Source organism: Trachypithecus francoisi, unplaced genomic scaffold (genome assembly GCF_009764315.1).
Source record: "Trachypithecus francoisi isolate TF-2019V2 unplaced genomic scaffold, Tfra_2.0 Lachesis_group0, whole genome shotgun sequence".
NCBI classification, from domain to species: Eukaryota; Metazoa; Chordata; class Mammalia; order Primates; family Cercopithecidae; genus Trachypithecus; species Trachypithecus francoisi.
The window spans coordinates 86,706,297-86,850,475 of record NW_022681453.1 but is presented as its reverse complement, the minus strand read 5'-3'; the positions used below and the strand labels follow the sequence as shown (position 1 = coordinate 86,850,475).

The 144,179-nt window shown below is 36.3% G+C and overlaps 1 protein-coding gene across 1 annotated transcript; it reads left to right on the top strand.

The window, feature by feature from the left end:
- The first annotated feature begins 52,820 nt into the window (after nt 1-52,820).
- Nucleotides 52,821-113,859, top strand: ZPLD1 (zona pellucida like domain containing 1). Its single transcript, XM_033211403.1, has 11 exons — nt 52,821-52,960; nt 72,368-72,481; nt 86,832-87,052; nt 90,097-90,278; nt 91,660-91,732; nt 96,581-96,678; nt 98,138-98,218; nt 102,924-103,095; nt 104,351-104,459; nt 110,962-110,991; nt 111,401-113,859. Exons 2-11 carry the CDS (start codon nt 72,376-72,378, stop codon nt 111,574-111,576), a joined length of 1,248 nt encoding a protein of 415 aa, XP_033067294.1. The 5' UTR covers nt 52,821-52,960; nt 72,368-72,375; the 3' UTR covers nt 111,577-113,859.
- Nucleotides 113,860-144,179: the final 30,320 nt, after the last annotated feature.

Here is a 144,179-nt window from a genome sequence, read left to right as displayed (position 1 = left end):
TAGAGTCCTGTGATGTGAACCATCGATGGGTCTCTCAGTCATGGATACCAGTGCCTGATCTGGTGTAGGTGGCGAGGGTGCAATGGACTCTGTGGACTCTGTGAGGGTCCTTAGCTTTGGTGTTTTAAAGCTCTATTTTTCTGCTAGTTGTCCTCCTGCCAGGAAGTGGCACTTTCCAGAAAGCATCATCTGTAGTAGTATGGAGAGGGACTGGTAGTGGGTGGGGCCCTACAAACTCCCAAGATTATATGCCCTTTGTTTTCCACCACCAGGGTGGGAAGGGAAGGACCATCAGGTGGGGATGGGGCTAGGTGTGTCTGAGCTCAGACTCTCTGTGGGCGGGTCTTGCTGTGGCTGCTGTGGGGAGGGGGTGAGATTCTCAGGTCACTAAAGTTGTGTACCTAGGAAGATTATGGCTGCCTCTGCTGAGTCATGCAGGTTGTCAGAGAAGTGGAGGAAAACCGGCAGTCCCAGGCCTCACCTAGCTCCCACACAAACTGAAGGGCCCGTCTCACTCCCACGGTGCCCCCTGCAACAGCCCTGAGTCTGTTTCCAGGTGGTGGGTGAGATGAGCTTGAAAACTTGCCCGAGGCTTTCCACCTCCCAGCTGCTAAAGAAAAGGGTTTTAATTCTTCCCCTGCCTTTGAAGTCTGCAAGCCAGATTCATGCCCTCTCTCAAGTTCTGACCAGGAGGCTTCTCACCCTATTCAAATTGTTACAAAGTTCAGCTCAGGAATTCCTTTTCCCTGTGGAGTTTTACCCCAGGCTCCTCTGGCCACCCTCCTGATGGATCCCTTTGGTGCCAGGCAGGAATGGGCTGCTTGGGGACCCAGGGAGCTCCTAGGGCCTTTCTGCTGCTTCCTCTACCCCTGTATTTCACTCATCCCAGCTCTCTAACTTGACTCAGCTCCAGGTAAAGTCAGAAACTTCTCCTGCAAACAGCCTTTCAACTTCCCTTTCCCGCTTCCACAGCCGGGGCACTCACAGTATTTGGGGTGTTTCCCAGGTCCTGTAGGAGCAGTCTGCTTCCTTCAGAGAGTCTGTAGGTCCTCTCGGGATTGCTGGTTTGTTCTTGCAGTTGATCTGGAGCTAAAATTCACAATGCAAGCCTCTGCGTGCTGCTCTGTCTGGAGCTGCAATCTATCCTGCTTCCCATCTCCCATGATCCCCCATATTCAACAAATTTTGAAAAAAAAAAAAAAAATCCACAGCCAAAAGAAATCGATAAAAGGCTAGCAGATTGCTGAAGAGTGTTTCTGATGTTTGTAGTCTGAAATCAAGTGGCTTAAGATTTATGTTTCAAAATGGGTAGTTGATTAGGATTGGCCAGATTTTGTGACATTATCTGATTGGTAGAGAAAGTCTTGCAAAGTAAACGCTTGCTTGATAAGTGTGAACAATTGATTGCTTGCTAGGAGAGCTGATTGCTTAGGTGAGTAAACTGTATGAATCAATGAGTATTTCTGAAGCAAAGATTGATGTATTTTATTGGATTGTAGCATTATCTTCTGGGGCAAAAATGTCCTGCGTTATATTGATACTTGCACCTCCTGTATCTCAGTCCTAATAATTAAGGATATGGAATCAGATGACCTCAATTCTCAAATACTGTGGAAGAAAGAAAATGTAGAACATCAGGTAAGGAGATTGGGGTGCCACAGAGGGGGCAGGTTATAGTATTTAATTGAAAGTTCACCAGTGGTCTTGTGGTGAACATGAGATTTTATTAAAGACTTGTAGGAGTTATGGAAGATATCCAAGTGGAATATATGGCTTATTTGTCTACTTTATTAAATTTCTCTAGATTTAGCCTGGGTCCAAGTTTAATGTAAACTAATTACTCCTTAGAATGGTCAAGAAAATTCTACTTTGTCCTTAATTTTTTTTCAGACATTTATAATAAAAAAAATGTTTGCGGTTCTAATTTTCTATTAATTGTCTCAGCACAAAACTTTATTCTAATTGAAGAAACCTGGTTGAAATGTCGGAAAATAGGAAGCTTAAGAAAGGGTGACATGTGCATTTAAGTATTCATCATGGAGTCATTTGTGATATTCTTCTTTTTATCTCTTCATTGCTTTTTAACTAACCCGAAGATGCTCTAAGTCTACAAAAGAGACAATGTCTCTTCTAACCGGCCTTTGATCAATCCTCTCTATTAATGATGTTCCACTGGAAACATACCTTCAAATGACCAATGGTTAATTTTTGTTTTTGTTTAACAACATATCATGTTCTTTAATTTTGCTTCAACTTTAGAATATTTTTAGAAATTAGGTTCAACTTTTGCATTTTGAGAACCATTGTTTCATGCTATAGATGACTTTTCTTCTATTTAAAATCTTAGTGACCACGTAGCAGGCAGATTTGCATTGTTCCTAACTAGTATTATAGGAAAATCTCTCCTGAAATGAACCTATTTGATTGATCAATAGCTAAAGTAAGCCAAGTAGACAACTTTAGTCCTTTTTCATAAGCCACACAATTCATATGTGATGTGCATATCACAGATAATTGCACATCAATTTTTCTAATTTATAATTCAGCAAGATAATTTTTGAATTTTAATTTTCTCTTCCAGATTAAGTGTTGTTATAGCAAAGCTAAAAAAACACACTGAAGTCTAATGTTAGGTTTATTCTTGAGTCATAAATAGATTTTTCTATATTGAATAGATTACTGCACCATAGATGCACACTTTCCACTAACCATATGGTAATTAAGGCACACTATGTAATGTGGACTTTTAAATCAGAGACAACACATATGCTAAATCCCATTGGATGTGGGCTGAAGAAAGAATACAATTTCCGATTTCATTTTTTTCTGCACGTATCAGTATATAAATTCATTCAAAGCCAACAAAAAAAGAGTTTTATTTTCCTCTCAATAAAGTATGAGTTACGATTAAAGCAGGTACTAGAGTGGCAATTTGCACTGCTGAATGCACAGTGACTATTTATTAAATATTTGTTGAGTATTTAATTAATTGACCTCCATTATTGCAGTCGGAGAAACAGACAAATAATACATCATCCTAAGTTTTGTCCTTGGCTCTTTCACATGCGTTTACGCCACTCAGTTTTTCACTACCATGTATCTTCCAACCTAATGTATCCTTGTGAATCTGGGCTTGAGATCAGAAATAAAGAAAATTTAATTTAATATGAAAAACTTCATTTTCAGACTTTTTCAATTCTCTGTAACCACTAGTTCTACATTTTCTTAATAATATTGTTTTTGAATTCATACTTTTTATTGCATAGAAACATTTTACATATTTTTTTTTCCTTTTTACTACTATTTGTAGTATATCTGTGTAGGTTGCCACATGTATACCTACCATTGATTACAATCTTTCTAAGCCTCATAATAGCTCCATCATTATTCCCATTTTCCAGATAAGAAAGCTGAGGATTAAAGACATAAAGTAAGTTGTCCAGTTTCATAAATAATATTATTATTTTTTTTCAAATCCCCCTTATGTCAGAAGACTTGACCCAAGCTGACATTGCCATTAGGATTGTCCTGTTGTCCACGTCTATTCACCAACTATACTGCCTCCCACCTCTTCAGGGAGAGTGGAACATTTCATCTGAGTGGAGACTTAGATCAACTGAAGGCCACTCTTCACCTGATTCTTCTTTGGTGGCCAAACCTAATTTCTTCTTTTCAATCAAGAAGCATGTCTTAAATGAAAAAAAAAAACAAAATCAATGAGCTTGGATAACAGAGTTTCTTAATATCCTAAGGAGATGCAGAACCCATGCTCAGCAGAGAGCTAAGAATCTTTAATGCCTTCCAAGAGATTGTCTATTGGAATTCAGTCTGTACACAGCTAGGCCAGATTCAGTATGCTTGTACTCAGAAATCAGACTGAATATCACACATGCTTTTTATTGTGCAATCTCTCAGAGGCTTCCTATAGAGGGTACAGCAACCTAGCTAATTCCATGCAAACTTCTGCAGCAAAGCGGTTCAAGAGAAAGAATTATTCAGGGTAACCTAAATAAATAGAGGCTCCCTTTTTGTTACTTATATATGCCAACAAAATGAGGACTATTATAAAATTTCATGTAATTACAACTACTTTATCATTCTAACAAAATCTACTAGCTAACAAATTCCTTGGCCAATTATTCCAACAAGAGAAACAGTTACCATGCACCTTGGAAAACAAGATTAAGACTTGTATAAGTCATATATTCCATATTTACTTGCATTCTTATTTTTCAACTAATTACTCAGTTCAACCTAATTTATCTTCATGTTCATGCCATGGGGCAACTGTAAGGTATCTTGCTTTGAGAAACCATGATACATTTCTCTTAATGCTGAAATCACTTACAAAAATATGATTGCTACATATTCAAGTTCTATATTTCTACAAGTTCTAGCCCAGTAATTACTCAAGCTCGAATTCTTATTACAAACTTGAATGAGAAGTATTGACTGAAAAACAAAGTAAGCAAATATATTTTCATGCCAGAAAGGGATCTTACACTTGTTCGTGGTTAAGTGACAATGAATAATAAATATGTGGACAGAAACAGCACTACGCATTTGCATTTAAGAAATGCAATTATTCCCAAATGTGCCTACCCTTACTGCAATATGTTCCTCAAAATCCCGGAGCTCCAGATCATCTAGTCCTGCCCAGGGCAAAGTTATAAGATGGGTGAAATTTGCCTTCATATGCAATTTCAATTTGCCTATTTCTTAGTAGGGCTGTCCTGTAATTGTTCCTTTATTCTCTGCTCACGTTTTCGTTGTCCTTATACTTTAGTATAAATTAAACTCCACTTTTTCTAGCGTATTTTCATTTTTATTCTTCTCTTTGAAGTGTTAGAAGAGACTTTGCCTCCAATACCAGGAAATTTAGGGATTCTTATCTGGTGTGTAACTCCACTGCAGTATTTTAGTATTTATTTAAAAATTTCTCTAAAATAAATGTATAATATTGGCTCCTGTTTATTTCCTAACATTCTCTTCTCATTCCAGATTGCACTCTGACTAAATGCATATTTATGTATTTTAAATTAAAGGTTTATAATAGCTTCCTGTATGACATCACCTCACTCATTAATTTTCCCATCTCCCTTCACTTTTTTTTTTTTTTTTTTTGAGGCAGAGTCTTGCTCTGTCACCCAGGCTGGAGTGTAATGGCACAATCTCTGGTCATTGTACCTCTGCCTCCCAAGTTCAAGCGATGCTCCTGCCTCCGCCTCTTGAGTAGCTGCTACCATAGGCATGCACTACCACACCCGGCTAATTTTTGTGTTTTTAGTAGAGACGAGGTTTCACCATGTTGACCAGGCTGGTCTTGAACTCCTAATTTCAAATCATCTGCCCACCTCAGCCTCCCAAAGTGCTGGGATTACAGCCACGAGCCACAACACCCGGCCCCATCTCCTTTTACATTTTGCCATTCTTTCTAAACTTTACTTGATCTCTTTTTGTTATATTTGCACAAATCTGTTGTTAAAAAAAACACTTTTAATGACACCCTGTATGTTCTAAAGAATGGGCTCTATAAGCGCATGAACTTGAAGTAATTTCCTGATCTTAATGTGTTGATAACACATTAATAACATTAAGAATAATGATATTCTTTTATTTTAGATTCCAGAGGTGTATGTGCAGGTTTGTTACAAAGGTAGAGTGTGTGATGCTGGGGTTTGGAGTACGATTGAACAGACACTTCTCAAAAGAGGACATACGAGTGGCTAAGAAACACATTTAAAAATTTTGGATTTCTGATGAAGGATATAAGATGTCAAAAATAAATATCAAAGTAGATAAAGCCATTAGGCAAAGTGGTACATTTAAGTTAGGAAACAAAAGCTCTGAATTTTGAATGTTTTTCCATCTTTTAAAATAATGGTTAACATGGCATTGTTGTTTATAAGGATTCAGCAATCTGAATAAAAGAAATTACCCTTCTCTCTTAGTGCATTAATTAGAAGTGCCAAATAAGATAAGCACTCCAGTGAAATACCATAATGAAGCTCTCTTCCTTCTGAAATGTTTCCATGGTGCCCGCTTTGATTTCATTTCAGTCTCTCAGTCTCCACCCACAGGCATTGTTTTGTTGCTCTAATCATTAATATTGACATGCAATCATTAATATACAAGCTTGCTTCTATAAATAGGATTTATGTATTGTCAAAAATTGTGGAAGATAAAATGCTACATATAATGGCATTCTAATTCACTCAGACTTTCTTTGCTTCTCTGTAGCTTTACACACACACACACACACAGACATACAATGTCATGCTAAGGAAATCTTGAGAAGCTGGTAAACCTCCATGTTCACTGTATGATGGCGAGGTGATAGCCCTAGTGTATCCAGACAGAAGCAATCTTTGGGCAGTTAGTAGGATGTTCCTATAAGGGAAGCGACAGTAATACTGCAATTCACAGCTCTTACACAAAACTCTGGGAACGTATTTATGCACATGTTATATACTCACATACTCATATCGGTGATCTGAAGCTCTCTTTCTTTTTCAAGTACTCAATTTCCTTTGGGTTTTATTTTCCCAACTTAAACCAAGACATTGTCCTATCCAGTATTTTCAGCCAATATGGCGTATTCCCCACTGAATCTGCACACAGTGTCTCTAAACAGTTGAGTCAGTTCAATCACTCCATCTACACTGACTCACATCTCGATCTCCATGCCTCTTCCTGGCCCAGCTCCTCCACAGATGAACTTGTAGATCTCACCACTTACAGGATCTTGCCATTTCAGAGTAACTGTTTACCTCAGCATGTCTCAGACTGCTCAGTTCCTTGATATCATGCCTTATTTCCCAGATAAGCCATATTTTGGTTCCTTGATAAATGCATGTTTTGACAGGAAATTTGATTTCATAGGAAATTTAAGGAGCTCCAGTCTGTACACCCCAGTTTGGCTGAATATTCACAGTGGGCCATCCTCCTTGCTGTTCTGACTGAGGATAGCATCACTGAGCCACTCTTACTGCAAAACCCATCTGGAACATACTGTGCTTCCTCTGATCACTGGAGCTCTCACATTGCTTTTACCTTACAGTTTCCGGTAATAGAGAATAGGATAGGTCTATTGCATCTAATTTCCTGAGTTCAGCATCATTCTATGTGCCTCAATTCATAGTATGGGCTTTTGGACCTATCGCCATTTCATGTTTTGCACTGAAATCCTGTATTTTCTCCAGAGATTATTTATAACCTGGGAGCCTTGCTTCCTTATAGGGCATGGAAACCAACTCCTAACATCCAGCAGCCCTCGCTGATGCCTATTGCCAGTCTGGGTTTGCTTTCCAGACTCTGTTACCCCTTAAAGCTTCTTCCTGTGCCTGCCCAGTTCTGTGGGTTTTGTGTTAGGTTTCATCATCACCATTTCTCACTTGACTGTCTTACTGAGAGTAAAGACTAACATGGCACTTAGGCCCTAGACATGAGAATATACATCTTAGTTCATATGCTGAAACACTGATCCTATTTCATAGCAATTTGAGTGTATTATGAGGCAGAGACAAACTTCTCTTTTTTTTTTTTTTTTTTTTTTGAGACGGAGTCTCGCTCTGTCGCCCAGGCTGGAGTGCAGTGGCCGGATCTCAGCTCACTGCAAGCTCCGCCTCCCGGGTTTACGCCATTCTCCTGCCTCAGCCTCCCGAGTAGCTGGGACTATAGGCGCCCGCCACTGCGCCCAGCTAGTTTTTTGTATTTTTTAGTAGAGACGGGGTTTCACTGTGTTAGCCAGGGTGGTCTCGATCTCCTGACCTCGTGATCCGCCCGTCTCGGCCTCCCACAGTGCTGGGATTACAGGCTTGAGCCACCGCGCCCGGCCCAAACTTCTCTTTTTATGAAAGTTATCAAAGACTAGAATTATCAAGAAAGGCCACTTTGCCTTCCCTGCCACTATTGTGTCACCCACCTCTTTTTAATCCAGCAGGTATGTGCTCCCAGAGCCCCCACCTCTGAAAATGTCCAGTGCCTAAGTATCAGCAGCTACAGTCTTTCACCGAAGATGCTCAGTTGCTGGGTGGACAAAGTCTTGTACTCTTCCTGGAATGAAACTTAATTCAGATAATGAAGTCATATGAAATAGAAGAGCTGTCTGTCTTCCTGAGCATTGTCTCAGGCTGTTTAGTTACTAAGCTGATATTCTTCAAATCCAAACCCACGGTCTTATCTTTCTTAGCTGCCTAAGTTGCTGCCTAGGTTGGAGGAAAGCTGTCCCCCTTTCCAGAAAGATACCACAATCTACTGTTCAGAAAACCCTGAGAATATGCAGCAGAGGGAATTGGAATACCAATCTACTGACTCCCTTTTTTGTATGAGGGATATTATTTCTTGTAATTTTAAGAAGTGAATTCATGGAAATTACCTGGGATGCATTTATTAGACTGAAAAAATCTAGGATATGTTCTGATTAACCAAAATTATACCATTATTATTTTACTTACATTATATCACTTTATTATATTATCATTATACTATATAGTTATTTGATAATTATGTTTACATAATTTGTTTATAATATTTATATTTATTAACATATTAATATTTATATTATATATAAATCTCAACATTAGGGAGATTTTAAAAAGAAGAGAACCTATAAAACCTAATATCGTTGAAATCCAATATCTGAAAATATACTAGTATTTCTTAAAGTGACACAGAACTGAAATTTCATACCTGAAGATATAATGCTATTTAAGAAGTTACAGAAGTAAACATATTCTGAAATTAGAAACGTGATCCCTTCTAGACAATGGCTGTGTCTGTATTGTCACCATAATGGGTTCTAAGCTATGGTTGGTCTTTTAAAAAACTGATCATTTGTGGGATTAATGTGTTGATAACACTTAGACATATCTGTGACCTACATTTAATCTGAACTATTTCTATTCTCTTCCACATTACACCTATCACCAACAATCTTCTAAAAGTACATTCAAGAATATGCGATCATATTTATGCATTATTTGAGCTAGGTGACTGATAAGGAATCATATAATAAATTCATATATCATATATATATAACCAGATAAAGAATAAAAGTTATAAGGTTTGCTAATAAATCAATGTATTAGTAATTCTAAAATTAATTGTATAGAGTTTGTCAACATTGCTATATCAATAGTTGTAAAATTAAAGGTATTTAATGGTGGCCAGCATTTTTTAAGTGTTTAACAGGCATTAGGTGTTTTAGCTCTATCAACCTGTTTCATTTCTATGACCACACTATGAGACGGTCAATTACTTTAAGTACTTTATATGACTGTTATCAGAAAGACAAGAAAATGTTGTTAAGAATAGGCAGAAAGGGGAATGATCATACACTGCTGGTGGGAATGTAAAGTTGTACAACCACCGCGAAAAACAGTATGGAGGGTCCTCAGAAATGTACGAATAGAACTACCATATAATCCAGCAGTCTTATTGCTGAGTATATATGAAAAGAAAGAAAAGCAACATATCAAAGAGATATGTGCACTCCTGTTTACTGCAACACTATTTGCAGTAGTCAAGATACAGAAGCAACCTGAGTGTCCATCATCGGAAAAATGAATAATGAAAATGTGATATGTATACACAATGGACTACGATTCAGTTGTGAAAAGGAATGAAATCATGTCATTTGCAGCAACGTGGATGAAACTGGAGGTCATTATATTAAGTGAAATAAGCCAAGCACAGAAAGACAATGATTGCATGTTTGTTTGTTTTTTTTTTTGAGACGGAGTCTTGCTGTGTAGCCCAGGCTGGAGTGCAGTGGCGCAATCTCGGCTCACAGCAAGCTCCGCCTCCCAGGTTCACGCCATTCTCCCGCCTCAGCCTCCCGAGTAGCTGGGACTACAGGCACCCTCCACTACGCCCGGCTAGTTTTTTGTATTTTTAGTAGAGACGGGGTTTCACCATGTTAGCCAGGATGGTCTTAATCTCCTGACCTCGTGATCCACCCGCCTCGGCCTCCCAAAGTGCTGGGATTACAGGCTTGAGCCACCGCGCCCGGCCAATGATAGCATGTTCTCACTCATAGGTGGGAGCTAAAAAACTGCATCTCATGGAAGTGAGGATTAGAACCGTGGTCATCAGAGGCAGGGCAGGGGAAGGGCGAGGAGAGGATGAAGAAAGCTTGGTTTATGGGTACAAAAATACAGTCTGCTAGAAGGAATAAGTTCTAGTATTTGATAGTATGGGGGAGAATTACAATTAACAATATATTGTTTATTATTATATGTTTCAAAATAGCTAGAAGAATCGCGATGTTCCCAACAAAAAGAAAAGATAAATGTTTGAGATAAAGGACATCTCAATTACTCTGATTTGATCATAACACATTTTATACATATATCAATATAGTCCATGTACCCTACAAATGTGTACAAATATTACATATCAATATAAATATTAAAAATAAGCTATTAATAAAATTAATAAAATAAGCCATTAATAAAATATTTTGCAGGTGAGGAAATTGAGACTTAGAGAGATTAACGATCTTGAACAGATCCTTCATATCTTTTCAGGGGTGCTGGACATTGACTCCCACGGTTTTCACGTCATCCGGACCTCGAACATTCTAAACAGAGAGCCGAGAAGTAAGTGTCGCTGACAGCTCATTAACATTTAGGACACCTACACAACACCAGTTCACGTTAGAAATAGGCAAACAGGATCCAGTCCTGGTTAAGTATTCAACAGAAGTGATTTATCCATCAATACGAGTATCAAATAGGTAAAATGGCAGCATAGGAAGCTACATAAAGGTATGAGGAAGAATATCCAACAACAAGGCACTAAATCTCATAAATTTCACTCCAGATCAAAACGTCAGCCCACAAACATCACAGTTCACATGGGGCTGCTGTGTCAAAAAGAGTAGCAATTATGCACCTACTAGACATTGGAATAAAACAGAGTGGGGGGCACAAAGAATGGGTCTATTTGTTAGATCACAATTCACCCCAACCCAGGGGAGTCTAAGATAAAACCCACTAAATGGAGGAAACACAATAACATTGAATGTCTTCACCATTATCAAGGCCATTAAAGAGATATAAAAAGCACAACAGCAAACCACATTCATAAATAGTAAACTAGCCTTCGAGAAGGCCATAAGAACTCAGTCTCATAAGTAACTAGATGTACGTTAATTTAATTTAATTGGAAGGAGAAGTAGAAAAGTATGAAACATTAATCACCATCTCAGGAATGATTTATTTTGCACGTATGCCTGCAGGGACAAGGAAAGCTGTTTACTTTTGGTAGTCTTCCAATGCTTGCTTCCGTCTTGATCATCAAGAGGCTGCATTCATACATCTTCTGTATGTCAATAGTCGACTGGTCCTGACATGGCCATCCTCTGCTTTTGTTTTTGTTTGTGCAGCCAGAATCCACAAACATTCATGGGCAAAAGCTGGTGAGTCTGGGATTTGCGATAATGCTATTATGCATCAGACCTCTGGGCCAAGTAAACTGATCTACAGACTGTGCCAGATGCTCGTGCTATTATTCCCTGCCCGCATTATATAGGAATGAGTCTCTTTTTAAGAAAATGTGCCTTTCGTCAGACATCTGGCATTCTGAATTTCCTGACTGACACAGGTCAGTACATACATTGTGTTCCAGGATTTGAGGACATCATTTTACCTTTAAGTGATTCAGTTGTTGATCTAATATGTTGAGAAAATATAACTTCCACAGTCAGCTTTTTAGCCTACTTGGGTCAATTTGTGTCAAGGTTTTTGAAAGAAAACAAAAATTTTCAAACATAAAACTAACTCAAGCTCTCCGGGATATAACAATTCCATCCATACACAGACCACCATGTATGCACCACACACTAGTAAAATACAGCATAGCAAACCTGAAGTCCTGGGGAAATGCAGAGATGAGCTTAGATGTAGTGGAATGGCGCTGATTTAACCTTTTTTTTTTAAATCAGAAAATACCCACAAATAAAACTTAATCATAGAAAACAATTTATGAAGAACTGGTATTAGGTAACTGCTTGCTACTTAATTTTCAAAATGACCAACTCCAAAATACATTTTTTTTTTTGTTTCAGCCTTGCTGAAACTCGTGTTTCGGGTGGAAGTATGCAAATTACATGTATTATACAATGCACATTTTTAATTGTATACAAATAAGAATCTTGCCTCTTACAGCTTATGAGATTATAAACATATTGTAACTACGGTATTATTTTTCAAGATACTGTTGCAACTCTCATGAGATATAACCTTTAAAGAATTTCCTTCTGAAAAACTTCAGCAGAGGTTATTTTTGCTTTGTTGGGTTTGATGCTTCTGAAGAGGACAGAAGGAATTCTGAACCAAACCTGATATTAAATTGAGGATCAGAATAGATGGGACCATATAATTTATACTGATAGATCCGGTATTTCCTACAGTTTGTAAAGTAGCTCTGAAAAAATTTCCAGAATGAATTCTAATCAAGTTTTGAGTAACAGCAACCTTCATTGGAATAAGTTGCTAGTTCTCAAATATATGAATTCATTTTTGAAGAACAGCACTCACTGGGAACCATTTTTTAGTACATTTGCTAAAAATTCACTTACCTAAAAATTATTCAATGTAGCAGGAAACCAAAAGTTAGGCATTGATCTGAGGCTGTCTGATATGAACTTTCAAACTTTCCCTAATCTAGAACTAGTGATCTTTTGCTCAGGGATGAAGTCTGTCTCCTGGATTAATTCACATTACCCTGGAGCTATGTGTTAGAAAGCAACATCTTTTGTGCTTATAGTCAGTAAACTTCAACTCAAATTAAAAGTAGTATGAGTGTGCCAAAAATCATTGCAGGATGCAACGACTGCTTATGACAGTAAACCTAATCTTCTATAAAAATGATACTGAACACTTTTTACTTCCCAGGAAAGGAAGTCAGGTCGGGTTTATTCTCTGTTGAAAATAAGAAAAATACTGCTGCTTCCGAACTACAGGTAGGATTAAAACACTTTAACAACACGTCTAAAAAATGTTTCCCCATTAAAATATTCTAAAGTACTTTTTAGAGTAGCAGAACTAGAATACCCTAAATAGCACAAATTGAGAGTTAACAACAGTGTCAAAATAACAGATGCAAACCAGTATTTCTCTGGATAAGCTAATGCCCATTTTGCAGAAAATCTAAAAATTCTCAGTTTCTTCACCCAAATGTGTTGAATTTCCTAACAAGGATGTTTCATATGACCTTTGTAAATTGATCATCCTGTGGTACCTGTTATTGGTGTCCTGTCCAGCTCTGGCTTGTTGTGGGAAAGCTATGGGTGCTAGAACCAAAACTGGCAGCTGGACCAGCCAAATCTGTGGACTGCCCGCCTACTGTCCCTAGTGCTCACTCAAGTCTCACAGGGATTCTGACATTGCCATTGCTGATACCTTAAACTTCTTATGGAGATTCAGTTGGGAGGAAGAAAACTTACTTTGCATTCTTTCTTTGGTGATGCCCCTTTCTAGGCCTGGAGCAAGAGCACAAGGACTAGGCTAAACATCAATCTGAGTGACATTTTCAATACTCAGCCTCACCTTGCTGTCCTCATCCTGGATTCATAGCCTTGCTCTTTTAATGATGAGTTACTTCTCCCTGAAAGGACTTCTGAACTCCCTGGACAAATATCCTCAATCCTAACCTTGGTTGTTCTGTACCACCAGTTATCTGGAGCAGACACGCCCGATCCTGGACAAAACAACCTGACCCTTAATATAGTGAATTCCATGCTCTTTACTTACATCAACATTGTCACTACCTCTGAAGATTTTTACTTTAACCACTTAAGGTGGCAAGTCAGGTAAATTGTAATAAAAATTTTATTACAATAGCAAATGCTAGCATTTGTTTTCCTACTGTAGGACCTACATGGTTCTACATTGCATTTTACATTGATTAACTCATTTAATCTTTGCAATAATTTTTTTAACATGGGTACCATTATTTCCCCCATTTTACTAATGAAGACACGGGCACACAGAAATTAAATAATGAGTTCAAGCTCACACTAACTAGATTCAGAGCCTCAGTGTCTGATGACTAGCAAGAAAGGGGAAAGAAGAGGACTGAAATTTGCCTTCATTTTATTTTGTTCTCTGGTGTTGCTTTCAAAAGCAGATAAGTAGAATTTAAAAATATTTTTCTGTCATTCAGATGGTAACGCTAACCAGCACAAAGGTCATGCCTGTTTACTCTCTCCATGGTATGTGAGGCACCTAGTCTACACCTAGTACAAAATAGATACTCTACAAATACTTGTGAGATGAATGAATGACATAGAAACTTTTAGTTGCTTTTTCTTATGTGACCTTCATTCTTTTTCTGGTCTTGTTCTTGTCAACTTGTGTGAGCTTATTTTAATCTACTGTAAAGAACTGAAAAGTATCTGGATTAGAGTAATTTAATAATCCTAGTCAATAACTCACACAGCCTTCTGTGGCTGTCATTGCGAACAGCGGATTAGGGTTGGTTGGGTGACGAATCAATTAAGAGGGTATTTTCCTTATGGAATATCATCAATCAGGGTCCTCTAAGGTGTGTAATTAGGGGCTCACTGAAATGTGGAATCCACATCTAGCTGGATGAGTCATAATTTTCGCTGTTTCTGTAAGGTCCTTACTGTATACTATTTTTAAAATTATTTCTGGCAGTGAGAATAATTTCAAAAAACAGACTCTTGTTGTGTGTTGTCAAAGCTGACAACACTGACGGAACCATGTGAGTTACAGGAAATATGCTCATAGGGTGAGTTGCAAAGCTACTTAATGAGTAGTACATATGAAAGTCATGCCAGTCTGTGACTCCTCAACCAAACTATGGCCATGTGGTGCAAACTGTATTTTAGTTCTGATCTTGGTATTTGGTTGATTATTAATCCTAAACTAATCCTAAAGCTTGATTTGACTATTAATCCTATAACTTGTTAAATTTTTATACATTTTGGCCATCTTCAACTTCTTGATTCTGAGACATCATGCTAACCATGTTCATTAAAAGAATAATGAAATGGCTTCCTTTTACACAGTTCTTTCTTTTAAACACTTTGACAGCACTTAAAATTTAAAGACAAATATTAAGATGAATATCTTAAAAGTTTAAGATAGTACTTGAAATTATTCTTGGGATCTGACCTTGATAATTCACTTATGCTTAGTGTGCCCTCTTCTCCATTTGCAAATGAAGTGACAGTCTTGACCCACTTTTCAGAGGAGTCAACAAAAATGGTTAATTGAGGCCAGACGCGGTGGCTCATGCCTATAATCCCAGCACTTTGGGAGGTTGAGGAGGGCGGATCACCTGAGGTCGGGAGTTAGAAACGAGCCCGGCCAGCATGGTGAAATCCCATCTCTACTAAAAGTACAAAGAAAAAAAAAAAAAGAAAATTAGCCGGGTGTGGTGGCGCATGCCTGTAATCCCAGCTACTCAGGAGACGGAGGCAGGAGAATTGCTTGAACCCAGGAGGCAGATCTTGCAGTGAGCCAAGATTATGCCATTGCACTCCAGCCTGGATGACAAGAGTGAAATTCTGTTTCAAAAAAAAAAAAAAAAAAAGAATAATTGAGCCTTATAGAACTTATAGAGTACCTTAAAATATATAACTGCTTTGGATATAGGCAAAGCAAATAACAAATTCTAAAGACATGTGTAAGCATAACTGGAGGAAAAACTCAGGATGCAAATAGGGACCTGCTGATGCTGAACAAGGCAGAACATGTTTTTGTGTCCGTTTTACTATTTTAAGTAAAGTCTATTTAATTATAAAAATCAATTGAATCAGTGATGGAGTGATTTTACTTTAGTGTCTAATTGTGGGGGAGCTGCGTAGCACCGTTATGACCTCCTGTTGTGCTCAGCTCAGGACCAACTTTAATAAAATGTGACAATCGAGCAGTTCCCTTGATTAAAGCTCTTTAATAAATAAATAATAGCTAGATGAATTTACCAGCCAGGAGGGAAAAGGAGCAAATGAAGCTCTAAATCCTATAAGAACAGCTTTATTATTTAAAAAAACTTTTATGGATTATTTAAATTGTGCTCTCTAATGACAATAGCTGATAATGTTTCATGTTTAATAGCATTTGTTTTGATTGTATCATTATCACAATTAACAAGTTGCTCTAATATCTACCTTACAGTATCTTTCCAGTAATGTGAAGGATAATTGGAGCTATGTGAATGGGCTTTGCTTTTCTGTCCCTAGAAGGAGATCATAATAGTCAGAAATCTAGAGAAGTTCCACTTGCAGAAAATTTATATTTCATGAGTACCTTACCCCACTCAAAACATTTAAGATTTATCTATTAACAGTTTAATATTACACATCCACCCGTTCTAACTGCTCTCTCACAAATTTTAATGATCATACTTATCTTTGGCAGTATAGCGGTAGAGATAAATTTTCAATTTTTTCTTATTTTTGGGTAAAGCCACAGCAGTGTAGAGATACTTTTAAAATATTTCAGTCTTCTCATATACCAGAATGTTGGGGAAACCTCTGAGCTGATCTGGCACCCCAGTCTTCCAGCTCTGGTTTCAGAGATTATAAATGGGGACAGGCCTCACTTTCTCTCTTCTTTGGATGGTCCTTTGGAGCTGTTTATTTATTTGTGCAACTTTCCTTGGTTGATTTGAGGGTGAAAAAAAAATGTCACCGTAGCAGGAGTCAAGAAGGGACTTAGAACCTAGTCATGTGAATATTTTTAAATTTTTATTGCCTTGTCTTTTTTCATGCAAATGAGACTAGGTGTGTGCGTGCGTGTGTGTGTGTGTGTGTGTGTGTGTGGTGTGTGTGTGTGTGTCTGTACTGTAATTATATTATCATCACAACCAAGTAAAACATCCTTCATCAGCTCTCATAGAGTAACTGCAGTTTCTGTGGAAGGAAAAATGGTGTTGTGCTACAGCAAAAAGGATATGGGCTTGGCATTGAGAACATTTGAGTTAAAATTCCAGCTGTGTATTCACAGATAATTAACTTTTATTTGCTTTGCAAATTCACTAAACCTGTCTGAATTTGTTTTCTCATCTGTAAAATGGAAATAATACAAACCTCATAGCGTTGTTGTAAATATTATGTAAAGTATATGGAATATTATATGCTTTTAATAAGTTGTGTTCTCTTCTGCTTCTTTGCACTCCATTGAGGTGGCTTACCACAAACACAGGAATATGAAAAAATGACATTGCAGCAGAACTATCAAAATAAGAATAATAAAAAGGAAGATAAAACAATTAGGCTAAAGAAATGCCTAATCTTGTTTACCGTGACTAATTGTAGTACTTAGCTATCAGGTTCTTGATGGACAAGGCGACAAGAGAAACGCAGTAGGTTATATAGTATTGCCACTAGTTGAGAAAAAAATAAAGTACTTTTACTTTTATTTTGTATCTCGGATTTCATTAAGTTTTTATTTAAAAGTTGAAGATGGATGTTCCTGTGATACAATTATGGCCACCTCTTTTTTTTTTTTTTTCGGAGGTAGAGTCTCTCTCCCTCACCCAGGCTGGAGTGCAGTGAGTGGCTCAATCTCAGCTCACTGCAACCTCTGCCTCCTGGCTTCAAGTGATTCTCATGCCTCAGCCTCCTGAGTAGTTGGGACTATAGGCGTGTGCCACCACGCCTGACTATTTTTATTTTTACATTTTTAGTAGAGATGGGGTTTTGCCATGTTGTCCGGGCTGGTCTCAAACTCCTGAGCTCAGGCAATCTGCTCACCTCAGCCTCCCAAAGTGGTAGAATTACAGGCGTGAGCCACTGCGCTGGCCCCACCTCTTTCTTTAAAAAATACACTGCTAGCAAATAAAGGGAATCTTGGTAGATGTTTGCAAGGTTTGCACTGAGGCTTATTCTGTTGTAGAAATGATAGAAAAAGAAAAACTGACTAAATGAAGAACGTATGACCAGCTGATGCTTCTTTTCTTTCAGTTCAGTGAATTCGGGACTCAGTAACTCCATTAGTGACTGCACCAACACAGACTTTTTCCAAAAGTCTCCACATTTGTCCAGTTGTTTCTTCCTTAGTCCAATGCCAACGCTCCATCAATACTATTGTCACCCCCATTCTGCCTCTTCCAAAAGCCCACATCAGTCATGGAGTCCTCTTCACCTGAAAGAAGTAAGTCTGAAGACTTTTGATTTTGACAGCACTCACCTACAACTGGTACTACAATTATAAAGAAAGGTGTACTTTGGAAGGCCGAGACGGGTGGATCATGAGGTCAGGAGATCAAGACCATCCTGGCTAACACGGTGAAACCCCATCTCTACTAAAAAATACAAAAAACTAGCCAGGTGAGGTGGCGGGTGCCTGTAGTCCCAGCTACTCGGGAGGCTGAGGCAGGAGAATGGCGTAAACCCGGGAGGCGGAGCTTGCAGTGAGCCGAGATCCCGCCACTGCACTCCAGCCTGGGCCACAGAGCCAGACTCTGTCCCAAAAAAAAAAAAAAAAAAAAAAGGAAAGGTATAATGTTTTAAACTTTCTGACATATATTAGTCTTTGGATTTTTCCAATAAGCAATTGGAATTCCTGGGGACTTTCAGGAATTCTACAAAACATAAATGATCCTTGAAATACATTCCTTGTAGTCTTTATGAATACCTAAACACATTATTACAAAGATAAATGAAATGCTACATTTTGTATATTTACAAAGGGCTGTAGCTTATGGTGCATATTTAAATACTTGTGTATACACCAGTGAAGACTACTGAGTTATAGTTAAATAATGTAATATTCTCAACCTTTACAAAGTTAACAGCACTACCCAGAATCATGTGCCAAAATCACCAATGTTAAGATTTATTTTGCTTTCTAAACTTATTTCTTGGGACATCACTCATAGGATTTGTCTGAATTATGCTATGCATTACATTTATTAATATAAATATTATTTGCAAACATGATTTAGTTTTAGTAGTACACAGGGCCATGAATATACATTTAAAACAGGGTGATAGCCACAAGCCAGACACCTGATTAAATCATGAAACTTCTCTCTTCCTTCCTCTTGTCTGGTTCCCAGAAATGTCAACCTCAACCTCTCTGCTCTCCACTGGACTAGTAAACTTGACTAGTGGGTTTCTTCGAGCCAACAGTGTCTCTCTGTTGATTGTTGTTTTTATCATTTGCAAGAAATCATCACACCCCATTTTCTCCACTCCTTGACTGATTTTTTCTCCCAATGCAAAACACGTAAATTATCCATGAAATGCTCAAAAGAGATTCCTCATGGAAATATTAGGAAATAGCCTCATTTGGGACAGTAGTTTTTAACCTTGCTGTCACTTCAGATTCACCTGGAGACTTTTAAAAACTACCTATGCCTGGGCCTCCACCTCCAGAAAATTGATGTAAGTGGGTCTTTTTTTTTTTTTTTTTTTTTTTTCCAAATACAGGTAGCTCTGTTGTGTAGCTATGTTTGAGAACTTTTCCTCCAGGAATGCCCCAGTGGGTCACTCTCCATTCTATAAATTCCACATTTCTAGGAGTACATTTAAAAGCATTTTTTAATTCTTTCATCATAGGCAAATCTATTTTTGTATTCTCCTAGTTTGTAGTTTTTATGGGAAAATTAGTTTACTTTTGAAAATGTATTCTTTATCAGTAATTTCCAAAATTTACTTTGATCAGTAATTTCAGAACCTAATGGGTTGTTTGTGGCTTCCCAGATATTTTGAAAATATATAAGATAAAATGTTATGTAAAAATAGTGCATGTGTCTCATCACCCCAAAGTTAGGCTTCTGAAGCAAGTGAATATATTAAAGACAAATTGAAATCATAATATTTAGAAGGTTAGTATATTAAATGTTAGTACATTCATTATTACATTTTGGTAGTTATAGGTTTTACTTAAGCATATTTTTAGTCATTAAAGAAATATGTATGCCAATTAAAAAAGTCAAGTCACGAACAATTATTTACAATAAAAACAAAACTTAAGAACCCTAGCTTCCCTCTCCAGAAGTATCCATTTTTAATCCTTTTGGCCATCCCAGTTGTTATCTTAGCATTTTTAATGAGATGATTATGCTGTTATTTCTTGATGGAATGTTTTTTCTGTCCATTTCTTTTCTGCAATGATGACAAAGATTTAGCTATCTACTCTCCTCCATAATTTCCTCTATACTTCCATTAAATTACATTAGTATTTTTCAGTTGTGTACTGGCTACTTTTCTAATTTTAATTATGTGGCTCCATCGTTCTTTCCGGTACATTAACTGTGAGCTGACTCTCTTGACTCTTCATTTTATAAGATGAGGATGTGACTGCCTGTGGCCTTCTCTTCCATTGTCCCAAGTTTCCCCAAATCTCCTATTTTTACTTTTGCATCATCACAGTTGATAAAAACACATTCCATTTTTCATGTCTTCTGTATTTTACCTATAGATTAGTTTTAAAATGTGATAGCTAATATATGGTTTTCACATTCATCTGACTATAGAGAATTACACATTGTAAACCCTATCAGGCATTTGTATATTGAGATGTTCTCACATTTCTTCACCTCTTTTGTATTCTGTCATCATTTAAAAAAATTATATTAGGTATTTTTTCTCGACTTTCTTTGTCAGAGACCACTATACTCAATCACTGGCCCATTTTCAGGCTCTAACAATCAGGACTGGCTCTTGGATCAAAGTTGTAATCCTGGGACTTCCTTCTAGGTTAAGAATCATTTTCTCTCATATTTCAAAGGCATTATTGTACTACTTTTTAGCATCCAATATTTATGGGTAAGTCTTTTGTTGGTCATTTTTGTTGACCTGTATGTAAATTTTAATCCCTTCTGAAACTTTTTGAATTTTCTTTTTTATATTTGGCACTACAAAATTTTACAATAAGATGTCTAGTTGTAATTTTTCATTAATTATTCTAAGCACTCATCCACTATTTCAATCTTAAGATTCATGTCCTTCAGTTCTGAGAAATGCTTTTTTTTTTTTTTTTTTTTTTTTTTGAGACGAAGTTTCACTCTGTCGCCCAGGCTGGAGTGCAGTGGCGCCATCTCGGCTCACTGCAAGCTTCGCCTCCCGGGTTCACGCCATTCTCCTGCCTCAGCCTCCCGAGTAGCTGGGACTACAGGCGCCCACCACCTCGTCCGGCTAGTTTTTTTGTGTTTATTGTAGAGACAGGGTTTCACTGTGTTAGCCAGGATGGTCTCAATCTCCTGACGTTGTGATCCGTCCGCCTCGGCCTGCCAAAGTTCTGGGATTACAGGCGTGAGCTACTGCGCCGGGCCTCAGTTCTGAGAAATTCTTTCTCGTTTTTTCTGTCGTGATTTTCACACTTTTTCCACTCTGCTCTGATCATCCGAAGTACTGTAGGTTAGATATCGGACTTCCTGGAGGATACACTGAGAGAGTATACTCTCTCTTACATATTTTCTCTCGTATTTGTAATTTTTGGCAATGTTTTAACATTTTTATCTTCAATTATTTTATAACTTATTATTCGGGCTATAATTTTTAAAATGTATTAAGCTATATTATTGGATTTTCTCTCCTAGAGTCTCTCTCTCTGTCTCTTTCTCTCTCTCTCTCTCTCTGTGTGTATGTGTTTCTGTTATATGTATATAATACGAATTTATCTCTGAGGATGTTATTTTCATTATTTTAATGCTCTCCTCTACTCCCTAAATTCTGTCAATTTCCTACGGAATGACATTTTCCTGTTTACCATTAGTTTCTCTATTCCGTGATGCGGTCTTGCCTCCAATACCTTATGTTGTTTTGCTGCCTATATACATTTAAAAATGAAGCAACTTTAAGCATGTCAGTAGTTCTCTGCACAGTGGTTTTTGATAGGTTTACTTTAGAGCAATTAGGCAGGCATGTGACTATTACAACTGTTAAAAAATATTACAATTAAAAATATTTCTGGAGGGAAACAGGAAATCCTTTAGAGAAGAGACTTCTGATTTTTTCGTCCAAGTGATAGATGTCTGGGTCCTACATGGTGATACAGAAAGGCAAGAATTTGACTCTTAATCAATATTCCTATTTTTCCCTCAATTTTTCTCCTTTGATGGTGTTAAGAAACCCCAATCTCCACCCTCAGCTGTATAACTTCAATCTTACTCTTCTGGGCTGTTGCTTCTTTGTCCCCACATCATCATTTTTGTTGTACTGTCTTTCCTTTGTTGTTCACTTCAATGTTTGCACACTCAAATGCCCATATGGCCCAGGCAGGTAATTAAGTAAATGAGAAAGGCTGGTCCTTAAAAAATAAAAATGGACTAAGCATGCCCTGGTGCTGGAGAGAGTGCTACTACTTGTTTCAACTATGATTTATTCTTTTACAATCAATTTGGTGAAATTTTCAGAGGCGAAAAAGATCAACACATATGGTTGACATGTCATCTTGACTCAGGGGTTGTCCTAAGTATTAAACTCTAAAATAAATTCATTACTTCTTGGTCGGGGGGCTTTAAGTCATTACTTTCTGTCAGACTCCTCTAAGCTACCTTAAATGAACGAAGGTTCTAGGTAAAAGCATATCTTTGCCATGCACAGGCAACCTCAAGGCATACCAAAAATGAAACACTGTATTTTTCTATTAAAAAAAAACTTCAGTGCAGAAGGCCCTGAATAATCTTAAAGGCAGTAATTCTACCTTGATTTTATAGTATGATGGCAGCATGCTTCAGGTTTCTTTCTCATTTGGACCCTAGATATAAATTTAGGGCTGCATATTGAGACATAACTCAGAGAAAGTGATTTTGTATGGGTCTAGGTTAATGTGGTTCATTTATGTAGCTTTCTGGTTCTATAGCTTTATCCAGAGATGGGGCCGAGTTATAATATATAAACTGAGGATCAGATGGATGGCATATTCTTACATGGTCACTTTTAATATCATTTCTCTTGTCAAGCCATTAGCTAATGCAACAGAGAGTTAGCGATTTTATTCTCAGATGAGATCCTGAGTGTCATGGTTTTCTGATGCTGATTGAAGGAAGAATTACTAAGAATTATTTGCTTTGGATATGTGATGGTGGTAGGATTGATAGCATATTGGATACTGAAAAAATATAAATGTATTTTTGGACTGGAGGAAGACCTTTGAAGGGATACTTGTAAAGCAGGCTAAAAAGAAATACTTAATGTGTTACACCCTCCTTGTGATTTTGGTGAGTTTATCAGATTAATGACCAGATACGAATTGATGGAGGCAAGAGAGTTAGGTCTCAGTAGTTTCCATGAGATTTTTTCAAGGCACCTCAAACAAACAATCTATATTAAAACCATGTGCTTTACTCAAAAAGATAATTTTACACTAACAAATAAAACACACAGCGTGCTTTCTACTCCAACTGACTTCAAAGCAGCCTCCCAGCTTGTACCCCCAACTGGATTTCTACCCTTAAGTCTCTCATTTTTAGAATCTGTGTTAGTACCACCATACTACCAATGGAAATATGAAAACAGCATGTAACCACATTTTATACTTCTGTGTTCACAAGATTTGCTGAGAAATAGGGCATATGTGCTTTAAAATCCATTAAAAAAATCCTAAAATATTTTATTCAGTTAAGGCTGACTTACTAAGGTATTTAGAACAAAGAGTATGTTTTGAAGGTATTTCCTCACCCTATCAATTCAACATGATGCAGATGCCTCTATTAAGCCTGTCAGTTCCTCCCTAGAGCAGAGAAAATCAAACCAAAGCTTGACAAACATGAAGAGCATGGTTTGCTGCTGTGAGTCTTCACAATGATTATAGATCTCTAAACAACTGATAAAGTTGTGGTGCTTGAAATTGATTGCTGAGATGAGCAGTGGTGCATACCACAGCCTGTCTTTTCCTTGCCACACATTGCTTAACTGGCCACTCATAGCCATGTGTCTAGATCAATGTCCCAACATGTGAGAGATTATTGGAATGTTGCAAACTGAAACAATGTCAAGGTAGGTTGAAGCTGCTGAAATGGGAAAGCACCTCAAATAATTAACATGTAAGCCCAGTGATATTCTAGGCTCCCAAGGGAAAAAAAAAAAAAGATGTCACAAAAGGACCCCATGTCCTTTTTGAGTTATAGACTAAGTAAATTTTTAGTCTCCTTAGAAAACCATCCAGAAAGGGAAAGGATGTGTTTAATACATGCTTTCCTTTTGGTATGCTGATATATTTTGGCTTTCTTAACTCATTTTATACAACCCAAAGAGCTGACCTCCTGCCAGTTTCTTTGGAGAGAGAGCTTATGGATTCTAGCTTCTAAACTTAAATTCTGCAACTAAATACATCACACTTGCAGAAAGTTTATGAAGTATTTAAAAAGATTCTCTAAGTCTAAACTATAAAAGTATATTTTATCTACTAAACTCTGTCCAAATCTGCCCCATATGAAAAGCGAAGAGAGAAAACTTAATTTTGGGATGGCAGATTGTATATCCTCCAAATTGCCACAACAATGTCTCCCATTTCCCATTCCCTTCCTTGATGTTCCTGTTATCAAGATGTGGGGTGTCTGTGTTCCTTCCTCTTGAATCTGAATGGGATTATGACTATAGCAGAAATGATATGATGTGATTTCTGAATCTAGATATAGAAAGTGATACAGCTTCTGCTTGGTTTTCTTGGGAGAGAACACAGTCATGTTATTGGGAACATGTTATAAAGAAACCAAAGCAACCCCCTGGAGAAGCCACTGGGAAGGATCCAATAGCCAGAACCTTCTCACTAGCCCTAAGTGAGTCATCTTGGAAGTTGATCGTCCAGCCCCAGCTGAACCACTCCAACTCACTATTTTATGATGCTGCAATCAGATATCCCCACTGAGATCTAGACAAATTGCAGATTTGTGAGCAAAATAAGTGATTGTAATTGTAGTTTTAAGGTTTGGAGTGCTTTGTTAGGCAGCAAGGGATAACTGTATCAGGGAATCAGACTTAACTTTGTGGGAACTCAAATTTGGTAGTGTTTTCCATTCCTCTGTAACAGGGGTGGGCAATGTGCAGGCTGAATAGGCCCTGCAGCCTGCTTTTTAGGGCTCATAGCTAAGAATGAGTCTTACATTTCTAAACGGCCATTGAAAAGAAAAACCCCAATCAACTAATCAACCAACCAACCAACCAATCAACCAAACAAACAACAAAGAATACGTGACAGAAACTGTATGTGGCTTACAAAGACGAAAATATTTTTTTATCTGGCCTTTTATAGAAAAAGTTTGCGGACTTCTACTTTATAATGATGTTGTTCCACAATATCCTCTTCTTTTGGCATTTAGTATAAATCAGTGCAACTGGTTTTGTGCCAGAAGACAAGCTTAGCAACGATAAGAACTCTCAGGTATGTTTTTCTTAAGGCCTTATCATAGCTGTCTACAACCAATGTGTTAGTACATTTTCTGTTGCCTACAACAAAATAACTGAAACCGGGTAATTTGTAAAGAAAAGAGATTCATTTCTTACAGTTCTGGAGGCTAAGAAGTCCAAGGTCGAGGGACCATATATGATGAGAGCCTTCTTGCTGGTGTGAACCCTCTACAGAGTTCCAAGGTGGTGCAGGGTATTGCATGTGCTAATATGTTACCTCAGGTGGTCCGTCCTCCCTCCCTCCCTCCCACCCTTCCTTCCTTCCTTCCTTCCTTCCTTCCTTCCTTCCTTCCTTCCTCCTTCCTCCTCCTTCCTTCCTCCTTTCTCCTTCATCCTTCTCCTTCCTTCCTTCCTTCCTTCCTTCCTTCCTTCCTTCCTTTCTCCTTCCTCTTTCTTTCTTCCTTCTTTCTTCTTCTTCTGCCATCAGTTGCCCTGCCATGATAACTCATTAATTCCTTAACCTGTAAATCCATCAATCTATGGATGGTTTAATCCATTCAAGAGGGCAGAGTCTTCGTCATCTAATTACCTGTTAAAGGTCCCACCTCTCAATATTGCCACATTGGAGATTAAATTACAACATGAATTTTGGAGGGAACAAATACTCAAACCAGAGCAACCAAACTGAGTTTCAAAAACAGTTGCACTTTTTATTGAGTACCTTCATGCAACCATGTTGATTTCCGCCTTAAGATGTAATAGACTATAGTTCAAGAAAATATATTTTGGGTGTTATGCACCTCAGAATCAAAAATAATAGCAGGAAATTGAAATTTGAAAACATTTTCTTGATATCTGTATGCATGCATACTGCCTTCTTTCCTCTTCCTTCAAACATGTATATCTGGTATAGCTATAATTTCTTTTTTTTTCTTTTTAAATTATTTTTATTATACTTTAAGTTCTAGGATACATGTGCACAACGTGCAGGTTTGTTACATATGTATACATATGCCATGTTGGTGTGCTGCACCCATCAACTCATCATTTACATTAGGTATATCTCCTAATGCTATCCCTCCCAACTCTGCCCACCCCACAACAAGCCCCGATGTGTGATGTTCCCTTTCCTGTATCCAAGTGTTCTCATTGTTCAATTCCCACCTATGAGTGAGAACATTGTCCTTGTGATAGTTTGCTGAGAATGATGGTTTCCAGCTTTATCCATGTGCCTACAATGGACACAAACTCATCATTTTGTATGGCTGCATAGTATTCCGTGGTGTATATGTGCCACATTTTCTTAATCCAGTCTGTAGTTGTTGGACATTTCTTGTCTGAGGCCTAAACAATATGAATTTGTCAACACAAATATTTTGTATTCATATGTAATGTATATTATAATTATATATTGGAACTAAATTTTTCCAAGGTGGAAATTGAGATAGAGGGTGTGAAGATACAACACCAAAAATTTTAGCATTTTTTTTCCTTAGGTGACTGAATTGGTTAAATTTTAAGACAACATGTCAAAGTCAACTACCAGCCCAGAAGTGTATTAAGCAACTGTGCTATTCCATGAGTTCATTGTAGCAGTGAAGTCACAGGGTTTTGTCTAAAAAAATCACTTTCTCAAAGTTGTTCTTCCATTAAACAGATTTTTTTAAATCTTATCTTCAATTGCAGATTCAACAACTCTGGATATCCAAACTGTTGCTAGTGCAGTATGAAGAATAAGAGTATTTTCGTATAATAGTGTTTGCATTTAGACAGGGAACTAATAAAGTTTGCAATTTTGAATTCTGCTTACTTGTCAGTGAATTGGGGAATGGGGTGACATTCTGAGGACAAGAAGGCATGGCAAAAATCTACCTAACCTGATGTGCTGAGATTGATCCATACTCCCACATTACATTTGCTTTGTGGATTAAAAAAAACAAAAACAAAAACTTTGGATAAAACACTCAGGTTTGAAAGCTAGTTTTGAGTTGGCAAAAATTTTATTAGAAATCTCTTTGGCCTTTAAACTACTATCACTTTGCCAGTTGCCAATGAAATGTGGTAATGGAAAATCCTGAATATCAAAGAAAGAAATGACTTTCACAATTAGAATATATTTAAGTACTGACTCACTCTGTCCTTTACCTGAGATCTTGGTGATTTTTAGAGAAAACAACATAATGCAGGCTTTATAAAGCTACATTAAATCTTTGATAGGTTGAAAATTGCTGTGGAGCTTTAATTTTTTGAAATAGGTTTTCAGTGCAAGGTAAAATTGATGTAATGACATAAAGAAGCAAAACAAGTAACAACCTTTCAAAGAGATTCAACATAATTGTTACGAAGTGAAAAACCTTTTAGAACCCCCCATACATTTCAGCAAGAATTGTGTTGTTTTCCATTATGGTTTTTATAGAGCCTCTGTAATATTGGTTCATAAAATGTGTGTCTGCAGAAATTATCCACGGAAGTTAGAGGTAGAAAAGACCTGCTAGGGCATCTATTTCATTTACAAGCTATCAATAACTGATGCAAGACATGACAATAATGCAACATTAAGGTTATACATTTAAACACAGAAGTCAGGAAATGCAAAATTCAAGGATCTCATAATAACATCAAACACCCACAGTACACAGATAAAATATTTTTGATTGCTAATTATACTGTTAAGTGTTATACCTTAAAACGAAGCCCATGAAATATGAACAAGCTAATGTTCCCTTGGGATACTTAAATATCCTGGCTTTTATGTTTAAATTGGTAACTTTAAAAGTTCCATTGACATAGATTTTCTTTTTTTGTTTCCTTCCTTTATTTTAAAAAACTGAAAAAAAAAAAAAGTTTCCATTGATCACTGATGTTAACAGTGTTAAGAATTACCCTCAGCCTCCATATAGCTTTTCGAAGAAGTTATTTTAAAAAGGGGCTGGTAAAATTAGCCAGAATTATGGCCTACATTCCTTAGGATGCGGTCATCCATGTCTCTGAACATCACCTGATGCTGTGGTTTGACCCTTTCATTTAAGCATGGAACTGTCTTCCCTAAACAAATTGATTTGGTGTCACATTTGTAAATTTCTCAGCCTTACAAAGTACAATATAGAAAGAAATTGAGAGTGGTGGTATAACCACATCTGGTAAATTTTGATTTCAAGAAGGCTTTTTAAGAGGGTAGATTCTCCTTTTCAAAAGATTATTCTTAATTAGGGCAATTAAAAGGAAGGAAAGAGGTAAAGCCATTATAGGTGCAAAGCACAGTAGCAAAAATATACCTGGGTTTTGAGATTAGAAACCGAATATAAACTTAAATCAGAGATTTGAAGATGGCAAAGACGTCAGTGAGGTAGTAGAAGGAGGGATCAGGAAGTAGATGATAACCTTTACTGATACTTCATTGCTTAAGGTCTAAATGCTTGACAAGGCAGACAAAATCTTCCCCACTCCAATCTACCACCTGTTTATCTCCAGTGGCAGGCAAATAACAAACTCCAAAGATGTCCATGTCCTAATCCCCATAACCTATGACTATGTTGGTTTACTTAGCAGATATATATATGGCAGATGTGATTCATTTAAAAATCTTGACATGGTGAGATTATTTTGTAATATCCCAGTAGGTCCAATGTAGTCATGTGGGTCTTGATAAGGAGAATCAGAGAGGATACCTGATGAAAGAAGCAGAGGTTGCAGTTATGTGAATGCTGGCTTTGATGATGGAAAGGGGCCACAAGCTAAGGAATGTGGGCAGCCTCTAGGGACGGGAAAAGGCAAGGAATAAATTCTGTCCCAGAGCCTCCTGAAGGAATGCAGTCATTGCTGACACCTTGATTTTAGCCCCATAAGACCATTTTGGGCTTCTGAACTGTAAGAACAAATTTGTGTTGTTTTAAACTACGATATTTGGAGTAATTTGTAATAGAAAACCAATACACCTGTGCACATTCATAATGGTTGCATCATATTACTTTGTCTCCAAGGTGTCATCTATTGTAAGACACAGCACTAATTTCATAAGACTTAGAGGCGGGTACAAAATACAAACATTTCTTTTATGAACTAATAATAATTTATATCAGTTACATATTCCTATCCTTTTAAATAGCATAATTAAACTTGGAGCTCAAGTTTCCTTTACAGTCAGAGTTTAATGATTTTTCTGACTTTCTTTCGGCTACGAGAAATTATATAGTTTGGCCTTGACATGCTGCTTTTAATAATGCATGTTCATGACTTCTTTAGAGACAGATATTGTCATTTCAAGATGTTTTGTTTGCATTTCCTACTTGTTAATTCATGGTTCCATTTTTTCTTTAATTGAATTACATGTTGGAAGTTTAATAGTTTCTCTTGAAAACCTAGTAGGAGCATTTGTCAGGCGGATGTTGGTGCCTCAGTGATAGTCCATCACAATGCATGAATCAGCCATGCTATGCTTCACTACTTTTAAAAGTCTTGTGATTTATTCGAAAACATTGGCTATGTCTTCTGCCTCTATTTGCATTACCTGTTTGCAACAGTCTTCTTCATATGCAAGCTGCTTCATAGGCCTCATAGAGAAATCTTTTTTGAAGACATTTAAGTCCCAATTGGATATTCATATTTCAGTGAAAATTAAATTGCATGCGATGCTACCAACACAATGAACTCAGACAAGTTAGTGAACAAACACCTTTCATGCAGACTAGTTTTCTTCACTCAGAACAAAAACACATGGGTTCTATCTTTCAGTTGAAAAGATTATTTGATACTGATTACATAATACATCTTGATTTTTAGATACATAAGACTGTGAAAAAACGTGCCCATCAGCATCAAAGAGATATGGTAATAATATGAATAACAGCTAATACAGCACAGTCCAGATGAGGACACTAAGGCTGGGAGAAGATAAGTAACTTTTCCAAGATTGCAGGGTTAGCTGGTGTCAGAGGCAGCATTTAGATGCAGTGGTGCTGGCTGAAGCCTGAGCCTTTGACCACTGCACTGTTACGCTCTTTCCTGTTTCCACCAGCTATACTGAACAGCTCTTTGGTCTATGGACATGTTGTTCTCTTTCTAGTCTCAATTTGCACACCTGGCAATTTCTCTAAACAGAGTGGTTAAAAATATGTGCTCAAAAGTTAAGTGATCAGAGCCCTGGCCCCACTACTTACTAACCATGCCTCGTTATCCTCATTTCTAAAATGCAGATTTCTTGGTACCTATGTCATAGGTTTGCAGTGAGGATCATATAAAATAATACAGGTAAATGGCTTAGTATTAATTTCAGGCACACAATAAATTCTACTTAATAAAAAGGAGGAGAGGAGGAAAATAAGGACTGATGCTTATGTTACTTGCTTTTGAATAAATTCCACCACTACTCACAGCAAATTTTTCATATCCTTAAATTTGATTACAGTCAGAAAAAAGTTTTGGGATCATCTACTTTGTGCATACCCAGTGCTGGCTTCACTGTCATCAAGGGAATTAAGGGAGTACAAGAAATGTAAGAATGCTGTGCAATGGGGAGCGCTCTCACACCAGAATCAATGGCAGACGGACTGTGAGCAGTGGTCCTCCTTTTCTCACTCTCTCTTTCCTCCTACTGCTTCAGTTAATGTAATATTTTTGGAATACCTTAATTGGGTAGACTTATGTAAAGCCCCATCTTTGCCACTGAATGTTGCTTGGAGAAGGAGGGTTGATGGGAGACTCTTCAATCAACATGTCAACCAGTCTTGCCCCACTGCTCAAAAATAATCTAGGTGCCTTTCTCCACTATAAATTGGAAGTGAGTAGGAGAACTCTGATGGGGTATTTTAAAGATTACAGCCTTAAATTTTGAAAAGTAGTGATATTTGGTCTTTGTTATGTCAGTTCCTTGTATTCTATTTCAGAAGGTGCCTCTCTAGCACAGGGAGTCCTGTGCATTGCTACTCCTGGGCAAATTTAGAAGATGACATTATCTGCCACCTGTTCAGGATACCACCTCACTCACCTTTCCCTGTTCTGAATATACCCTGGATCTTAATGCAATTAGCGCAGTTTATTACTAATGAAGGATCTTATGTGACTTTGTGCTTTGTTCTCATAGTCTAGGCCACTACCTTCACTAATCATCCGGGCTTTCAAATTCCCACATTTACTGAGTATAATACTTCCTTGAGGTATTTGTAAAACCTTTACTTGTTCTAAAGATGTGGTGAGCTAAGTAATAATTTCTCTTTAAAAGTGTTTTCTGCACAGTTGAGTTAATGGAGACAGATCACTTTAACACTTAAGATAAATGTATGTGTGAATGCACACCCACATACTATATACACTCATATATACATATAGATTCAGCAGTAGCAAAGAGGAAGTTTGATGCCATTTAAATAAAAGCTTTGATTTTAGAAAAAATTGAAAATTAGTAGACACGAAACTCAAGGAATGGGATTTTTTTTTGAACTTAGGGAAAACCACTATTTTCTCTATTCTCTTGACCTTTGGTGTATTATTTATCTGGTGGGTTGCAGCAAGCTTTAATATTTGAAAAAGGTCATAAGGATAGCCAAATTCACATACCGTTATTTGAATAATGTAGGCAGCAGAGGTCTAGGGAATTACCGTACTTAGTCAGGAAGTATGAGTTCCAGTCCAGTCTCATTTCTACCCCTGATTTGTTGTTTGACCTAAGGTGAGTCATTCTCTTCTTTGTCTATCAAAAGTGATAATGAGATGTCTTCTTTCTCTTTCTAATATAGATGTTGTGAAGCATGCAATAATCTCCTAACTGACCTTTCCCCTTTATACACTACCTCCAGAGTCATCTTCCTAAAACACTGTTTTGCACTCTAGCCCTCTGTGCAAAAACACCTAGATCTTTTCTGTGGCATAATATTCAGGGTTCTTCCCATTTTTAATCCCAAGCAATTACTGACCCTCTTCAATGTGACCTGTGCTGTGCATTTTAAACATTAACTCTTAATCTTCATACTACCATGATCATATTTAGTAAAGATCATGCCTTTTAAATGTAAAGAAAATAAAATCTTTAAAAGCACAAGTTTGAAGGCATGTCTATTGGATTCTTGGCTCATGCTCTTCCCACATGCGTATTTATACTGCTGCTACTTAGCTTGTGCGTTTATGCACACACACACACACACACACATTTTTATTTATAACTTTATATTCATGCGCCACTTGTTTTCAAAAAGGATACAAGATGGAACAATAAAATTCACATGTATAACAACACTAGTACATTAGTAATGAAGCAAAACAAGAACTATGAAAAGGAAGAAGAAGCAAGCATTTTTTATCTCCAGAATGTTTCCCCACACCGTTTACTCCACCACATTTGCCCTGTGATCACACTCAGTTTCTTGCAGGGACTGCTGCAAGGCCATCTATCTTGTATCCCCACTCTGCTGTTACCCCTGTATAGTTCATGTTCATACAGAGGGTAGAGTGACTATTTTAAAAGATAAACTATGGTATCTGCTTAAAATACTGTGCTGGCTCCATTATTTTTAGGTTACAATGTCATTCTTTGCCACAATCTTCAGGGCTATATGTGATCTTCTCCATGCCCAGATATCAATCCTCATCACCTCTCATTCCTTATCCACCTCACTTCAGTCATGGGTGGCCTTCATTATGATCCTTTAGGACATCTTTTCTAGACCATTTTGCTTTTGTTGTCACCTAAACCTTTTATGTTCTGATCCAAGATCATCATGTGAATGTTCCTTCTCATCATGTAGATATCAGCTCCTAGTTTGGTAGTTCTCGGTCAGTATATGGACAGATAAATTATTCTTTTTTAAATGTCTGCATGGTATATGTGTATTTTCAGTGGATGAGTTAACTAAATTAAGGTGTATCTGTTTGCCCAGTCTTTCTCAACTACAAAGAAAAAAAAAATACCAAAATGATCATGAATACATATTAATATACTCAAGGGGAATTGTTTTTAGGAATAATTTTTTGAATTAGAATTACTGGATCAAAGACTATGTGATTATTATTTCTGATAGATTTTTCCAAGTCAGAGAGTTTTTTAATGTATTTATTTATTTTGAGATAGAGTCTCTCTCTGTCACCCAGGCTGGACTGCAGTAGCGTGATCTCGGTTCACTGCAACATTTGCATCCCAGGTTCAAGCGATTCTCATGCCTCAGTATCCTGAGTAGCTGGGATTACAGGCATGCACCACCATGCCCTGCTAATTTTTGTATTTTTAGTAGAGATGGGGTTTTGCCATGTTTGCCAGGCTGGTCTTGAACTCCTGGGCTCAAGTGATTCACCCACCTCAGCCTTCCAAAGTGCTGGGATTACAGGTGTGAGCCACCACGCCTGGCCAGGGAGTTTAATTTTAAAGCATAACTCAGAAGACAGTTTTTAGTCCTTTTAGTCCAAGCTAAGGTAGTCATGATATGTAGCTTTATGAAGCTCTAACCTGATCCAAGGATAGAGCTTAGAAATCCTTTAGGAGTACATGTCTTGAATGATTTTCCTTGATGTGCACTTTTCTCAGCAGGGTTTTATGTAGGAAATTTTATATTGAACGCAGCCTCTCACATTTCCTGTTGCTAACTAAAGGATGAGTCGTAGGCTTAGAAGTACTGGAATAAAAACAAGAGTTGACCTCCTGCTATGTACGTTGGAAAGTCTGAGCTGTGTTTTTGCCTGGCTGGAGGGTCCCAGGCTTCTCTATGGGGATAAGCCGGGGGGTCCCTTTGCTGAATACCCATCCTCTGCCTTCTCCATGCTCAGAAGGGCTAGCACCACGGTTGTCTCCTTCAAAAGTTTCCCCCGACTGTATCTCTCCCTTTTCTTTACTCTTTCCACACTTACTGACTGCACGGTTTACTTGGTCCTTAAAATATACTATACTTTATCATTTATTGTTTATCTAATTTATATGTCTTTTTTCCCTCGCTTGAATAGTGTGATGCTCAAGGGTAGAGATATTATCCCACCCTTACTCCTGTTTCCACACCCGATGCAGCATCCCACACACTAATAACAAATATAAAGAGGAAGCGTGGGCATCCTGCTGGCTTTCCATTACTGCCCGTAGCATCTGGACCTCTCACCACTCTTTAAGCTAGTCTCCCTTTGGCCTATGATACTCAGCATGAGGCTACTAACCCAGACCAGGAACTGACCACAGGTGTGGAATATTTCCATGAATTTCAAACCAATATGAGTCATTTCCTCTGCTTTCTTAGCGTTTCCTAACCCATTGCTCTCATGACTAAACATTTTTAGGACAAAATTTCCATCACAACTCATCGTTAAGCTTAGTCTAAGAAGAAAACAAGCTGTAGCCCTGAAGGAAAAAAGCATCAAAAAGTTGCTAGTGAGAGAAAATTTGGGTTATATGGCTAGTCATATGCATGACATGTCAGCCACAGTATTCCTCTTCTATAATGAACTATGCAGAGAGATCTCTTTCTCTCTCATACAGACACATATATATGTATGTGTGTGTATGTATATGAGTGTGTATGTGCATTGTGTATGTGTGTGTGTGTATATATACGCATCTCAAAAGACTGCTGAAATACAATTTCTAGATACAGTCATTACTGATATTTTCATGCTCTGGCAATGTAACATTTGACAGGACTGCACAATTTTGGACTGTTGCTACTGCAAAGCTTAGTGTTTCAAAGGCTGTGTATGAAGTGCATACAATGTGAAACTGTTATTCTGATCTCTTCTGAATTTTTCACAGACTGTGGGCGCTCAGTCCATTGGATTGGTGCTTTGTTTTCACACCATACCGTAGAAGTTTGCATGTGCTTCTTTTGGCCTGTTTCTAGAAAGAATAGCATTGACTGTCTAATGTTCTTTGAAATGAAGGATTGGGCATGTAGGTACCGTAATATGGCAGGAGCAAAACCAGCTAATTTTGTCTAAAGTTCAATGTATTAGTTTTGGCTTTTGATGTTGATAATGATGGACTTGCTACTCTTTGTTATGAAAAGGAAACCATTCTATAGAATGCTTAGTGCGCATTTAGTGTAGCCCCCTTTGTCAATGAATGGTTAGGATTATTTCAATTCTTAAGCTGTTGCTACTTAATAGTTGGCACATAAACTGTAGCAAAGGAGAGAGAAAAAGTAACTATTTGGCTAATTTAGACTCCACACAGCTTTTTGCCTCATTTTAGATTTCAGTGTTTAGATCTTTTAAAACCAATTTTCACCAAAGTAAAACTCAGCAAACTAAGGCTATCCTCATAATAAATGTGTTATAAGTAGAGGCATTTTTCCTCTAGAGATTTGACTGCTTCTCTTAGCAGCTATTAGACCAATAGTCCTTTTTATAATTAAAAAATACTATACATATTTTTAAAACTGCCTCAGTATAATGAGGCATTTCTTAGCCCACAGTAAGTTCATAAATGCTTCCTAGTGACACTATGAAATCTTGAAAATGCTTTTTTAGTTTAAGTATTTTACTGCTTTTTTTTACTTCTATGTTCGAAGTCCATTAGAAAAAAATTTAAAATCATTTAAATACTTCCCTTCTACCATTCTCTCACTCACTAAACATGTTTTGAGCATTAACCATTTCTTATGTAACAGTATGAAGATATCTGTGCTTATAAAGCAGTTTTACCTTCACTTTTAATTGTACCAAAGCTTGAACATCAACTAAACAGTTTTTATAAAGACTTCAGTATTGATATATCAGTACTTTAAGTAGGATGCTGTGTAATAGTACAGAGTATTTTTAATCTGAGGATCTCAGAAATACAGTGGCAGAATTAATAAAGGCTAAGTTGGTAATGAGAGGACATTGGTAAGTCCAAGTAGGCTCAGTCTATTTAAGGCAATGGAAAGAAATGGAGACAACATTGCAGGCCTAAGAAACCTAACTGTGTAGAGTTGCTTGGGTATCACTGACTTTCTGAGGCAATAGAACAATATTTGATGACTATGAGAATGCTTTTTTAATGTCCCATCTTTATTCAAGCAAAGACCCAGAGGTTAGAAAATGTCAAGCTGTTTCCTTCAGGTAGGGCTGTGTGAAGGTGATGTCTTCAGACTGCATTGTTAAATGTCAAAGATATTAGTGGATTTTAAACATGGTCCTTACATCGATGAAAGTTGTGACTGTGGGATAATGAAACTAAAACTATTAGTGTTTTTAAAACTTTTCTTATGGGAAATCTCAAACCTATTCAAAGTAAGCAAAATAGCATAATGTACCCCTATGTACCCATCATCCTGCTTCAAAATGTATCAATATTCAGCTATTCTTGTTTTATTTTTTGCTTCTGCCCACTTCCCACCCCTACTTTGTTATTATTATTTACAGTTCTATTTGTGAGATATAATTTACTGATATTAAAGTGCACAAATAGCAGCTTTACAGTTTTCACAGATAGGTGCATTCTGTAACCCTGCCTATACCATAATGTGCAATGGGATTTATGTTTACTATTGTGGATGCTATATATTCTGTAAGTATTCATATGAGAGAGAGAAAAAAAAAATTCTCCATCCATCTACTCCCTGATTCCTCAGCATGGTGGTTAGGTTTTAGACATGGGCTCAAAAGACATCAGATAGATGAGCTTTTGTTTCCAAGTTACTAGGAAAAATTTTAACATTCATCTGAATTACAGACTCTCTGACATAGCCTCTTCTTGTACCTCTTCAACATATATGTAACTATCATGAATTGGTGGAGAAAGAATCAGTGGAAGAATTTTCAAGTCCCATGTTAATCCTCAGAGGCTTTTCTTTGTTAGAAAACTGGCTGAAATTAAATTCACGTAACATTATCTGAGGCTTTTACTTAAATGAGAAAATATTAGTTTTTCCTTTTGATCCCAGTAACCCATTTTTGGGCTTTAATTCAATAGCTTAATCATACCCATAGATGCCTATAACTTCTTCACAAATCAGGAAATTAATAAGCTAGTTTATCCTGATGTATCTAGTCACATAGGTACGGTTGAGTGGCAGGTGGGCCATAAAGGAATCTCTGGGGCACATTGGGGGGCGTGAGTAACAGGCAGTGTGAATTGAGAAGGTTCTACTCTACTTAGATTTCCTCCTCTTAGTTTTGTCAAGCCCAACCATTTCATGATACAGATCACTACATATGAACAAGACCTTAATTCTGTATATCAGAGATATTCACAATATTTCTTTCCTCTGTTGGCATGGAAAATTGCAAAGTAGTACCTAGACATTTAAAAAATGAAGTCAGAATTCTTCACTCGTTGCCCAGATGTTATTACTTATTCATAGCGAGTGGTATTTTGTGAGGCTGATCATTATCATTCTGCAGAAAACTGCCCATATTCCCGTGTCACTCTTGAATAATCAAAATCCAGAACTTCAATAAGAGTGCTCCTCATTTACAAGGTTAATTCCTCCAATACTGATGTCTACAATCTCACCCACGTTTCAGAGCCGAGAATTTATTGCATACAGCATAAACTCCTTGGATATGCAGTGTAAATAACCTCATTAAGAATGCAGTAAGAGGATATACATTACTGTTCTGTTGGGTCAGAAGGGTAAACACAACAAGAAAATGAGGTATTGACCACTAAGTAGTCCCGCTGATCTATTTTACTGTGCCTTTTTTCATTTTGAGCCTTTAAAATGTAGGCTGCCTCGATACTCTGTCTTCACCTAGACATTCATTTCAAAACTCTAAATTCTAGAGGATGTGTGAACTGTCCCAGAGGACAATACCAGTGCCTGTGTGTTAACCTAAGTTCGAATTGAGATGAATGTTTCAGGTGAGAGTGAGTTAATAGTAAATCTGCTTTTGCTTTTGTGCTCCAGGTGTTTCTATTAGGATTCAATGTAACATATGATGGTGAATTTTTCCCTTCCAGTATAAACAAAACTCAATTGATCTAGATCTAAGCAGCACAACTGTAAGTAGAGGCCAGAGCCAAGGCAGAACAAGATATACTAACTCTTGGGCTATCTGTTGTGTATGGTCTGTATTTCCAGTTCAACTCTAAGTGCTTGGACAATAGAAAGTTGTTCTCTATTTCTTTTCTTCCTAGAGACAGCACCCAGCATCAAAATGTGCAAATGGGAATAACTCCATCAGCCAAGTGGTTTACTGGGACACAAGGTTACATATTATATAATAGAAAAGCCATATCAAAGCTATAATATTCTCAGAGACATTCCCCTAAGAGTTACTCAGCATAGTACTGTACACTTTTCTAGTCCTTGAAACAACAACATATTTTTAGGAAGATATCAGTATCTTTGAGCTTGTAACAGCTGCTGTGATATTCCTTTACCTGAAAATTATGATTAATAGATTACTATTTGCTATATTACAAGTATTGTGAAGTGGAGTAGAGGAAAGCGTTTGGTTTTATGATAATCCCAAGCAAGAGTCATAATAAGTGCACTTAATAATCCAAACATTTCTCCAAATAAGTAGATTGTTGAGAGTTATGCATTTGGTTCATTCTCTGATTTGTGGGGAAAAGATGACGTTCCTTTCCTTTTCTTTACCCAACACCCACAAGATTCCATTTTGAGTTACCTTGCCCTATTTATACTTACCTAAGAATCTAAAGAGAAAGGTGATTTCTCAATTTTTATTGTCCAAATCTATGCCTCATAAAAGTAGAATGTTTACTTTAGCTGCTTAAATGTTTCATTTAAATCAGATCGACATGTTGACTATCAATAGCAGAAAGGAAAGCAAGATAACTAACAGAAGACTTGAAGTCATGTGGTATAAGGAGCAAGAACCTAAAATTTGGGAGGAACAGGTCCACCTCTTCCAGGGGCCTTTGAATTCGAATGCATGAAGGTAAAGTGTGTTAAATGAAACCTAAAGAAATTTTATCAAAGTGGTAACTCCTTACTCATTGTGGTGCCAAATTATCTTCTAAACGTATACTAGTATGTTCCATCAGTGTCAGCTATAACCAGATAGACAAGTTGTTTCTAATTCTGATTTTTTTAAAAGTCTGAATCATTGGTAAAAGAAAATTTCTCCTTGTCCTGTTCAATTACTTTAAAAGAGGCCTGGATTGGGAGTGAGATGGTATTGGCTCCATTTCTTGCGCTCGGGCTAACCAGCTGATGACCTAGGATCTTTTGCCGCTTTGGGCCTTGGTTTTCTCTTTGTTAAGTGAAAGAGTTGGGCTGTATGAGATTCCTCCTGAGATTCCTCCCAGCTCTAAAATTCTCTATTTTACATCATTTAAAAACTATTTTAGTTTTACTTAATTATATAATACGAATCAATGACAATTAACTGTCTTTGGAAATGGAAGTCTGTGATGGGATCTGACAGAAATGCTTGCTTTCATAATATATTACTTTTATAATTAGTATGACCAGGCATGGCAGTCATAAAGTTGTACACTAACGATCTCTTCACAGAAGAGATGTCTATTAGGAAAATCAGATGATTATCAGAAAACTCAGACAAAAGTCTAGATTAACTCTGAAACCGTGCCAATAGATTGTTATGCATCCTTCTTTACTATAGAAATAAACCTGTTGAGAAGACTAGGTTTCTAAACCTAGAAGGGCACCCTTTTCTGTGGAGTAAGCTTGACACACAACTACACAAGTTACCTTCAACTCAACATGTAATTGCAATATGTAATTCTCAACTCTTGTTTGCCAGGATTTTACCCTTCTGAAGACCTTGGGTATTGCAACTTCAGTTATGTAATAGATCTTCTATTACTTATAATTTTGGGGTCCCTTCCACTGTGGAATTTGTCTATACACCCTTAACCTCAGTATCAAGATATTTATATACAATCTCTTAGGATGGACACTTCTCTAGATGATTGATTAAATATATTGGTTATGGTTAACTTCACTTGTAGAAGTTTATATTTTGCTTACTTTCTCCTCAAATTCTAGGTAATTTTTACAAACTTCTTATGTTAGAACTTTAAAAATACCTGTTACATTCAGAAGTTCTTAAAAAATAAATGATTTTTACTCTAAACCACAGTTTAAAATGTTTTAAAAAGAATGACTACCTCTGGCCATCTTCTAATCCACTGCTGTAATTCAGAGCCTATCTTTCTCTTTTGAATGAAATCATTCAGAATTGCATTTTCCAATTATTTATGGTGTCAACATGTTTTTTTTATTTATACAATGAGGTGGTCAGCTTGAACATATTGTGCAAATGTTATCAGAAGTAAGAGCTCAATATCAACTTCACCAAAATGAAAGTTATCATTTTTGAAGTTATGATTACATATCCAAGTAGATGATGCTTAACGAGTTTATTCTACAGGTTCTGTGGAGGTAACTCATCTTGAAATGCCATTAAGGTGTGATTCTCCTCAAATTTAAATTTTTCTCAGCACTCACATGTTAGAGATTGAAAATTATTAAAGTATACTCTTAAAGTTTTTTTTAATTAATATATCAGGCTGCTCTCCAAGGATTTAATTGCATTCTTGAACATACCTTGGAAAGAACTGAAATTGCTGAAAAGTCTTGGTCCTTCCCAACTCTATTGTTCTGCAGCTGGGTAGGAATACAGATAAATTATTCAATATTTACATAAAATCAATCTCAAATGTCACCAAGTCTATAACTAATAGGTAAGTCATTTAAAATTTTTATTTCAGACATTTATAGAAGCCTTAATTTTCAAATATATGTACATATGCCATCCTTTAAGAGTCTACCTGGGATAAACAATCGATTTTTAAAAATTTACAATCTATATTCTGCTTTAAATTAAATGAGTGGAAAGGTACAATATTCAGTTCTCAAAATATTTCATTTCAATGATTGATTGTATATTTGACTAGTATTTATTGATATCTAACTATTTACTAGAAACTCTTTTAGACACTAGTCATGCACACAGTCATGACTCTGTACTCATGGACTGCCACAGAGTGATGCAGATACCCAGTACCATCAGGCAATGATAAGAGCTTTGAAAAAGAGAAGAGAGGCGTTACCTTTTTTACTGCTATGTTTATTGTCCTGAATGCCAACATAAAGGTTCTGGAGCAGAGCAGACTTACGATTATTTATTTATAGCAAATAATAAAATGCTGTTTTTCCTATCCTATCCTCCATTCACCTTTTCCTATCCTCCATTCACCTTTCAGCACGATGCAATGAGACTCAGGTGCCACTCTATACATACTGGGTTTGTATGGAATATCACAGAGGTAAGGAGGAGCACCTAAACCAGACTGGGACTGGGGACACATAAAGGAAGTTCAAGAATTAAGGTTGTTTTTAACTGTATGTCACAGAAACTTAACGCAAGTGCTTGATTTTATGATTTTATCTTATTCTTTACGTAACAGTCTGCAGGCAGAAAGTCAAGGGTTGTTATGGTGATATGATCACATCGAAGTCCCCGATGCCATCTAGCTTTTAGTTTTGCCATCCTTAGAGCAGTGTTGTTTTCCTCATGCTTACAAAACAAAACAAAACAAAAAACTGTTACCCTTCTAGACCTTCTGTTTCAATTCTAAAAGGAGAAAAAGGGAAAAGATGGAGAGCAAAAGATACACTGAGTAGATTTGCTCCATTTCTCAGGAAGACAGTAACACTGAAAAGCCCAACCCTGTAATTGCCATTTACACTTCTTTGCCCAGAACTGGATCACACACCCGCCTTCAGATTCATGGGACTGTGGAAAGCTAAGTATTTTCAAACAGAAACATTAGCCATTAAGTTAATTGCTATTCTATTAGAAAAATTAAGTGAATGGATATTAGGAGGACACTTAAAAATGTCTAGCACAGGGATAATTTCTGCAGAAACTGAGAATGAAAGAAAGAAAAATTCTCAGAAGACCATCTAGAGACTTACAGGAAAGAGAGATTTCTTGTCATTTGACTTTTCTTCTCAACTTTTTTTTTTCTTAAGAAACAGTGATAAGAAACAGTCTAAAAGCAGAATGACTGTGTTCTTTGTTTTCTGTGAGTTGCTATTAAAAATACTGTTCATATCTTAGTCAATGGTCCTTTATACACTCTTATGCACTAAATCCCCTTTTCACTGTTTGACATTTGTCCTTTAAATTTTTCACAAAACCTTTATTATATGTACTCTTCTTATTTATAAGATTATTTAAATCAGTTTAGAAGTCTAATAATAATCTAAATAAACAAATGTGATAATATGGTGAACTTGAGGAAGCAAACTTGATTCTTAAAATATTTTCTTAACCACATATCTAGTACAATGGACATTGAGATCCTCAATAAACAGAATACACAAATGTTGACAAAAACATACTGTCTTTGTTTTCTGCTGCTACAACAGAATATGGCAGACAGATCAGTTTATACACAATAAGAGTTTATTTGGCTTATCATTCTGGAGGCTGAAAAGTTCAAGATCAAGGGGTCACATCTGGTGAAGGCCTTCTGGCTGCATAACATGGCAGAAGGACAATCATACGGTGAGGAAGAGAAGGTGCAAGAGACAGAGAGAAAAATGGGGGTCAGATTTATGTGTTTATCAGGAGTGTACTCCATCATTTTTCCTCCTTTTGGTTAAGATCAACTGTAGGAGGACACTCCCTGTTCTCAAGATAATGGCTTTAATCCATTTATGAGGGCAGAACCCTCATGACTTGGTCGCCTCTGATAAGCACCACCTCTTAATACTGTTACGGTGGCAATTGAATTTCAACATGGGTTGTGGAGGAGACATTCAAACCATAGCACACACCCACACATATCACTGCCGAGAATATTCCCTGTGTAATGTAGGAATTATACGAAAATAAAACTATGTTAAAAACATGTTAAACTATCAAAGATATAATCTAATTCCTTAATTTCAGCATTATACGGAGTATTTGTTTCCAAATCCTTCCAAATCCTTTTGTCTTGTATTTCTTAAAACTTGAGGAAGGCACACACCTCCTCTGAAAAGAAGGAAAATTCCTTAGGATGAATATCAGTAAAAACGATTACCTATGGAGTTTCCATTTCTTGCCGAAACAGTGATTAAAAGCTGACTTCTGTAAAGCTGCTTATTTTAGTAATGCCGAACCTTGGTTTCAAGGTGAGAGCTCAACTGTGGATCCGAGTCAAATAAATCTTCACAAATTAACTTGCAGGATCACATGGTTCAAATGTGGATATTTGGTAGTCTTATGCCTCAGAAAGCATAGAGAATAATGGACATTCTTTAGGAGAAGAAATCATAACCAAGAAGGCACTAGGCATGATTTACACAAGGCGAACAACACTGATTAGGTTTTGCACAAATTATTCTTGAGGGGTCATTATATCTGTATGAAACTCATTTTCCAGACTACTGATCTTATTCATAAAAGTAATAGTTTTAGTGTTTTGTCTCCTGTTTTCATTTTGTATTTGATCAATTGGAGAGTCTTCCTTTCAGTGTGAATTATATTTCCTTTTTCATCTTGATTGCATATTGATCTGATTGAACATGAATATGTGGAACCATTGCTGCAACCTGGCTTTTGACATCTGTAGATTGGAAGTTTATGGATGTGCTCCACCCTGAGGACATTTTACTTTTTGTATTCAGATAATGAGTAAATGTTTGCTTAGAGTGGAGTTCAGAATCAGTATTGGGCAAACACATACATTTCTTTACTTTTGTTTTTCTATTACTACACAGATTATTATTAAAATCACTATAACGTTAATCTCTAATTTCTCATGAAAGCCTGAAATTCTGAAAATTAGGATACCACAGAAGTGCTGTTTTCAAAGAATGTCGTTCAAAAATTCGTATGCACAAAAATGCAACAGATTGCTAGCTACACTAATATTTATTACACCAAAAAAAGGAAGAAAAAAATAATTGCATAATTTACTCTGTTCTAAAGCTTGTTAGACACCTGATGGCACAAACGAAGTAATCTTTCAGCAACCTAACATTGGTCTTTAGAAATGGTGAAATCAGGAAGCCACTTAAAGTTTATTCCCCTCTCTATTAAGAATTCTTTTGGAGAAACAGGAGAGTTGCTGTTTGGCACCTATAAGTGCGTAGGAAACCTGCTGACTGAGAACTGGCCTAGGAATCCAAGTCTTGAATGGATTCCTTGTTCATGAAAGGCTTGCTACACATGCCTGTGTTCACAGAGAGGGTAGGGAGCTGGGAATGGTGGTCAGATAAAAATTCCAACAGATTTGTGTCATGCTTCAAAATGTAATATTGTTCACCTTCCAAAATATTTATTGGACTAAATAAAAATATTATTTGACCTAATAACTGTTTATGGAAAGGTTAAAAATGTTCCGGGAAATAATTTTTAAAGGACCCAGTTCCTAAGAAAGAATTGTGTTTGTTGCAAAATAGTCTTTTAGTGGCCTTAATATCCCCAGCTGTGTTTGCTGTGGGGACAAAATACATTGGGTTTTAAATAACACAAACTGGTTTCAAAAGTTTGTTTTAAATAGACAAAGTATTTAACTGTGGGAAAAAATATGAGAGCTGGAGGCAAATTGGATTCTATTTTTCCAAAGCTGAAAGTATGTAAAACTGTACCAAGAAACCCTTTGCCCAGCAAAATTAGCAGATGGTCTAAATCCCCTTGGGGTACGCAGGCTCAATTCAATGCTTATTTGGGATTATTCATTCAAAGGGTATGATCTCTTCTGAAAATTTAGTAAGCTGGATAGGAATAAACTGTATTACTAAATTTGAGCTTTATAATTTGTCTAGTATGATTTAAAAAGAGTTACTTATGCTTTGGAGAAACAAGAATAACACTCACATAGGTTATTGCTGGTGTTAAACTATTTTCTTACAGAGTTAACTCCTATGTGGATTGAACTTCTGGAACAGGGCTTAGTGAAACAAGTATGATTCTATCATCTGTATTTGAGATAAAGCTGGACAGATAGTGAAAACATGGGAAACCAGAGTTAGGTCTCCAAAAGAATCCTTCCCTCAAGAATAATGAGTCAACTCAAATAGAATGAAGTTTATTGTGAATAAATATAATTTGTTTCATTTTGGGTATGGACAAATAAAAACTAAAAAAAAAAAATAAATTATATGATAGGAGAGATGGAGTTTAGCAGCAGCATGTATGAAATTAGCTTGCTGTATTGGTCAGGATTCTCCAGAAAAACAGAACCAATAGGATATATCTCTATCTATCTCAATGTCTTCATGTCTATCTATCAATTTATATATCTATCTAAGGAATGTTTTAAGAAAGAAATTGGCTTATGCAATTGTGGGGCTAGGAAGTCCAAAATCTATAGGGTGGGCTGGAAGGCTGGAAATCTAGTGAGGGGTTGATGCATTCTTGAGCTTGAAATTGCAGCAGGTGGGAACCTCAGGTAGGGCTTCTATGTTGCAGAATTGCTTCTTTCTTGGGAAACCTGTCTTTATTCTTTAGGCGTTCACATTGAATAAGGCCTGTTTACATAATGGAGGGCAATCTGCTTCACTCAAAGTCTACTGATTGTAAATAACAATCAAATCTAAAAACCATCTTGATAGCAACATCTAGATTGGTGTTTGAACTAACAACTGGGCACTATAGCTTAGCCAAGTTGACACATAAAATTAATCATCATACTTGCTTAACAAAAATATGTTTTGGGAGGCATATGATTTGGAATACTTAAGTAGTAGAACTTTTCAATTCTGTGTGGTATGTTCACTAGCTCCCACCTAGAGGATTATGTTTGATTCTAGAACCAGACATAGAGAAGAGGATGCTGCTATACCAGCTGTAGGATATTTAGAAGTGAACATGATATTAGGGAGGATTTAACCTATCATAAGAATGATTGAAGGAACTAAAGTTGTTTTGCCTGAAAAGTGGAAAAGTTGGAGGTGATGTATTAGCTGTATTCAGTTTGCTGTATTGAAATATATAGTGCTGTCACACATAATTTGTATTGTTTCAATAAAAAAGGAGGAAGAATAAGTAACTGTAACAGAAAGATAGAGTTTACTTCAACATAAGGATGAATTTGCTGATAGTCATCGTTGATCCAAAGATAAAATGGACTGTGAGCTCTGTAGGGGGTCTACAAGCACAGACTGGCTTGTTTCATTTGACAGGGACGTATGTATATATCCCTATATATACACACATATGTGTGTATATATGAGTGTGTGTGTGTAAGAGAGGGAGAGATACTATGAGACTATGTACATGAATGGTTAGAAGAGATTCAAGCGTCGAGGGTGTATTGGATTAAGTAGATGGCCGCTATCGTATGATTTTTGAAATAATTCTATGAATTTTATTTGACATTTGAAAAATTTGAAGCCTATAATGATTTTACATGGCTATGCAGAGCTAGAATAGAAACTGGTTTGACTTCCACTAGACTACACTTCAATCATCTGTCCTTTGGTGTTTATTACACTTAGTTTTTATCGAGAATAAATATAGAAATAAACAAATATTAATTAATGATTAAAATTAAATGTCCTTATTCTGCAGTTCACACTAAGTCATAAAATTTTTTAAAAGGCTATTTTATTATTATTATTATTATACTTTAAGTTCTAGGGTACATGTGCATAACGTGCAGGTTTGTTACATATGTATACTTGTGCCATGTTGGTGTGCTGCACCCATCAACTCGTCAGCACCCATCAATTCGTCATTTATATCAGGTATAACTCCCAATGCAATCCCTTCCCCCTCCCCTCTCCCCATGATAGGCCCCGGTGTGTGATGTTCCCTTTCACGAGTCCAAGTGATCTCATTGTTCAGTTCCCACCTATGAGTGAGAACATGTGGTGTTTGGTTTTCTGTCCTTGTGATAGTTTGCTAAGAATGATGGTTTCCAGCTGCATCCATGTCCCTACAAAGGATGCAAACTCATCCTTTTTTATGGCTGCATAGTATTCCATGGTGTGTATGTGCCACATTTTCTTAATCCAGTCTGTCACAGATGGACATTTAGGTTGATTCCAAGTCTTTGCTATTGTGAATAGTGCCACAATAAACATACGTGTGCATGTGTCTTTATAGCAGCATGATTTATAATCCTTTGGGTATATCCCCAGTAGTGGGATGGCTGGGTCATATGGTACATCTAGTTCTAGATCCTTGAGGAATCGCCATACTGTTTTCCATAATGGTTGAACTAGTTTATAATCCCACCAACAGTGTAAAAGTGTTCCTATTTCTCCACATCCTCTCCAGCACCTGTTGTTTCCTGATTTTTTAATGATTGCCATTCTAACTGGTGTGAGATGGTATCTCATTGTGGCTTTGATTTGCATTTCTCTGATGGCCAGTGATGATGAGCATTTTTTCATGTGTCTGTTGGCTGTATGAATGTCTTCTTTTGAGAAATGTCTGTTCATATCCTTTGCCCACTTTTTGATGGGGTTGTTTTTTTCTTGTACATTTGTTTGAGTTCTTTGTAGATTCTGGATAGCCCTTTGTCAGATGAGTAGATTGCAAAAATGTTCTCCCATTCTGTAGGTTGCCTGTTCACTCTGATGGTAGTTTCTTTTGCTGTGCAGAAGCTCTTTTGTTTAATTAGATCCCATTTGTCAATGTTGGCTTTTGCTGCCGTTGCTTTTGGTGTTTTAGACATGAAGTCCTTGCCCATGCCTATGTCCTGAATGGTATTACCTAGGTTTTCTTCTAGGGTTTTTATGGTATTAGATCTAACATTTAAGTCTCTAATCCATCTTGAATTAATTTTCGTATAAGGAGTAAGGAAAGGATCCAGTTTCAGCTTTCTACTTATGGCTAGCCAATTTTCCCAGAAAAGGCTATTTTTTAACAGTAAAATTAAATGACTAAGACCATGTTGTGTTTGTTTCTGGGCGGGGGTTCACAGCACAGGCAATGATCTTAGGATGGTCATAGACACTTTCTCCAAATCAATTTGAAAAGTTAATTATTTGTGTCGGAAACGTATTCACATTCATTTAATAGCCTCATTGCTACTTATCAATAGGGTAGTGCTTATTTTCTATTATTAAATGATTTATTTTCTTTCTTATAAAAAAATCTATATTTTAATTTTTTAGAAAACTCCTTTATGGACAATGGTTTTATAAAATCTGTTAGATAATGACCATCCTGAAACAAAAATTAAGTATATGGTGCTTTTCATATGCTGAAAATATATACATGCAACTTTGATGCTGGGCCCCATGGACATTCCCTATAAATGGGCATACAAAATCTAGTCTTTAACTCAGGAGAATGCCAGTTCTGGCCAGCTGGGTAGTGCTGTCCAAAAGCAATGAGATTTTAGTAGAAAATGATCCCATAGTAAGAACATATTATCGACTTGTCAGACTTATAGATAAGGTGGAAAACTGGAAACTCAAAGGTTTAATCCACTCCAAATATGTGCAAATGATTAAAAAACATGAGCAGCATATAAAATTTGGGTGATTTCAATATAAAATTCATATAAAATTTGGGTGATTTCAAATAAAAACCTTGATTGCTTTTTTTTTGTAAAAAATTGAAGTTTCTGGCAATGTTGGATAACGCATTCCTGGATGGCAGTAATCTTCTGGAAGAGTATAGCCAACCATTGCTACCTTGAGGCGAGGAGGCGAGCTGTGTGCTTTCCATCTGGACGTGATTCCTGCTATTTGCTGAATGTGTTCACATGCCCATTCACCAGGTGGCTCTTATCACTTATTTATATCACCTTCCAGCCTTGGTGGTCCTTGAAGTTTGTTTCCTGTTCTACAGAAGAAGGGATTCTCAATTTAACTACTGGGTTCAGGACAAACTCCCACAATTCTATAATGTGTTTTGAAAGTATTGCAGTAGCCTGTTTCTAGCTTGCATGTTGCTTAGAATTGTTGGTTTCAAAAGGAATAGCACTATGACAATAGAAGTATGGTGAGAACAGTTTTTCCTACCATTATCCAGTTTGTGGCTTTCAACAGAGATTTGCTGGAAATACAAACCACACTTTCAGTGCTTTTACTCTCAAATAGAGCAGTATTGGTGAGCTGATACAGTAATTGCACTTTAATAGCCATCAGCACTCCAATTTACAATTATTTTAAATTTAATGCTTTTGATTAGGCATTTCCAGAAATAAGTAATCTTAAGTAATCCAAGAAACAAGGAAATGCCTTACAAATCTGGGGATGATTTAAAAGCTTTCTTAAAGTTATTCAATATCAGTTACCTAGAAAAGCTAGTTCCTGGAATTGATCATCTGTAAATAAGTAACTGTGAAGAAATTATAGTACAATAAATACTGTATTCACCATGAATTCTTCATTGAAACCATCTAGAATATATCAGCAAATCTTATACGTAAGGGGAATTATTTAAAAATACCCAAAAAACAGAGGTTTAAGTGTCATGCCATATATGAACAATATATCAGTATTTCCACTAATGGTCTTAAAGTAATAAATTCAGCATTTTAAAAACAACATTTTCCCCTTTTGTGGTAAAATAATATGTACAATACAATAAAACTTTAGCCTTATAGCTGCTTGCTAACTTATCAACTAACAATTCATGCTGATCAAAAGTAAGGCTAATTTATTCAGCTTTTAGACTCTGAGATTAGAAATATTTGAGTAAATCACTTGTTGAGCTGGGAAATCGATTGTACTTATGTATGAAGCTTGTTTGGGCCTTCTTTCAAGTGTGGCTGAGTCTGTTCTTATAATTCGTCTACAATGCTGTGTGGCCTGAAATCCCATTAGGACATAGAGCCAATTTATTTGTGTATAATAAGAGTATCTCGACTACAACTGATTTTGTAAGTAACTGAAAAGCCTATAGCTCTCCTATAATTTAGCTCTGCAGCAAGAAAGTCATTACACTGTGTCTATGAGATACTAACATACTAGTTGAAAATAAAAGGTAAAATGAGCTGGGCCAGGGTGGGAGTGGGGGTGGGATCTCTGATGTTCAAAACTATTTTCTGGCTGCTGGATTAACTGATTATTTCAATCCAAATGAAAAATCAATATAAATATGTATTTATGTTGCTCAGTTTAGGCCCATTGTAAAGCAAAAAAAAGGAACTCTGAAAATGAGGCTAAACATTTCGATGGATGCTACAAATGTCATGAGGCATAGGGTTTAGAGATACAAATTTCTTACATTTGTTTTATAATGTGATGTTTTAGTGTGAATCTAAAACTTTGCTTTAAAGAAAAAATGTAATCTGCTTTTCTCATATTGAAAAGGTGCTTATATTGAATAATATAAAGGACATCATCCTCCCATAAGCAAGATCCTAAAGTACTGACTTACTAACGATGCTTAATTTACAGTTCCCTGTGACAAGGAGTGCTTTTTACTTTCATTTTCCAACTGGAGTAATTCAGTCATTGGGAGTTTAGTTATATGACTTTTAAAGGATGACAGGAATGAGCCATTTAGTTTGAGGAGATACCAGTCAGAATGCCTTCTTAATCTAAATTCAACCTTCTTTAGGAACTAAAGGGCACTGGTCACTTTTCCTCTGATTATGAAACATTAAGTCCTTTTCTGGACAGGATAACTCCTCAGCTTTCCACTTCTGGTGCTATCAGATAGTGATGAATATTTCATATGCCTAAAATTATTCCCTGCTAAAGCATATGATGCATGTACAACTAATCAAATATTCAGCCAAGTCACCCAGCTTGTAAGACAAGAAATGTCCCTGATAAGGGGCTCAGTGTTTTCCAATAACTGGTAAAATTTCCTTTGAAATTTTGTGGAATGTATGACATTGTTGTTCATCACATTTTAAAGTAAAATAATAACAAATAATGTCAGCTACTTTATCTCAACCATTTTATCTTTTCCTTGCTGAAAGCCTTTAGTGGAATTGCTACTGTCTTTTTAGCTAACCAACTTGTAGAGTATGTGGGTAGTGGTATTCAATATTTATGAAATGCTCATTTTCTCATAGGACAGAGCTACTGATATTTTTCTATAAATGACAGAATTTGTTAATTGCTACTTAACCTGTTGCATTTTCATTTTAAGTTTTAAAATAGTAGAAGACATGATGGATATGCGTTCAAAGTGAAACCCGAAACATTGCTTGAAAGTATCTAGCTTGATGCTTCATTATAGAGTAAAACACACATGAGTCTCTGGAGAATGAGAAAAAGTTGCAGTTACTGTCAACATAATTAGGAAGACCTAAAAAAGTTTCTCATGTTCACTTAAATTATTTATTTACTTATTTATTATTGATACATAATAGATGTACATATTTGGGGGTGCACGCAATCATTTGATACATTAATGTTTTTATGTTTTTAATGAGTGCTTAACCCCCTCAAATACAAGACAGATTATATTAAAGGTATTTGCAAAATCAGTAACTCATGCACCTCACATTTATTCGTGGGTAGATTAGTATTATAAGTATGCTTTTTGGCGGAGCTGACACTTCCCCGCAGAACATGAGCCTGGATTTGTTTGGTGTAGAAAGTACCAAGCTCTCACTCACACTAAACAGAAGATAGAAAGCAATGTGAATAGCTTCTGGCTATTATATTTTAGTGGTTACATTACATTTAGTGATTTTAAATCACTTATCATTTAGGGAAAGAGTTTGGTCCAGGGGGTTGATTAGAAGTTTTAAGAGGCTGAACTCTTAGATTTTAATCTCAGTTTGCAGTAGCCATAGGCAGCTTGCCTCTATCCCAGAGGTAATTGAGAGCGTAAATGTTGTTAAAGTACCCTGAGCCAATAGAATAAAATGAAATCTTATAAAGGTGTAGGCCAGCGGAATTACTGTTAGCACAATGTGCTTTTTTAGGGTAGCATCATTATTAAATGGCAGATGGAGTAATACAAATCAATACAAAAGGCTTCAATCGTCCACACAATTATCCCTAAGCACAGTAGTGCATTTCAGTACTAAAATAGCAGCAAAGTATTTCACTACTTCACTATGGCCAAAACATCTTGAAAAGTGTTCGCTGTGGTGCTTGTATCCCAGCTTCCCACTCTTTTTTCCAAAGAGGAATCATAATAGCTTTTGGAGTGGAATGCTTAGATGACTTCTAGTTGGGTCCCAGGCTCCAAAGGCTGGTGGAGGTGGGAGTTGCTTGGAGGCCCCTAAACAAAAGCAGAAGTTATGAAGCAGTTTCAGTGTCTAGCTTCCTCTTGACAATTGGGTCCTGTTGGGTTTGTTTGCGTTGTCGGCCTCTTAGTCATTATTATTCCAATCAAACAAGTTTTCACGGTGATATTCCATATCCTGTTTTCATCACTACATGAAATGTAGTATTGAAAGGGCCCGGCATCTTTCACGAAGCACAACAGGACATTGATAACTGTGCAGATTAGCTCCCCTTCCAATCCCAGGCCTTGTTTCTTACTTTATGATTTTTTTCCAGCAGGCTTTCCCTCATCAGGCTGATGATAGCTCACTTCACATATACCACTCACGACATCTGTACAGTATAAAACACAAGATCAAACGCAGGTAGGGGGAAAAAAAAGAGGAAGGGAATGAAATGAAAACAAAGAGAAATAGAAGGAAACAAAGGTCCGTAAAAGATGAGCTCAGGTTTCATGGTGGTGATGATTAGTTTTATAAAACCTTGTGAGACCTGTGGAAGCATTTGCTTGTCTAAAATTCAGTTTTTTCTTTCTTTCTTTCTTTTTTTTTTTTTAAGACATTTCAAAAAGAGCAGCTCTTCTCTCATTTGAAGGCTTGACTCTTTTCTGAAAAAGTTTGGTAAGGTCTAGCATTTGAACACTCAGCCACATGCGGCAGAACCTAGCACATGGAGGACAGCTGACTCCACAGAACCAGGGACTGGGGTAAGTGCCCAGCACTGAAGCCACCTGAAGTGACTAAAAATGCTGCCTTTTTACTAAGCATGGAAGATTCAGTTTAATTTAATAATGTTTTCTCTTTAACACACGAGACAACCTCCAGTAAAACTCCTGTAGTTGTTGTGGTTCCAGTGATGGTTAAAGTTTGGCCTGGGAAGTATCTTAAATATAGCAAAAGGAGGTTACAAACATCTTCCCCTATTTGGGTGCAGGAAGATAGAAACAAAATTGTATTTTGTAAACTTCAATTTATCCCAAATATTTGTGTTATATTTGGAGAAAGGACCGAGTCTTTTGGCAATTTCTTCAATCTTGAAATTGAGGCTTGAGGTCAAAAGTTGTGCAGGATTTGCCACACCATTGTGTTTCAGACATGAATTCCAACCACAGACTTTGCCAGCAGGCTACAGCCCACACATGCTTCATGAATGGAAGTGAACAGTGTATATTTTAGATTTCTTATCAGGGTTCTATTGTACCAGAGAAGCTGGCTGGATATGTGTGGCATCATCTCTAATTACAATGATGATATGATAATTGAAAATGATTATGGTGTGATTTTCTTTTAAATAAAAATTATTCTAATGATTAGCTTAGTATTGTTAAAATTGACATGGAATCTCCCATAACCTGGGAGAAGTTATTTATGAATAAGGGGAAACATTGTGATTTCCATTTCTTGGGTGATCTCTAAGGCTCCTTCCATTCCAGTGGCAAAAATCAGTTACTTTTTGGTGTCAAGGAAGAGACCACGTTTGTGTATTTGAGATATTGATCTTTTTGGTTTTCAGGGTTATGACATTATTCATTTTGCTCCTTTGAATTGGTTCTTATAATTCACTTTAAGGGTCAAATAAAAAGGAAAATCAAAAACGTTCTAAATTGTCAGTTTAAATAAATTTGGTAGCAACAACGAAGAGGTTGAATTTAGTTAGACATCTAATATTTCTCTTAATACATAATTGAAAATCTCTTTTTATGATGTCATTTTTCAGTCACTAGTTTTCCCTCATATGAGACATTTCAGAACTTCCATTTGAATAATTGCACCCAGTTTTGTATTTTTAAGTTTCCCTGTGTAAGTTTTTATTTTTCTTTACTATTATAATACTTAGGTAAATATAAAAATCTAAAAATGTGTTGTATATATTTTCATTTTAGAGATTTTTCAGAAACAACCTCAAAAAAAACCACAAAGTTATCATTAGTGTTAATAGCCATGTAATATAGTAACAAGATCATGGTAGATATTACAGCAAATTCTACATTTCTTTGTTTCTCTCTCTCTTGTTTTTCATGATTCTGGGAACTAAGGGAAAATTCTACATCTCTTTCAAGACACTTAAAGCTTCTTTTCCCCTTAAAAGGGACCATAATGCAGAGGTAATAAACCACTGATTTTTTTTTTTTTTTTTTTGCAGGGACTCCTTCTTTTAAACGTAACTTTTGAACCACTGAACTGTGAGCAGATGCTCAGATTGTAATCTATTCAGTTATGATATCAAACAGTAAATGGCTAAAGATACATGTTTTCATAGCTTTTTCAATAGCCTGAATAACATTAAGTTCATGGGTAGAGAATGATCATCTTTTGTATCATTCAGAAATGTTTTCTTGCAAGGAATTCATCTTTTTGGTTAATTTACCTAATTTGTGCTTTATTTTCTTTCTGTATTTAAGCTGGAATGTAAAGTAGGTCAAGGTTATTAATTAAGCTTGATCTGGTTTGCTGTGTTTGTCTTCATTATAAAATGGTGTAGCTGGAAGCCAGACACAACAGCTCTACCAAGACGTGATAAAGTAAAGCACTAGACTGAATTTTACAGATTCAGAGTCACTGCTGATTATTGTTAGATGTCTAAGTTGATTTCAAGTGGGAAATTATAGGAATTTCAAACTCTCAAGACTTGAATGATGAGGTAAAGAAAGGTACACCTTAAAAAAGCAGCTGATCAATTCCACCAGTTTGAATGAACATCATAGTATTTTATTGCTAACGGACAATGGCCTTTATCAAGGCTTACAAAAGAATATATCAATGAGAGAGTACTGAAAGACAATATTTGCTGAAACAAATTTCCTTAGAAATATATTGTGTCCTGTCCCCCAGATTTATATGTTGTGTGGTTTATAGTCATAGTCTAATTGTTTATAGCAAGGTCAGCAAACTTTTCTGTAAAGGGCCAGATCACAAATATCTTAGTTTTTGTTGGTGTCTGCTATGGTTACTAAAATACGCCACTGTATCTCAAAAGCAGCCAAAGAAAATTTAAACACAGATAAGCTGTGTTCCAATAACATTTCATTTGTAGATACTATACTTTGGATTTCATATAATTTTCACTTTTCATGCAAGGTTATTCTTCCTTTGATTTTTTTCAACCATTTGAAAAATGTGGAAACATTTTTTAGCACATGGACCATACAAAAATAGGTGATGGTCAGAATTTGGCTTGCCGGCTATAGTTTGCCAATCCCTTGGTTTACATTTTAATTTTCTGGAAGTCACAATAAGATATCCTAGAACATCAAGAAATACATTTAAAAAAACAAAATTATATACATGGAGCTTTATGGATTTTTTCTTGGAAAGTGATAAAAATATTTAAAAAATTATGAAACCAAAGTTTTTTAAAGTGGCTAAGCCACAAGAATAGTAAAGTTAAAGTTATACCAGTATAATAATTTTGTTATTTCTATTTTTGTATCTATGAAAAATAGAGATGCTGAATTCAAAAATATATTTAGTTTGATTAAACGTTACCTGAGGCCAAATGAAACTGTCAGTGGCTTTATTTGTAAACTTAGGATTCTCTATAAAATGAGATTAACTTGAACCTTTCATTAACATTGTAAGTTCTTGAATCTAAAATTTCACCATTCAAAAAGTAAGAGAGACTGAAGACCACTTATTGTTATCCATTAGAATTTAAAGTATGATATTTGCTCATATATGCTTATCTGAGAAAAGCCAGAGTTACAACTATACTATCTCTCAGTTGAACACACCATCATTACATGACAGAATATAAATCTTGTTTATATTACATGAATTGTACTTTGAAATTAAATCATTTTTCTTTATATAATATTATGGAATTGGAAAGAATTTGTGACCAACTTTTCTTTCTATTTCAAATGTAATTTATCACAATTTTCATGTAACAAGTTATAATAATTGAATAATTTTTAAAAACTACTCATCTTTTAGAGATTTGAAATTGTTATCCATAGAGTACACACATTTAAAAAACTTTTGTGCATTTGTGTATTATGTATTTGTGTTCATGTATTTGAATTCTGGCAGAGCAATTCTAATTAGAAACCTATTGAATAAATATTTAAAATTAAGGCAATATATTTCTATTTTCTAAAATTATTTATCAATTCTATTAAAATGTGTGCCATCACTGTCAGTGAAGTGAAAAGGAAACTTAGTAGAAGATTGTATTGTTTTACTTTTTTTAGTTTATAAAAATCAAAGTTATTTACAGGGCATAAAAAGTACAGCTGAACCTTGTTTTAAAAATTGAACCAATTAATTAAAGCTACATATTTTTATGTTTATAGAACATAAAAATGCTAGTGAGACTTAAAATAAAATTGAACCAATGAGCTCACTAAATTCAAGCAATTTTTAATGTGAATTTTATATATGTGGGTACAGTTTCAAATCAATTTCTAGACCCTAAGTCCCATTTCTTTTGTATTAAAAACATACAAAAATAAATATAAATTATTTCTAGTGATGGGTAGATTGATTTGATGATTTTAGTTTGATTGATGTTTAGATGAAATTGAAAAGTTTAATTTAATTAATGATGGAATGTTTAAATAGTAAAGCATTATCTTGAGGCCTAAATGTTGACACACTTAACTTTCTATATTTTGATGATATGGCACTATCCCCTTTGTAGCAAGGTAATCATTCATTTAACAAACATTACTTGAAAATCTGCAGTGGATCTGACACTCTACCAGCTCCTAAATACAAAGACAAATATAATACTCTTCCTGTCATGAAGCTTAGAGATTTACTAGGAAAGAACAAAGATGTACATCCAAAGAGAGATTTTGCCCCCTAGGAGACATTTGGCAATGTCTGAAGATATTTTGGGGTGTCATGACTTGTGGGGGAACTATTCCTGGTATATAGTGGGTAGAAGCCAAGGATGCTGTTAAATATCCTACAATGCTGTTATGGCATCCTACAACAAAGAATTATCTGGCCCAAAACATCAATAGTGCCAGCTTTGAGAAATGCTGATCTAAATGCATAGCATTTTTAGAACTGCTATTATAGAATGATGCCTAGACTTTGATGAAAATACAGAAGAAGTGGTCAATTCTATGCGCAAGAAGGGATTGTTTTGATAGAGGAGTGTCTTGAAAGAAGAGCGTGGGAAGATTTTTGAAAAGCTGAACAGAGAGATGTCTGTGGAGGGTTGGTGGGCTTGGGAAGAGCTGCTTTATAGCTGGAAGTAGTAAAGTGAGCAAAGATATGGATATAGAAAACAACTTACTGAATTTGGGAACCGTAGCAAGTCTAGAGTGGATACGATGGGCATAGGGAATAGAAACATTCTATTGGGCAGATAAGAACTTTTTGTTGTTGTTGTTTTTTGCCGTGTCATGGAATTGGAGCTTTCTCCTGAATGGTGTTGAAAATAATAAAGGGTTTCAAGCAGGGACATGACATACTCAGGCAGTCTATTTATAGGATTCATCAACCTTGGTGTGAAATGTCATGGTTATTTAAGAAAGCACAAAATTTTATATCATTTGATCAGAAAAGAGCCACAGGGAGAGTGAGTCTCTCAGTGGGAAGAAGGATCCCTTCTTTTTTCCTTACAATTGTCTTACTTTTGGTCCAAAACTTTTCACTTTATTTTTAAGAACTCTATCAAAGAAATACAAACTGAATTCATTTTCAGTGGGTTCATAAACGCGCTGTGTTGCTGATTGGCTGACTCCTTCAGGCTTAAACTGCCATGTTGTAGCATCAGGGAACATTATCCTTTCTTGGAAGTTCTGTTTTCAGATTCGAGCTATGGAGTCATGGTGAAGAAAAAGAAAATACGCTTACCAGTAACAAAAGACAACTAGAAACGGAATCTCAAGTATAGCAAAACCCTTTTCCTCTATCTCAGTGGTTCTTAATCTCAAACGCTTATTAGAATCACTGCAGGAGAAATTTGGACATTCATATTCCTTAAAACTCCTCAGGTAACTCAAATTAGCAGTTAGGATGCAGACCATTATATTATCTTAACTCAAGGATCTCTCCTATAAACACAGAATATTAATCTTCCAATTTTATTTTGGCTCCATAATGATTTTTAAAAATATTTTTTTCTCCAGTAAACTCACTTTCTTATTTCCATTAAAAATTAAAATAAATGTGCATTTTCTAAGCATACACCAACTTTCAAAGAGTAGCTTTCTGACATTGTTACAGTACAAGAGGGACCTAGACTATGATTTCTCATCTAATGTCCATGAGTTAGGTGAGTCTCAAGTAGCGGAGAGACAGCTAGAGATTTCAGCGTGGAGTTTTTCAATGGTGGCAATGAATACTCTTAAAAAGTCCTATTTTGTGCTGCGCAGCTCTGTAATTGATTGGTTAACATGGCTGGTAAGCAGTGTGCTAGCCATGGAAAGGCTGGGAGTTTGCTTTTCCTGCAGCCCATTCTCTACTCTTCAGCTATAGGTCACATATTCCATCCTAGGCAGCTGCTTTGGAAATGGGGGTTTTCTTACTAGAGTGCTACAGGAGAAACTGTGTACCAATGCTAATTCATCCTTGTAAAAAGTAACCAAAGATGTCAGTCTTAATCCTTTGTTTACAAATAGTCATTAATTATCTGCTCTATATAAGGGGATGATTTTCTTTTATCCATCAGGAAACAGAAAGGAAACGATGGTTCAGCCTTTGTTCCCTATGAATTAATTACAACATTGCATCAATGAGCAAAAGAGAAAACACTATTGTTATAAATTGTCCTCGTCTCTCCAGTCTCTTGAATATACATATTTTTGCATTTCCTTTCTCTGCCATCAAGTTTTCCCTTTGTGAAAAATTTTCTTCTAGATACAAATTTCCTTCTAGGTACTTTCATATTTTTCTCCTTTAATTCACAAATGAATGCTCTATATCTGTTCCCTCTACTTCCTTACCATAATGTATATTTATAACAAGCATCCTCCCAAGACACACACAACTGAAGAATCAATCAAACTCTGTAATCCAACTTTGAGTCTTTACCTAGAACTTGGGAAAATCCATTTTCTCTCAACATTGTTCTTGTAAGTGTTCAGTCTTGGAATGCTAGTTTCCTCTTGTTTGCTTCTTCTGTGAACCCAATCAAAACTTGTCTGTGAGTGGGAGGATTCAGCCTATGGGCACCATGCTGCTGTCTTGCTCTAAACCAGTAGCTTTTAAACTTTTTGACTATGACTCACGGTAAGATATGTTAATAGTGATCTAATATTTACACACCTATAAATTCATACAAAGCACATATATATTTTACGAATACAGTATATACACAGTGCTCTGTAAGATGTTCCATTCTATTCCAATACTTTCTATTTGCTCCTATATTATGCTATCCTATTCTGTTTCATGAAAATTGCTGCTCTTGACTCATTCACCAATATTCTAGCACATTATTCATTGCAAATTATTGTTCTAATCTAAACCCGTGATTTTCAGCAGGGCCTGTGGAACAGGGAATTAGTAAAACTCTCCAGGGTGTGTAGGTAGTTTGAAAAATAGCTGTTTTTATTCTGTTGTTGTTGTTCTATGACTTTGATTTCTTTTTAGTGAAGAAAGCTAATTTATTTAGAAGTTCAAATATCACATACAGGAGGAAATTTGACTGTTTTATGTTTTTCAAATATCTAATCCCTGATCTTTTTCAAGTCCATTTATATTTCATCTTTGTTTTATGGCACTGACCAAGGAATAGACCAAACTAAACAGCTATTTTCATTCAATTGGCAAGTAGTTATGTATTTCTGGATGACATCTTTTGTGTAAGTCTCTGGGTAGAGATAGTTTCGTCATGATGAATCTTGGTTTTCATACTGTTCTTGATAGAACTTTTACCAAAATATTATGAAATTTATTATATATTATAATATACAGAAAAGGTGGGGGTCTTCATGCCTGTAAATGTTTATGTTAAAATTTGCCAAAAATCCTGATTTACTAGTTATAATGCAACATTATCTGCAATCTGAACCAGAATAATACATCCTTCTGCTCACCTCCTCCCTGCCCCTGGTCCTAGCCCCACTAAAGTAACTTTTCCTTTGACAGAGATCCATTGCTAGAACAGCTTACCTTGCCTACTGTGGCTCACAGCTATTTCTAGAGCTTGCCTGGTGTTTCAGATCCCAAAGAACATTTTGCTTATTGAGATAGGAGCTGAAAGTTATGTTTAGCGTTATGTCTCATATCCCCAACTTTGACTATGGTAGGAATATAATTTTCTTAGAATTATGTTCATCTCATCCAAGACACAAAAGCATGTTAGCTGTCTTCCTAAGTAGTAATTTTCCTTCGCTTCAATGCTTTCATTCTCCAATATCTTGACACCATTTACTTTGATCCTTTAAATAAGTTAGTCTTATTTCTACTTCTATGCCTTAAGTCTACTAGATGAAATATCCTTTGCAAATTCTATAACTTAGTTATATTATATTATATTTCAAATATACAAACACTGAAATAGTATAATTAGTATAATCGTTAACATTTTGACATATTTCCTACACACACGCACACACACACATGCACACACACACACACACACACGAACATTTTTTAAAGAGCCATTTCGAAACAATAATACTGCCACTACTTAAAAGTTAGAATTGGGCTGGGTACGGTGACTCATGCCTGTAATCCCAGCACTTTGGGAGGCTGAGCAGGTGGCTCACCTGAGGTCAGTAGTTCGAGACCAGCCTGGCCAACATGGTGAAAACCCGTCTTTACTAAAAATACAAAAATCAACCAGGTGTGGTAGTGCATGCCTGTAATCCCAGCTACTCAAGAGGCTGAGGCAGGAGAATCGCTTGAACCTAAGAGGCAGAGGTTGCAGAGAGCCGAGATTGTGCCACAGCACTCCAGCCTGGGTGACAAGAGTGAAACTCTGTCTCAAAAAAAAAAAAATTCAGAATTCATACTTAATTCTTTCCTTTTAATTATTAATTTCCAATGTAAAGATTTGTGTAATGGTTATCTTCATTTGTCTATGAGTGATTTTATGAAATCCATAAAATAGAAGCAATTAGTATAGTGCTAATTGAAGTGCTTAAAAGTAAGGGCTTAAATTTTAGGTTCTCCCAGATTTCAATATTGACTGTTCAGTAATACTTTTGATATGTAATCATATGCTACTTGATCCAACTGGCTAAAACTTTTGTGGATGTGATTTCCTCATGTCTGAAAGTATCATATTTTGTGGATGTAGTTTTATTGTACACAAGCAGCTATAAATTTTAGAAATTATTATTTCAGGAGATGTTTTTAGTTGTCTTCTTTTATATTACTTATAGCAATAATGCAACTATTTAAGAAAAACATTTAGCCACTTGACATCAATTTCCAGATCTAAAGAGCAAAGGCAGTTCTGTTTGCTTCAACACCTTCCTGAGTGAGGTCATGAAGTTTAATATTACATCCCCCCAAACAGGTCAGCAACTAATTAAAAAAAAAAAAATCATGAACGTTAATGAGAACAGGATTGAAAATGTGTTTTGGGCAGAATAAAGTACCATTATAAATTACAGCAGCCTATTTTATTTCGTGATTCCTAAAGGTCATTGAGAAACAAAAATGTAGACTCAAAAAGAAATAAAAGTATACCACCAATAGCGACTTATTTTTTTCACATAATTTTAATTTTGCCATTTTTGTCTGGAAGGAAGGACAAAATCATCCCAAAGCAGAAGGGCTAATGTTTTTCTTTAGCAACATGGAGATTAGGCTGTAAGATCTCTTGCTGATTTTATCTCTTAAACAATGACCAGAGGGAGATATGAGTGTTTTGGGGATGCATCACTTGCCACCTCTTCAATTGTCATGGATAAAGCAAGAAGACAATGGAAGATCTCTAAATCCTTTTGGAATAGTAAAGCCTACATTCTGATAAAGGAGGTGATATTTGAAGGTGGTCCTAGGGAATGTATTACTATTTTATCCCTCAGTTGCTAAAACATCATAGTTTCACAGGCACTTTATCTCTAGGGCAATACTTCATTTCGCATATGAAGTATTTGGCAGTAAGACCCAGCATGTGACATCCCCAAGAGCACACACACAATTAGTGACAGAATGAGAACCAGAGCCCAAGCCTACAGTTATATTTATTCAAGGGAGTGCCCTGGTGTGTGGCATAAATGACATGTGACATGAAATACACAGACAACATGAAAACACAAATATCTCAGTGAGCCTCGAGTTGTTGGCAGGCTCAGCTCACTATTTATGGTGGTAAGGCATTTTTTTTTCTTAAAAAACTTTCACTGCCATTAGATCATAAAGATAGTTTCCTATATTAACTTCTGTAAGTTTTACTGTTTTTAATGCGATTATTCTAAAGTTGAAGTGCTTCCCTTTGATTAAAAAGTTTTTGAGGAAGAAACAGATATTCTATGCAATTAGTGAAGTCACATCAAACTGGCATTTTTATTAACAAACTCAACTATATATTCTCGGAAAAAAGAGGGAAGTGCAATTAATGAAAATAGTATGTGTAGCCTTTCTGTTGTTTTGGTCAATGAATTTATTTATGACCCTGTATAAATGTGAGAGACAATATCAAACAGATTTGCTTCCATTGGTTTTAGTTCCCATATAACTCTCTTAGTGTGAGCATCTCACCTTGTAGTCTATGATTTTACGGTTTAAAGAAGTGAATCTTACATCTAACATGGCTTCTGAAGCAAAGCAACCACTTTTTTTTTGTGTTCACTATGATGTTTTTGATCCCCTACATTGAATTATTTTAAAATATATTCTAAAGTTTTAAGAATTAATATTCAAATAAAAAACTAGGCCCAAATCTAGTCATTCCTCAAGATTTTAAGTTCAAATTCTGACTTAAAAACATTCAATAATAATTTTTAAGTGGACTTTGAAAAATGTTTCATCTTATATACAAAACCAGTTGATTGATGTACTGAAAAGGAAATCAAATATACTACATTTTTAGTAGGGGCAGTTTAATATGTTTACAGGAGTTTAATTATCTGCTATTAAAAAATCTCAAGCATTTAACTAATGCTTAAAAATTAAAAAATAAATTTGTTCAATCTTAGGTTTATTAAATAACTATATATATATATATATATATATGTAACCTTGGTTATATATATAACCTTGGTAGCATTTCAGTTTTACGTAAGAAGTTTCAATTGTTTACTTGTTATACACTTTAAGTCATAATAAAAAGACTAACCGGTTACTTAAGTAGATCAAATTCTTTAACACATTTGAACTGCTAAAAAAACCAACATGCATAGATTCTTTAACATTAAAACATTTATCTAATTGTCGATTCTTTTAAACATGTGCTTACATATGCCTGGGGTTAAGCGATGCTCAGCCATTTGAAATGCACTTATCTTCTAAACTAACTGAAATTACTTATTAGTCAAAGGTTTCGGCTGGGACGATGGCTAGATTCTTATTTGCAGCCATCATGCAACATAATCCTATTTATAGTCTATGTAAGGACTTAATAAATTAGGGAAGTTCATTTCATTGTTGTTATAGCCCACACAACTCATCTAGCTCATGTATCTAAGTATCTAACATCCCTTAGATGCAAATGACACATTACCCAATTCTCTCTGCAACCATGCAGCTTTTAATATTTGATTAAACTTTGCATTTCTTGATTCTTAACATATTTGAATAACTTGTCATGCCACTTTATTTCTGATTTGACAGAATCTTGCATTTTCTCCCATTCTTCTGGTCTGGTAGGACCATGGAATTACAAATTTAAAATGTTATCTGAGGAAGGGAAATTTCTTTATTACAAGAGACTAATGGAAGATAGCAACCAAATGTAATACATAATCATTTTCACTTAGTTGTATTATCTCCTTGGCCTATTTTAGGGTTTCCTGGATTGGGGGGGAAAGCTATGTGATATATTTTTTGTGAATTGAGAAAGTTTGACTACGACTTGATATTGGATTGTAACTTTCTTGAGACTGATAATGCCATTGTGGTTATGTGAAGAAGGGCCTTATTCTTATGAGATGTGTGTTGGAATATGGATCAAAATGTCTAAAACTTACTTCCAAATGACTCAGTGTCCACCACTACCACAACAGATAGATGGGTGGGTAAATAGATGGATGTATATGTGTTTGGATAAATACATAGTAAAAAAGATGAGAAATACAATATCTGATTAGAATCTCCATATCTCAAGGCTGTATTAGACTCTGTTATAGTCCTAGTTTCTGAGAATGTAACTTGTGAGTCATTCTTGATTCCTTTTTCATACTCATTCTGCACCTAGAAGGCAACAAGTCCTGTTATTTCTTTTTCAAAGTAATATTTTAAGTATGTTTACTTTAATGCACCCCTAGTATTATATTGCTAGCACTCAATTCAAAGGTCTTCAACGATTTTTCCATTCCACTTAGGAGAAAAGGTGCAGCCTGGCCCTGCTGCCTACAGGGAGACTTAACTTCTGGCCCTCTCCTCCTAGCTCAGGATGATGAACTTTCTTCCAAAACAGTTTCACAAACCATTGATTGTTTTGATATTGGAGAACCTATGGTCATGCGATGAACGCTACCTAGTTCGCCTTGCTCCAGCCTTCATCTGACTAACTCGACTCAGTCTTTCAACACTTTTCAACTATCGCATTTCTCAGAAAGTCTTTTCTTGACACCTGCCATCTAAATCAGGTTCTACTGTGCTTTACTTTTCTTTCATAGCAATTGCCTAGTATATTTTGTAAACATTTTTAATGTGCTTGATTATTAATTTAATAACTCCCTCCGTCTTTAGTCTATAAGCTCTGTGTAGGTAAAGCCTATGTTTGTTTTGCTTACTACTGGCTTCCCAAGACCCTGAGTCCAACACTTAGAAACTGCTCACCAAAAATATGTGAAATAAATAAGTTAATTAATTAACAGAAATCTCAAAGAGAGGAGTACTATTGGAAAAAGAGCTGTTTTATTCTTAGGAAAGGGTTGACAAAGATGTGAAATTATATTGCCATTACTCATTGTTAGTGCCCATGAACATACTTTTGAACATTGGGGAGTGGGTTTATATTCAGCCAAAAGATATTGACATTATGTCCCTTGTGATTGATTTCTGTGCTGTGCCTTCTCATAAATATTTTGCCTATCATCTCTATTGAGAAAGAAATATATTTATTCTGAAGTAATAATACTAATCAAGTTTATTAGAGGGAAATTAGCAATTAAGATAACTAGTAAAATTATTATTTTATTATTAATTTGTTATGATTACACTTCATGAAAGGAGGAAGTCAGTCAATATGCTAGCATATCTTCAGTGCTACTTCAGAAGAATAAAATGTGCAAATATCTTGAAAAGGAACCTGGTGAATTATTAAGGGAAAGCTTTTAAAGTGACTTAGTTCAATGTGTCATTTCACTTACTCCCCCAAAACTAAGGTACTACAATAAATGTTCTAAACACTGTAGATCATTTAAATGCTGTAGATTACTTGAGAAAACCCTCAACAGAAAGACAAATGAGGAAGGCAGGCAAAGGGAAATAAATGAACACTCAGTTTGTGCCAGAGAAAATTGGAGTAGGTTTTTCTCTTAGGAGCAGCCTTTAGCTTTCATATTTATTTATGGTATACATCAGAATCTTAAGAGCCATAAAATTTCTGAATGTCTTCTTGATGGCTAAACATATTTCCTGCTTTGTTTGAGGCATTATTCCGAAAGTACATGGTGTGTTTTTTTCTTTGTTTAGCAAGACAAGGACATTCTACATTAATGAATGTATATGTACATACTAATGAATATTTCCAATGAAGGTCATATATTTTCATTTTTTAAAAATATATATGTTGACTCTATTGTCCAAGTGCAAGATAAAGATAAAGAATGTAGAGCTTCAGTCTAGACGCCCCATCAGAAAACATGTTTCTTTATTAAGGAGTTGCGATCCTTAGCACTTTAAAACTAATGATTTATAGCCAGGCGTGATGGCTCATGCCTATAATCCTAGCACTTTGGGAGGCCGGGGTGTGTGGATTGCCTGAGGTCAGGAGTTCAAGACCATCCTGGCCAACATGGTGAAACCCCGTCTCTACTCAAAATACAAAAATTAGCTGGGAATGGTGGCAGGTGCCTATAATCCCAGCTACTCGGGAGGCTGAGGCAGGAGAATCACTTGAACCCAAGAGGCAGAGGCTGCGGTGAGTCGAGATCACGCCATTGCACACCAGCCTGGGTGACAAGAATGAAACTCTGTCTCACAAAGAAACAAAACAAACAAACAAACAACACTAATGATTTTGGAGGGTGAGTTAATATGTACTTTTCCTGGAAAGTAGACTGTGTAACATCAAGATTCTTAACTGGGCAATACAGTTGCCTACCTGTGTGGCTTTTGTGCCTGTTTACCTAGGCACTAAATCTATTCGTTGTCCAATGCTGGAGCAGAGTTTCATCCTTTAACTTAAACTTTGATCTCTGTTAAAATACGCACATTTTTTTTCTCCTTTTTCCTGAGAACTTTAAATGTTTCCAGTAATTTAAACCTTAGTGAACTGTTGTGATCTTTTCTGCAGAGCAGGTTTGAGTGAGTGATATAGAAGCACCAGGTATGAGGCCATGCCCCTGCAGGAACAGCATCCTGTGGAGAGTAGCTGCTCAGTAAATGCAGAGGAGAGCCAAGAATGAGACGACTGGGGCATCACCAATGCCAAAGAACTCGTTTCATAGTTTTGTGAATCTGTATGATAAAAAGTTAGCTTTAGTTTATTGGGGAAAAGTGCATGAATCTCAGATTGATGTTTAACATTTGAAGAGATGATATTTAGTTTGAATTTTCTATTTTTCTTTCCAACTATAACAACAGATCAGCCTATATCAAGGCAATAAAATTAAGGAAGTTTAAAAGTTTGATAAATTGTTGAGCTCATTTGACTCTGCAAAAGTTATTTCTTGAGAGCAGATAAAGGCACTTTCGAACATGTTCACTTTTTTTTCAGGTCACAGGGGTGCTATTTAATAAATTACTTTTCTCAGGCACTAAGAGCCACCTTTATTCATCTGAAAAGGTTAATGCAGATTTTTTAAGTGTCCAAGTTATTCCCAAGAGTAATTTGTGCACTAGGAAAGTCTATTTTATTTGAGAAGTACCTAAATAGCAAGAAAAAAAAAAGCAAGTGAGGATACGTTATAGACACAGAGATCTGGGTTGTTCACAATCAATGTTCCCTGCCAGCAAGCTTCATTTATATGGGTTAATTATATATCTCTGACCACTTTATTTAAAATTTCAACATTTCTTCCCTTCTACCTTACAACTTCCTACTATTTTCTTGCTTTATTCTTCTCCATAGCGCTTATCACAAATATACTGTATATTTTACTTATAGATTTTGATTCCTTCTGATTTCTCTTAGAAGTTAGAATGTAAGTTCTATGCAGATATGCAGATAAAAAATTTTCTAATTGCTGTACCTTAGCATCTCCCCACCCCCTGGAGAGTATCAGACACATATAAACATTCAGTAATTATTTGAACAGCGTACACAGGAATAAAGGAATACTGATCAAATTTACCAAGGAAATTGCCAAATTTCCATTTGATTTAGAATTATATGCATCATTTTCTGGAAGGTGGTGCCACATATAATAGTTGAAGGTAGTTTCTGGAGTCATTGTTCTGGGCGTGAATCCTGATTCCGACACTGGCTGTCTGCTTAGCATTGGGCAAATTACTTCAGATTACTGTGCCTTAGTTTTCTCATTCTCCAGTATAAGGAGAATAAATTGCCTGTCTCATAGTTAGAAAACACATATAAAAGTACTTAAAACACTCTGGTACACAGTCAGCTCTTAAAACTTGTAAGTATTACATTAAATCAATTTTTGAAAAGAACAATATTCTTTATGCACTCACTGCCTAAATGAAATAGAGTCATGAAAATTGTGTAGATATTAACAAATATTTTGTCTCAATCATCTGAATTATTTAATTCAAAGCCTATCTTAAGCATACATTATTAATATAATTTACTTTCTGAAAATCAGTAGGACATTAATTTTATTTATTTGAAAAACTCCAATCAAGTCAAACAGAGTAATGTAATAATTCCAAATGTCAAGCTCGTTTTTGAATTCTGCATTGCCATTTACTATGTCTGTGACCCTGTGTGAGTCAATTAAAATCTTTAAGCTTTGGTTTTCACATTCTTAACATGAGTAAAAATTAAATCTATGTAATTAGTTGAATATCAAACATAGAACAGTACCTGGTACATACAGTAACAGATCTCAATAAAAAGATTAAACAAAGATTATTTTATATTAAAATCTAAAGAACAATGTTTGTGATAGAACTATATCAATTAATATAAAATTGAGGAGGAATTGAAAGTGCATTATATTTTTCTGTCTCCAAATTTAATTCTAAGCAAAGAAATTAGAGATTTACATGTTGGACGAAGTTATTTTAAAAAGAAAATTTAGTATGAGAAATATTGACATATTTGACAGCAAATCGCATCAAAAAAATATGATTTCCTAAGTAAGAAACACATGCAAAACTCTTTTGCACACATATCTTCAAGGCCTTATCATCTCAGAATGTGGTATTCATATTTTGTATTATTGGATGTATTAGGCAAGTCATTCTTGTAAACCAGTATTAGAATCCAAGCAGAGACATTGGTTTCTGTACTTAGATGTGGTGGAGAAGGTGAAAAATGCTTCTGCTCAGATTCTCTGTCAAGAGTTTGCTGGAGCCACAGTGCGACAGCAAGCACCTCAGATTATTCCAGAGTAAACCACAAGAACCAGGTTCTACATTCTGAAGAGAAACTCCACTAAACCTTTATAACCAGATCAGGACTAAAATACACATGTCTGGAATTGCACCTGTCTAAGAGCCAGGGAGCCTGAGCAGCCAGGATGATATGTTTTTGAGCAATGTAAAGGGTGTTAACATAGTCCCCCAATCCCATACAATTCAATTTCAGAAAAGAATTTAGGGACTGTGGTAAAATAGCATCTCCAAGCTTGCTATGGCAAGAGGATGCTCAGGTTTTCCATGTGCAGGGGAAATGATGAAGGTAAGGTTGACGATTGGAAATTTGCAAGATAATAGTTCATCAGTTCGTTTTAGTTTATAGTTGAACTATAAAGAACCTCCAGAAGGCTTGAAAATGTCATAAGCTCTACCAAGAGTGTAGAAATTAAAAATAGGGATACTGCCTCTGTAAGAGATATGGGTGTCCTCTTAAAATTCCTTGCTTAATGTGCCTTAATATTAAAACACAGATCAAACTGTACTATTCTTTATGCACTTATACTTTGTAAAGTCTATGATCATCATCTTGATTTTTTTTTTTTTTTCCTAAGACGGAGCCTTGCTCTGTAGCCTAGGCTGGAGTGCAGTGGTGCGATCTCGGCTCACTGTAAGCTCCACCTCCCGGGTTCACACCATTCTCCTGTCTCAGCCTCCCGAGTAGCCCGGACTACAAGTGCCTGCCACCACACCCGGCTAATTTTTTGTATTTTTAGTAGAGATGGTGTTTCACCGTATTAGGCAGGATGGTCTCGATATCCTAACCTCGTGATCTGCCCGCCTCGGCCTCCCAAAGTGCTGGGATTACAGGCATGAGCAACCGTGCCCGGCCTTTATCTTGATTTTTAAATGACAAATCTAGAGAATGACTGAGAAGGGATTATTTGAATCCTATCAATATATTTTCTTTTAAAGAAAGCTGCCTTCTATTTCCACCTCTTATTCATTAAAAAATGTTAGGGTATTAATCCGCATGAAAATGCAGTAGGTTTTCTTACAGAGAGTAGGACAGTGTCATGCCTTTTTTGGACAACCTTAGGTGTGATTTAAAGCTTTGAGGCTAAGAGTTTACTACTTGTTCTCAGTGAGCTGTTTCAATTAACACGAGATTTTCATTTATTTTTGGCCAACACAAATGTGTCTAGTTTAGTCAATAATAATGTTTTTGCTGTTTTCACAATGAGAAATAAGGACTTCTGTCTCTTTAAAAATAATTTTATTCCTCATAATGCCCCATTATAAAATATATCTATAAAGCAAATTATATTAATTACATAAAAATTATTTACTCATTATAAGATGAACAGATCTATTAAAAGATACAAAATGTAAAAAGCTAAAGAAAACGGCTGATGATAAACGGCAATAAAGAAAATCTTAAATTTAATAACATGAAATTTAGGTAGCTTGTTCAACAAACTTTACTATCAGAAAGACTTAGGGTTGAATTCTAGTTCCTCCACTTATTTTCGTGTCATTTAAACTTCCTGAGACTCATTCTTTTCTCTGTACATGCAGCAATAATTGTAATCTCACCCATCATTATAAAAAATATAAATGAGCAGCTATAGGAAAGTTATCTGGCACCAAGCCCTTCTTTGTGCAAAGTGTACATTCAAGAAATGTTATTTTCTCTGTGAAAAATATATTAGCTAGAAAGCATTTCAGAACCACAAAATAACTCACCAACTTAAATTCCTGATTCTGTAATTTCTTAGGATACAACTCTATGTTGGGAACAACAGTGTGGGTCTAGAGTTTCCAGTGTCTTCCAGGAGTTCTTGAGACCCATCATGAGAAGGAAGTGGTGGAGCATGGAATAAATGTGGGTGCAGTGGAGTGTATTGCTTATTCAGGCTTCTTTCTTTTCTAGTGTCTTCCAAAGACTCCAAAAGAGCAAGACTGTCTTATTCTATTTGAAGTATGTTGAGGAGTTAGATAATGATGGCACAGGTATGGCCAAGAGCGCCTTGGGTCTGGGTCAGCCACTGGTATGAGCCTTTTGCTTATGGACTGTCACAGGCAATCAGAACTAACTAGGCATATGGCTGTTCTCTCCAAAGTCTTTAGATCTGTGCCTAAGTACTATGTGATAGTGCTGAAGGAAGGAAGGAAGTGCCTGCTGAATTAGTATTTTTTTCAGTCTATTTTTGAGAGTAAGCATACCTTTCTTTCCCACATCCTCACCAAAGTGACCTTATTCACTGTAAACTTGTTACTGTGAAATGATGATTCAAAAGCAAGATGTGTTTCCTTCCTTTTCCTAAAGACTTGATTAATTATCTAAGGGCAGATCTTTAAGGACAGCTAAACTACCATTTTCCCTCCAAAACCCTAGCTTTTAAAATGCACTAAATTATTTGAGTAAACCATTTGCAATTTTATTTTCTTTTTGCTTTTTATGCATAGACCAAAACCACCAACCCAAAAGACTTTTTTCAGGGTACAAACTATGCTCTGAGAATAAGTTAGGTATTTCTGAAAGAGGTTTTAACTCTATCAGGCCAATAAATGGGCATCCAAGAAAAAGAATTATTAAACGCAAGACTGACTGGTGTTTAAGTATTAAAGTCCATTTCTATTTAACTGTTCAACCCACACTGATATATTTTAAAACATCTTCCATTACTTTTTCCTAAGAATTCAACGTTTTCTTATGTCTGTATCAGTCCTTACTACCCACCAAGGAACAGTCGTGGGAGGAACTGCAATATCGTTCACACACATAGTATTTCCCTGTTCTTCCTTTTGCTTTATCACTATGTCTCCTAAGAAAATGACACACAAACCATTGATTTTGAAAAGTGGCAGTAGTCTGGAATTTTTCTGTTGGGGGAAATTTTTTTCTGTTGAGGGCAAATTGTTATTTGGTCATTAAGATTATTGAGATTCCTCTTAGAATCAAGTATTCAACATTTAAATTCCTCTGACTATATATTTGTTGGCATTATAAAATGTAGACTCATCTCCAAATTGGTTAGTCTGCCTAGTTATGCTATTCCAATCTGCTAGATACTTGGTTTGAGTTCTTCCTATGCATAATAAAGAATTTTCCTTTTGTAAACTTTATGATTTATACGTTAGCTCTTCTACTATGAAAACCTAGCTTTGTCACCCTTAGCCAACAGAAGGCAACAATGAAAACAATATTGAAATGTTATAACCCAAATATCTGCCTTTACTACTGATAATCCTCAGTTATTTCATGAGCTTTGGCTGCATGGATGTAGACTGCTTATCCAACAGTGAGCTGAGATCAGCCTCAGTTTTTCCAGTAAGTAGGAGTGAAGGAGTAAGTAGGAGTGTCCACATGATAGATATCTCTTTTCCAGGTTTTGCAATGGAACAAATATGGTTGCTGCTGCTTCTAACAATTAGAGTGCTTCCAGGGTCTGCTCAGTTCAATGGCTACAACTGTGATGCCAACCTCCACAGTAGATTTCCTGGTAAGTGTAAGCCTAATCTATTCTCTGAAAGAGTGATTATATTTGAAGAGCAAGTCATTTAAATATATACGGAGAACGGGGGGCTATCTCTTTACATTAAATGGATATTAACAAATGGCAAATGACAAGACATTTTTCTAGAGCTGTAATTTACATCCATATTAACATACAAAGTGTTCATCATAGTTAATATTATTATAATGGCTGCTCACAGATATGAAAAATATTGCCTATTGTGTAAAAAATTGGGAGAGACTAATTTCATTCAAAATTTGCAAAATTTGTATCTTTTTTTCTCATAAATTAATTTAGACTTTAAAAAACTGCCTTAAATGCTCATATATTTATTTAGGAATAATCTTAAGAAAATGATTGTGAAATATTGTACAATACAAAAAAATGCTATTTCAATGAAATGATGATTACCACCAAAGTACACAGTGAGCTTCAGAATGAATTTCACAGAAGCCCATCAACGTCGTGACAAATATGAGATTTGGCAACATTGATGGGCATGTCCCACAGGTTTCTAAAACCTGCACCCAATGAGAAGTTACTCAACGTTTTACCTAAGTATTCATCATTTTATATTAGCTAAAGCAATGGAACCACAGTTCAACATTTACCAAATAAAGATTAGATAATTGGACATACTTTTCCAAGTCTGCCATGCAAATGGAATCTCTCTGGCCATGGTTTACATTCTCAAAACCTGTCAGTCCTCCTGTGTTTGGAGCATTCTGTGGAACAGCAAACCTGCATAGAGCAATCAGTAGGTAGTTACATAGATAAAGTGCGATTTCTACAACAGAGGACACATCAGAAATTGTCTGAATGTCTTCATGAACTTAGATGTAGGATGTAAGTGGTTGGTTTGTTAGTAAAATATGAAGGTCATGGTGGGAATGACTAAAGGAATTCGGGGAAAATATGCTAAGGCAGAGTTGTTAATGGCTTTCAATATCAACAATGAGCTTATTTACATTTGTTATTATGGGAAATTTCAAACATATATAAAAGTAGAGGTTAGTAGAAAGAGCATTCATATTGATTATCCAGCATTATCAATTATCAAGATTTATAAATTTTGTTTGATCTTTGTCCTTACCACTCCCATCTCTAGCATATTTAAAATAAATGTATTATTCATGCTTTGGTGTTTATATGTGATGGAAAAGAACTTAAAAATCATTATCCTTTACGTATACATAAAATAAGCTCAACAGTAATTTCTTAATATCATTAAATTCAGCCAAGTTGCCTCTAAAATCTTCACACAGAGTATTTGTTGATATATCTTTTATTTCATTTTGTTTTATAACTGTGTCCTCTGTCCTTTGCTTTTACAAAATGCTATTTATCTCTTTGAGCCATTTGGTCATTTGTCATGTAGAGTTCTGACATTGGATTTGGCCGACTGCAACTCTCAGGTGTCACTGAACAGGCTCCTCTTTCCCTGTCTATCCTGTAAACCAATTAGAGCTAGAAGTTTGAGTAAATTCAAGTACAATTATTTTGGTGAGAACGTGTGTTATGTAGTGTAATAAAAGTGTTTTCTCTTAATTTTGAATGCAATTGAGTCATTGAGTCTTTTTAAACATAACGTTTTAAAGGTTTGATGTGGTCATATTTTGTTTTAGGAAGAGACATTAGGAGAAGTGTGCAAGATAGAATCAAGTTAGGATAGACAAGAGACAGAAATATCCTGAAGGCAGTGGCAGTGGAAGCACTACAAGGGGACAGTTATTAAGAGATATTTTTGTGGTAGACTCAGCAGAAAAGGAGAATTGAATTGATTTGGGAGGTGAGAGAAGATTAGAGGATGTTTTTAACTGGAACAACTGGATGTTAATGTTGTTAACAGACAAGAAAAACATAGGACACTTGCATGTTTTAGAAAGGAAGTTCGAGTTTGGAAATAATGGGCTTGAGGCATTTTTAGAATATGTAGTGGCAGTTTCTTTCTGTTCAGTAGTAGGAAATGTGGAGCTGGGTCTGAGAAGAGAGATCAAAACTGAAGATGGCTGTATGAGAGTTGATTCCCTGTGCAGTGGATAAGCCATGAGTAGAGAGTAGGAAAATATAAAGTATGAAAATAGACTGCTATTTAGATAATTTTTGTGGTTGAAAAAAAAAAAAAAAAAAGAAAGAAAGAAATGAGCAACCTGAGCTAGGAATTGAAACAAAAGAAAGGAGCAACCTAAGGCAGGAGTTGAAATCAATTCCTGGGACTATAGAGGCCTGAGCATACATGATTAAAGGGAGAGTATTCAAAAAATGGAAATACTAATAAAGAATAATTGATGAAATGAGAAAAGAAAATACCGAAGCGATCAACGGTACAGATGAAGGAATTAATCTTGGAAAAGTAGTAGTTGTTTGTTTGATTTAAAAGAGAAGGAGAGATAAGGACACAGTTGGAGAAGGTGAGAGATGCTAATTGTGTTCACTCCCTCAGTGTAGTGGGAGGCGGTGACTCCTTGTCATCAGAGTCACTGGAGACCTGGGAAGGGTGGTCAAGCCATGACCCTGTTATGGATGGATAAGAAGGCCAAGTAATAGAAAGATTGCTCAGCAGAGAAGATCTGACTGGTGTGGTAATTATATACTTGTAAAGGTTAATAAGACATGTTAAAGAGCCATGAAATGACTAGGACAGGAAAAAGAAGTATTTATCATATGGTGAAGTTTTAAAAATCATGTTAAAAAGTCTGTGTACAATGGCATCTACCGACCACCTGCATCAAAATCATATGGGTTAGTTGTTTAAAGTGAGGACTCAACTAGTTTCACCTCAAATAAGTGATGTTAGAATCTCTGAATGTGGTCTTGGAAATCTGTAGCTTAAACCCTGCAGATGAATCTAATGTACATTTATGGTTAAGAACAACCGATAGTGTATTCTATCATTTTCTTGAATCAGTTATTCCAATGAAAAGCACAATTATTTGTTGGGGAAATATAACTAAAAACAAAATCTTCTCCCAACCTAGAAATACTCTCTGCCTGGGTAGTAGAGACATAAAAACACTTTTATCATTAAATAAGCATTAAAGCAGAATGTGATGCACATCACAGGTAATCAGTAAGAGATTACAAAAACAGAAAGAAACCTTGCCATTTTATATAGCCAAGCAGAGACAGTTCATTACATATGTTTTCAATATGGACAATAACTAGTCCTCAAGTAAGAGGACTTGACAGGACCGTTTGTGACGCATATGAATCCTCTCTTTATCTGGTAAGTAGGGTGACCATCTGTGTTAGCTGATTTGTTTCATCCAGAGGAAAAATTAACTTCTCATATCTTTATGACAGGAGGGAGTTTTGCAATTTGGAGCAAGGCTCACATCAAAATTAGGCTCCCTTCCCCAGCGCAGAAACTGGGACATAAGGCTACCATCGCCCTTGATGTTTACATTTCAAAGAGATGGCTCTCAGATCCTTGAGAAAGACATTCCTGGGTCATAAAGCTTACAAGAATCCTATCTAGTTTTCAAAAGGATTAATACACACTTCAAAGAGAGGAGAAAGTACTTCTAATTATAAGTTTTCTAAAGTAAATGCTCTCAGAAAAAGGGAGGGAGAAGTCTCTTCCTCTATTTTCGATTATATTTGTGTTTTGTGTTTGTACTTTTTCTTACACATAATAGCACTTTAGGTATTATCTGGCTTAGGTAACAAACACTCAAACTTTCCAGACGTACATTCATAAGCACATACACCCATAAACACACATACACACACACACACACACACACATACATACACACACACACAGTTATAATTTTAAAATTTGTATTTAAAAAACATTAAATTTGTATTTTAATAAAACAAATGTTAATAAAATCCAAATAATGCTGAAGTCCCAGGAGAGACTTTATATTTAGATGGGTTTTATTTAACCCATTTTTTTGGAGGTTGTTTGCAAAAAGAAGATCAGAGTGAGCAAATAAAGCCTAAAGATTAATTGCTTACTGCCTTCTTGACTCTCAGTATCTCTTCCACATCACGATCACCCTTGATGTCATCAGGAGCTCCGCAAGCTGCTCAGAGCCTAAGCAATGGGATGGAATGAGAATGAGTCTGGCAAAGGAAAGGGGCTATCTAAATGCAAAGCAATGTTAATAATGATGAGAGTAATCATCTCACCCTATCTGACCTTTGCTGTTTCATGACATTATAACTATTTTCTTTAATTTCCATGGCATTTATCCTGGGACCAAGAGTTGCATCATGGTCTAATTCATTTAAATTTAAAGAAATGCCATTTAATTTTTAGAGGTAGTTAACTCTTGGTTATCCAAGCTTACAACAAAAAGCAGACTCATGAACCACTAAAATTACAGTTGTGATGATTCTAGAATAAAACTCAACTACTTTATTTGGTTAAAGTAAAACATACAGATGAATGTACTTGGCCTTTGTGATTGGTGTGTATTTTCTGAAGCCAGCCCTTTCTTTGGAAGTACATGAGGATTAGACTAAACTTTCTGGTCTCTAAAGAAATCTTCAGTGATAAAGGCACATCCAAGGAGAAAAATGGGCTTATAGCAAAAGAAACTTTATGGCTTGACACTGTCTTATGGTGATCTAAGTAGTCATGGGAAACCGAGTATGAGTCAGTGTTTCATACCATGTGATTTGATATTATGTTGTAAATAATACTAATAAGGAAACAAGCAATAAGTTCCATGTTTTGAGTACCAGGCACCTCACAGAATTCTTTCATTTCTTACAACAAATTTTTAAAATCTTTTTAAATCCTCCCTTTACTGTAGGAAAACTGAGGATATAAATTTGTTAAATATTGCAAATCTGCAAATTAATAGAGATACAAAACTAGGATTCTTTCCATCAAACAATGATATCTAAAAATGAAATTTGAATAGTAAGTTTTAAAAATGATGTATGTATGGAGATTCTCAATTGGAATTACCATGTTTAAGGATCTGAAAAGTCATGTGTTAGGGGAATTTGTTTAGTCTTTTCAAGACCTGCTTGACTAAGGAAATCTTTTTATCGGTAATATTTTTAATATTTTAATATTCAATGAACACAAGTGTTCCACAGGAGGTAAAATTGAGAATCAATGATTTAACCAATAGAATTCATGAGTGAGTTCAGTAAAATGAACTGTCTAATTTTGTGGTAGGCTTTGCTTAACCATGGCATTGTTCTGTGCCCAAAGACAAAGTAAGAGAGGCTAGTGGAATAATTATCCCAGGGAATATATTCTGGTCCTCTGTGTAGAAAGGAAAGGCCAATTCTCCTTTATTCCTACTTACTGATAGTTCTTTGGTCTCCAAGTTGTCAAGAGGATGCCTGCTTTCCACTTTGCACCTGTGACTGCAATTACTACACCAGATGAGGCAGAAGAACAGATCCAGGCAGCTATTGCTGACCACGTTCTGGTTAATTTACAATGATGAAGTGCAGTGGAGAAGACAGCAATCAGCAAGTTCAATGAGTGATTCAAGGTCCATATTCTCCCATGTTTTAATAACAGCGTTCTTTATTGCACAAATTTTCACTTTTTCTGTTTTTATAAATAAAACCCATTTGCTTTTTTTTTTCTGCCTGAAAAAAGATGACCAAACTTTTCTGGTTCCAAAGAATGTGGAGCAGCAAGTGTGATTATAAGTCTGCAAAGTTTGCCTCAGACTGCATATGAATTTCCTGCAGCACTGGAAACAACAGCTTGCATTTGCTAACGAGAAACAGATGTTGTGATGAAAAACTGAGGTGGCACAAAACCTGTTCAATATACAGAGGAAACTTGAATTCCTAATCCACTTTAAGTTCTTCATCAGCTGTTGGTATTTCGTGTAGATGAAATATCAATACCCCTTTAGGACTTCTAGCTCTTTTAGCACCAAAACCTCAATCTTATATAAAAACTTGGTAAGAGCAAATCTTAACTTTCAAAAATGAGCTAAAACAACATATGTAGCATCTGTTCTCTAGGAAATTTGTAAGCCCATGTAGTACCAAATATCACCACTGTCATTTTAGAGATAAAAGCAGAACTGATATATAAATTATTATCATGGTCTACAAAGATGGTATAAATTACTATTGGAATATTTATTGGAGCCAAGAATGTAAATTATTTTCAGGTGAGATTTTCTACCATGCCACAAAGCACTCTGCAGCATACAGAAAAGGTTCCTCCCACTGTATCGAACAGATTGCTGTTTATACTATCAGTTTTAAACCAATACTACTTTAAAGTACATACAAACCAGTGCATCAATACTAATGTGATGATATTCACAGGAATCTCCACATCTGAACTGTACAGAGCCTCCTGCCTGCTCACTGCGGACTAGCCACTCTACCCCCATCCTCTCCAGTTGCTTCCAATTCCCCAAGACAGCATGTCACACATGCTCAGGAAAGGTCCATTTAGGTTCTTTGGTCTGGACTCCTTGACCACAGTGCTACAGGCACCACCACTGCCAGAAATGCTTTTTATGGAAACACTGCCCCACTTGGCATAGCTGCCTTTTGATGTGGGCTGCTCTGCTTCCTCCAGGTATTAAACTGCTATGGTTTACAGAATGAGACAGAGATGGGGGTAAGAGAAGAGGCTGATTCTGTTCCCAGTTTTGTTTCACACATTGCCACTGGGGCACTAAAGAAGGCTTACTTAGACTCAGCCTCGCAGAGCATTTTATGAGCCTTCTTTCATCGAGATTCAAAACCAGTCAGCTCTTCAGACAAGAAAGGGAGTCAGACTCAGTTCTAGCCCCTTCATGATTCTTGTCTCTCTCCCTCCTGTCCCTTTTACAACCAAACTTTTCTCTCTTGTAAGCATGTAAATCAGACAAATGGGTATTTGGAAGGAGGCTTAAACTCGCCAGGTGAAATCCACCTATGAGTGATCTTCTGTCCAGTCAAAATACAAAGCTGTGACTTAGCACCTGAATTGGCTGAAAAGTTGTAACATCAGGATCACCTGGAAGCTTGTAAGAAATGCAGAAACTCAGCCCCAACTCAGATCTACTGAATCAGAATCTGTATTTTTATAAGATTCTTTGGTGGTTCATCTGCACAGTAAAGTATAAGAAGTGCTGGTTAGGACATGGTACCCATGATGGTCTGCTATCTTTATGTTGTTACAAAACTACACAGTATTTACACTAGCCCCAGCTGGCCATCATGCACTTGCTTGCTATTAATAGTAATAGGTATCAACAAACCTATCACTGTTAAAAATTCAGTTTTTAATGAGGCAAGATGACTAGTCACCAAGGCTAATACACTTAAAGAGATAAAATACAAATAACTTGCAATAATCTATTAATTTTATATTATTTAATGAGTTGCCTTTTCTCAATCTGAAGTTAGACATTAAGGATTTTGATGTTCATTGAACACTCAGAAAACAGACGCATCATCTCAGGCGGTTGGCAGAATACAGATAGATGGACAGTCAAGATGAACTCATATCAACTGTACACATATTTTGTTTGTAAATATTGGAACTTGATATTAAAGACTTAGACACCATTGAAATAAATGTATTTTAATCAATATTTGCTATTTGTGACACACTCTAGGAAAACCCAGAACTCTCTACTATTAGTTTATAATTTAATAGAAAAATAAATATCCACTCTCAGATAGAATGTAAGGGAGACAGTAGCCCCATAGTTAAAGTGAGATAGGATAGAACATGAGAGGATGGTTACACTCCACTGGGAAAATTACAGAAAGGCTCATCAAAGGTCAGCTTTGAAATTATTTTTCTGTTTTAAGTTTATTTCTCTTCTTACCTGAATACTCTCATTGGTAATTTCAGCTATCACTATTGTTTATTATTGATATACTGAGTATATGGTGATTCTCAAATTTATATTTCTTATATTCTGTCCCCAAATATTAGACTCATATTTCGAACTACCTACCGTACATTTCTGCTTGAATGTCTCCTAAGTAACTCAGCCTCTCAAAAACTGAGCTTATCATCTTTCTCCCTGAATTTTTTTATCTTAGGGCATAATCCACCCACTCACCAAAGCTAGAAACCTACACATCAGTGACATCCCTTTTCCTTCATTCAGTCTTCCCATCACTTCCTTATAGAATCTAACCAGATGGAACTATTTTATTTCTTCCTAACAATCCCTTTCAAACACCTCTTTGCTACCAAGACAAGGTTGTTTATAATGTTGTTTACAAATCTCTAGTATATCAATATCAAGCTGTATTGTAATTGTTTACTTTTCTTCTGTCTTCTTTATTCAGTAAGCTCCTTGAAGAAACGGGGTCATTTGTTAATGTTGTTTTCTCAAAGTCTAGCACAGAGACTGGCACGTGATATGTACACAATAAATCCTTTCCTGAAGCACGTTGCTGATATGAAGTGGCATGTAGTTTAGATCTTGAAAATAAATAAAATCAATTGCCTCTAGACTAGTGGAAAATTGATGGCACCGATTTTTCATGTTTGATTCTTCTGCATCCCATCTTTTTTTTTTTTTTTTTTTTTCCTTTGAGGTAGAGTCTAACTCTGTCACCAGGCTGCAGTACAGTGGTGTGATCTCGGCTCAGTGCAACCTCTACCTCGTGGGTTCAAACCATTCTTGTGCCTCAGCCTCCCAAGTAGCTGGGATTACAGGCATGCACGGTCACACCCGGCTAATTTTTGTATTTTTAGTAGAGATGGGGTTTCACCATGTTGGCCAGGATGGTCTCAATCTCTTGACCTCATGATCCACCCATCTTGGCCTCCCTAAGTGCTGGGATTACAGACATGAGCCACCGTGCCCGGCCTCCCCATCTTTTTTCTTTTACACTATACACTGACCTCCAGAATTTTTTTTCATACAGATGTTTACTTTTTCAGATCAATGATGAAGGAACATCTTGAGTCACTGCACTACAGTACTGAGTACCAGCCTACAGCCAAATTTTGGAGTGTTGCCATCTTTGTATTGCAGAATATATATGTGCAAATTATTTGAATAATTGTATCAATCTGTACTCATTATTCTGTAAAATAACTGGAAAATATTAAGCATTCTGATGCTAGTGAAGGGAAATGAAGGCTCCAACAATATTGAGATGATCTGAAAATGATGCAGTCTATCAAAAGCGTCACCATTAGCCTCAATTGAATGCTGTTAGATTTAAGCAAATTGAGTATAGAATTTTTAAAGCAAGATCAAAGTTAGATGTATTATTAGATATGTAAATAATACAATGCAAATATATTTTCAGTAATTGTGTATAAAAGAAAAGGTGTAATTAAATGTTCCAGGAATAGAACTTTATTGGGGATAAAGAAGTTGAATGAATTCTTGTTCAGCATATAGAACTGGATCCGTACTTTCTTGACTTCCATTTATATGGTAATCACATTCTATGAACCTCAAATCAGGACACATTTTATACATGGAGAGATACATGGCTGACAATGTGACAGGATGTTTAAAATTTGCAAAATTTTAGAAAATCTGAGATAGATAAAACCATTGCCCGATAGATGGACGACAGAGTACAGAACACTATTTTTACCCTGTTCAATTGAATATTCAATTCTTGTTAATTTCTATGAAAAGCTTAGCTTGATTAATATCAGGGGAAAAAACATTGCTGTTTTGGCAATGTAACTGCACATAAACTCTGTCTGCAGGCCTGCCATTTGACATACTTAGTATCTTTAAACATAAAACATTAAAAATCAAACCCCTAAAGATATCTACTCATTAGGTTGTTTAGTAGTCTTGAACATCATAATTCAGCCCGGGGATTGGACAGTAAAAGGCTTTAAAAATGTAGCTGTTGAGAGCAAGAGAGCAACTGTTATTCAGTAACTCTAAAAAAACTCTCTCTCCTTTTGGCAGAAATTGCCCTTTGGCAACTTGAGGTATCTTTCTTTTTTCTTCCTCAAAGCCTCACACATGGTAGAGTTGTGCTGAATGGATGTCTTTAGTACCTACAACCAGGAAAAGAATGTGTTTCTCTGAACAATAGTGAAAAGTCCTTAGAAAGCTGGGTTAGGAAAGACTTGGACAGATCTCTTTTCTTACACTGCAAAAAGCCTTTAGTGTGTCATCATATCTTAAAGTGGGATAAGCTTGTAGCAAATTCAGTTTCATTGCAGGAGTTACAAATTGGTTATAAAGCAGAAAACAGGAAAGCACTACATCTGGTCACAGCAATCATTTGCCATTTGTTCAGATACTCTAAGCATTAATTAATACCCTTAAACAGAGCTGAGGAAACTGGTCTTTAGTTGGTTTATGTTAAGAAAAATGATACTTCTCTTTTCGTGATATATTCATGAATAGGTGTTCACTTTGGTATATTTATGGTATATCAAGGAGTGCAATGATACTTGTTCCATTTCACCAAGCAGAAAGTGAATTTGTAGTGAACTCTCTCATAGCTGAGGATTTGATTTGACATTCAGGTAGATGGTATCTTAGGCCATTTTATATGTAAAGGTTCCCTGTGATCTCACCTGTGCCTAACACATGTCCTCATTGCCTGCTATTTCCTCCTTTGCATTTTAATTACAAATGGATGGGAACTACCTGATTCCCAGGCGGCCTGAGCATATTTCCTTATTCACATTTGTCCCCTCTGTGTTATAAAATTTTCACTCCTCTATCGAGCTAACTCCTACTGATACTTAAAGACTGAGCTAATGCCATCTTCTCCAGGAGGCCATTCCTAACCAGCTGGTCTGGGCAATGCTGGTATTCTATGCCACTCCATAGCTCTCCACGCGATCTTTCTGTCCATCGTTCTGTCACGCGAATGTGTCTGTCTCCTGTAATGGACTGTAATATACAGGAGTTCCCTTTATCTGCAGTTTCATTTTCCATAGTTTCAGTTAACTGCAGTCAGCTGTGTTCAGAAAATATTAAGTGGAAAATTCCATGAATAAGCAATTCATACATTTTAAATTGTGTGCCCTTATGAGTAGTGTAAACAAATCTCAAGCTATTCGGCTCCATCCTGCCCAGGATGTGAGTCATTCCTTTGTCCAGCTTATCCATGGCACATTTGCTACCTATCTACTAGTCACTTAGGAGCCATCTTGGTGATCAGATTCACTGTCTCAGCGTTGCTTTGCTGTGTTCAAGTAATCCTGATTTTACTTAATAATACTTTACTCATAATAATTATTAGTATTATTGTTAATTTCTTACTGTGCCTAACTTATAAAACCAACTTTATCATAGGTATGTATGTATAGGAAAGAACATACTATATATAAGTTTCATTATAATCTGTGGTTTCAGGCACCCACTGGGAGTCCTGGAATGTATCCCTAGAAGATAAGAGAGGACTCCTGTGCTTGGGAATATGACCACTATGTTTTGAATCCTTAGTGCACTCTGTTGCTCCAGTACCTTATATGATTAATTAGCTAATTACTCACTGGAGTACATTGGTTAATATAAAACCTTTCCTGCCTCTGGGACTTACAGTTTATTAAGAAAAATATACAAATACATATACGATTCTAAGGCAATACAACAGCATAAAACAGAGTGGCATACCTTAGACTTGGGATCAGGTCAAGTATTTGGGTAAATAAAATTTGAAACCTGAAGAATGAGTAGGAGTTACTTAGGCAAAGCTTTGGGGTAGGTGGAGCATTCCAAACAGAAGAAAGAGCACTGATACACATAGTTTGTGTGCGTTCTTGTATTATGCTTTTAAAAATGCCCACAGTACTTTAGTGAGGAATAATTTACATATAATAAGATGTGCCAATCTTCAGGGTACTGCTTGAAATGTTAGCACATGTATATATTTATATAACCTCCACCCAAATCAAGATAGAGAACATTTTTATATTTTCTCCAATTTTTCTCGTGCTCCTATTATAGGCAATTCCCACGCCAGGAGGTAACTACTTTTCTGGTTTCTATCACTCAAGGCGATGCCTTTAAAGACATGAAAAATGTTCAGAGTCAAATTTAGGGAGCAAGGTTGATAGAAGAGAGAGGGAGGGAGGAGCATGCAGAGGTAGGCAGGTAACAGATTATGGAGAGACTTGAGCACCTAGTTCAAGATTTGGGCTTTTGGCCTATGGGAAAAAGTAGCTGTTGAAAATCCGAGCATGAGGATGACATGACTGGATTAATATATTAACAGCTGTACTGATTGAAGGACATTAAGACTGGAAATAAAGGAACCAGTTAGGAAGCCAGTACAATATTCCAGGGGAGAGATAATGATAGCATGAGCAAAGGAATAGCATGTAGATAGAGAAAAATCAGTAGATTTAAGACATACTTCATAGATACTCATAAACATTTATTAAAATAAACTGTATTATTTTAGAAAAAAGTATCACTTAAAAATTATCTTTGCATTTAAATAGTTAATGTTGCTGAAGACTATGGAGATAGCCCCTTAATTTTAAATGGTGTTTATTATTTTCTAGGTTGGCGAAGTATACTTCATAATTAATTCATTATTTTTCCACCAACAAAAAAATACTGTGTAGAATTTCCTATAACACCTAGCCTTTTGGTTTTTGGCCATGAAAAAGATTTTTCATCTTTCTTTATAGGTAATTTTAATGAGTTTAAACTTATTAAAAAACATAGATGTTTCCATATTGCTTATTCACATTCCCCAAATATGACTCGCTTTGCTAGAAAAAAAACCCAGTGTGTATATAGAATAAACACTCTAAAAAGATAATGCTATTGAACATTTCTACTGTTAGATTAGGACTAAATTATTTAAGCAAATTAATTCTATGCTAAAACCTTGAATGAAATTTACATACTGCTTAGGTGAACATACCATCATTCACCAAAAATATGTGTTATTTTGTTTGGTTTTCCTCTTTTGAACAATCAAGGTCATTTCCCCATTGAAAAGCAGAATCAGTTTTTGTTTGTTTCTACATGTTGAAAGCTTGATACTTGTTTCAGGTGCTTTATCTACTTGGTATAACAGGGTGATTAAAAAAATGGTAAAGTCACTCTCTTAGTTTTCTAGGGCTGCTGTAACAAAGTACCACAAACAATGTGATTTGAGACAACGGAAACTTGTGTCCTGGGTGATTTAAAAGATAGCAATTTATTGCCTTACAGTTCTGGATGCCAGAAGTTCAGAATCCAGATAGGGCCATGCTCCCTCTGAAAGTCTGGGAAGAATCCTTTCTTGTCTCTTCCTAGCTTCCAGTGGTTTGCCAGCAACCTTGGGTGTGCCTCGGCTTGTAGATGCATCATTCCAATCCTGTACCTTCACATGGTCTCTCCCTGTGTATCTGTCTCTTCACTGGATGTTTATTTTGTAAGGACACCAGTCATATTGAATTACGGGTTCAGTAATTACCCCAGTATTACCTCATCTTACCTAATTTAATCTGCAACAACCTTTTCCCAAATAAAGCCTAAGGTACTGAGGGTTACGGCTGCAGCATATCTTTTTTGGGGGGGACATAATTCAACCCATAGCAGTTATCAGAACTGATGAATGTAAAATAATCTGCCTCTAGGGAATTACCTAGCAGCCACTCTCCCCATTTCCTTTATACATTTTCTACATTACAAGTAGAAAAATAACTAAATAGAGATATGAAAACAGTGTGTATGTGCTCACTTCTATAGACAGAGGCTAGATCCCATCACAGATAACCCATGGAGTCATGGAGAACCATGCAAATTGTGTTTTACATTTCCATGTTTAGGTCATTTTTTTTTTTTTTTTTTTTTTTTTTACTGAGGCATGCGTAGTCATTGGCAAAATTTTCTTATAGTGAGCTGTGCATTTTTGTGCATAATATCAACACTATTTTTCATTCCCTTTCTCTCTAGTGTGATTTAATTTAGGCAAAATAAAATTGAATTCTGATGGATGGCTTTTATTTATACAACCCATAAGATGGGTTACCAAATACCAAAGTGCTTGAAAATTGGGTTTAGGGTGGATTTCAACTGTTTTCTCCTTATACTTGAGAAAATGCATCATTTGTAGTGATTTTCACTACTCTTGACAGGTGATCTGAATAATCCAGTTGCTCTCGTTCTGAATTTCCTCAGTAACCTGATTTGTTTCCACTCAATTCTCTGGTCATTTGGCAATACTTGATCAACACTTAATATACATCCACTGGACACCAAGCACAAGGAAACAGAGGTGAATTGTAATCTCTACACTCAAAGATCTCTCCTTAAATAACTAAATAAAAGGCTATTTTTCTTGTCTACTTAATAGCTGGCACATTGGATTATGGTGTATCAAATATAAAAATGAGTTACACAGACAAAGGAGATGAATAAATATATCAGTGGGATGTTAATGTTATTTATGATTCTTTCTGCTTTTCTGACTTATGTTTGTTTTTTATATATTTTTATTTCAGCTGAAAGAGACATCAGTGTCTATTGTGGGGTACAGGCCATTACGATGAAGATTAATTTTTGCACGGTACTTTTCTCGGGTTATTCGGAAACAGATCTGGCACTGAATGGAAGGCATGGGGACTCCCACTGCAGAGGGTTCATCAATAACAACACCTTTCCAGCAGTGGTCATTTTTATCATCAACCTCAGCACCTTGGAGGGCTGTGGAAACAACTTGGTGGTAAGATTAGTGTGACATTTTGTGCTAGGTCTGGGGTCATAAATAAAAAATCTCCCCATTTCATGAAAGGATAAGAAGCCCAATCTACCTCTTAAGAAAAACAAACAAACAAACAATAAAATTGAACAAATCACTTTCCTTTGCCTGTTTGAGGCCTGCACTCCCAAATACACAATTCTATCTTCCAATAATGGTTATGTTTATAGCAGTGGGGCAGTCAAAGGGCCTGAGGTCAGCTGTGCCCCTCTAAGCAGCATTATTTTGTGTGAGTGACACTGATGGATCTGTCTCTACAGTTTAGCATTAGCCATATTCCTCAGACTTTAGAAGAAAGTGTCTGACCATTCAAACAATGTTTGTTCCGGTGAGTCTGGCAGTGAACCACTTGGCCTGTTGTTTCAGTGACCTCATTTGGAAAGAAAGATGAAAGACAGAATGGGAAGCTTGTAATCTTCTTTCATGCTTACCATTGAATGATCGACACGAGTACTTTGTAAAAAGGGGCTGTCAGTATTTCTGGTATAATATTCTTAAGTGTGTGGGACTGTCCTTTGAATTTCAAAATGTTTATCATATCCAGTCTTACCATGAAATCCCAGCTGCACACTCTCTGTAGTCATTGTGAAAATTGAAACATCTCTTCAAACATTTCCACCCTGAATTAGAAATACTATTTTGTAGCATTCATTTGTTTATTAATGCATTGAACACCAAAAATAGAGTTGAATAAGGAATTGACTCTCTAGTGAACTAAAATTAATAGAAGTGAATATATTGTGATTTGACAGGAGTATTAGTTAAATAGTTACACTGAAATTCACTTAGTACTATTTTTTATTTTGCATATTTAAATATAATCTTATTGGTAAATTTGCAAATATAAAAAAGGAAGCACAATAAACATGATCACTTAGGCCAGGGAAGGAGATATTGACTTTTACTCTTCACAGGTTATTATTTTATATTAAGGAGAAAGGATTGATTATTCCAAGGCCAGGGTTTCTAAGACTTGGTGGGAGATGGAAGACAGAGAAAATAGATTTCTTTGAATCTTCTTCTTTATCTTTTCCCAGAGGGCAGTTAGAATATTGTGCCCATGACCATTTCCAAGCCTGCAGCTTGAGTATTGTTGACTCTTTTTATTAAAAACGTTTATTCAACTCTCTGAGTTGTGTGCAGAGAGGTTATGAAGTGGGCCTAAGGGAGGGTGATGCAGGTTGATTATTACAAGTTCCTGTTCTGTGTGGAAGGAAAGAGCCTATGTGGAGATGAGCAGCATTTCCTGGTCTCCCACCATGCCCTGAAGCCTTTCCTTCCCTTTCTTGTCTGAATGTGTCACCTTGTCCTGCTGCCTAGAAAACGATTCAGGAGAAAAGCCAGGAAAAGTATGCAATGTGTGTGCTGTTTATCTTTTTAAAAAGCTGAATAAGTCTGCTATAAAAATTGCTAGGCTGGGCACGGTGGCTAACGCTTGTAATCCCAGCACTTTGGGGGGCCGAGGTGGGCAGATCGTCTGAGGTCAGGAGTTTGGGACTAGCCTGGCCAACATGGTGAAACCCTACCTCTGCTAAAAATACAAAAATTAGCTGGGCCTGGTGGCGTGTACCTCTAATCCCAGCTACTTGGGAGGCTGAGGCAGGAGAATCACTTGAACTCAAGAGGTGGAGGTTGCAGTGAGCCAAGATTGCATGACTGCACTCCAGCCTGGGTGACAGAGTGAGATTTTGTCTCAGAAAAAAAAATTGCTATATATATATATGTATGTATGTATTTTATTTTCATAGACAGAATTGGTGTGTTTAGCTGTCAAATCAAGCAAGTAGTGGGAGGAGGGGAAGATTTGCTTATCTTTCATTTTTGCCTTAGGTGCTATCAGCTTTGGCAACTGCTCTAAGATCATTCCTGCATGGGAAAAAAATTAAGTAGGCTACTAAGTCTCTGGATTGGAATAATGATGTTTTCATTCATAAAGATTCTTGTCCCATTTATAAATTAACTAGATAATTGCCACGGCTTTACCCATGTGCTGTTAGGTTCATGCGTAAAGTTTACTCTATTGTTGAAAATTATCACAGATCTTAGTAATATAGTAGTATCTGCTAAAATATTTATTGAGTGCCCTCTTGTATTTGACAAGGTCGAAGAACTCTCTGGTATTATGAAGGTCAAAAAATTATTGATTATTCCTAAAATGGTGGATCTTAAATTTTAGTAAGACTGGAGAATTCAACGAAGGCCAAGCAGACCCAAGAAAATACACATGGACAACATTTTTATATAACTTCTGAAAGTTCATGAACCCCCAAAACCCACCTATAAACTATTGTCCTAGAAGTAGATAAGTATCCTTATGAACTAAACAGGAAGACCCTGAGAAGATCAGTCCTCAGAAAATGTACGACCTTCATTCATTTGAAAATCCTTTGTGGGGCCCAAGATGCTGGTCGCTGTGCTATGCTGACTTTGCAAAGGTGGACAAGATGGTCCCTGCCCACAAAGAGTGTCGATGATGGCTGAGGGAACTGCCCAGCGAGCAGGCTGCTCTTGCTCTGCCTACAAATATGATGGAGATAAACACTGCATATAAGGAGTCAGGGGAATTTCCTAGGGAAGGTGAGATCCTAGGGAGGAGTAGGATACATCACGGGAAAGTAGGGAGAGTGACAGCATTATTATCAAGAGTTGGAGCCTGGAGATATGAAGCTAACAGGGAAAAAGGTTCAGATTAACAGGGTTTTTTTTTTTTTTTTTCAGCCATGCCAGAGAATTTTGGCTTCATCCATGACTGTTTTCAGATTACTTGTTGTAACCGTCTGAACCTATAATCTCCTTTCTTTTTATAAAGTATGAGTAAAGTGTTTTGGTAAATACAAAGTTTCATTTACTTACAGGCCATTTATAAATTGCATTTCTCACTTATAAACTTGCAATTTCAAAACCTTCTCATTTTATAGTTGATCTTGCTTAATGTTTTATTTTGCATATGAAGTGTCTAGACATATATATAGCCATTTAATCATTAAACTATTCTAACATTCTAACAGGTATCCACAATTCCTGGAGTCAGTGCTTATGGAAATGCAACTTCAGTGCAAATAGGAAATATTTCAGGATATATTGATACTCCAGACCCACCAACAATCATCAGCTATCTACCTGGGCTTCTTTACAAATTTAGTTGTAGTTATCCATTGGAATACCTAGTTAATAATACCCAGCTTGCTTCGTAAGTTTGCATTTTATTCTTGCTTTCTCATATGACATTCTTGCTGCAGTCGTTTCATATCTTTCAGGGACTTAGAAAGATAGCAGGATTTATTGAAAATAGTTAAGTTCAGACAATGTAATGGGAAGCATTTTATATCTAATATATTTATCTCTATCTGTTTATCTATCATTATCTATGTGTCTATCTATCTACCTATCTCTAATTGTTATGATCCCTAACAGACCCAAACCATTTTTCCCCCAAATTAAGCTGACTCAAACTAGCCAGTTGTCTGCCTTGGGTTCTCTTCACTCCCTTTGCCTAAGAGCCTTGGGTGTTTCATGGCCCTGAAGGCCCTGTGGTGTCTCCAGTGTGTATGACATTTGGTAACAGCATTGCTGAATTTTGGTTGGCTTCTGTCTCGGCCACATGCTTTCACTGCTGGGCTCTTCTACCCCAGATTTGGGGATCTCCTTCCCTCTGTTGAGCTGTCACCTGCGTGGGTGCTCATGATTCTCCCAGAAACATGGCATGGCATATAGTCAAGGAGCTCCAAATATGGATTGAGGGTGTAGCTTTTTGTTTATATTCATGTATTCATTATCTCCAAAGCACATACTCCGGGAGAGGGCGATGTCCATATTCCAATATAATCACCTGGATTTGCTGAATATTTTTGACAAAATGGGATGATTAAGCGAACGCTTTCTCCAATTTTAGGATTTGCTATTATGAAGTCTTAGTTATTGCTTAATCTTAGTTATGAGGAAATGTGGAGGCCACATTCTACTTCCATGAAAAAATATTCATAGCTGGTTTTAATAGCACAGTGATGATAAGTACCTTGGACAGAAGCAAGACTTTGATGTGGAAAATGAGAAAGGAAAGGCTTTGAGTCAAAAGAATATGGGTGTACAGGGATGCATCTCTCACTCTGCCCCCTACTCCCCACACTGAACACATTCCTGAGCTTCAATTCCATGGAAATTCATTGATTATTCAATTTATCACTTACCTATTTACCATCCAATGTTCTAGCAATGAACAAAGTAAAACAAATTCCGTGATCTCATGAAACTTCTATTGTAATGGAAGTGATGAAAGTGTATTTGCATCAGATTCAAGCCCTTTTCTGTCAAATCTCTTAAAAGTAATGCAAAACAAACAAAAAAGATTGCTTTAAAAATAAAATGATCATGAAGAATAGCTTGGCTTTATTGTTCCCTCTTGCTTTTTCATTATTTTATCTGTTCAGAGATTTAAACAGTATAGCAACTTCAAGCATAATTAACAGTATGTCAGAATTAGTTGGGAGTTTTAGTGCTTTAAATCTAACATCCAGGTATCACTTTTACTTTAAAATCTCATGAGCGCTTTCCTTTTTTTAAATGTGTTTTAGGTCCTCAGCTGCTATTTCTGTGAGAGAGAACAATGGCACATTTGTCAGCACTTTGAACCTGCTTCTTTATAACGTAAGTTGATGGGTGAAGGATGTTATTTTCTCTTTCACTGTTGTGAGGAGTCATTTATGTGAATGGCTTTTACATAAAAATCTACTGAAAGCCACATTAACCCTGTTATGCCTTGGTAACATTTATCTATTTTTGCTAGCATTTTCATATATCTTAGTGATAAAGGTTTAATAACATCTCCATTAAATTTTCTAAAAGTTGATAAATGATTTAAATGTTATATCATAAGTGTGATTTTAAATAATTACTTCAAATGTCTATCTACCTTTACAGGTATTTATTTGTTTATTTAGGTAGGGGTGTGTGAGTAGCTACAGTTAGCTTCAAGATTTAGGAAAATTTTTTTTATGTGTGATGCAAAGATTTTAACAGTACAAACGGTGTTTGCCTTGGCAGCATCCTTGGTGATGAATGTGTTAATATTTTCGATATGGGTTTTGGCTGATGACAATTCTGTCACATCTGAAATAATTTGGATTGACTACACAGCATTATCTAAATTTTTGTCATGTAAATATCGACAGTGGCAGCAAAACGTGAAAAATACATGGATTTCTATTTATAACTCTAACATTAATCCCCTAAATGATATTTTCATGTTGATTAAAAATTTTTATTCATACATTTTAAATGCCTGATTTAAATATCAATTTTTCAATCTATCAACCAACATTTTTGTAAATTATGAATCGGATTTTTGCATTATTATTCATGTCATCATGGCACCGAGTTATAATTCATGCAACTGATTTAAAAGTCAGTGCTTTATACTTTGAATATAATGAGCTATAAATATTGTAGTAGGACATTTTCCAAAGGCATTTAAAAAAATCATGTTTATAAGTTTGTAGTCTGACACCACAGAGTTCTAAACAACAAATGAAAATGTGTTAGAATCAAGATTGCCTTTCTGTCGTTTCTGAACTTCCTTCTGCAAAGAGAAGCTGTCAGCTGGGCGCGGTGGCTCACGCCTGTAATCCCAGCACTATGGGACGCCGAGATGAGCGAATCACAAGGTCAGGGTATCGAGACCATCCTGGCTAACACGGTGAAACACTGTCTCTACTAAAAATACAAAAAAATTAGCCAGGCTTGGTGGCGGGGGCCTGTAGTACCGACTACTTGGGAGGCTGAGGCAGGAGAATGGTGCGAACCCGGAAGGCGGAGCTTGCAGTGAGCCGAGATTGCGTCACTGCACTCCAGCCTGGGTGACAGAGCAAGACTCAGTCTCAAAAAAAAAAAAGAGAAAAAAACAGAGACAGAAAGAGAGAAGCTGCCAAGATACTTGATTCTACAATACTCAGCAAACGTGTGCCAATATTCATTTTTTTTTTTTTTTCTGAGGCGGAGTCTCGCTCTGTCACCCAGGCTGGAGTGCAGTGGCCGGACCTCAGCTCACTGCAAGCTCCGCCTCCCGGGTTCACGCCATTCTCCTGCCTCAGCCTCCCGAGTAGCTGGGACTACAGGCGCCCGCCACCTCGCCCGGCTAATTTTTTGTATTTTTAGTAGAGACGGGGTTTCACCATGTTAGCCAGGATGGTCTCGATCTCCTGACCTCGTGATCCGCCTGTCTCGGCCTCCCAAAGTGCTGGGATTACAGGCTTGAGCCACCGCGCCCGGCCGCCAATATTCATTTTTGATAAGGCTAGATATTTACTATTGTTAACAATATTTATATAAGTTTAAACTGGAAAATTTGTCTGATAATTTATATGCATAATCTCTCTGAGGTAGAGTTGAGATTACTAGTTGGAATTTTTTTTTTTTACTAGTTGGATTTAATATTATTTGTTATAATCGAGTGAGACAAAGATGAGAATTCCTGATCCTAAGAAAGTGAAAAATATATCCATATGACATTTAATGATACTATTACTTTCTGTGAAATTAAACTATTCTCTCACTGAAATAGCAGAAAATCAAAATCTAGAAGTGTGGATTTCAGGAAAGCTTTGTTATTAAGGTCTTTCTTTTATCACTAGAGATGGTACTGTAGTTCTGTTGCTAACAAGGTATAATCCTTCAAAGAATCTCTGAAGTTATAATGCTTAAAAAGCCTACAATTAATATTTTAATTATACGGCAACCAATTTTTTTATATTAGACTACAAGTGAAATAGACGGTGCCAAAATACTTCTCATTTTAAATCAGTTATAGAGCAGTTTTAGTTTGACAGAAAAGTTGATTAGAAAGTACAGAGTTCCCAAACATACCCCCTCCCCTTGCACACATTTTTTTCCTATTATTTACATCTTGTGTTAGTGTGATACATTCGTTAAAATTAATAAACCAATATGGATACATTATTAACCAAAATTCATAATTGACATTTATTTTATGTTTAGGTTACTCTTCCTCTTGTGCCTTCTGTGGGTTTTGGTAAACATAAAGTGGCATTTGTTCATCATTGCTGTATAATACAGAAGAGTTTCAATGCCTCAACCTAAAAACATTTTTAACACAGTGTCATCATGGTATTTTGCCATGTTACAGGATATCTAAAAATTAGTAAGTTACATTAGAAAAAATTTTGATACACTTCATTAGTTGATCCAAAATCATCCTTATTATTTGTTTGAAATAATTAACATGTAGCTAGCCAGATGTAATTTTATTGTAGCATTCCAAATAAAATATTATAATCTTCGAAGCCATTAATTCCTGTTTCACAAGGAAAGTTTTTCATTTTTAACCCTTGAGGATGATGAAATTTTATATTACATCCCTACTACTTTCATTTTCTGTTTGTTGTTTGGAGAAGAAAAGTTATACTCAGTTCGATGTAGCACAATAGTTTATTTTTATATGTTTTGGGATTCAGTAAGTATACTGAGGGGAAATTATATTTAAAAAACCAATGACATCAACTATGTGATTTTCATGAATGAAGATTACTAATTGAACTGTGGTATTATTTTGTGCAATATAAATATGTCAGTTTTGTTCATTGTGGAAATGGAAAGTAAGGATGCTTTTGTGTATTGGAATTCTACCTAAATGTTAGATCCTTCTGAGAGAGTGGAGAGTCAACAAATATTACATAAAGTTATTATAATTATGAACATTTTTTAAATGCTGGAGAAAAATTAAAATGGATATAATTTATTTTAGGGACAATATATTACTAATGAGTAAAAGTCACCATACAAATTAAAGTCGGAAAATTACTTCTTAGAAGCAATTTCAGTAGGAAAAAATTGATGATTCATAATTAAACCACAGCTGGATCATATGTCATTTGCCATATGACTCAGCAATATAATGTTGTAAAGAAAGTAAGCATTCTTCTGGACAATATTGATTCAAATATAAGATGAAAGGGCTGTATAGTTAATGAAGTGTAGGTTACTTGAAGAAGTTGGAAAAGGGAGCCTGAAAGATAATTACATAAAAATACTACCTACCAGACATGGTTAGAAGAGCTGTGATCATTTATCACCAAAATACAGAAAACAAAAGACTGAAGAGTATCAGTTTTTAAGTATATCTCTTATTTATTTGACTTTATTTGGAAATAAAATGTTCCGTATTAACATTTTTTTCTCAAAAGTAAAGCATCCAAACTATTACTGTCTTAAATTATAAAATTCAAAATATGTTGCTTTCTTCCAAGCCTTCTAAAGAGAGTATGGCCGGGATGTTTTCTTTCCCAATGATTTTAAGATTTTATAATGACCATTAAAAACTTTTCTTTGCTGCCAAACAGCAATGTCTTCAGAATTACTAAGTTTAGGGAAACAATTGGCCAGTCTGTTAAATTACATGACTGAGTAAATTTGGAGGGGTTTTTTTGGTTTGTTTTTTGCACTCTAGTTTTTCTGGTTTTCTTCACTATCAGATTATACCTGCCACTTCTTAATTTCTAATCCCATGCTTTAATCTACTGTGGGTTTGAGAATGATACAAATAAGCTCTCTAGAATTGGTCTAAAATAAGGGTAGAAAAGTAAAAATGAAGTCCTGAGATACCCATGTATGAGTGACCTCTACAGAATTTGTGTAGGAACCATATGACATGTATTCTAGCAGCCTGGAGTCTGTGTTTGTCTCAAAAACTGAATCTTGCCCTACACAAAATGTAATGTGTAAATGTCTCATTTTGGTTTTCCGTATATTATTGAAGTTTGCATCTTGAAGATATTGATATATTCTAGAAATATGGTTCTCCTGTACTTTCTCCTATTGTGCCTAGAAGAAAATTTCTGTTCTTGTGTGACTTTAAAATGGTCTTACTTTGATTTTCAATTAAATTTTAACAATTTCAAGTTGCCAGGTAAGTGATTTTGGGTAAATAAAATATTATCAGAAGTATAAGACCTACAGTGTCTATAGTAAAGGGCTTAAATGGAAGCAGATGTAATTTAAATAAACTGAATATTAGTCTCTAATATAATCAAATAAATGGCATATTAATTTAAGTAAGCTAAGTATTGACCATTGAGTATTAACCAAACTGAATATTAGCTAATGACCGCTGAATATAATTGAGATACACTGAACATTAGCCACCATATATGGTAAACTATGGAAACAAAAAAACATTCAATCATCCCAGTTCCTTTTCAGCATTTTTATCTGACAGCCGAACAGACTTGAGAGTCAAGCAATGTCTTCTAATCATGCTTGTAAAATGCAGTATGGAATTTTATGCATGGAATCAATTTGTTACATGGATATGGCTTAATAACAGTTCTGCCAAGAAACCAGAGGGTCACGTAAATCCTTTTTCGATTGATTCTGCAGATTTATGTTGATTTACTTTCTTTTTTTTCTAACATTGTTGTTTTAAGTAGTAAGTGTGCTGTTGTTGGGGAGGTAATAATAGATTTTTTATTGTTTTGTCATTAGGATTCAACCTACAACCAGCAGTTAATTATCCCCAATATAGGATTACCTTTGAAAACCAAAGTATTTGCAGCTGTCCAAGCCACTAATCTGGATGGCAGGTAATTTCAAACTCTTATCTTTTTTAGGTCAAAACACTTTGACTGCCCAAACCCTCATGAGTCATAAAGTTGGCCCATTCATTTTTAAACTCAGTTTGAAAATGTTATCATTGCCACACCATTTAGGCATGCTACTAAAAAGAAATAACAAATTACAAAATTTAAGAGGTTACACTCGTGTTGTGTCATTAATTGGAAAATAACATGTCTTCCCACAAAGAAGGCGGGTGGTTCTTGGAAGGGGACATGGGAAGATCTGCGATGCCGAAATGTTGTATTTCTTCATCGGAAAGATGGTTAACCAGATGTAGTAATTCTGTGAACACTTGATTTGCTTGCTTTTCCATATGTATGTTACTCTTTAATATGAATTTATTAAAAAATGAAAGGACACTGCATAAGAGTGTGTCAAAATTACATAAAATGATCTCCAGAAACATCTCTATAAAAAACTCTTAAATTTCGGATGATACCTAAGAAAATTCAGAGCAATCAAACTGAAATGGAACTCAAAAGCTGAAGCTCTAACCCTGCCTTATTAAAAAAAAGTAATGTGAAAATGGCCTGTTTTGGATTGCTCATGTATTAATATTTAAACTTTGCATCCTGAAAAGATTGGTATACTCTAGAAATTTCGTTCTTCTTTACCCTTCCCTCTTCCTGTCCTGAAGAATATTTCTATTCTTGTATGAGTCTTTAAAATTGTCCTTTAATAATGCAGGAGTTTTTCCATTTCATTGACATTCACTTCCCATGGATTAGTATTTTTTTTATAACATCAGAGTTGGAGTGGGCTAATGTATAAGTGTGAGCAAAATCTAACATTATGGAGGAAGGATGTGTATGTGTATGCGCCTCATGGCTTTCTTCTCCCTAACACAGTGTTTACTGTGGACTCCACAACTGCCAAACCACTGATTCTGATATACAATTTATGCTCTAAACTCTTTTGCTGTATTTGCTATTATAATATTCTCTGAATCTGTTAGAGACAGTAATATCTAGAAATAAAAGGCTATTGTTTACAGTGAACATATAAGCACCTATGTAGCTCATTTTAAAGTTTACTTCTCAGACTTTGAGCATTCAGTTGTCTTGTACACAATTATTTATGGCATTAACCTTGACCCACCTTAATGTGAAATTGACAATTTGGTGCAGATTTTTAAACACTTTGAGTTTAGGAGAAAGTTATTACTTTTTAAAAACTTGTATGGGTACATAGTAGGTGTATCTATGTATGGAGTACTTGAGATGTTTTGATGCAGGCATGCATGTGAAATAAGCAGGATGGAATAAGAGAAAGTTTTAATATACAATAAACCTCTGCAAATAACAGGTAATAAACAATTATATTGCATGAGATAATAATTTTGTCAATATTTACTTCCCTTGTATTAGTAACTAATACCCAAAAGGAAATTCTGACTCTAGATTATGTTTGCTTACATTCTTTCAGATGGAATGTTTTAATGGATTATTGCTATACAACTCCATCAGGAAACCCAAATGATGACATTCGATATGATCTCTTCCTTAGGTAAGACTTAGCTGTCTAAGTATTATATTGATACCAATGACCCAGTTGTAGATAACTGAAATGGAAAATCTAAGTCAGATAAATTAGAAATCACTAATATAGCTTTTGAATTTCAAGTTTTATATTTTGAACTTTGAGTCCTTATAAAGCTGAAAGTATAAAAGTTGAGAGAAGTTTTCAACACAAAATGCTGATAAGGCTATTGTTGAATCAGAGTTGTAAGTAAGTTAGGTCCACCAAAGATGTTTTATTCATGTTTAGGAGATATGGGAATATTTCACTGTCTTAGGAAAAGCATAGTTAGGGCATAATATTCGCAGGAAAAGAAATGCAATAGAGGTTACTATTTATCTGCAGCTGGACTGTCTCATATGTCAAAAGGAGAGTAAAATTAAAGTAATGGTCTGGATAATTTAGACCCCAAAATACTTTTGTTCATTTATCAGTATTTAGTATAAAACCATAATATAACCTACCACTCCTTTTTTTATTAGAGCCAATAACTTCATCCTCCTTCCCCAATAGACAGTGAGAGACTGAATGTAATATACATTTGGGGAAAGAGGACATCGATCATAAAACCATTCAATCATCCCAGTTCCTTTTCAGCATTTTTATCTGACAGCCGAACAGACTTGAGAGTCAAGCAATGTCTTCTAATCATGCTTGTAAAATGCAGTTGGCTCAGCTCACTGCAGCTTATTGACACATGATGGAAGTAATATAATGGGAAACCAAAAGAATACACTTTATTGGCTAATCAAGGGTAAGATGATGTTCAGAGGGTATAGTCAAACTGTTACTCTTACATATCCTATTTCTGGAAATGTTAATTTGGGCAACATTTTTGGGAAAAAATGTCAGTATGTATCAAAAGCCTTAAAAGTTTCATATTCTTTGATTCTAGCTTTACAAATTGGGAAATACATTTTAAAATATTTATGATGTTCTGGTCTATCAGTGATATTTACAATAGTAAAATATGGGAACGAATTATATATCCAGCCATAAAGAAATGGCTAGGTGAATGATGGACAACCAGTAAGTTGAGAGTCCATACAGGCATAACAATCATATAGAGTTATGTCTTAGATAGAAAAAAAAAATGGTTGGCTTTCTCTTACCTTCTCCCTTTTTGTCTTATTGGTATTTCTATCTTTGAAAATAATTGATTCTTTAACATTTAAAGGTATTAAAATATCAAGGAAAGGGATCATAATATATAATTGTGTATATAATGAACTTCATTTATATAACAGAAAAGACTGTAAGGAGAAACAGCAAGAGGTTCCCAGTGGTTATTTATGCTTGGTAGGGTTATGGATTTTTTTTGACATTTCTCTTATTTTCCCAAACTTCTATAATCCTCATGTATTGATAATCTGGAATATGATCATCAGACTTCTAGTGTGAATATAGAAGCAGCTTAGTTCTGAATCTTTTCAGTTTTCGTGTTGGAAACCATTCAGAGTGAAATGTATAAAGAAAAAAAATTTCCCAAATGTCCTTTTTTGTGAATCTAGGAGGAAAAGAATACCTAGAAATTCTAAAGGAAATGTTAGTGTGGATGAAAACAGTTAAGATCAAGAGAAAATAGTGTAGAAAACAGTGTAGAAGAGGTGGTAAGGAAGGCAGGGAAGAAAAGTGGGTGCTGAGGGGTCCTAAGGGAGTCAGCTCCCAGAAACAGCAGGAGAAATACACAACTAGAAGGAAAGGGCACTACTTTGAATGGAAACTGCTATCCCCCAGGCTGGGGAATCTGAAGAATGAAACAGTAGAGAATGCTCAGAGCCTCAGAAGTGGCAGATCTCAGAAAGTGCCAGCAAAAGTATACCTTCTAAAGGTGAAGGAATCACCTGGGAAGGCAGGGGCTCTAGCCTTGGTGGCAAAGCTGGTGAATAAACCTCAGGAACCCAGGGCTGATGGTAGAACCCGTGAATATCTTTTAAGCTCAGTCAGCTGCACAGTTCTGCTATATTCAAAGAAAATTGTTATTGAAAAACAGAGGAGGGAGCCCTTGAGTTGGGGAAATCCTTGAGGAAGGTATTTACCATTCTGCATTGTCTTAGGGGTCCTAAAAGTTTTAGGTTTAGGGAAATCCACTCTTTCAAACTTGAATGATAAACAGATGCAGGTATTTCCTGTAGTATTCCAATATTCTACAGGAAAAATATCGAAAATGGGAGAAAAGAAATTTTAAAGATGAATAAACTCACCAGAAAAATGTTGCCACGGAATATATAATATATACATTCGAACGTTAATTTTTAAAAAGCAAAAAGCATCATGGTTATGAAGATAGAATTATGAGAACTTACGTAAGTAAGGGTAGGACAGTAAAAGTCATGGCTATGGAAATGTGAAAAGGAAACTGGGATAAGTGAAAATAAATGGAAATATAAAAAATGTATGAGAGGAAGGGATATGCCATTAGAAGACATTCAAAGGAGTGCAGATCACAGCAGAAACAGTGTGGGACATGGAAGATAAGTATAAGGAATACAAATAAAAATAAACAAATATAAAGGAAAATAAAAAGGAATAAGTAAGATAGAAATAAAAAGATGAGAAAGGGAATTCAATATATGTATAATATGCATAATTAGAATTGTCCCCCCAAAAGTCAAAATAATAGAACACCATGTTTAAAAATATAATCCAGGAACATTTTCCTAAATTAAAAAAAAATCTGTCATTGACATAATGAATTGATGCCCTGGATGAAATTGAAGATTTCATTAAGTGGAAACCAGGGGAAATATAAAAAGACATAGAAATACAATAAAAAATTAGAGATTTTACCTCTTAGAAAACTTACTTCTGGTGACCAACAAGTAAGTAAGGAAGTAAGGATATAGAAAATCTAAATGACATAAGCAATAAGCTATATACAGAGAGACAGCAATTCATAACAATATCAAAAACCAGGAAGTCCTCACCACTTGGAAGTTGTAAAACCCATAAATAAGACTTGCATCAAAAATGAAAATATGAACCAATTTTTTGGAAGAAGTTAAGAAAAAGTAGGTTCCTTGAAAAAATACATTAATAAAGAATCACAGGCTAATCAAATCAAGAAGAAAAGGGATAAATGACAAATACAAAAAGATAAGGGGGGAATCAACATGGAAATGAGCAGAGTACTGTTCTATTAGATATCACAGTCAATAAAATGTCTACAATTATTAAAGGAATGTGATATTATGCAAGGCTAGACACATAGACAAAAGTCACAGAACAATAAAAGTCACAGAACAATAAACTGAGAAATAGATCCCCAAACATATAGGAATTTAGTATAAGATGGAGTGTGGAACCACAAATCAGTGCGATAAGTAGATGTTTAAAAACAGTGTTGGACATGGATAACAGTAAGATAAAAGATAGTATTGGACCTATACTTCACTTAATATACCATAATAAAACCTAAATAGATTATTAATTTAAATGTAAAAACTACAACTTTAAAAGTGGTAGAATAAAACAAGAGAAATACCTTCAAAACTTTGGAGTAAGGAAACTGTTTTCAGTCTAAATACTAGAAGCCACAAAATAACATATTGAAAATTTAACTACATAAGAATAAAACTGTGCACACACACACACACCACACACACACACTGTCCAAAGCCAAATAATAAAGTAAAACAATTTGCAACTTATATAACAACCAGTAACCACTCTTCTTAATACATAAAAGAACTCATAAGAATCAGAAAGAAAATGGCCAACACCACAGCAGAATTTGACCAAAAGACATAAACCACTTTTAGATAAAGAAATGCAAATGACTATAAGGTATGTGAAGATATACAAACTAATTATAAGAAAAATATAAGTTAAAATTATAGGGTGATAGTTTATTTTTACTCTCAAATAGGGAATAATAAAAAGTTTTATCCATACATTTTGCTGATGTAGCTCTGGAGAAGTAAGCATTGTTTTCATATATTGCTTGTGAAGTCCAAAATTGAACAATATTTATATAGGGCAATTTAACAATATCTATTAAATGATTATATGGATGTATTCTGTAGATAATCCTGTACATGTTCAACATGATATATTGTAAGGCTATTCATTATTACTTCATTTTTAAAAAGCAAAAGATTAAAAACAATGCATGTACATAAATAGGAAACTGATTAAATAAACTCTGAAACATGTCCATGATGAAATACTATACAGCTGTGGAAGAAAATGAGGAAGCTCTCTAAATGTTAATACGAAAAGATCTCTAACACTGCTAAATCTTTAAAAGGCGAGGTACAACGTAGTGTAGGCAATATGCTATCACTTGTTTAAGGAATGAGGACAGTAAGAATACATTGCTTCTGTTTCTATTTTCATATACCCTGGGAATGATGTGAAAATAAATGAAAATAAATGAGAACGAAAAGAAGTGAGATCACTTCTGGCAGGTTTCTATATATTTTAAATTGTTTGGATTTTTGAACTATATGAAAGTATAATTCTTCTAGCTATTATTGCAATCAGAAACTGATCTGTTTAAATTTTATGATCCAGGTTTTATTGTCATATCTGTTGAATTAGCTTATACTATGATTAAATGTCTGTAACATGGCATGGTTCTGTTAGCTCTTAACATAATGGTGGATCCTTAATACGGTAGAAATTAATTTACAAGTCTCAGTAGATTGATACTTTCCAGTGATGTCCTGTTTTCACGTTCCCTAAAATTTAGCTGTGACAAGGATCCTCAGACCACCGTCATTGAGAATGGCCGAAGCCAGCGGGGTCGGTTTTCATTTGAAGTGTTCCGATTTGTGAAACACAAGAATCAGAAAATGTCCACTGTCTTCTTGCACTGTGTTACCAAGCTCTGTAGAGCAGATGACTGCCCCTTCCTTATGCCGGTATGTTTTTAAGGAACCTCATTCTAAGTTGTTGAATTGATCTAAGCTGAAAGTTTATCAAATGTCAGAAACTAATTTCTGCTTGGGAAGTGGATATGTGTTAGGTCAAATAGTTTGAAGTCGGATTTATTCATTTGTCTAGTAAAGATCTGCTAAATATCCTACTTTGTGCCAAGCATTATACTGAGGATACATAGATGAGGCATGCACAAATTCTGAATTTAATTAGATTATCCTTTAGGATCATGAGCTAGTCACAGAAGAAAGCAAGACAAAAATCTTATGGTGCAAAGGCAGACAAATATATGGGTTGTAGTAATAGGCAGTATTCACCATTGCAAGAGAGTTAAATCAGGAGAGATTGAGAGGATTGGTGGAGATGAACTCCAGCTGTTACTTTGAAGAGGACTGAACCCCAAAGAACCAAAATCAAGACTGTGAGAGACACTGCTGGCCAAACAATGGTCAAAGACACAGACACATAAATTAGTGTGATCAGAGAACTTCTAATTCTTCAGGAGGGTTGTAGAGCAGAGTAGAGATGATTGGAAAACCCGGGGAGCACACTGGGCTGGTGCTGGAAAGGTAGATTGTGGTCAGATGGTCGGGAAATCGCTGAGATTAAAGGTTAAAAGCAGTGAAAGGTGTGCATCTGAATTGCATACAGTCACCATTAAAATAAAGATCCATTTAGTAGTGAATTAAAAAATTCTATTCTGACTGGCTCTCTAGGCTCACATCATTATTAACCTGAGAAAAATGCAGGCCCCTTTTTAATTTGAAATACCATTAATATGTTTATATTTATGTTCAATTCATGCATAAATGGGAAGCTATTTCTTCATACTCATTGATCCCTTTGGGCTAATAAGCTATGTCAGATAGGGGTAAATGGAGAGTCCACATTACCTTGAGTCCATGCTGACCAACATTTCCAGGAAGGATTTATTAAAGGCTTGAGAGAAATAAAAGTAGAAAAGTTTGATAAACACAGCACTTTTTCAAGAGAGCCATTGAGCTATGTAAATTAATGAGGCAGTGCACAATTACAGAGGGAGGAAATAAGAAATGTGGCCCAAGCCAGGGTAAGAAACACTGTAGTAGTTACATGCAAAGTAATTAAATAAATGCACAGAAGGAAATGAATAAAATTAAACATGTGGTATCTCTTCCAAAAGAATCTGCTTTCCAAATGGCCATAAAGAAACAATTCTGTGCCGGTGTGGAATTTCATTTGTTTTCATTAACACCTCAGATTTGCAGCCACAGAGAAAGGAGAGATGCTGGGAGGAGGACGACTTGGAGCCCCCAGAGCTCTTCTGGCAGTGCAGTGCTCTCTGCTGGTCCCATCATTACTCGGAGTGGTAAGTGTGCTCCTCCTTCTGTATGCAGTAATAGACGGTTCCAAAATGCCTCCTTACTTGGCTTCTAACGAGAACTCAAAGTGGTTCCTAAACAGCACTAATTAACTGTGAGACAAGATAAACGGCTAAGCAACTTTAATTTCACAGTAGTTTTCCTGTTTACTCAACTTTCACACAAAGGGCAATATTGTCTTTACTACATTTCCTGTTTATACACACACACACACACACACACACACACGAGTATGCCATGATGGACCTGTTTTTTGTTTTTTTGGTTTTTTTGAGACAGAGTCTCACTCTGTTGTCCAGGCTGGGGTGCAGTGATGTGATCTTGGCTCACTGCAGCCTCCACCTCCTAGGTCCAAGAGATTCTCCTGCCTCAGCCTCCCAAGTAGCTGAGATTACAGGTGCCTGCCACCACACCTGGCTAATTTTTGTATTTTTAGTAGAGATGGGGTTTCACCATATTACTCAGGCTGGTCTCGAAATCCTGACTTCGTGATCCGCCCACCTTGGGCTCCCAAAATGCTGGGATTATAGGCGTGAGCCCGGCCCATGCTGGATGTGTGTAATCACCCTGTGAATACACTTCACCCTCCTCTGCCCTGCTGTCGCCCATGCCTACTAATTTGAGTGGACTGCAGCCTCTATCTCCCTTGCCCTCCAGTTTCTGCCTGGGCTTGACTAATCGGTGGTGCTGTGAGCAGATGGGAGGGCACAGAAATTGTGGAGTCCACAGGGCTCCTCCCAGACAATTCTCTCCCTGTAACTACTATGAAAACCCTCTCCTTGTCCCTTAACTCTCCTCGTCCCTTAACTCTCCTCTCTCTCGTGAATTTTCTATGTCTTTATAAATAGCCTATTAAACACTCCGTATATGGCCCAGTTTGAGTACCATTTGTTTCCTTTCAGAATTGTGCATATTACATACCCTCATCTACTGCATTCATTTGTGCTCATGAATTTATATGATCTAATGGACACAACTCTTTATAACTCTTTATAAACATATTCTCAGGTATACAAATATATGTGCATACATGTACCTACACACACACACACACACACACACACACACACATACACACACACTGTAAATGGATGTAGGTTTTGTAGGTTTAAGTCAGTGTGAACCCAGAGGCTTCCGGAGTCCACTGGATAAAACAGAGATGTGGCATGAAAAACTCTGAAACTAAAGCTGGAAAAACAGGTTCTAGGTTTAGCTTTTGTTCTAACATGCCATGTGAGTAGAGGTTTTATTTCATTTCTCTGGGCAAATGTTTCATCATTTTTAAAGTAAAAGTTTTTAAAAAGTTTAAAAAGTTTTAAAATGTTTTTTTTCATTTTAAAATAAAAGTTTTAAGATTTTTTTTTCTAACTCTATCGTTCTAAATTTTCTCCCAAAAAAGAGAACAATTCTGATTTGGATTATATGCTAATAATATTTTCTCCATTTTATATTAGCCTTAATGCTGTTATTATGTTTCAGTTACATTTTCGGTACCTTTTCTCCATGCTGCCCATCCCACAGTCAAAAGAAAGTTTTGCCTGAAATAGGCAAATCAGTAAAAAGTGGTTTTGGCCCAAAACATTCAGACAATTGCTTTAATTACTTTCCTCCCTGTGCTTGTATAGACCTAACATTATTTAAAAACAAACCAATAGGCCCTTTCAATAATATATGAAATTTCAAACTTAGCCCATACTCCCTGAAGATTTTTGGTATGTGCTTTGACTGGTTTAAAAATGACTGGTTTGGCCCACAATGGCTCATGCCTGAAATCCCAGCACTTTGGGAGGCCGAGGCGGGCGGATTACCTGAGGTCAGGAGTTCGAGACCAGCCTGGCAACATGGTGAATTGCCATCTCTACTAAAAATACAGAAATTAGCCGGGTGTGGTGGCACACGCCTGTAATCACAGCTACTTGGGAGGCTGAGGCAGGAGAACTGCTTGAGCCAGGGAGGCGGAGGTTGCAGTGAGCCAAGATCGTGCCACTGCATTCCAACCTGGCCAACAGAGTGAGACTCTGTCTCAAAAATAAAATAAAATAAAAAAATAAAATAAAAGACTGGTTTGTGGCTTGTGAAAGTCCCATTTTTGATGTCTATCTAGCTTTCAGAAGTGGCTCATAGAATTACATTGAATGGAAACTCAGTTCTTGCTGCCAATAATTAGGATTGCTTTTGGGTAGGCACAATAAAAGAGATTTTTATTTCCATGGAGCATATCTAGAGTCAGTTTGCTGTAAGAAAAGAAATTTAAAAGTGACATTTCTTCTGTTCATCTTAGGTAGATGGCTTTTCCTCCTTAATTACCGTCTTACTTCCTTCTTGCCTACGTGGAACTAAGTATTACAGTTTTTAAATAATTTGTTAGCTGTATTCATCCGTTCTAATGTTGCTAATAAAGAAACACCTGAGACTGCGTAATTTATAAAGAAAAAGAGATTTAATGGCGTCACAGTTCCACGTGGGTGGGGAGGCCTCACAATCATGGCAGAAGGCAAAGGAAGAGCAAAGGCATGTCTTACATGGTGGCAGGCAAGAGGGCATGTGCAGAGGAATTGCCCTTTATAAAACTGTGAGATCTCGTAAGACTTACTCACTATCATGAGAATAGCATGGGAAAAACCGACCCCATGATTCAATTACCTTCCATGACATGTGGGTATTATGGGAGCTATAATTCAAGATGAGATTTGGGTGGGTACACAAACCATATCATTATTGTAAAATAATTTTTAAAATTCAAAAAAAATTCTAAGATCCCCAAAATCCCAGCAAAGATAAGTAAGTAGAAGTCTCTAATTCTAACATAAGTAAACAGTTCTCCAGGTTTATAGGTTTCATCCATCCCATGTCCAGTTGCCACAAAGAGCTATCAATGCCTCTGATGTCATGCCTGGATTTCTTTCCAAGTTTCAACCAGTTTCTACCTCAAGAATGTCACTTATTGCCCAACATGCTAGAGTTGTCTCGGAATCACCTCCGGTTTCTCCACCGGCAGAGCCCCCAGAGGAGCACACTCACACTTTCAGGGTTCCCTTGAATCCTCTCTCATTCTCTCTGGAATTATTTTTAAATAATTTTGATAAATTTTGGCATGGTCTTCTTTAGTCATCATGGTGGTCTCACTGCTTAGAGGAACATATATAAAGATGTTTACATTGTAATACTATGATACTTATGAAAAAGTATATTTTTAAAAATTCCACATGAACACAGAACTCAGAACTCAAGCCCTATCAATACATATGCAAATCCTATGTAAACTTCATGTTCAGCTTCATGACCAGAACTACCTTTTTTCCTTAGTTTCGCTTTATTTTTATCTTAGGTCAGCTAGAATGTATCTCTTCAGGTCCTGTGGCCAATTTTATATAGACAAGTCCAATTTCAGGCTTGATTTGCTCTCTTCAAAGCTCTCTGATTCTTGGAAGTTTTGCTCTGTTTGCTCATTGAACCACTCCTTTTCCCTAGACATATAGCTTAGGTCAAGTTCAGTAAGTTGTGAAACCTCAGAACTCCTGTTTTGTTTTGCTTTTGAATGAAATCAAATCCATTCTGGATATTCTTTTACCCAACATTGTTAATAGTTTTGTTACTTGACTTAGGAAAATCTTCACACCCTCATAATGCCACCCCTCAAGAAAAATTTCCTGAAGTGTTCTTATTTAAAACTTCAAAATGCTAAAGGTGCTTGGATAGGGGAGTGCTTATCAAAGGGTGCAATTCTGGAAATCTAAAGGCACCAACACCAGAAAATAATACCTAAATGTTTTGTTTAATTAAATTCCTTTGGAGAAACCCAAGACATATTCTTGTTCAATCAGAATTGTTGAGTTTTGTGAGTAGTTAATAATTCACTTGAGCATGCTTGTTTAGTCCCTTCATAGGACGGGCATTCTTCTAGGAACTGGGAGTACAACAGAGAACAGGCCACAGACTTTGTCCTCGGAGATCTTAGAGTTCAGTGGTAGAAAGAGACTATTAACGAACATAACACTGTGAAAAGTAAAAAGGTTGGCGCTTATTAACTTGAAATGTGTGGTCCATTTTACTACATAGGTTATTAAAGTTTTTAAAAAAAATAGTTTTCTAGTGCTAAGAGAAAAAAAATTATTCTGTATATGTCTTTGGTGGTCTTTTTATTATTATTATTATTATTATTTCAACTACTTACATGAGAAAGCAGAGAATGACAATTTATCTGCCACTTCTGGCTTTCAAATGACTGTGGCATTGCTGCTATCACCTTCCTCCTATAGGATTTCAAATAGATAAATATAGTCTTGGAGAGCCCCAAAAGTTTGGTATTCCAATCAGTTCTAGTTCCAGAAGGCTTCAGGTGTTTCTTTTAGCATATACGTACATGTCAAGACCAAGTGGGTTCGAGGATAAAACAAGCTGTGGTGCGATAAAAGTGTCCTGAAAAAATGTCTACCTTCCCTTTCAAGGCTTTACAGTGCTTTGATGTTTTGTTTGTTTGCTTTGTTTGCAATGACACAAAAATTGGAGGTTACCAGAAATAGCAACTAGATAAAGCGATTCCCTCCACCCTTCTCCACTATCAAATACAATTCCAAATAGTATTAGAATATCACAGGTTTTGATTTCAACCACCTGCCAAAGGTAGTCTGCTTTCATTTTCTCAGAGTTCTGGAACCTGGATTTTGTCGTTCCAGTCTCATTTGGAAAAGAGTGTGTCTTTTCCCCACACAGGGAGGTTTTGTCCACAGCCAAGTCCTCATTAATGACACCTGAAATATTGCTTCTATAGAAGTGTTGGTGGTAATATGGGGAGTGAGGGGGACAGTCTGACTTCTGTTAACCTTAGGAGGCAGAAAAGAGCAGAGAGGGCATCTAGTCATAGCACTTTTGTCCTATTTGGAACACTTATTAGAAAGGAACTTTCTATTTTTTAGTTGAAATATTTTAAAGCAATTAAGGGTGATTTCTAAAAAAAGACAATAGCTTTCAAAAAGACATTTTGTACCATTATATATTCTCCCCCTGTGTTCCAGTGAGGCAGCTCATCTTGGGAAAAGAGCACATGGATATTTTGGAAGAATTGATCATAGTCCATTCATCCCACCTGTTTCCATGAGAAGCAAGTGTTGTTATAAAGTAGTATTGGTTAGAGATTAGGATTTTTCTGAATGTTGTATAATAAAAATGTGTGTTATTTTTCTTTTTGTCCTATAGCGATGCATTGCACCATTCAAAAGAGTCCTATGAATGAGTGCCGTATTAATTTTGAGCATTGTACTTCAGGATCAGACAGCATCATTTCTGCCAAGATTCATGTGTCTGAAGAAAAAATGGTGTCAGATATTTTATAAATATCTCACCAGGTTCTCCCCTTACTTGTTTTAAATACTAATCCTAGAGTTTCGTAGCTTGAGATATTCATCTTCATCACCAGAAATATTTTTCATACTTGGCCAGTTTATAGTATTTTAGGAAAAGGACTCTGAAACTGAGCTTTGTTTTAAGCATATGTTTACTCTGTCATAAAGGCTGTGACAGATGGAAATTTCTTTATCTGTAAAATGGGGGTGGCAATAATATCCAAACCATATGGCTTCTGTGAGAATGAAGTGTGATAATGTATCAAACAGCAGTTTATGAACTATGTAGTTTTATATACATATTGATTGTAATAATATTTATATTCCAGAAATAAACAGTCAATTGCACACATTATATGGTTCAAATAACAAACACAAATATTAAAACACAAATATGAAATTATTGTTATTTCAAATATGAAATATGAGCTCATACAAGCTCAAGGGTTAATAGCAACATGATGACAAATTGGACAATAAAAATTGGGAAATCAAGTAATATGTTTTTCACATCTATTATTGTGTTTGGCAAGGAAAAGTAAAAAATCAACAGCTTCAATCTTTTACTTAACAGATGCAAATAAAACTACAACTCAAGCTCAGGAGTCATGTTTTCCTTTCATATAGTTATTAAGTGTAAATTTATCTTCTTGGAACTTAAAGTGATGTGTTTGCAGATTATGTTGGACAAATTGGCAATACTTAAAATAGAGTGGCACTAAATAATGAATATTCTGTATAACAGAATAACAAATAGCAGGTTATAGGACCATAAAAAATGTAATAGCTGTTAACAATTACTGCCCCCACTAACCTGACTGGAGAGCTAATGATGAAACAAAGTTGGCAGGCAAGAAAACAGCATAGTATAGATGTTTTTCGATTACATTTGTGTACCCAGGACAGGTGCAGGATGTGGGCTTGGGGAATAGAAAGATGATGAAATCCAGGACATATGAAACAGGGCGTGGAAAAGCAGAATGGTTTAGGAGGACTTTCATTTTTGCCTTACTCAAGGAGATTATGGGTGGAAGTAAGAGGAGATATAGGTAAAAATGTAGGTACAAAGTAATTATTGATCAGAATAAACAAAGGTAAATATTTGGAGAGATGATGTCACTTCTCTTCTCCTGTTTTTTCCCCTCAGATGAGACTCCAACCAACAATTCACAACTTGGTAAGATAATTAACATATTTTGCTGTTTTTTTTTTTTTTTTACATTTTTGGTGATCAGTTACAAAGCTGTAATCATCTCAGTGTAATGAGCTTGAGTTTTCCAAGTTTGGTACATTTTAGATAACAGTTCACTGAGGGTTTTCAAACTCATATGTGATCTATTGGTCAATTTTTATAGCATTTGATAGCTTTTTGGTATTTTTGGTTTTGGCGGACCATGGGCAGCCTCTAAACCATACAATCCTTTGGTATTGGGTTGAATTACAGTCAAATAGATTGTAACACAATTCAGTGCCATGCTGCTATTCTATGAGATGCTGATGAAAGACGTTTTGCAGGTAAAATTGGGTTAAGGTGAGATAAATATTATATAGGGCCTTTACAACTGGGTGTGTTTCATTATTTGCAGGTTCTCCAAGTGTGCCTCCCTTCCAGCTGAACGCCATCACCAGTGCACTGATATCAGGAATGGTCATTCTGGGAGTTACGAGCTTTTCTCTTCTTCTGTGCTCACTGGCCGTTCTGCACAGGAAGGGACCCACCAGTTTAGTGTTGAATGGTGTAAGAAACCCAGTCTTTGACTGACTGTAACAGGTGCCTGCTCTCCAGAGAAGGCTTCACTGACTAAACTACGTGTGACTGCAGTCAGTGTTCCATCTGAATTTCATGTCAGTCCACATTCAATATTTGTAGGTTTGATAAATTTCACAGTGTAGCTTGTCAGCATAATGATAGTGAAAGAAGTTTATAATATTGCTATTGTCACTGATGTATGTGGCCAGCCGTATTTTTATGCCACCAATGAATACATTGACAATAAGTGAAAAATATTCAGGACTTACGTCTTCCAGGATCAGTAATATTTCATTTTACGTCAGTTTGCTTTTGATTGTTGGTTAAAAGATAAAAGGTTGGAGTAGACAAAAAATGAAATGTGTTGCATTTCCCCCTTAAGCATTAAAGCCCACTGCAGCGGCATTTAGATTTGCACATGTGGTCCTAGAATAAATGTTGCTTTTTGTTTTAATCCAGATATTCCTCGCTTCAGGATGTGTTTTAATTGGACTGGCCAATTTGGATACCTGAGATTTAACTACTCATTCTATGACCTCCTGTGTTTTTGGCTGATTTCCATGTCTGACAATACTCATTTTAAAAGAAACTCTTGGGACATATCTCTTAACCTGGGGCATCCTTTTGTATAGAAGATAGTGAAAATAGTTGTTAGCTTCCAAGTGTCCTAGTACTAAGTGTCCCTAGATCATTATTTGTGAGAATAGGAATGGCTGTGATCGGTTTTCTTCTTCTGGTTCACGTGAGAACATCAGCACATGTTAACTCTCCTCCCAGGTAAACAGTTCAACTGCTGTTGCAGCTGTGCTTCCAGCAGTAAGGTAACTATGCAAAGATTATTTTTAATTCAGGAATCATTACATGTGAAAACCAGCCGTAGCTGTGAAAAGAGAACATTATCATCAGCTCATAAACATACTGTTCCTAGAAGGGTTTTGAATAAGTTAGATTCCGTTTTTCCTAAAACAAAAAGGAAACTTAGGTTAAGTGTCGTTTGCAGAACATTGTTGAAATCTACATTAAAAGATATTCTTTCCCCCCATATTTTTGGTGCCAGGCAATACAATTAATCAGGAGAGGGTTTCTTTTTAAGGTACCTTCTTGTAGGTTTCATAATTGCCATGAATAAACAATATTTTCCTCTAATAGTAAACTGCAAGAAGCATCTGATCCTTTATCAGTTTTGCAAAAAAGTAAGTTTTAAGCAGCCATGTTCTTACAAAAAAAAAAAAATCAATATTCTCTTTGTTTAAGCTACCTATGCGCTGAACAAATAAAACAATTTAATAGCCAACCAAAACCCAGCATGTGAAGTTACTAGAAGTGCCATGTTAACTATAAGAAATTGCTGTAATCGCTAATTTCTATTCAACATTGGTGACCCATTAGTCGGGACTTAATTTACTATACTGCATGTGAATCATCAAGCATTATTAGGTTGCTTCAAATGAAATGTCTACAATGTGAGTTAATAATTAAATCAATCCTCAAGCTGAAAAACACTTTTTCTCCAATTTGCCTGAATATTTCAGGAGAAAGTGTTTATATTGCAATAATTAGCTATATAATTGCATCAACTTTTTATTTCAAGGTGTAGACACCAAGGGAAGTGGGATCTGGAAAATCTCTGGATAATCTCTTCACACACCCAAAAATTTAAATCACGTAAAAAGCCAGTCTACTTTTCCCTGTGTTACTTCAAAATAACTTTGAAGTGACTGTTCTGAACTTTATCTGTGTTAACATGATTAACTGACCATACTACTAATGTTACCCTATGTGTACATGGATAGTATTGAAATATGCTGGTAAATCTATTTCAGATACTTTAAGTGAATTGCCATTGATTCTAGGATTAAGTTCTGTGAATAGGACATTATATCATTTAAGCTGTTTTGTCAATTTGATTTTTATGCTTTCGGAACGGCCGCTGTTTCAGCTGTTGGCCTTTTCAATTCTATACTCCATTTTATAGAATCGAATAATGGATACATATCATTTGGGAAACAACTTAAGTATCATATTATTTTTTGCCACCCTTTCATCATAAAAGGAAGAATCAGAGTTATAATGAGATAAACCAAGCCTGTTTTTTACAACTTTGTTCTTATAAATCTGCAGTTATGTGGAGTATTTAGTTATACTGAATTTTACAGTTATTATAGTGTGAAAAACCTTACAAAATATGTGCAAACATTTCTTCAGTTTTAATACCTCAAACTGTTTTTTTGCACTTCAGGGGTAAGGTCTGATGACATGTAAAAGATGATCGTTTAATAAAATAATTGTTTAAAATGTTGACCTGTTTTTTTTCCCCCTCCTTCCTGCTCTCGACATCCTATTCCTACTTTCACAAATACAGAGGGTCTCCAACTTATGATGGTTACATTTACAATTTTTGACTTTAAGATGGGCTTATCAGGGCATTAAATGCATTGTTGACCTGTGATTTTTTTTTTTATTTATGATGAGTTTTTTGAGACATGACGCCATTGGAAATTGAGGAGCATCTGTATTGAGAAAGATTTAGTCTAAAATAAGCTGCCTAATGCAACAGGGAAGGTCAGTGGTCTCTGTGGGTAGATGAAGTCTGCCCTCTCAATACTGAGCCCTGTGTAGGGAGACACATTCTCGATATCAGCTAAAGGTAAGGAAGTACATTTTTCTTTGAGCTTGAGCTTTAACTAAAATGGAACTTACAATTTTAAAAACTTTGGTAGGGACAGAAAAAAAAAAAAAAAACTGGAAAGACAGGGAGCTTGGCTTCTGCCCAGAATTTCACAGTCTCTCCTAAGTGCCAGCAGGGTCTGTGTCTTGGGGGACGGTTGGTAGGAAAGTGGCATAGTGTTGAGGCAAAATCCTTTTCCTGACCCAGAGATAATCCAATCTCACACAACTGGGCACTATCCTGAGCCCTAAGTATTGACAATTAGCTTTGGGAGCCTCACAAGACATGATGGTTCATGAGGGGCATTGTCAGCTGTGGAAAATGTAAGGCCACTTCATGAAGCCTCACAGACAGTAAACTTCCAGAAGTTAGAATAGAGCAGAAGTTCATGGGAGACCCTTTTTTGTGAACACGGGTCATGAACATAATATGAAGAATAGTTTGAAGAATTGCAACAGGATGGAGGGCCAGCATGCATTTATTTTGATTCCATATTTATAAGAAAAAGAGAAGGCTGATCGTAGAGCAACTGCCTTTGGGAATGAGATTCTTCAGTTATTTCCAAGTGGGGAAACATTTAAAATAAAACAATCTAAACTCATAATTTAGAAAAAAAATGTAAAAATACTTGGATAGTAAACAAAACAAATATCAGAGTGAGCTGGATTTGGTGTATCAGTCAGTGTTCCCCAGAGAAAAAGAATATATAAGATATTGGTATATATGTCACATATTATATATATCATATGTGTGTGTGTTATATATGACGTGTGTGTGTGTGTGGTGTGTGTGTGTATAGTATTTGTGTGTGTATAACATAAGGAATTGGCTCACAAAATTCTAGAGACTAAACAAGTCCTAAGAATAGAACTGCAGTTGGCAAGGTCGGGACCCAGGAGACCTGATGGTGTAGTTCCAGTCCAAAAGCTGGTAGGCTTGAGGCCCTGGAAGAGTTGATGTTTCCAGGCAAACCAAAGGCAGGAGAAACAAAAGTCCAACTTGGAAAGGCAGGTAGGCAGAAGGAAATCATTATTATTCACAGGAGGGCCAAACTGATTGGAGGTATCATACTGTTAAAAGGCTAAACTTCCTCATCAGACCAGGGATATTAAGCAATTAATAAATAAAAGTGTTACAAAATCTGACAGTGCAATTGAAATGGTTTAAAACTATTTACTGTCTGGAGGTAAGGGTTCATGAATTGAGGGTCCTCTTTTATATTACCTGAATAATATTGATCAAATGGAAGAAAGACAGGGCCATGAGTAGGTGGGGATTGATGAACTCTAAAGTTATACAAAATTATTCCTCAGCATCAAGAGAAACAAAGTACAAAGATACATGGCCAGGCGGTATTTATTGGACCCATATCCTACAGGGCTGGCATCGGGGATGCTGGCAGCCAAGGAGAAGAATAATGACATCAGCAGTGACAACAGGCTGGAAGCAGTAAAGAACATAAAACAGAGTAGCTGAGATAATAGGGGGCAAATGCAACAAGGGGCCGCTGGACTCTGGGAGAAGAGGCCTCTGCCACTTCTTAGGAGGAACTAGTTCTTTGGTGGGAGGCAGAATGAGAATCATTGACAGCTGTTACCCACATTCCTCATGACAGCTGCCCGTCCTCCAGAAGTTCAAAGGTAAGTGAAAATTGAATTAAAAAGTTGTATATTCATGTTTGTGAGGATATCTTGCCTGACAGCTGATTGGCAAACGCAGTCTCTGAAAATTTGAATAACACAAGAAAACTGAAATAACCTTAATTAATGCCACATTTTGCTGAGATATCCAGAAGAGGATTAGTTTGGGGGCTTCTGCTCATGTGGACTAGACGTAACCTTTAGAAATCTCTGCTCAGTAATCTTCATTTATAAAATGCTTTGTATTCTTGGCAAAGTGAAATTGAGAACTCAGATTGTTATCTGCTTAGTTCAAATCTCCAATTCCCCTTTGCCTCAAGTATCTGGATATTTCCTTTTTTATTTAAATTGCCAACATAATTGCTTCAATTTTCTCTTCCATTTTCTGTGTAGAAAGGAGCAGTGCTAATCATTACATGGAGCTTTAGTCAAAGGCAATGCGGCCCAAATTTTGAGGTTAGTTTTCATCAGGAGCATAGCTACGTTAGCATTGCCCAGAGCAAAATCCATTACTGAATAATCCTGCTGGTTTAACTAATCAACTAACACTGGAAGATCTTGCGAGAGCTGTGGTTTGACAATTTCATGCAACCCTGACTCAGAGTTATACAGCTCCTGAAGCTATTTCTTCTCCTGTATGTAGTTTTGTAACTTATTTATTTATTTATTTTTATAGTAGGGAACAATTGGCTAAACTGAAAAATTACTCCAGAGGAAATATAGTTGTGTTTAGCAATTATTTACGACTTGGAAATTAGAACTTATTTATTTAAAAGCTATCATTTTGCTAACGTATATTTTGTGGCTGATAACATGAGATGGCAGAAAATGATGTAGGGTTCTCATTGTAAAGAAAATGGAACCTAATAATTTCTTTTGAATCCTGTAAAGATAAGACATGGGTGCTTCTTTGGTATCTCATCTCACTCTGTAAATACAATGTGGAACAAAGGCAATTCACTAATGCTCACTACAAACTTTAATGCAGGCTGGGTATGCTGGCTTATGCCTATAATCCCAGCACTTTGGGAGTCCAAGGTGGGCAGATTGCTTGAGCCCAGGAGTTCAAGATCAGCCTGGTCACAGGCAGGCAAACCCTGCCTCTACTTAAAAATTTTAAAAATTTAAAAATTAAAAGAAGAACTGTAGTGTTTTCTTTCTACCTTGTCAATGGATATATATTGAGAGTTTCTCTTGTTTCACAAATTAATCATCAACATGGACGATTCGTGCCTCTAAGACTTGATCAGAAACTCTTTTGAAAGTTGCCATAAATATTGTGATTAAACCAGTAGGACCTATGGTTATTTTTACAAAGATATGCCAGGCTGAAGAAGTGTGCACATATTGGGCCTCGGGTTCATAGCTGGATGTGTAAAGAACTTTGCCTGGTTACCATTGCAGTGATTTCCAAATCCATGTGGCTCACTCCGCAAGGAGGTATTTCCACAGACCCACAGGAATTCTCCTCAAACTGGTCTTCCATAATTTCCATAATTTTCTTCTTTTTCTGATTCCTGAAACTTTCAAACTTATAGAAAACTGCAGACAGCAATGTAACAACCACAGAAGTTTTATCATCTTGGATTAACAAATATGCACATATTTTTTAATTGTTTCAGATCTACAAAAAATATTTTCATGTAAGTTGAAGTCCATTTTGTCCTCCTCTCTACTCTATTTCTTTTAACTGTCTGTCCAGAGGGATCATTGTCAGTAAGTTGCATGCTTTCTTTCCATCCATTTAAAAAATGATTACTACATGTGGATATTTTTCGAACAACAGAGTTTTAATGTTATCATACTTTATACTTCCTTATCACACTATGTTTTCTTTTACATGCTGATTTTTGAAGTCAACAGCATGTTACTGAAATCTCTTTATCTTGAGACAGATCAGTTTCATGACATCTTTACATTCCTGCCTCAATAACTTCCGGCTTGAATTATGTTCCAACAGTTATTACTTTGTGTATCTTATAAGAAAGTCCTTTTCTCTCCCTCTCCCCTCTTTGGCCTTCAGAATTGCCCTGGCTCTTTTTGCATCTTACTTTTATTCAAAGCTGATATGAGAAAAATTACGTTAAAACTTTGATTGGAATTGCATTGAAGTTGTAGATTAATGGGGAAAAATTGCCACATTTTTGATACTGAGGGATTTTTCCATCATCAGTCTTGTTTTATGGATCCATTTATTCAAGTCTTCCTGCAATATTGAGTCTAGTACTTTCTTCAGTTGAGTCTAGTATTTTCTCTATAAAAGTTCATAATGTAAAACTTTTGTTACAGTTATTTGTAGGTGTCATAGGTTTTGGCAGCTATTGTAAATGAAATCTTTTCTAGGAACTAAACTTTCTAATTACATATTGCTGCTGGATACAAATGTTAGTGATTTTGTTTTTATATTTTATGTACCACTATTGATAGAGTACCAAGTGTGTATTATAACCCTTCTGGCTGTGGATTCCCTCAGACCTGCTCAGGGCACCCAAAGTCCACAATGAGGCCCTGGAGCCAAACACTTTCATTCAAAGTACCCTTTATTTTTCTCAGCAACATCCTTGGAATTTTTTTTTTTTTTTCACAGAGTCTTGCTATGTCGCCCAAACTGGAGTGCAGTGGCACAATCTTGGCTCACTGCAACCTATGCCTCCCGGGTAAAGCGATTCTCATGCCTCAGCCTCCTGAGTAGGTAGGATTACGGGCCTGTGCCACCATGCCTGGCTAACTTTTGTATTTTTAGTAGAGATGGGGTTTCACCGTGTTGGTTAGGCTGGTCCTGAACTCCTGACTCAGGCAATCCACCCACCTCGGCCTCCCAAAGTGCAGGGATTACAGGCCTGAGCCACTGTGCCTAGTCCGAATTTTTTATTTAATCACATTTTATTATCTTTGTCTCTTATGTGAAGGTTTCTCCAAAAGGCTTTTTGGAGTGCTACTAAATAGTGTTAGTCATTCAGGGAAGTATTTTGTGTCATGGGGAACTTCTGGAAGTGTTATTAGCCCAAGGCTAGTTCTGAAATTCAAACTCTGCTTGGTACAAGTAGGTGAATGACAGTGATCAAAGGACATTGATTTTTGTCAGCTCTTACGTAAGTCATAAATGTGATATTTGTGAATGCATTTGGTAAATTCATACATGTTGATTGTTATTATGTTTTTTCATCAAACTTACCTTATGTTTTAAAATTTGCTTGGTAAATTCATACATGTTGATTGTTTTTATATTTTTTCATCAAACTTACCTTATGTTTTAAAATTTGCTTTTGGAGGTGGGTATTAGTGTACTATGAGCCAATGAGGAAAGTTACATGCTGCATATGCTGTCCCTTAGCACTCATCCCAAGCCAAGTGATGGACAGGGATGGGGAATTCCATAGGGAAGGAGTCCCCGCACTAGCGTCACTTAAGGTACTAAGATTAGCCATCTGTCTCTTCCAATGAGGAAAGCAATGTTGGAATAGAGGACAGGCACATCAAAGGTTATGGCCAGGGTTGGACTTCTCAGCCCACATTTGCTGAGGGAACAGATAAAGCAACAAAGTTGGGAAGTAACAGACTGGGCCACTAGGTGCCCAATAGTGATGCTGGTGAGTGTTTGACTCAGTGTGTATGGTTTATTTGATGCCTACATGATGGTGATTCTTGTTCCCTCATTTTAATCTCTTCAGGTTGATAGGACATGGGGAAATACTAAAAGGCTGGTTGCCTTTATATACTTTTATCTAGAGGTAGTCACTTACAAATCACCCGTTGTTTTTCAGTTTGTAAGATAAATCTTCCAAGTTGTTAAAACTTATATTGCTTTTCCCATAGATTGTCAAAGAATGGTGACGGTTACATTAAAGTTCCGAATTTCCTGACCTCTTTGAGAGATAAAGGAACTGTAAATAAATTACACTGAATTGCTCTTAAAAGCCTTATCTTAGGGGATTAATAACAATATCACATTTTTCAGAAGCCTTGGGGCAATAAAATCTCCTTAGTGTAATTGAAATCTAAGTACTTATCTACTAGAGAATTATATATTTCAACAGCTTTTAAAAAATTATGTTCCACTCTTAAAGGAAATCTGCATTTTAAAATTTATATTAAATCTTTTTATTCTTAGACAAATAAGGCAAGAATCTACATATAGTTTAATTTGATCTCATTTTTTTTGCAAATTAGATTTTTTAAGAAAAATTATGAATTATAATTGAATCATCTAGCTTTTCCTGTTATGTAAGTATTATTTTAATCTATATGTAATAGGGGAAAACTAAGAAGAGGGAATACTTACTATTTGTAGATACTTTTTATATCTAGTACATATTGTAATAACTTCATGAAGTAGATGATATTTTCCTAATTTACTTAGAAAACTTTAAGTCATATTTTATTTGAATATATTGGAGGTGTAATATGCCTTCTAAGTTTTATTAATTAGTTAGTTCACCTTTTGGAGTCATTGTTCTTTTAATGTTTTGTTTCCCTTGACTAAGTTCTCCTTCACCACTTGGGATGTGAGAGAAATGGAGAGAATAAAGAACTCCAGTTTACAGAGTTGATCAAAGTTCCTTGTATATTAATAGGTGTGTGTTAGTGTGTGTGAAAGATAAAGGTTGAAGAACTGAACACTGATTACAGGGAAATTCGCTAGTATTAGTATAGTTTTATAGATATTGTACCATTAGTAGACAGCTGAGTAAACTAATAACAACTTGATTTAGCTGTTTAGTAAAATTTTAAATATTGTAGATAGCCATAATTTGTGTTAGATTACTTGATTATTAGTTTCATGTCATTTTAAGGTACACATTTTTGTATTGGTTAGAATTACAGTCCATACAGTCCATTGCAAGTAAAAGAGATGCTGTTGTCACGTGAGTGAGTTCTCATGAGAGCTGATGGCTTCAAAAGTGTTTGGCAGTTCCCCCTTTTCTCTCCCTCTCTCTCTCTCTTTCAATCCCTCTCAATCTCTCTCCTGCCACCTCGTGAAGAAGGCGCTTGATTCTCCTTCACCTTCTGGCATGATTGTAAGTTTCCTGAGGCCTCCCCAGCCATGTGGTGCTGTGAGTCAATTAAACCTCTTTTTTAAATAAATTACCCAGTCTCAGGTAGTATCTTTATAGCAGTGTGAAAATGGACTAAAACAGAGAATTGGTACTGGGGATAGGGCACTGCTATAAGGATAACCTGAAAACGTGGAAGCGACTTTGGAACTGGGTAACAGGCAGAGGCTGGAACAGTTTGGAGGGCTCAGAAGATGTGGGAAAGCTTGGAACACTCTAGAAACTTGTTGAATGATTTTGACCAAAATGCTGATAGTGACATGGACAATGAAGTCCAGGCTGAGGTTGTCTCAGGTGGAGATGAGGAACTTATTGGAACTGGAGTAAAGGTCACTCGTGCTATGCTTCAGCAAAGAGACTGGCAGCATTTTGCCCCTGTCCTAGAGATCTGTGGAACTTTGAACATAAGAGAGATGATTTAGTGTATTTGACCATAAGAGAGATGATTTAGTGTATCTGGCAGAAGAAATTTCTTTTTTTTCTCTTCAAAGTTCCTTGTATATTAATAAAACCAATATGTTGGTTTTCTTTCTGTCTTTTATTATTATTATTATTATTATACTTTAAGTTCTAGGGTGCATGTGCATAACGTGCAGGTTTGTTACATATGTATACTTGTGCCATGTTGGTGTGCTGCACCCATCAACTCGTCAGCACCCATCAACTCGTCATTTACATCAGGTATAACTCCCCAATGCAATCCCTCCTCCCTCTCCCCTCCCCATGATAGGCCCCGGGGTGTGATGTTCCCCTTCCTGAGTCCAAGTGATCTCATTGTTCAGTTCCCACCTATGAGTGAGAACATGCGATGTTTGTTTTTATGTTCTTGCGATAGTTTGCTGAGAATAATGGTTTCCAGCTGCATCCATGTCCCTAGAAGAAATTTCTAAGCAGCAAAGCATTCAAGAGGTAGCCTGGCTTATTCTGAAAGTGTCCAGTTATATGTGTTCACAAAGATGTAGTTTGAAATTGGAACTTATGTTTAAAAGGGAGGTAGATCATAAAGGTTCAGAAAATTTGCAACCTGACTATGTGATAGAAAAAACAAAAAAAAACAATTTTTGGGAAAGGAATTCAAACTGGCTGCGTAAATTTGCATAAATAATCAGAAGCTGAATGTTAATAGTCAAGACAATGGGGAAAATGTCTCCAGGGCATATCAGAGACCTTCACAGCAGCCCCTCCCATCACAGGCCAGAGGCCTAAGAGGGAAAAATGGCTTCTGGGCAGGGACCGGGGCCCAACTTCTCTGTGCAGTTTTGGGACTTGGTGCCCTGCATCCCAGGTGCTCCAGCACCAGTCGTGGCTAAAACGGGACAAGACATATCTTTGGACCTTGCACCTCAGATGGTGAAAGCCTCAATCCTTGGTGGCTTCCATGTGGTATTGGGCCTTTGGGAGTGCAAAAGACAGGAGTTGAGTTTTGGGAACCTCCACCTAGATTTTAGAGAATGTATGGAAATGCCTGGATGTCCAAGCAGAAGACTGCTGCCCTTGTGGAGCTGTGAGAAGAGGGCCACCATCCTCCAGACCTCAGAATGGTAGCACCGTGCACCTCAGAATGATAGCACCACCATCCTCCAGACCTCAGAATGGTAGCCACAGACACTCAAGACCAACCTGTGAAAGCAGTCATGGGGGCTCTACCCTGCACAGTTATAGGGGCAGAGATGCCCAAGGCCTTGGGAGCCCACCTCTTGAATCAGCATGACCTGGATGTCAGACATTAAGTAAAAGGAGATTATTTTGGAGCTTTAAGATTTAATGACTATCCTGCTGGGTTTTGAACTTGCATTGGGCCTTTGGCCCCTTTGTTTTGGCCAATTTCTCCCATTTGGAAGGGGAACACTTATCCAATGCTTGTTTCTCCATTGTGTCTTGGAAGTAACTAACTTGTTTTTGATGTTACAGGTTCATAGGTGAAAGGGTCTTGCCTTGTCCCAGATGAGACTTTGGACTTGGATGTTTGGGTTAATACTAGAATAAGTTAAGACTTTGGAGGACTGTTGGGAAGGCATGATTGGTTTTGAAATGTCAGAAGGACATGAGATTTGGGAGGAGCCAGTGGCAGTATGATATGTCTTGGCTTTGTATCCCCATCCAAATCTCATCTTGAATTGTAATCCCCAGGTATTGAGGGAGGGACCTGGTGGGAGGTGATTAGATCATGGGGATGGTTTCCCCCAGGCTGTTGTCATGACAGTGAGTGAGTTCTTATGAGAGCTGCTGGTTTTTAAAGTTTTTGGCAGTTCCCCCTTCTCTCTCTCTCTCTCTTTCCTGCCACCTTGTGAAGACAGTGTTTGCTTCTTCACTTTCTGCCATGATTGTAAGTTTCTTGAGGTGTCCCCAGCCATGTGGAACTATGAGTCAATTAAACCTCTTTTGTTTCTTAAATTATCCAGCCTCAGGTAGTATCTTTAGAGCAGTGTGAAAGTGGACTAATACACAACTATATATAATACGAGTTCACACAGAAAAAAACTACAGGAAGGAAGTTGATAAAAATATTGACTAAGAACAGAATGCTATCTTTTTATGAGAAAATATTCAGGTAATTTAAATCAGAACAGTTTTAGTTGTCTGATAATTGATAAGCAGAATAAAGTGTTTCATCTATACTGTTGAGATAATTACATCAATTTTCAACTTCATTTAGTTTTTCCTACTGAAAAAAATTATTTGTACCTAATCTAATGAGCACGTACAGCAAGAAAATAAATTTCCAAATCTTTTTTGAGATGCAGTGAAAACATAATGGCTTTGTTTGTTCCTAACCAGTTCTAACATTTTATTCAATGTGAAAATGGTCTGCAACGAGCTTCAGATTATACAATAGCAGCATATTAAGCAGATTTGGGGAGCTGTGGCTCCTACCGACAGAAATGAATGAGCTATCTGACTCATTGTTTTTCATTTGTGCATTTGTTTTTCCCACATCACTAGCATTTGTTATGGTCACACTGCCAAGCTCACACAGAAAATGAGTTTATGCTTTGGGAAATGGTTGAAAAGCATCATCATCTTCATTATGTCAACAATGAAAATTATGTTTGTCCGTGCTCTCTGGAGCTGATGGCTAGAATGTTTGAAAACAACATCTAGGCATTTTCTCACTCATCCAGAAAAAAAAAATCTATGCCAGTGTTATTGTTTTTTATTTTACAAATAATTTGTTTTCCCCTTGCCCTTTAGAGCTGAGAAAAGCTGCATGTAATGAATACTATTTGTACATGAAGGCAATTTCCAGAATGAGTATAACACCATTGTCTGGTGATTTTTGAGAGAAATGGCATGTGGAAAAGATACAGAAACTCTTCAGATTGTCCCCTTCAGTTGAACACTACCCAATTTTTGGAAGTAAATGACTAACTCTTTTTTATGCATTTCCACCTTACCCCATCTCCCCATGAGAACAGTGATAATTGCTTTGTCGACTCTCAAATGTTTCCTTCATTACCTATTAAATATCTTAGAATGGTTGGCCAGGACTCCATTATAAAAATAACTATCATATAACTGCATTGTAATATAACTGTAATTCCTGCATGTCAGAAGAGAAAGGCTACAGCAGCCTTTCTTCATTGACTCTATTCACGTCAGGGTTTTTCCTCAAAATGGCAACCAGTGAAAGTAATTTTATACATATCCAGGGGATTTAAAATAGTGTTTTGAAGACTGTGTGGTTTTCTGATGTCAACTGTACAGTTCAAAAGGGATCATATTTTCTTCTCAGCTTAAAATCAACATTATTTTTCTTCAGATGGGATTAACAGAGTAACAGAGCCAAGGATAGCACATCACTATGTTTATCCTTTGCTCTTTAATCAGAATTGCTTCTCCCAATATGTAAACTCTGGGCTAACTCTAGATAGAAGGCAGGAAGCGAAGGATAATGCGCTGTTTTAAATGTAGGTGGAAGATAAGATGTTGAGACTAAATTTTAAAAGCCACTCCAAGATACATTCATTCCACCCTCACATTTAAATAATGCTCACATTAAATAATTGTTCCAAAGGAACTGTCAGAATGAAACAGTCAGTCATAGCTTTTCCTAGCTGAATTTTGACAACTATAAAAGTCCAAGGCTTGCTGTGAAGCTATGAAAATTGTTTTTAAAACATTTGCAAAACATGAGCAAAGCCTTATTTCTTTTTGATTATTGGCAGAAAAAATGAACAAATTCTACAATATTGATCAGGTAAAGCTTTCTAGATGATGTTTATTTTGCAGGGCTACCTCAAATAATCTAAAAAATATAGGACCTATGCATACATTGCATTTGTATGCATTATTATTTTTAACTTTTAGTTATCATCTATATCCATGCTTCTTAGCTTAGGGAAAATGTGGAACTCACTATTAAATGCATAACATCTGCAAGTCAGTACTTAGTTCCCTAGAGGCCTTGTTATACCTGAAGTCAAGGAATTCAGCACTTTGCTCAAAGAACATATTGCTCATTCCTAAAAGCTAATATTGTGTCATAGTGAACATGGGTCTGGGGTAAAGAGGAATAAATTGGAAACTTGTAATAACTCTAGAACCTTAGTCTGCAGAGCATTGTCCCCTGACCAGTACAATAAGTATTACTTGGGAAATTATTGGAAATGCAATTCTTCAAGACCAAGTTCAGACCTTCTCAATCAGAAACTGGGGGTAGAACCCCAGATTTTCTGTTTAACAAGCCCTCCACTTGATCCTAAAGTTTGAGCACCACTACTCTGGAATAAAGTTGAATTCAATTCCAGAAAGCTAAAAAGAGATCATCATAGATATGTGGCATCATTTTCATATCCTCAAATACAAAGAAGTATACACACCACACAACGTCTACAACAGTGTGTTTTTTCCTCATAGCTCCTTGTTTATTCTCGGGAGGCATTAATATATATGTTCCATTAAAAGGGGTGAACTTTTCAAACTGAGAAAGACTGTTCCTTGGTGAAAAATACACTTATATGAATTCCTCTGCAGATTAGTTCCATAGATTATTATGTATAATGAAAAAAAATGACCTGGTTTGGTGTTGGGCCTGATGTGAACCACAGTTCTGTCAATTGTGAGTTGAATGACCTTGAGGAAGTCATTTAGCTTCTGAGCTTCTGCTTCCTTATCTATGAAGTAAGATTCTCATATCAATTTTTAGGGTTTAACTTGAGAACTAGGGATAATCTATGTAAAGCAGCTAGCTGAAGTCCAGGCACATGGTAGATATTAGACCTCCCAACTTGCCTGGCTTTCCCTTGCTATTCCAAAGGCTGCTCTTTGCCATCATTGTGACTTCTGACTTTTAGATTTGATTCTACCTGGAGTAGTGGGAGCTCAGAGCATAGGCTGTGGTGTCAGCCTTCCTGAGTGTGAATTCCAGTTCTAAAATACATCCTGTAGTTTCCTCATGTGTATAACGTAAAAAATACTACTACCCCCTTCATAAGTTCTTCCAAGGAATAAATTAGCATAAGGTGCTTATCAAATGACTGACATATAGTAAGCATGTAATTAATGTTAGCTATGACTATCATCTTCATTCATCAGGTTGGTGTGACTTCACATCTCTACCTTACTCTGCTTGTACCCTAAAACATAATACTTTGGTGGAAAAAAATCATCCATTACTTCATTCATTTAGCAAATAAGTATTTTTGAGGATTTACCACTTGAGAGGGCTTGAGCACAGATAGATGCTTTGCCTAATACTATTGAAGCACAAATTTGCATTTATTACTTTGTATTTCTTCAAGTTAGTTTCCTAATCTGTAAAATGGGGATAATAATAATTCTCCCAGTATCTATGTTAGAGCATTGTGAATAAAATGAGGTAATGAACGTGACTCCAAAAACTGAAATAAAAAGCTTCAAGGCCATGTGCAGATAATTGAACCATCAACACCTCCCCAGATTATATAACACGAAGGCAGAGGAAGATAGCTATAGCTGCTCATTTCAAGTCACATTCCTCAATTTGCTATTTGCATTTTCTATTTTATTTTATTGTTTTATTTCAGATTCATGGGATACATGTGAAGGTTTGTTACATGGCTATATTGCATAATGCTGGAGTTTGGGCTTCTAGTGAATCGATACCGAAATAATAAACAGTGTACCCAATAGGCAATTTTTCAGCCCTCATTCCCATTCCAGCTTCCCTCCTTTTGAAGTCCTCAGTGTCTATAATTTCCATCTTTATGTCCATATGTACCCATTGTTTAGCTCTCACTTATAAGTGAGAACATGCGGTATTTGAGTATCTGTTTTTGACTTACTTTCTTAGGGTAATTGCTTTCAGCTCCATCTATTTTGATGCACAGGACACAATTTTATTCTTTTTTATGGCTGCATAGTGTTACATGCTGTATATGTACAACATTTTCTTTCTCCAATCAACTCTTAATGGACACATTTGTTGACACCATGACTTTGCTATTGTGAATAGTGCTCCAATAAACATACTTATGCACAGCAAAATAAGCAAGCAATAACATAAGCAGACAACTTATTTGCATTTTTTGGCAGCCTTAGTGGTCTTGGTGGAATGAGATGAGGGGAAAAAGCAAATGATTTACTGCTGCAAAAATGTGCTATATTACTAAGTTTATTTTTTGGAATGAACATTTATATGCCACCAAGATTTCTATGATCTGAATGTTTGTGTCTCCCTCCCTCAAGTTTATATACTGAAACCTAATCGCCAAAGTGATGGTATTAAGAGGTGTGGCTTTTAGGAGGTTATTGGGTCTTTAGAGCAAAGCCCTCATGAATGGGATTAGCATCCTTATAAAAGAGACTTAAAGAGAGCTTTTTGCCCCAAGCGAAGACACAGCCAGAAGGCACGGTCTATAAGGAAGGGGCCCTCACTAGATATTGAATCTATAGGTGCCTTGCTCTTGGACTTTCCAGCCTGCAGAACTGTGAAAATAAATTTCTGTTGTTTAAAAGCCACCCAGTTTATGACATTTTTATTATAGACATCTGAATGGACTGAAATAAAATAAAATTCTTGTTCTGAAAATGAGAACTCAATTTTCGAGCATCATGTGAAGGTCACTGGATGACATCTGAGCTTCTGTCTACTGGGGGAAGTGCTGATCAATTCTTACTCTAGGCCACCTAACTGCACATTACTGAAGATCCAATTTTGGAGCCAGTAAAGACAAACCTGACTGTGTGTTAGAGACCCCTCCTCCATCAGGGTTGATGATAGGGTCTTAAGTTTGTCTTGCTGCCTCTAAGATCCATTGTCATTAGATCTCTGGGAATTCTCTGGACATCTGTATATCCACCAAGTAGCACCCTTTTCTGTTATTGTCACCTCTCAAGACTGGACTTTATCTCTAATCTTTGACTTATTCACTTTTCAGATAATCTCCATAGCCCTTTTCCCTGCCTCTGTCAGTTGCTCCCCAGCTGTATTTCCTGCTATATAGGGGAATTATGAGCTGCAGTGCTTCCTGACCAAAAGTATCACTAATGTTACAAGATTTCTCTTTTGTGTCTCTTCCATCTCTTCCCCCTTTTGGAATTTTACACTAGCCCAAGTCATGTCTAAATCTGTCTGAGGTCTGATTGTGATTTTTGGATGGCTGGCCAATGCCAGAGAGTCCAGTGCCTGTGTGTTCTTATCCATGATTATTCTCAGCTTACTTCTCTTATGCAATAGTCTGCTGAGCAGTCTCACCATCTCTTGCAGTCTGGATCGTGTGAGTTAAGACAGGGAAACTTTCAAAGAAAATAAGTTATTTCAATCTTCCTTAGACAGCAATTTAAGATACCCAAGCCGTTCAAATCATAAAATTTCTAAGAAGGCAAGCAGAAATATTGTTAATTAAATATTAAATCTTTATTATAGCTAGCATATTAATTTTAGGTAGTTTTAATTTATAGAATAGTATAATTTTATTTATGTGAAGCATGTATACTTTATAGCATAGAGTGCCCTCTTGTATAATCAATGTGTATAAGATATTTATGCTCATTTTATTGGGCTCTGAGCATAATTTTACTATTAAATATATGGAAGAATTTTATGGTTTTTTTATGACATCGTTCGCCTAAGCTAGGCTTACTTTTATGCCAAATCTCCTGTCAAGAATAGAACTCTCAATTTTAACATTGTTTCTGTGGGAAAATACATCAATATATTGTCTTTCATGAACATCTGCTTGTCTATAATTTCAATGAAGCTAATGGATGGAGAACTAGGTTTTCTTCTTGCTGTTAGAACTTTATTTCCTCCCTATGTTTCCCTTTTGAAATAATGATTTCACTTAAAATTATGTGGTTACTTTATGTAGTGTTGGAGTCTTTTACTATAAGTTAAGCACATATTTCCTTGAGATACAAAATTCTCAGTAAACTAAAGTTCTTAAAATGTGCCTGTATGTGCGTTTGGGGGGTGTAGGGGAGAATTGTTTGTATAAATGTATTACAACCCCCCTCCTAAAATCCTTAATTAGAAAACAATTTTAATGAAATTGTTAAATTTCAAAGCTATTGAAATATAAAATAAAATTGATTTTACCTACCTCTATCTTTTATTGTTAGCACTTTAGCTAGCCATTCTTCTACCAGTGTATTTCAATTCCTAGCCCTATTCAGAGATGTAGGTTGTATGTGGCCAATAAGGCCTGAAAACTTTCTCCGTGGTCCTCTGATAGAAGATGGAGTCTGACAGATGTAGATGCAGTGGATCGTATCCTCAAAAACACTGGACATCTGGTGTTTGGTGTGGTATTAAGAATAGTTGTACCTAGGGCCTTATATAATGTGCAAAACGGTAAGAATTAGTGATGTGCTAGAAAAGTGGGAGCTAAATGATGAGAATACATGAACACATAGAGGGGAGCAACACACCGTGGGGCCTGTTGGACGGTGGAGGGTGGGAGGAGGGAGAGGATCAGGAAAAATAGCAAATGGGTACTAGGATTGATACCTGAGTAACAAAATAATCTGTACTACAAGCCCCCATGACACAAGTTTACCTATGAAACAAACTTGCACGTGTCACCCTAAACTTAAAATAATTTTAAAAAATAGTGTTGAGCAAAAACTTGGAAGAATTATTCATTTAGGCAAATCATAATCTCTCTAAACTTCCATTAGTCTTTATCGTTGTGTTTTATTAATTCTTGTAAGAAGTAAAATTAGCTTTACCTTGACTTCATGTGTCAAACCACTTTAATACATTAACATTTTAATAAAAATTGTAAAATTACATGTGGAAACATATGCATTGCAACTTTAAGTTTTCCTCACTTGGGAAGAGAAAAACTGTTAGGCCTAACCACGCAGCCTTAAGTTAAACCAGCAATAAATGTAATTTGATAATATAAAATTCTCATCTTCAGACTTTATATAATAAACATGCTAAAATAATAAGATCTCATAAACAGCAAATACCTAATCATCCTTCATTTGTTATTGAAAGCTTTTAATTTACTGCCAATTGTTCTTTATCATGATATATTATAAAATAAAAATGCTCACAACTCTCTTTTTAGACTAATGAAAAGTCATATAAATGTAAAAACTATTTCATTTCTTCCATGCAATGTTAATTTCAATCAGGAGTAAGGAAAATATTTCATATGCACACAGTGAATTTCTTGTAGTCCCATTTTAAGGTTGTCAAATATTCTGATTTCAATCCTATTTGACCAATTTAAATTGCAATTTAAATGGTTAGATTCTACCATTAGATTTTAATTGCCTTCAATTCTATCAGAGCAGGGTTCCACAGCCCTTTGTAGCAAATTCATTTCCTGCTTAACCAAAGAGACAATGCTCTTTAAATAGATTTTTCCCATGCCAGTGCTTTCTCTGGAAAGAAATAGTTTTAATACAGCCTGTTGTATTTTCTCCTGTACTTCAGGACAAATTTATGAATAAAATAATGTGTCATATAAGGGAAAGACAAGATAAGAAACATAATAATGGTTACTTTGCGCATACTTATTATTTTTTAAAAATATTTGTGACTAAATGGCCCTCTCATTTGAACTAAGAATTCTACATTCTCATAATAGTATGACTTTGCACCTTTAAACATTCTTTCCACAGGTCATTTCCAATACAACCTCTCTGGAGAGTGTATAATCATATAATTAAAAGAAGTACATAGAGAAAAAGAAATTTGTACTAGTTCTACTGTGATTTCAAGCACAGCATAGAAAGAAATCATAGAGAAACCATCAGATAGTGCACATTTACACTTACATGAAAATACATTGTAGAAGATGTAGCAAATGAGAGCCTCATTTGTATTCTTGATTTAAGCTATTACCAGGCATTTCTGGACAACTCATTAATTGCTTCATGCCATCAAGGGCCCACTTAGCGCATTGAAGCAGTAACCTATTAAGTGATCCCTGGGGCCTGAAAGATTTAAGTTGGGCTCCAAAAGAAAGCTACAGTAGTTGATACAGGATTGCTAAAAGTGAGACATGTTGGAAATACATTTTGTGACTGCATAACAATAACTTTGAGAATGCAAATATTGTCATATGTGTATGGGTGGTAAGAGGAAATTGTCACTCAAGCCTTGAGGGTTTTGGATATAACGGTTTCTGAGAGTAAAGGTGACTTTATCATGATGCTACAGCACCTTGGCAGAAAAGCTTCCCGTTATTTGCCCACCATCATGTTTAAAATCTAGTGTGCTAAGAGATTGCCAAGTTTCTTTAAGTGGGATCTGTTGCCATTATAATCAAATCGGACAAGCTTCTGGCTACTAATTTAAAATAAAGTACTGTCTATCTTGAATCAAATAATGAATAACTTAAAAATTCAAATTAAAACTTTTTGTAAGACCCCTATTTCTTGCACCAAATCAGGAAAATATAAACAAACAGATTGTTTCCATGCGTGTCACTCACCAGTATTACAGAAGGCACTCAATGTTAAAGTGGTTGACAGTTTCAAATTCAAACAAATCTTGACTCTGTCACTTCAAATTTCCTCATCTTTTTTAATGCCCAGTTTCCTCATCTCTAAAATGGGAGTGACTACACGCAGTTGTGAGAATTAAAGGCAATCATCTAAGAATGGGGAATGACACTCAGGATGTCCTCAGTATATTGTTGGTGGTGATGATGATAAGTGGTTCTCAGCTAAGACTGATGTCTTTTGAAAGCTTTTGTATTGTCCTTGTTTAAACAGCAGACAGATACTTCAATTCAGTCTCTACAATATCTCTCACATCTGTGCTTTATTTTCAGTCATGCCCTTCTCCCCTAAATCAGGTACTATTCAAATGAGCAAACTTTGAATTTTGCTGTGTGTGAGAACTTTGCAAACTACAGCACACCATAGAATTTTAAACATTTTATTGAAGCTTACCAAAACTATAGTAACTAATTAACTGATATTCTACCTACTCGTCATTACACATCCTAATCCATTCTTAATGGTGTTGGTAGAGGTACCTTTTAAAACCTATATTTTCAGATTACAACTTTACTCAAAACACTTCCATGGCCCCTCAGTACAGTGGCTAATGTTCTATTGAATGTAGCCATTGTATTTTGTTATTACCTCATCTTCTAATATTTTCCTCAGATCTCTCCAGCATCTTATTCTCCAGCATGCAAAAAGATGCCATTCCTTGAATTTGTTCTAATTTTTCTTGACTTATATAGCTAGTCAACTCTTTAGTTAATCGGACGACTATTGATTGAGGAGTTTTTCATATGTCTCCTCTCTCTACCAAAAGGTTCCTCTTTTCCATTATTTCTACCCCCCAAATTCTTCCTTTATTTCTATTTATTTGTTTTTGAGACAGGGTCGTACTCTTCACCTAGGCTGGCACGATCATGTCTCACTACAGCCTCGACTTCCTGGACTCTGGTTATTCTCCCACCTCAGCCTCCTAACTGGCTGGGACCACAGGTATGTGCCACCATGCTTGGCTTACTTTATATATTATATTTATAGAGATAAGGTTTTGCCATGTTGCCCAGGCTAGTCTCCAACTCCTGGGCTCAATTGATCTACTGCCTCAGCCTCCCAAAATGCTAGAATCACAAATTCCACCTTTAAATTCTGTTTAATTTAGCTTTCTCAGATCTCTTAGGTGAGACTCAATCTCTCCTGTGCCTGTTTTCCATTTTCTAGAACATACTCACATTCATCCTTCTACCTTAGTTTTTTATTCACAACATAATCTGAGAGGCCTGGGCAAGAATCAGGTTGCCGTTTTCTCTACAATGCTAAGTAGAACATCTTTCGCAAGATAGGTGCTAATTCATGAGAGGAAATATTGTCTTTTTCCCTATAGATGTATTTACTAATACTAAGCTGCAGTTAAAAAAATACAGGAACAAAAAATAGAACAGTAGCTGGATTTCAAAAAAAGTCCCCGAACCCATAGGGGACAGAGGTTGGCTTTGATGCCTCCTTCTCTTTTTAAAAATGTATTTCTCTTAAGCTGTATATTCCTTTGATATTTACTTTAACCAGAATTCACTAGGATAAAAGTGTTAGGTGAAGGTCATGGATAAAAGATGGAGGGAGAAACAGTTTCTCCCTAAACCAAAAGCATCACTGTGGACCAAAATCTGAAGTGTTTCACAAAGTCCCATAACAAATCCCCACTGTCATTCAGCAATTGCAACAAAGTGCATACATAGCTCACTGACTTCTTTTCTCTTTTTGCCATTTGATGGCCACCTGTATTAACCTGACCTGGCCAGTCTAATATTCAGAGTAAGGAGAAAAGTCATCACAGAACAAAAGAACATTTTATCAATGACCATTCTTCTCATTTTCTACATCCTAACTCTACCCCAATATTTTATGGTTCTCTCTAGATTTAACTTGCTTTTCCAGGTGAGATGTTGAAAATAGAAGGGCAGAGTTATAAAATATTTTCTTGGCTTTCAACACCAGAAAGGTGCAGGTTTATGAATATCTACTATGTCTATCAAGCAGGTAACATTTTGAGGATGACTTCAGGCTTTTCAAATGTTTTTTCATCCTTCATGTAAGTCGCAGGACACTGCTGTGAACTGTGTCGATAATATAGTTGGGTGGGTCATTTAGGGACCACAGTGTTGATGGCTGTGGACAAGATACTGTCATAAACTAGCCATACCTTTGATAGAGTAATAATTTGGATAAATAGCATTGTCCCTTTAAAGATGTTTAAATCCACCTAGAGGCACCTGTTTTTCTAAATGAATGAAATTGGTCAGCAGCTAAACTTGCATGTCAACTGGACCTATGGACAATGAAAATTAGTCAGTTTTTCCTGTGAGGAATGCATGATCTTAGTATCTCCTGTTTTCGATCTCAATTTAAACATAGGAATAGATGGACTGAAGAAAAGAAAGTATGTTCACCCTCAAATTCAAAGTCATGCTGAGCAAAACAAGTAAGTTTGTAAATGTTCTGTTGCCTGACTGACAAACTAAATCAGAGTGGAGAAAGCACCGCCCTTTTTTCCATGGATCAAAATATTATTCTGGTCTTCTTGGTTCCTGAATTGGCCCTACGATTATGGCTTCATTCTCATGACATCATATGAGGCTGACTTTGCATCAGAGCGGGAAGAGATTTGTATTAAGCGCCATTGTTTCTGTGATCAACTCTTCTCCTTTAATTTAAAGGTGCATTAAACATGATTTATAAGGATATTCAAATCACACAGGTTTTCCTTTAAAGTTTTCCACTTGATAGAACAGAGCACATCATAGCTACATTGCTGTTTCTAGTGAATCCACTGTTTCAGACAGATATTGCCTGAAAAACTGCTGCTAGCTATGAAATGAATAAAATATCAATGCTGAGCTACAACATGCACACCAGATGTAACCATGCTTCTCTGGAAACTATGCCCACCACAGGAGCTATGTGAGAAATTGGCCCTGAGCTCTTTCAGCCTCATAAACAGGACTCTAATTAGCACACTGATAAATACTTCAATGACTAGCAGACAGAATAAGCATTCTGCAGTCTAATTTATACCATTCTCTGGTAGGGAATGATAAACTATACTGCTGATACCAGGGATTCACGAAGGTAATAATAACATTAACCAAATTCTATTTACAAAATAATCTTATTACACCTCAACCTTGACTATCCCTGCAAATCATGAACAGAGATAATATGGATACACGCAGTTTATAGATACTCACCTCATGTAAACTTTTAGGTTCAGATTCCTTGACTACTTATCCCTTTACTAAAACCTGAAATACAAAACAAAATAGGTTAATGTGTCTAGGCTTTACTGTGATTCCCTTCTGCCTACCCTTACTGAAATACTTTTGCATATTCAGGAATAAGCCCATTTTGAACCAGAAACAACAGGCTAATTTTACTGACACTTCCTTGTATTAGGCTCTTTAAGGTGGCAAAGAACAAAAAGGTACACAAGTGTTTGTTTGTTTTTTTTTTCAGATAATGTTAGTTTTGATCAGGATTCACACAGACGAACCAGGAAACATTGAAAAGGGCCTCAGCATGTACATAATCAGGTCGCATGGAGAACTGGAACTCGATAAAAATTCAAGCTACTCTAGGTGCACAACAACAATTCCGGTAGTAAATTATTCCCACAACTCAGTTTCAATCTCTCTATATAATTCTTTCTCTACTTCTGTTTCTACTATTGACTAAGACTTGAGCTAACTGGCTTCTGTTTTTGCAGTTATTCCTGTATTATGGCTCTTGTTTACTAAAAACTCTTCATGACTTTTCTTCTGTGCTGCTATGTCTTCTGAGTCTCTCTATTCTTTGTATTCAAGTTCTTCAAGAAAAACCATCTAGTCGGACAAATAATTATAGTACAGCATAGAGTACCTACAATGAATGGGTGTCTAAGTTTAGGACATACCTCAAAGGCTGTAGTAGATAAGTAGATAAGGATCATTGTAGGGTTGAGTGCCTTTGGTGTTGGTATAATGTGGTCTAAAGCTTAGCTACATAGGAGTTAGAATCGAGCATCTTTGATTATGTAAAAGTCACTTATTTCTTTTATGAGCATTGAATTGTGAGTAGACAATTCAGGCAAGTTAATGAGTGATATGAAAGAAAGAAATGACTAAGAGAAGGAGGAGGAGGAAGAGCAGGAACAAGTGGCTTGGGAAAAGTATATTACAGTAATACTGGGCATACTTTATATGTTTTATTTGAAACTGACAATAATATAACTTTCTAGGAAGAATTATTTTTTAGCTCTTGAAGAAACCAAGGTATTAAAATTGTCAATCACATTGCCAACCAAAAATACAGCATATAATAATCAAAATTAGAAATACGATAATAGGTCGGGGTGGGTGCAGTGGCTCACGTCTGTAATCCTAGCACTTTGGGAGGCCGAGGTGGGCAGATCACCTGAGGTCAGAAGTTTGAGACCAGTCTGGCCAACATGAGAAACCCTGTGTCTACTAAAAACACAAAAATTAGCTGGGCATGGTGGCGTGTGCCTGTAATCCCAGCTACCAAGGAGGCTGAGGCAGGAGAATTGCTGGAACTTGGGAGGCAGAGGCTGCAGTGAGCCGAGATCTCACCCCTGCACTCCAGCCTGGGCAACAGGCAAGACTCCATCTCAAAAATAAATAAATAAATAAAAAGTAAAAGAAAAAGAAAAGATAAAAGAAATGTGATAATAAGCACCTGCTCATTTGACTGCCCTTCCATTCCAGAGGAAGTCAGGTATCTACCTGGGATCTCATAATTTAATCAACATAAGAGTATATAAGATTGTTTTTCTCAAACCTCTTATTTTACATTTGAAGATTAAGGCTAAGTAAATGGTCCAAGATCTCACAGCTAATTAGTGCTTAGGTGCTGCACCACATAATGAGGGACAAGTTTCATGGTCTTGGAAAACCTTTCCCCACCACTAGATTCTATGTTTTGTCTAGGACACTGTGAGCAGCACTTCTTTGTGCATCTAGGGGAATCCTACCACTTTCAAGTGATTACACCATTTCCTAAAACCCCCAATCAACTGATCGAAGAACGATTACAGAATTCATTCAATTTCCTGACAAATGGCTGAGATAGCTATTTTCCTTTGGGTTTGAATGCTTAGATTCATTTATTCCTCCATGCTGTTTTTACGATACTAAAGGAACTTTAAATTATGCCATTTTATATTTTTTCAAAGGATTTTGTATCACTGTTAATCACAGCACCAGCGTCAATACCACTCATAATTATTCTTTTTTTTTTTTTTTTGTCAGTATACTTCAAAGACCATATGTGAGGCTTTGCAAAGACACGGGCAGGGCCTTCATCCAGGAATCAGCAGCACTGACTGAGGATGTCACATCTTCTGATTGCCCATTTTTACAGAAATTGTAATTCACGTCCTCCCAATTACAATCTTGTAATTTTACCTTCCACAGAGATTATATCCAATATATCACACTAAGCCTGCCATTTAGAGCACAAAAATTTAAATCAAGCTGAGAAATCCTGGAGTGTAAATTACGTCCATTTAGGTATTTTACAGGTGCCCAGCTTAGGAGATAGATGTCTTACTCTATCCAGTTCACCCTTTTTTCATTCCTATGGCAGTGATTTCCAGCCCTTGAGAAAACAAAGCAAGTCTTTCTACGTGATTTTTGGGCACAGTCCTAGAGTAAAAATAATATTATTTTCCATATCATTCCCAGACACCTCAAGTTGGGCAGAAGAGTAGGGTTTTGAGAGTCGAAAAGAAGCAATATTAGAACCTCGTTGCCAGGAAAAAAACAATCTAAACCTGTTAGAAAATAAAACAACAACAACAAAAAAACCCGTTTCACCCACCAACTGACCACTCTGGCAAGCAGTAGAGCTTAAGGTGCTTCAGAGAGCCATACTAAATTGGCAACAGTAAATTACTGGATTCAACTAAATTGTTGGTGTTCAGAGCCTCAGAGTAATCCCCTAGTCTCAGTTTTGCTTCACTTACTTTCATATTTTCAGTAAGTTATGGCCAACAATCACCTAATATGTTCTGACTGTCAAAAACTTTTATGCAATTGGTAATGATCCTTCTAAAATGGTTTCTGTGAGCAATGAAGCTTTCTCCCATAAACCACAGACTCAGTAAGGAAACAGGGAATGACCAAGGCATTTCATGTTTGCATTTGTATTCATTTGTGTACAGACCCATAATTCCTAATGGTGCATCCTTTCATTCTCTAAATGTCACTCTTAAATGCTACAGTAATGCATATGATTCTGACTAATACCAAGGCATTAAAAATAAAACTCTTTTCCTTGTCATAGCATGGAATATAATTATATCAACTGTAGTCAGTTAAGAATAAAGACATGGAGTTAAAAGGCCTAAAACCCAGGGACTAAGCCCATCTCTATGTCTATTCTACCCTTGTGGTAAGAAGACTGTAATACTGATATGGTTTCACTGTGCCCCCACCAAAATCTCATCTTGAATTTTAGTTCCCATAATCCCTATGTGTCCTGGGAGGGACCCAGTGGGAGGTAATTGAATCATGGGAGCGGTTACCTCCATGCTGCTGTTTTTTGATAGTAAGTAAGTTCTCATGAGATCTGATGGTTTTATAAGTGGCTTTTCCCCGATTTCTTGGCACTTCTCTCTCCTGCTGCCTTGTGAGGAGGGATGTGTTTGCTTGTCCTTCCACCGTGATTGCAAGTTTCCTGGGGCCTCTCCAGCCATGCACAACTGTGAGTCAATTAAACTTTTTTCCTTTATAAATTACCCGGTCTTGGGTATGTCCTTATAGCAGTGGGAGAATGGATTAATACAGTAAATTGGTACCAGGAGTTGGGTGCTGCTATAAGGATACCTGAAATGTGGAGGCCACTTTGGAACTGGTTAACAGGCATAGGATGGAATAGTTTAGAGAGCTCAAAAGAAGATAGAAAAATGTGGAAAAGTTTGGAATTTCCTAGAGATTTGAAGGGCTCAGAAGACAGGAAGATATGGGAAACTTTGGAACTTCCTAGAGACTTGTTAGGTGGCTTTGACCAAAAGGCTGAGAGTGATTTGGACAATGAAATCCAGGTGCAGATGGTCTCAGATGGAAATCAGTAACTTGTTAGCAACTGGAGCAAAGATCCCTCTTACTACGCTTTAAAAAAGAGACTGGCGGCATTTTGCCCCTGCCCTAGAGATCTGACGAACTTTGAACTTGAGATAGATGATTTAGGGTATCTGGCAGAAGAAATTTCTAAGCAACAAAGCATTCAAGAGGTAACAGAGCATAAAAGTTTGAAAAATTTGCAGTCTGATGATGTAGCAGAAAACAAATTTTTCTGGGAAGAAATTCAAGCTGGTTGCAGAAATTTGCATAAATAACAAGGAGTTAAATGCTAATTGCCAAAACGATGGGGAAAATGTCTCCAGGGTATGTCACAGACCTTTGAGGCAACCCCTCCCATGACAGGCCCAGATACCTAGGAGGGAAAAATGATTTCCTGGGCTGGGTACAGGATTTCCCTGCTGTGTGCAGCCTCGGCCCCTGCATCTAGCTGTTCCAGCAGTGACTACAAGGGGCCAAGGTACAGTTCAGGCCATTGCTTCAGAGATTGCATGTCCCAAGCCTTGGAATTTTCCATGTGGTTTTGGTCCTGTGGGTACATAGAAGACAAGAATTGAGGTTTGGGAACCTCCACATAGATTTCAGAGGATATATGGAAATGCATGGATGTCCAGGTGGAGATGTGCTGCTGGGTGAAGCCCTCATGGAGAACCTCTGCTAGGGCAGTGCAGAAGGGAAATGTATGGTTGGAGCCCCCACACAGTGGCCCCACTGGAGCATGCCTAGTGGAGCTGTGAGAAGAGGGCCACCATCCTCCAGACCCCAGAAGGGGAGATCCACCAACAGCTTGCACCATGCACCTGGAAAAGCCTCAGACACTCAATGGTAACCCATGAAAGCAGCTGGGAGGGGCACTGTACCCTACAAAACCACAAGGGTGGAGCTGCCCGAGGCCATGGGAGCCCACCTCTTTCATCAGTGTGGTATGGATGTGAGACATGGAGTCAAAGGAGATCATTTTGGAACTTTAAGGTTTAATGATTTCCCTATTTGATTTCAGACTGGCATGGGGCCTATAACCCCTTTGTTTTGGCCAATTTCTCACATTTGGAACAGGTGTATTTATGAATGCCTGTACCCCCATTGTATCTAGGAAGTAACTAACTTGCTTTTGCTTTTACAGGCTCATAGACAGAAGGGATTTGCCTTGTCTCAAATGAGCTCTTGGAATTGGACTTTGGGGTTAATGCTGGAATGAGCTAAGACTTTGGAAGACTGTTGGGAAGACATGACTGTGTTTTTAAATATGAGAAGGACATGAGATTTGGAAGGGGCCAGGGGTAGAATGATATGATTTGGCTGTGTCCCCACTCAAATCTCATCTTGAATTGTAGTCATGGGAGAGACCCAGTGAGAGATAATTGAATCATGGGGGTGATTACCTTCATGCTGCTATTTTCATGATGGTGAGTGAGTTCTCATGAGTTCTCATAGTTTTGTAAGGAGCTTTTCCCCCTTTGCTCAGCACTTCTCTCTCCTGTCTCTATGGAAGAAGTATGTGTTTGCTTCCCATGATTGTAAGTTTCCTAAGACCTCCTCAGCTATGCAGATTGTGAGTCAATTTAAACCTCTTTCCTTTATAAATTACACTTTATAGATTATTTCCTTATAGCAGTATGAGAATGGACTAATACAAATATTTAATAGGGGTAGCACTGCTCATCAGTGAGTAGTCCAGTAAGGCAATGTTTTTCAGGGAAGCAATAATAGTCAGTGGAACCCAGTGATGGGGGATCTGAAAGGCAAGAAGGCAAGGATTCAGCCTTGATCATCTGGATAATCAGGCAAGAAGGTATTTCTCACAAGCCAAGGTTCATGGACAAAGTCATCCTCAGGAAGATGTCGTCTTGCTGGCAGGATTGTTAGAAGTGAATTTGTGCCAAAGAATGGACTGTGATAGTAATTGTAGTAATAATAACGCTGGCATCAATGAGAGCTGGTAGATTTAAAACTTGTACTAGATGCCAAGTGCTTTGCTAAACATTCTTTCATGAATTAGTTAATTTTCCCGCCAATTCTGTAGCTCTTGTTATCAATATTCCAAAAATAAGGAGAGATTAAGGTCTAGAGAAGAGACTTGATCAAATTCACACTGCTCGTTTGCACTTTTTCCTATGGTTTCAAGTATCTTCTATTTGCTTTGTGGATACACTCTGCATCCTTCTCCACCTTACTCTTGCTGACAGGAGGAGATTAGAGGGGAGTTAGGAGAAGGAAGGAGGGGACTGAGATCAAAGTATATATTCAGTCACATCACTCCCTAAAGGTTCATTTCAAGCTGCCCAAGTCTCTTCTCTCAGAGTATCTAATACTTTAGCACATGAAGGGATACAGTCTCCTGTTCATGTAAAATGCCTAGTTGTCATACTGTAGTAAGAGTAGAGATATGGCTAACCGTAAGGAGGCTTGAGGAAGATATCCAGAATTCAGGGCAAAACTTCTTGAATCTCCTTTGCCTATGATTATATATTTGTTCTTAATGATGATTAAGACACAGTCCTGGCCACCAAGGAGCTTAGAGTCTAATGAGTTAACAATCAAGAAAAGCTTCTGGGTGAGCTGAATCTGCATTGCAGATGAAGTCAACAGGCTTGTTCTGTGAAGCCAGCAAAGCATCATGAACCCAGGTAAGACTCAATAGTAATCATTCTCTTTTTTTGGCATTGTGAGAGTTTAATTCTTTTAGTAGGAAAAAAACACAATTTTTCCTCTCCTTAATTATTCTTGTATCTAATTGTTGTGATGTCATCATAATACAATGTGGTTTCTCCTAGGAACTTTGAAATGAGGAAAATCTATTCGTTCTCTTTGCTATGAGAGTCACATTTTTATATCAATAGAGCTAGACAAAGGAGTCTAGCTTCCAGTCCTACAAGACTTGATAGTAACCCAGTGAAATATATTAACAAAGACTAGTTTTAAAATGTATGAATCTATCAGAAAGAAGTACGAAGAGCCTCCAGAACAAATAAAAAGAGTTAGGGAGGTAAACAGGAAAGACCCATGCTGGCACAGTCTGGTGAGTGGAGAAGACCTTTGGCCAATGACTTTGACTATATCTGCTCTTTTATCAAAATTATCCTTTATAGGAGGTAGTAGTTTTATTTGAATATTCAATTTTCAATGATATTTTCACCCAACAACATTTTATTATAATTGAATTTCCCATATATTTTGTCTTCAGGGAGATAATGCGTTGGATAGAAATGAGGAAATTGAATCAAATAGATTTTATACTAAAATTAATCAGTTGTCACTAGTATTAGTTATCATTTTTGTGTGTAGTTAATGTGAATCTGCTTCTGAGAGACAGATCACTTTATTTGTGCTGACAAATAAGGCTTCATATTCTTCAAGGCTAAGGGCCAGATTTTCTGTCCTAGAAAAATTATTAAGTTAATATTCTGAAAAACATCTTGGGAGGAGAATATGCTGGCATGCCACAGAGAATGTAGAGCGAATGCCTCCCTTCTATAATACTCTGGATTTTGGCATTTTATTTATTTTTTAAAAAGTATTAAATATTTCAAATGTGTCAGGCACTTTGCTTTGTATCAATGATATTAGTAACATAATGATGATTAAGACACAGTCCTGGCCACCAAGGAGCTTAGAGTCTAGTGAAGTAACAAGGAAGAAAAGTTTCTTTTGCCCTAATTTTGACTCAACTGTGATTGCAAACACAACTTTAGATGCATGAGATGCTCTGAGACCTGTGTGGATAAGTTGCTTAGATAAACACCTCTTGGTTCATAAAAACAAACAAACAAACAAAAAACACTTGTTTGACAAGCTTGTTTTGTAACTAGTGTCTAGTTTTGCAGAATACAAGATCCATCTCTACCTGCTTCCTTTGACTTGAATTTCCAGAACTTACCAGGTTTCCTGGACACCTCACCTGGGACTGGGAATTAATTCCTACCTCATTCTTTCCACAGCTGAGCATTATCCCTGCCTTCTTCTATACTCAGGCCATAGCAGAGCCACAGATATTCTCTTTTCCTTGAGAATAGGCCAGAATAGTATTTTAACTTTCATCTTATTATTATTGTTATGTGAAAATAAAAAAACAAATTGTTTTTCTTAATGATTCCACTCATTAATCTGTCCTTTTCGTTAATCCTTTCATTCATTCCATTCATTAATCCAATCTATGTTCTTTGATAACTGGTATGAGCAAGATTCATCAGTCCTTTCCCTTTACTGCTTTATTCTAGAAAAAAGAGATAAGACACATATTATAACTGTATGCAAGGTATTTGTACAAAGTTCCTTGTGGGAATGTTGGGGCATTAGTGTGTTTGTGGAGTAGGTAGCACTGAGACAGATCCTGAAGGGCGAAATGTGCTTTAAAGGCAGAGACAGAAATAACTCAGGAAAAGGCAACTGTAGTTATAAGGAAGAGGAAAGAATGTTATTCTTGAAGCTCCTATTTCCGCTCTTCCAGTTATCATCTATGTAACCTTAGAAAGGTCAATTTATGTCTTTAAAGTTGGCATTGTTCATCATGAGTAAAATGGGATTAAAAATTCACATCGTTGTAAGAATTACATGTAACAACATATGTTACAGTTTCACGTAAACTTTTGGGGCTATGAGATTAAATCATATACCATCATTCATGTGAATGGAATGCTCAAGGGAGTTGTGGGATGTACCCTAGGAACTGCAGGTGTTTGGGCCATGAATTCTGTTTAGATATTTATGCCTTTCTCATTTGAGTGACCTTAGAAAAGTGACTTATCTTTTATTTTTTATTTTCTGCAATTATTCAGCTGAAAAATGGGAGTGCTCTTTTTTCACTGGCCGGTATTATACAGACACTGTAATTACTAAAATTAGATTATATTATAAAACGCAATGAGCTTTTGGAAGAGAAGAGGTCATGTAAATAAGCTCAACTGAGTATGTGTTTCAGCAAAGAAATACCACTGTGAAAAGCAAAAAAGTTTATTTTAATGTGTTACTTTTTCTTCTACTTGGAAAACAGGAAATATCTGACAAAGTTCTGGAAATGGCAGCAGGCTAAGGAAATGCATTAAAATTTGGTCTCTATTAGGTGACTGTCTCTCTTTAAAAATTAATTGTCAGCTTGGTTTTTAAAAATTGCTGCATTCCAATACTTGATTCTGCTTAATTACCACCAGAGTCATTTGGGGGTCTGGGCATAAATTTTATTTTAATAAAAAACATCAGCCTTATTTGGGAATGACTTTTATTTCAAAACTGAATT

Coding starts and splice junctions, on each gene's coding strand:
- ZPLD1 (XM_033211403.1), top strand. CDS start 72,376: ATGGAACAAATATGGTTGCTGCTGCTTCTAACAATTAGAGTGCTTCCA. Junction 90,279..91,659: donor AATAATACCCAGCTTGCTTC/GTAAGTTTGCAT, acceptor AATGTGTTTTAG/GTCCTCAGCTGCTATTTCTG. Junction 104,460..110,961: donor TCCCATCATTACTCGGAGTG/GTAAGTGTGCTC, acceptor TTTTCCCCTCAG/ATGAGACTCCAACCAACAAT.